Genomic DNA, 115,686 nt, shown 5'->3' with positions numbered 1-115,686 from the left:
CTACCAACTAGCAGTAAGGAAGTTGAAAAGAGGGGGGAATTCATTATTTTAGAAACAAGTTATAAGAGCCGATAGCTATGCAAATGGCTTAAAAAGAACAGAGGGATGAGAAGAGGATTGAAAAAGAGCCATGAAGCAGCTACATTAGGAAGATTTGGACATGTGTATAAGAATTTTAAGGTCAAAGTGGGAAACCTCCCCATTGTCTCTTTCCTCACAAATCCTGTCTTAAGGGCACATTCAAGATATGAACAGGGTGTGAGCCTGTGACTTAGATTCAGGAATTAAGTAGTTCTAATGACAAAAGGGGATGCTGGTGTCGCTGTGGGTTAAACCACAGAGCCTAAGGCTTGGTCGGCAGTTTGAATCCCTATGAAGGGGTGAGCTCCTGTTGCTCGGTCCCAGCTCCTGCCAACCTAGCAGTTCGAAAGCACATCAAAGTGCAAGCAGATAAATAGGTACCGCTCTGGCGGGAAGGTAAACAGTGTTTCCGTGAGCTGCTCTGGTTTGCCAGAAGCGGCTTAGTCATACTGGCCACATGACCCGGAAGCTGTACGCTGGCTCCCTCGGCCAGTAAAGCGAGATGAGCACCGCAACCCCAGAGTCGTCCGTGATTGGACTTAACGGTCAGGGGTCCCTTTACCTTTAATAACAAAAGAGTGGCCAAAACCCAGATAATGCAATCAGGTAACTTGCCAGACAGGAGATAAACAATGCACTCAGATTTCTGTTGTTCACCGCCTTTTCTGTGATGTAGGTATGACATTTCTGGGGGTGGTCTTGGACTCCAGGGCAAGCAATTTTAAATGTATATATAAGGGCTTGTGCACCTGTGCTCAAGGTCTCTCTCCCCCCCCCCCTTGTGTGGGGAACACCCTGTTGCAACAGCTTTAATAAAGATCAGGCTTACTAGCTGCCTTGCTTCTCAATATTCTCTGGTTGGCCTCTGTTATTTTCTCCTACCGATAGAGAACTTAAATAGAGGACTCTATATGGGCTCTTGGGTACCCCATAAGGGAAAAAGAGGTTTTTTTTTTCTTATAACATGTATGCAACAGGAGCGGAAAACCTAATCATTTTTAAAAAATGTTTAATTAATTTGGATTTATTTGTTAAAATTTGGAAAACTAGTAAAAATTAAATACAAAAAGAAAAGAAAAAGAAACAAGTTATTATCCAGGTCAATTTCTGCAGAGCCAACTTAATTTCACAACATATTTTCGTTTATTGCCTCTGGTGCCCGTGCACCAGTTTTAAATTCTAACGTTCCCAGTCTTCTGTAATAGGCATCCATGAATTTTATTCCGTCTGATTAGTAATGTTTGTTGTGATCTTCCAGGATGAGCTGGGTACAGTTGACACACACAACCACTGCTAGTTAGATGGCAATGCTGGCAATTATGTTTAATATTGGTCTTGGACCGTTTACAGGAATGTTTTTATATTATAGGGTGTTTCGCTAAAAATGACCATTAATTACAAATAAAAAAGCAGTTCACACTGCCTATAGTATCAAATATAAACTTAGTTTTATAAGAAAAACCTACTAGTAGAAAAATTAACAATTAAACAATTCATCTAATTTCCCTCACATTCAGTATATACACATTCTGAAAGAAGTGCTAAAGGGATTCATCTAGGAAAGGTAAGGAACTTAAAAATTCGTACGAATACAGTACATCAATAAGGAGTCATGGTGATAATCCCAGCACCTACAACACGAGACTGAATTAGCACCATGGCTTGGTAAGAAAGGAGAATTTCACTGAGGCAGAAGGTCTACCTGCAGCAAGAAGGCTTTACTCAGAATTTGTAACATAATTCGCAGCAACCCTGATTGAGACGTTTCGCTAGGAAGGATGAAGCCCAGTCGCATGTCTTTGTGAGTAGAATTAAAACTCTTGGTGCCGTTTCAGGATGGATCTTGATCAAATTCACTCTTTCTTTTCAAAAAAGCGTTTTCAACACGAAGCACTTGAACTGTCTGCAAAAGAGAGAACAACACTCAACGAGAATTGCAAGGGTTAAATGCAGACACCCAGGCATGCTTACATATTTAGAAACTCGGATCTGTGAACCAAGCTACTTGAGTCTGGGCTCAAGAAACTAGAAAGAAGAGCTCCTATCTCAAAGTAGGAACTCCAGAGAATGTTGAATGGAAAGGCCGAAAATTAGATCTATTAAGTGTACAAAAGTATTTTCTTCATCAAGTATTTGTTCCAGCTCCCATCGGAAGCTAAATTGATTCTCATCTCATTTTACCTCCATCAGTTTAGCATTATCTTTCTTCAACTTCACAAGGTACTGGATCTTCTGGTTTAAATTCTGGTGACCCACCAACTTCCCGTTCTCTTCTGCAAGATACTCAATCTGCTTCCTTAGCGAGGACATCTCCTGTATTTCAAGAGAAGCACCAGAGCAATAGTGAATGGAGCTTAAATGGCAAAGAATTCAACCCAGGGGTCAGCAACCTTTTTCAGCCGTGGGCCGGTCCACTGTCCCTCAGACCTTGTGGGGGGCTGGACTATATTTTGGAGGGGGGGAAATAAACGAATTCCTATGCCCCACAAATAACCCAGAGATGCATTTTAAATAAAAGCACACATTCTACTCATGTAAAAACACACTGATTCCCGGACCGTCCGTGGGCTGGATTTAGAAGGCGATTGGGCCGGATCTGGCCCCCAGGCCTTAGTTTGCCTACCCATGAACTATAGCTTTAATGCTTTCTTTAAAGCAAGGGTGGCTATCTTGTGGTCCTTCTCCAGATTTTGCTGGACTGCAAATCTCATCATCCCCTGACCATTTGACTACGCTTCTGGGGGTCATGGACTTAAGACAACCCCACATTTAAGCCTACTTGAAAATCTCTCACACGTGGTACGAACTTGCTCTATTTTTGTTCAAACTCACAACCCAACTCACAGCAAACAAACCTTTTCAATTTTTGCCCTCTCTTCGTAGGTTTCCTCCAGTTTTGATCTCATTTCTTCTTTCTCGGTGAAGGCCTTAAACTCCAAAGCTCTTGTCCGTTCCACCTCTTGAAGCATTCCCTGAAAAGCAGCCTCCTTGTTTCTAAGTTCCCTCCTGGCTTCTTCTAACCTGCCAAAAGTGATTGTACATTGTGAATCTGACTGCCCCTCTAAGAAGTTTATTCACCACTATTTATTCTGCAGCAGGAGTTTCCAACTTTTCTTTTTCCAAATGCAGAATTTTACACTTTTAAAATATAGCTGGGAATTTATCACCAACTAGAATTTAATGAGAGTCCCATGGACTGCAAGAAGATCAAACCTCTCCATTCTTAAGGAAATCAGCCCTGAGTGCTCACTCGAAGGACAGATCCTGAAGCTGAGGCTCCAATACTTTGGCCACCTCATGAGAAGAGAAGACTCCCTGGAAAAGACCCTGATGTTGGGAAAGATGGAGGGCACAAGGAGAAGGAGACGACAGAGGATGAGATGGTTGGATAGTTTTGTCGAAGCTACCAGCATGAGTTTGACCAAAGTGCGGGAGGCAGTGGAAGACAGAAGTGCCTGGCGTGCTCTGGTCCAGGGGGTCACGAAGAGTCGGACACGACTAAACAACAACAACAACAACAACAACTTAATTGCCTGATCTTCCAGTGTTTGCTACTTGGAAGTAGATGATACTTCGTATCCTGAACTCTCACCCTCGTTTGGGTCATGGGAGTGCGGGGAGGAAAGCGCAACTCTTTTATTTGAGAATAATTTGGTGAACTGACACACTATTAGCTCAATTGGTTAGAATGTGGTAACGCCAAGGTTGCAGTTTCAATCCACGCATTTTCCTGCACTGCGGGGGGTTGGACTAGATAATCACCAGGTTCCCTTCCCACTCTACAAGTCTATGATTCTAATCCCTTCATCTGCCCTCATGATCACTAAGGTAATTCTACCACATCACACTGCAGCTTTACAGACCAAGGATGAGCTTTACCACACATTTGTTCACACAATAGATAAAAGTAAAAGGGTGGATTTTCTCCTCTTTCAAAGTAATATCACGGAAGCATGTAGATTCTCAGTTATTCTGAATCACTTCTCTGCTCTTTAGGGAAAAGATCTGTGTGATCACTGGAACATTTCCGACAGGGCTGGAGAATCAATGGCCAAGGGGGTCAAATTGGACCATTGCTTCATTTTATCCAGCCTCAGATACCCTTGAAAAGTGTGGATCAGGTGTTACGTCAGCTGACCTGATCTGCACCTTCAAAGCTCACTTCAGGTGAGGAGGAATGCCGTTGAAAAGCCGCCAGCACTTTCAAAGCTTTCTGCAGGTACTGTTTGTGTGTGGACCCCAACTGGTGTGTGTGTGTGTGTGTGTGTGTGTGTGTGTGAGAGAGAGAGAGAGAGAGAGAGTGTGTGTGTGTGTGTGTGTGTGTCACGGGGCCCTGATAGGAAAAAAAAATGTTTCCCACCCCAGGTTTAAGATGTTGCTTTAAAATGAAAATGAAAAAGATTGGCAAGCTATGCAAGATAAAAATCTCAATTCTTATGACAAAAGATGTAGCAGAATTATCATTATCAATCGCGGAATAAGGACACAATCTAGCCAAAGCTATGTTGTTGTTCTTTACACACCTCCAATCCCTGTTGAGTGATTGTGATCTTAAAATTAGGACAGCAAAAAACCCAGTGTCATTATTTCACTGGTCACCCCAGGTGCATTAGAAATTTTCACTTTGATTGGAACTTACACCGGAGACAGAAAAAAGTCAGTACCTTCAATAGGGTTTAGCGCTGTGTCCTAAATCAGACAATGATGCTTAGTTGCATACTTAGTAGCAACTTTCACTAACTGAGATTACAGTCCTGTCCTATTCTAGTTTCAGGCAAGTCCCACTGAGCTCAGGGAGACTTATTTCTGAAAAAACATGTGTAGAATTGGATTGCATGTCCCCCATATTCTGCTGGAAGAAGAAACCACATAGGTTTTATAAACTAATGCAAGTATAACAATATTTAAACTTCAGAGGACACTGAAGTGCTTAGGTCAATAGGCAGATGATTTGTACCTCTGTATGGCTTTCATTAAACATTGATTGACTAGACTAAAAAAATTGCAACACACATTGATTTAAGTTTTAATTAGAAACTTCCTTTGCTGTTGATGTTGACAATCCTGGAAAGAGGAAAGGAGTAGAACAGCATGTTCCATGTCCAAGAAAAATGTTTGAAATCAGAATCAGGCCCTCAAATAGAGAAGACTGCACCGACAGAAAATAATGCAGGCATCTTGATAATTGCCTGTCACTATAATCTACTATTTCATTACTTTACAGCTATGTTATTTTCACTTCAACTTTTCTTAACAGTACTCCAATTATTCTACTTGCCCCTCCATCTGAAAACTGATGCCATGAATTCCTGTTTGCCGGAAATAATTTCTGAAAGTAGCTAACAGCTCTTGGATTTTTTTGTCAGTTTCTCACATCAGTTATGAAAGTGATTTGAGACTTCTTGTGCATAAAACCCTAATAATTGCAACTGACTGATTACTGTTTTTGCCATGTAGGCTATCATTTATAGTGTTGTAATCCAGGGAATTTTCAACATAAGCATTAAGGTGTGAATTGTAACAACGCCTGCTAACTGCCAGAAATACTTGCCTCCATCATTTATTGTGAGAACCTTTTGAAAGCTGCTTTGAGGGCTATAATGCAGGATATAAACATTATAAATCAATCAGTTTAAAACACATTTCCTTCCTTGTAATCTGGTTCTACTGTACTCAGTTCAATCTTCGGTTCCAAACCAGCTTCGTGTGATTTAAATTTGTAAAAAGTACTTAATTAGAAAGCAGCCTTGTGGCAAATATGCAAGTTTTCTGCTGCCATCTGCCGGCTAAAAGCAAGGAAGAAATTGATGTTTCAGAAAGCCAAGTCACTCCATTTGGAACCCTTGTTTCTTAATCTTAAAAGTGAGTATTTCGTGCTATGCATACTTAGATAAGCTGTGTAATTGAATGATTAATATCTGTGCAAATGGTTAATGTTTTTAATCAATTCAGAAATTGTCAGCTTACTCTGATGTAACTTTCAGTGTTTCTTCCAGTGCTTTACTCTGGGGGGAAAAGAAAGGAAATAGAACTGTACTTAACTGCGGTATTTAGAAGTTATAGCAGCAATGATACAACGTTATTCAGCAACAGTCAAGTACAGTGGTGCCTCGCAAGACGAAAAGAATCCGTTCTGTGATTCTCTTCGTCTAGCGGTTTTTTCGTCTTGCGAAGCAAGCCCATTGACGGATTAGTGGATTAGCGCTATTAGCGGCTTAGCGGATAAGCAGCTTAGAAAAAGGGGGGGGGGAGGAAAAAAAACCCACAGGAACTCGCAAGACATTTTCGTCTTGCGAAGCAAGCCCATAGGAGATTTGTTTTGCGAAGCACCTCCAAAACGGAAAACTCTTTCGTCTAGCGAGTTTTCCGCCTTGCAAGGCATTCGTCTTGCGGGGCACCACTGTAATCTGAAATTGGCAATGACCAATTTATGCATGTCCATGCACAAAATCCATGTGACTTTTAAAATGGCCCTAAATGAGCCCAGAAAGGGCAAAAGGGGCACGAGAACAGTGCCTAGCAATCCCACGAGCCTTTGCAAATGCAGTCCCAGGAGCCCTTGCGTTGCAGCCTGTGGAGAGCAAGGTTTAGAGGGAGCAATTGTGGTGGAGTTTGGAATCTGGTAAGTGCTGCTGGTTTTTTTAAGGGTTTTTTAAAGGTTTCCAGAGGTTTAGATGGCATTTACAGGCTTTTTCCAATGGTGTTTCAAATGTACAGTGGTACCTCGGGTTACATACACTTCAGGTTACATACAGACTCCGCTAATAGTACTTCAGGTTAAGAACTTTGCTTCAGGATGAGAACAGAAATCGTGCTCCGGTGGCGTAGCGGCAGGCCCCATTAGCTAAAGTGGTGTTTCAGGTTAAGAACAGACCTCCAGAACGAATTAAGTACTTAACCCGAGGTACCACTGTATGTGATTTTACTTAAAAGCACTGTGTCGTGGAACGTAACTCCCGTGTAAATGGGGAGTTGCCTGTATCTGTAACTATAGCCACCTATAGAACCTTGTTATATTCTTGAAGAAAAATGCAATTTACAGTGGTACTTTAGGTTACATATGCTTCAGGTTACATACACTTTAGGTTACAGACTCCGCTAACCCAGAAATAGTGCTTCAGGTTAAGAACTTTGCTTCAGGATGACAACAGAAATCGTGCTCCAGCGGCCCGGCGGCAGCAGGAGGCCCCATTAGCTAAAGTGGTGCTTCAGGTTAAGAACAGTTTCGGGTTAAGTACGGACCTCCGGAAGGAATGAAGTACTTAACCCGAGGTACCACTGTATCTCCATTTCAGTGCTTGCTGTTAGCTCTGCAACTGTTAAAAGACTTGATGTTGATAGAAAGTACATTGTAAAGATAAGTTTCCATAGTAATAACATTGCTTTTTTCAGCATATGGCTGTGATATATGCAACTACCAGGGATTGTGGTTAGGACAACCCCCCCCCCCCTGCACCGCCCGGAAAGTCATGGCGGAGCAAGCAGGGAGTTGAATCCAGAGCAATTCACCCGAATTAACTAATTTCTTTTTTTACTTTTTCTGTATAATAAACTTGACTGAAATAACATAATCAAAATAGTCAAAGTTAAACCAATAGTTCAAGTAAACAAATTCAAAACAAGACAGCCATAATTAAACCAAAAGATGCAAGTACCTTTGCTAGTTTTCCTTCCGCAATTTCCTTATCTCTTTCCCTTAGGTCTTTAATATCTGGATACTTTGTGCCGCTGTCAAGAAACCCAAGGATGAGAAATAGTTTATTTTGTTTTATTTCTTTATAAATAAGAATTCTTGCCCACCGTTTGCAAGGTCCCAGGGCAGATCACAACGTTACAATCAACGGCAACTTAAAACATGCAAAACAGTATATACAATTTTAACAAGTAATTATCAATTACCATTTAAATATCGGGTTTTTAAAAAAGTATTTGGAGCATGTGAAATACAAGATCTTCCAATATCACTATTCCCCATATTGCAGATGGATTAGGTACGCTATACCACAAAGACAAAGGAATGTAAAAAGGCCAGGAAATTGGTCGCGATCCCACGACACCATGTCTCAACTGCAGCTCCAAAGCATCTGTGGAAACAGAGGAGTGTTGCCAGCTCACCTCCATTTTGGGTCCCTACAGGACCACCTTGGCTCAAGTTTCCATTTAGTTTGCATATGTAAATTGGCAAAATCTAGTAAGCTAGGACAAAATGCTTTTGCAGTTTCCTGCCAGCATTCTATATCAAGATGGGCATAGGAGTGTCTATACATTGGCTTGGGACCTCTTGGAATCACCTCTGCTTAGTCTCCTCAATTTTCTTATTTAAATAAGGCAATATGTATTGCTTCTCAGTTGTATATGGAGAAACTTGGGTGTTTTAAGTGTCCTTACAAGAAGTAAGCCCACATAGAATCCACACCTCCTTCTCTGTAAGTTCAGGGCAGAAAGACAAAGATAATCATACCCCCATTGTTCCCCAGGAAATTCCAGGACCCAATCTACTCTTTAGTATTGTTTTCAAAGACTGTAACTGGTCTTAGACCTTGAAACTTGGTGTGAGATTCAAGCAAGACTCCGAGATCCAAGAGTAGCCTTGCTGGGAACAGTTCAGTCTGGCTGGCTCTTGAGCTTGGCGCCCAAACTCACACCTTTAAGCCCCTAAACTCTAGGTGATTCCTGAAGACGTCTTACTGCAACTTGACTGACTCTGAACTCCTAGCTCTAGGTGGCTTGTTCTGTACTCCTGCACCCAGTAGGTTCTAGCTGTGGTTGAGAATAGTCTTTTCCCTTTTGCCCTAACACTATGGTCCACACACTTCTGGGGTTTTGACAGGGCATAAGGAAAGGGGTCAACTTTCCAGCTGCCACCAGTTCAATCTCACCCCCTGCCCTGCAAACACTGACGCCTCCTCCTCTTCCTCCTTATTGTCCCTACCAGTCCTTTTTCTGGGACAGTCTTCAGTGTTAACCTGCAAATGGCCTGTGTTTTATTTTCTGAAGAAAAGCTCAAATTCTGGAAAAGCTCTCATCTTTTCTCTTTTGTTCCCTCCAGGGCATCTTAGAAGGGCACACGGATACCTAGGCCACATTCCTATGATTATGCATGCTGTGCTGCTGCATATTTTGAAACATGTGCTGGTTTCTGAGCTAGCTCTACCAGACTGATAGTTGCCTGTCCTCTGGCAGAACAGAACCAGTGCCACAATGGGGGAAAGCCCCGAATCCAAGTGCTTGAGCGATCTACACCCCTCGCCTCTCATTTGTGCTGCAGAAAGACTTGCTCCCTGAACAGGGGAAAATAGGTATGTTGGAAGGCAAATATCCTTGGAAAACACAACAATAAAGTTTTAAAAGTCAACTGTAATAATGTGCAAAGTCCAGTAGCATTTCAAACTACTGGTTCAAATTCTGCAAAACAAAAGAAAAAATGTTCCCTTTAGTTGTTACTGAAGAATTGTACACAAGCCATCCTATTATTTGGCACTGATTTGTACCTCATCTTTCTTCCTCTCTTCACTTCTTCAAGCTGGCTCTGCAGATTTCTGTTGCTTTCCATTAATTCCTGCATTTCCAGACGGAGGTTTTCCAGTTCACATAACTGAGCCTAAACAAGAGGACAATAGGATTCCGTTGATTTGAAATAAGCGTTTCATAACAGTTCCAGGTATTCTTGAAGTCCGTACCAAATTTGCATGCTTCACATCAACAAAAAAAGTCACAAAACTCTCTCCAATCTCTGTTTGCCCAATGGCATGTTTGCTCTCCACTCCTTTTAAAAATACGCTCCATCAAGATTATTAAGATCATATTTTCAAAATGGCAGCACTTTAAGCATGTACACTACAATACTTCACAAATGATCAGATTCAATGTACAAAATGCTTGGAGCATTTACCTTTAGTCTTAGAATTTCACTATTTTTAGCATCTCTTTCTTCATTTAATTCGGATACAAGACATTCCAGGGTAATTGCAGAAGCTGTCCTATCTGCTATCTCCTGCTCGTGTGTTTCGAACAATCTTGCCAGACTGTTGGGAGGAGTTCGAGGGCTCTATCAAGGAAACACAAAACCATTTGAACAGTTAAGCAGGAAACTCTTTTAGAATATACGACAAGTGCTTATGGGACAAATTTATGAAACCTTTGTACAGGCATTGCTCAGTCAAAACAACACAAATTCTCGCCGATTTTTGCAGCCACTTAGTCCAAAGGCTCAAATTACCATTTTATTTGATTGGCAATGAAAAAGGGCATTCACAACAGGGGCAATAATGAACAGCCTTTTACCTCTAGCACAGCTCTTTGCCTAGTTATAGATCAGGACCTCTCTTTTGACAGACAAACTTGCAGGTATACATTTCACGGAAGTAACTGCAGGTAATAATAATAAAAAATGATTTCCTAAGAACAATCATACCTGTGGAAGGGTTGTGACTGCAGAGTCCATAAACTGGTCTATTTGGCGCACTTTAGCTTCATATTCACTTCTCCTGTTTTCCAATTCTCCTGTCCTTTTATCCAGCTGTAGAAAACGGCAACACATCAAAATACTGGTATTCAAAGGTCACAAATTGTTGCCTATCTTGACTGACATAGGCAGCAAACATGGTTCTAGATATTTCTCCTGAGAATCTGGAATATTTCCAAATGTTTCATACTGCTAGTTCCTAAGTCTACCGTGTATTATAAAACAATACACATCTGCAAAGGTCTCTGGGAGCACAGGTTAGACTTTTATACTGAGGTAGCATGAAAGCATTTCAATCTGGATAACACATCTTCAGCTGCTAATGGGTTTCCTCTGTATCCTTAGAGTCTGTTGTGACATTTGAACTGATGTATATTCATAGCCTACTTACACTAGTAAGGAACCGATATCGAAAGGGACTGCATTTGGGTTTCTAGCCATAGCCAGTGCAAGCTGCAATGATGGGCTATGGTTGCAATGGCGGAAGAACTTAAAGGGTGTGTGAGAGAGGAGAAACCCCATATTGCAAACTTGCTACTGCAGTTACTGGACCTCATGGTGCAAGAAGCACCATAGGTGGGGTTCTGGGGAAAATGACTTTGGCAATCCCACCCACCCCTGGTGGACTGGCACAGAAAAAATAATCTGGTGCTTGCCATGAGCTTAAAAAAAAAGAAGGGGGAAAAAAGACCCTAGGCTGGGAGCCACCATTTCAAAACTACCAACAGAGTTGGCCTGTGATTTGGTGGCTGTTTTGAGGACACCACACAATGGTAAAAATAATGGCAATCCATGAGATCCTGAAGTGGGAGCTCAGTCTTGGCAGGAACTAGGAGAAAACCTCAAAAGTGCCACTGTGCCCACATTAGTGACCCCAGTCCTAAATCATAGTTGAGCATTATGTCTAAACATAGACACTCTTATAACAACACAAAAGCAACCAGTCTGGGCTAGGATAGGTCGGGCCAGGTCAATAAGCTTATTTTTCCTCTTCCACTATTTCTCAGAGGTGGCAATGTTCATATTTACCTGTTCCTGAAGTTCTTGGATCAATGCTTCTTTCCTAATTAGGTCTTCTTGTGCAGACTGAAGAAGCACCGCATGTTTTTTAGAAGCTTCTGTTAAACTGCTCAGCTGCTCAGTAGTATGTTGTAGTTCTTCACAAATAATCTCTTTCTACGTAAAGCAAAGAACAGCAGCAGCAACAAATAGCCTAGTGATTATATGGCCAATGGTATAATTAACATGGTAATATACACAGCCTTCACTGCCCCTCTATTTTTCCTCAGCTGCCCTTTAAAAATAAATGCAATAGTTGCCATAACTGCAGTCCGTTATCCAGAATTATAAACACAAAACTAGGATGATAAGTGGTACCTTGGTTCTCGAACATAATCCGTTCTGGGAGTCTGGTTGACTCCCGAAACCGTTTGAAAACCAAGGCGTGACTTCTGATTGGCTGCAGGAGCTTCCTGCACTGAAGCGGAAGCTGCGTCGGATGTTTGGCTTTCGAAAAACGCTCGCAAACTGGAACACTTACTTCCGGGTTTGCAGTGTTTGGGAGTCGATTTGTTTGGCAACTAAGCTGTTCAGGAACCAAGGTACGACTGTAGATTGTATTGCATATCTAGGAAAAGTGATCTTATTCTAAAGTAGATGAGTGCAGTACATCACTATCTTATTTCTTCCCCATCCCGGGACTATTTTTAACCACACAACTCAAATATACTTTAAATTGAGGCAGAATCCAGAAAAAGTGTGCAAAATGAAATCCGTAACCTACTATGGAGTTATGAATCTAAACTAGATTTATTTATGTGGTGGTGAGAGCACTGATAATTCTGAGTCAGTTTAGGAAAGAAGAAAAGGATGTACAAACAGATACATTTATTTTTAAAAAGCTACTCCTTGTGGGAGGACGACAAAGTTACCCAGAATCTGCGCAGAAAGCTAGGCAGTGGGAAAAGGGAAGGGGTTATCTGCCCACATGTTGAGATAAGGGTGTGTGATTTGTGTTCATAAAGGAGGGGCAATATTTCCAAGGATCCACTACAGGAACATAAATCTAAACATCATCACTTTCAGTGTGGCAACTCTGGTAAAGGTAAAGGGACCCCTGACTGTTAGGTCCAGTCGTGGGTGACTCTGGGGTTGTGGCGTTCATCTCACTTTATTGGCCGAGGGAGCCGGCGTACAGCTTCCGGGTCATGTGGCCAGCATGACAAAGTCGCTTCTGGTGAACCAGAGCAGTGCACAGAAATGCCGTTTACCTTCCTGCCGGAGCGGTACCTATTTATCGACTTGCACTTTGACGTGCTTTCGAACTGCTAGGTTGGCAGGAGCAGGGACCGAGAAACAGGAGCTCACACCATCACAGGGATTCGAACCGCTGACCTTCTGATCGGCAAGCTCTAGGCTCTGTGGTTTAACCCACAGTGCCACCTGCATCCCAATGGAACGCAGCCTAAATGTCTCTTCACTGGTTTCCAACCACCACCACTGACGAAACCATTATTCCACACGGCAAGGATTCAAAATTTGATTGTTTAAAGCAGGGGTAGTCAACATTTTTTTTATACCTACCGCCCACTAATGCATCTTTCTTGATGGTAAAATTTCCTTACCGCCCACCAGTGCTCGATGGAAGGAGGATTTAGCTTGTGCTGTAGAACCTGACCGCCCACCTAGAATCCTGAAACGCCAACAACTGGGCGGTAGGGACCGGGTTGACAACCCCTGGTTTAAAGGGTGGCAGTTGAGATTCGATCAACAGCACTCACATCAGGAAATAGTATGTTCATTCCCAATTCTTGCTAAACGATTGTACAAATATATCATACATGCTATAGGCAGCTTTCAACAGGGATACAATATGAAATAGCACCATACACAAAGACTTTACCTCAATTCTGTCAGCGGCTTGTGCTCTCTCCAAGGCCTCTCTCAACTCCTCAATTTGCTTCTCCTGATCTTCTATAATTGCTCTGCTTTCCTCTTTTGCAGCCAAAGCAGAATTATATTTACACTAAGAAAGCAGGAATGTAGAGATGTCAGGAAAACAACGTATATTAGATCTATATTTCTACAGGTCAGTGAAGATAATTGCTGACTACATCCATTCTGATACACATCACAAAGTCCACCAGTTCTTCATAATTAGTATAAAGTAGGTGAATAAATGAGCAAATTGAGTTAATTTGGATATGCAGAGGATATTAAAAATAAACTTAAGGAACCGCAGAAAGAAGGGGAAGGAAGTCAAGTTTTGAAATGTTAAAATGATTGTAAAATTAGTGAAATGTATAAACTTGAAAAGTATAAATAAAATTTGAAAAACTGGAAAAAACCACAACTCTTCATAATTAGAAGACTAAGGGGGAATAAAAAAATCGAGTGACTCAAAAAATACCACAAAATAATTCACCCAAGATGATGACCATCCAACAACATTAGTTATTTACTCAGTTAAAGACCATCAGCTAGAATCTCCTATTAACTGTTAACGTTTTCTCCATGCTCTGTCACTAGACTTCTTTTTCTGACTTTTGAAACATCTAGGTTACTGCTCTAGCATGTACATTTCAAAGCTGGTTTTCTGGTCTATGGAGGTGATACACACAGTTCAGTTTTCAGCCCGGCCAAAGAAACCAGAAGCACTCAGCACAACCTACTGTTGATCTGTTACTCCACATTGACACATCGCTCTGGGTTCCCTATGGGAAAGAATGGAACATACTTTTATGTCCTCCAGCTCACTTGTAAGCCCTTCTATGCACTCTGTCTTCCGGCTAATGGATAGCCTCATGTCCTGGATCTGGTTCATCAGGTCTGACACAACTTCCTACAACAAAAAGAACAACGTTGTATTGATCTTGATTTGTTAAGGCATATAATTCCATATAGCAACTATGTCACAAGGTATTATTGTGTTTTTAATATTCTGTTGGAAGCCCCGGCCAGATGGGTGGGGTATAAGTAGTAGTAGTAGTAGTAATAATAATAATAAGTTTTTAAACTCCTTGGACCAGTATCAGGATGGTGTTTGTAAATGACTCTCTCATATACCCACAAATGTATCAACCCTTTAACCAAAACTTTACCTTTAAAAAGTGTCAAGTTTGTGAGAAAACATTTTTCTCTCTCATTAGGTTCCACACATCTAAATAAATTAAGTAAATGAAAGTTTTTTTAACTGGGATCGCAAAACTTTGATTTACTGTATACAGAATGCCTGCTACAGCAGGGGAACCTTTTCTTTCCTGAAGAACAAACTTATTACCCAAACAACAATATCAACTCTCTCTCTCTTGCTCACACACACACACACACACACACACACACTTAGGCTATTTTGTGCACAAGTTGTATCCATACCTTATCAGCAGCATTTGTTTTCTGCAGAGAAACAATAACTTCCTCAGAAGCAGTTAGATTTTGCTCCAAATTCTGCAACTTTATTTCCTAAAGGGAAAAAAATGGCTTCAAATTAACTCTCCTTGGATTTGCAAATATAGCAGTCAACTACATTTACCGAAAATCTAATTTTAAAATGCTCCATTTGTAAGCACACGCGGCTGTACCTGCTGCTCACATCTTGACACAATTTCGGAATATTGCTTCTCTAGCTCCACGATTTCACTAATTTTCAGGTGTTCCCTAGCAGAGAACAAATACAATCACTTATAAGGGACAGAAGAAAAGGCACTAACCCAAGTAAACTTTGCAAGTTTGTCTTGTGCTATAATTTTAATTCAGTTATGCTCTATAGTATGAAAATGGCACTACAATTGTTGTCTGAAGAAAGCTCTTCCCCAAACTTACTGGAATTGCTGTTAGCTATCACTTACTACTTCTTGTGGCAAATCTTCCACAAAGAAATGCCATTTAATAATGAGAGCAATTAAATTTCTATTTCTAGTTTGCAAGTGCAAACAAACAAAACTTTGGTTGATTTAATTTTCAACTATTTTGATTCAGGTTCATTATTAGGGAACCAAAAAAATTTAACGATAACCCATTCCTTCTAACTATATAGAGTAGCTTTAATTGCTTTTGAAACACTGTCTCATTTTGCTGCCCAGCATCTTAAAACAGCTAACCCACAATAGGGTGTTACTGTACACCATCTTGGGAAGGGTGGGATAAGACTAAAAATAGTGGGCATTTCGGAATTGGTAGAGTAGAACATCTAATGTACAGGGCATATTTCAATTACTTCCTCCACAAAAAAGGGATACTAATCAAAAATGTTAAAATGATGCAACCACCAGCCCAAAATTGAACTCTGTGATTTCATACGGTTAAGACTTACTTGGAATTATGCTCTTTATCTTCTTGTAATTGCATTGTTAATTTTTGATTATGTTCTTTTTCACTTTCCAACAGGCCCAATGCATTCTAAAAGATAAAAGATGTACAAACATTTGGCAAACGGTTGCAGTATTTTCAGTTCTTTCTTTAACGTTCCTAAGTACTTCAGTAAATATATAATATTATTAACCTTAGGAAAGCCTCATTAATGAGACAGCAGCGCAAGGCTGCCAGTCCTGGCGTGTGCTCCCTCATTTTGCCAGTCATTGCAAGGGCAGTTAGGGGGTTTATTTGTTGATAAAAACCCTGAGCAATTTCATAAGGATCCAAATCGCTGCTGAGATACAGCCCCTGCACCCGTGTCTGATCTAACACAGGGTGAACACAGAGCTTCTAAAAGCTTTAGACAGGAAGTCAGTGAAGGAAATTTGTTCTGAAGGCCAAGCTTATAGAATTAGTGAATTTTTGCAGAAATACATAGGCTCATCTTCAGTTCCACCAAAGAATTAACTGCCTGTGACAGTAGTAGCTGTTTTAACATAAGAGGGTATTGTTAGGGTGTGAAACCTAAGACGCTGGCAAGTTAGCAATGTCATGTAACTTTAAGTAGTCAAGCTCGTTAAGTTGTTAAGTTGCTCAGTATATAAAGAGTGTTTGTTTTCTCTGCCTGTTGTGGGGCGTGAAGCAAAATGTCCGAAAGCTCCGGAGGTGTTTCTGTTATCTTTCTGCAATAAACCTGTCTTTGGAAAGACAGGCTTCCCTGTGTCGTTATTTCTTTGCTGCTGAGACTCTGAAGCTTGTACTGCAACAAGAATCTCTGCACTGGACTTAATTAATGCTCTGTAAAGAGAGCTGTTGCTGGTGGCGCAGCGGAAGCATTTACTGGACCAGTACAAACTCTCTTAGGTATTCCTTAGAAGCAGATAGACAAGTAAAGGTAAAGGGTAAAGGGACCCCTGACCATTAGGTCCAGTTGTGGCCGACTCTGGGGTTGCGGCACTCATCTCACTTTATTGGCCAAGGGAGCCGGCGTACAGCTTCCAGGTCATGTGGCCAGCATGACTAAGCCGCTTCTGGCGAACCAGAGCAGCGCACGGAAACGCCATTTACCTTCCCACCGGTGCGGTACCTATTTATCTACTTGCACTTTGACGTGCTTTTGAACTGCTAGGTTGGCAGGAGCAGGGACCGAGCAACGGGAGCTCACCCCGTCGCGGGGATTTGAACCGCCGACCTTCTGATCGGCAAGCCCTAGGCTCTGTGATTTAACCCACAGCACCACCTGCGTCCCGATAGACAAGTAGAAGCCTGGAAATGCAATGGCTCTCCCTCCTTGTCTTCACCTGTGTAATGCATGTTGCATAAATGTTTACACTTATATGTGTCCAATCCGATCTTGCAGTAGGTGGAGGGATTGGGGCAAATTGATAGTTTGCTCCTTTCTCACTGCCACGAATCTTTTCATTATGCTGATCTATACAATGTACAGTTAAAGGTGAAATCCTTTTCGTATTCATTACTTACCCAAAGCTCAGTTTTCAGTGCTTCAGTTTCTTGCTTGCTATCAGTGAGCTGCTGCGTTAGCTGGTCAGTCTCAAATTTCAGTATTTCCTGCAGGTTGTCATAGTCATCTTGCAGGCTTGTCTTTCTTTCAAGAATGTTTTCGTATTCGAGCCTTCGGTGAAAGAATATTACATTACTCATAATGCATCTGGTTTTGTCTTGCACGTTTCAAGTTTCAAAACAAAGTTAGTACATCACCTCAAGGATTAGTGCGGGGCCAAAAGACGGCTGGAGGAGAGAGAAATACAGAGCAAGAGGCCAAAGCAAGTAGACCTAGGCACACTGGTGAAGTCACATCATACAGATATATTTTATATCTTTCAAGTACTAGAAATCCTTTTGATATAGGCCAGAAAAAGACTAACACCACTTCCAGAATGCAGCTAATTAATAAGACTAAACTGGCTGTTGGTATCCGTTTTTTACACAATACCGTGGTACCTCAGTTTTCGAACATAATCCATTCCGGAAGACCATTTGACTTCTAAAAGGTTTGAAAACCGAGGCGCAAAGGGCGGTCTGCCAATTCAGTAGAGAAAATTGTGAAAAATAGATACACACAGTGGAAGCCGTTCAACTTCCGAAGGGCTTTCGAAAATGGTAACATTTACTTCTGGATTTTTGGCATTCAAAAATGGAAACGTTAAGCAACAGATGTCCGAAAACCGAGGTACCATTATAGACCAAAAGGAGGCCTTTCTATATGATGCAGTCTAAAATCAGTGGTTTTCAATGTCCTTCCAGGAACTCTTTCTACTTCAACAAATACTGATTTCCAGATTCTGGGCCATTTTGTGGGAGGTACCCTGTCAAACAAGGCAAGACCCTCACAATTGCCTCATGTGAATTGAGGACATACCCTAAAGCACAGCCAGACTCCCCTGTAGCTGTGCAGTGTAAGAGAAGATTTCTCTGCCACTACAGATCTTCTCACTGGCAAGTCCCTGACAAGTTGCCAAAGGACCCCTAGGTGTCCTAGAACACAACTTGAAAAATCAGATGTAGACTGTCATCTTAGCTTATTTTCTGATAAAGGAATAGTTTCTTGTGAATATAAGCCCAATTGTTGAAATAAATTACTGTATAGACACCCCGTAAGGTTCATTTTATTTTAGCAATCTTCTGCTAATTTGAGCCTGTGGAACTTGAAGTTAGCATTTTAATCCCCCCACAAACCAAGGAGACAGTAAAAGGAATAGCACATAACCAAATCTTCCTCTTGAAAATATTACACAGCTGGTACTTCAGTGTAGGAGACAGCAGTTCATGTGAATATCATGACATATGTAGATGGTTCAGCAGTCACCACACGTGGCAGCTTACACAGAGACATTTGTGCACATTTTCTCTTATTCAGAGGTGCTGTTCATATGGAAATATATCAAGTTTGAAATAGCCCTTATTCTCATGTATTTAAGAAGCTTTTGTTAAAATAACGGCATACCTTACGTTATCAAGCTGCAGTTGTACATTCATATGTCTGCTAGAGAGTTCACCCATTTCTTTTTCTTGAGTCCTTCTGAAATGGTCATATTCCATTTTTACAGCAGACAGATCCTTGTCTGCAGACTGCAGGACTATTCGTAAGTCACGAACCTCAGTGTTTAACACTGTTTGGAAAAAACAAACAAAATCCTTGTAAAATGCACTTGTAAAAAATTCCATTATTACATACCAATATTCACTTGATGTAATACCAAATATTCCAGTCTTCCCTGAAAGCTAAAGAAATATGCGAAAGTTCCAACTAAAGCCATTCTTGGTTTTCAGAAGAAAAATACTCAGTAAGTAGTAAAGTCAAATTATAAATTTGGGGCAGCTATGAAAGGCAAAACCCTACGAAGATCACAAAAGCACTTCAGTAAGTAAAGAATTCAAGGAATGATGCCAAACCCTTTTTCATGTCCAGTTGTATTGACTTGGGATTAAGCTGTGCTTTTTAGCATATACTTCAGAAAGCATTTACTGCCATAAAAATTGTTTTATCATACTAGCTGAGGCACATTCATTATGCAAGCAGAGATTCGTTCCTCCACTATTAGCAGTGTTTAGAGAAGCAACCAATCTTCAAGAACCCAATATTCCATTCCATATGTGGTTGTTTCTATTCTATGTGATATTCTAGGGGAAATGTCACGCTTTGAGAGAAAGAAGTGCCTACGTCCTCTTTTCAGATTTTTCTGATTAATGGTGTGCCTCAGACTCTGTGTATAGCAGATTTCAGAGCTTTAGCAAATGCACTACAGTGGTGCCTCGCAAGACGAAAATAATCCGTTCCGCGATTCTCTTCGTCTAGCGGTTTTTTCGTCTTGCGAAGCAACCCTATTAGCGGCTTAGCGCTATTAGCAGCTATTAAAGGCTTAGCGGATTAGCGGCTAAAAGGCTATTAGCGGCTTAGAAAAAGGGGGGGAAAGTGAAAAAAATCACAAGACTCGCAAGACATTTTCGTCTTGCGAAGCAAGCCCATAGGGAAATTCATCTTGCGAAGCGCATTGAAAAACGGAAAACCCTTTTGTCTAGCGGGTTTTTCGTCTTGCGAGGCATTCGTCTTGCGGGGCACCACTGCAATAATTCTGAGTGAAGCCCAATAACTCTCATTGATTTAAATTCTTTTCTGTCTTTCTACCCAGAAAGCAGCATGGCAGCTTCCAACAAATGCATACACATACATGGAGGCAACATCTATCTCTCTACCATTTAGGGGAACATATTTTCCTCTCTCCACCCAATTCTATTGGCTGTGCCCACTGACTCCCATTCCATTGCAATTTTCAGACTAAAGACAACTAAATGGTCCGCTATGGGGTTACCTACAAAGAACAGTGACCCATAGCTCTACAGAAAAATTGAATTAATTTTGAAAAGATGAAGGTAGTGGACCTATTTACCCCATCTCAGCAAAAGACAATTTTCAGCCATACATTTTGGTCACATGAAGGTAGTAAAAACAGTGCACAAAATGGGACTGTTTTGTGCTGTACTAGAAAAAAAATACATCTTTGGTAAAAAATCAGGCAGAAATCTATTGTTATCCAAACTTACTGTCCGCTTTGCTCTGAGTGTCTTGGTATTGTTTCTCAAGATAGTCTAGCTTTTCAAGAAGCCCTTGCTTTTCAGTCTGCCAATTGCTTCTTTCCGAGGCAAAGAGCTTCAGTTGGAAAAAGAAGAAGTCAAACAATGAGTGCTTGAGTATGATAATGGATATGTGTATGAATGCCTAGGATGTACAAGTTACAAAGGAACATTGCCCGGCTCTTGTTGTTCTGACTGGATGGTTAAGTCTTGGATTCTGTTAAGTCTTAAAATGGTATAAGCAGCCATGGACACTTCAAGAAAAATCTTTGCATGCAGTTAAAGTAAATAATGAAGTATTATGTCAGATAGTAACAATAACTGAGCTAAGCTTTCTGCTTCCTCCTACAAGAGTCCTTGCACTAGTTCTTTTACCTCTTGCACTTGTGAAGAATGGTGCTCCAATTTATTAATATGCTGCTGAAGTTTTACAGTTTTACTTTCTTCGGCATCTAGTTTGATCTGAAGAGTGCTTAATTCTTCCTGCAACAGGACAAATAGGGAAAACTAAGCAAATTTATAATCGTACTAGCAACTGCTTTGCCGCTACTAAGTATTTTCTTCTAATGCATTTATATATTCCTGCACAAGCTTATGGGGTATGTAAATACATTGTAAATCTACAGGAAGAGTTCTAAAGCCCTAGCTTTACTGTATTGTAAATGCAGTCAGAATCCCAATGTCCAAATACAGCTAAACGGCTAAAGAGGAAAGTTTCCATAGAAAGATGAACAGCGTCAGATAGCTCTCTCATTTGAACAGCCTTTGCACGCATTTTCTAAAAGCACTCAAGTAAAATCTGAGCATAAGTAGTCCCTGCTGGATCAGACTAAAGGTCTATCTAGTCTAGCAACCAGCCATTGTCTCCTTCATTATTAATTTTCAGGAAGAAATTAAAAAAAATACTGTTTACCCAGGCATTAGATGGCTCAAAGGTTCCTGGCAACCTTGAAATTATTAGCTTAGATGCTTAAAATATTTTAAAATTTATTTTTAATGGTATTGTTTTACTATGTTGGTGTTTGCTACTCTGAGCTTCTTTGAGAAGAAGAGTAGCAACTTAATAAATAAAATGAAGTTATCCAAGTTGGTGGACATCGCCACCTCTTGCAGGAGCAAATTCTATAGTTTAACTATGTCTGGTGCGGAGAAGCATTTTCTTCTTTTCTCCTGAATCTTCCAACATTGTTTTATTAGATGGCCCTGGGTTTTACTATTACGAGGGAGGAAAACGTTTTCCTATCTACACCATGCCAAATCTTATGCACCTCTATCATGTCCCTCCCTTACACACCTTTGTTCTAAACCAAAAAGACCAAAATATTGTAAACTTTCCTCACAGGAGTCACTTCAAGCCCTCGATCATTTTGATTGCCTTTTTCTGAACCTTTTCCAGTTCTTTTTGAGCAGAAGCGAGTAGAACTATACGCGGTATTCCAAGTGCAATCTCACCACAGGTTTGTAGATCTGCCTGAGACTGTTGACTTAACTCATACCTCCTAGCTCACAGCATCTTGATGAAACAATTATAGAAATCTGCATTTTGCATCCTGAAACTTCACCTGTGCCACTCTCAGCTCTTCTGCAACAGCCTCATAGGCTTGTTCATTCATCTCAGGAGGCATGGGCTCATTAAAAATATAATCGTTATCGCCTGAGCTTTGAATATCAACAGACTCCGGGCTCAAGGTTTCAGGGGTAAATCGTGCCACTAGTCGAGATCTTAGCTGATAAGCCTTTGTTGGGGTAGCGATATTCTGTAATAGAAATGATTTTTTTTTTTTTAAACACACACACCATATACATAGGTAGAAATACAGGAATAACATGGAAGTAAATTTAGAGGATTTGCGTCATATGGTAAGTAAACTTAAGGAACTTCATGAGATGAAAATGTTCCTGCCTTGCCTCCTCTTGCAGCCACTTATTCCTGCCCCCTGCCTCTCTGGTGGGTTAGGAAGCCCTCCTGAACAGAGCATATGGGGTTGCTGAGGGAGGGGGAAATCACCCCAAATTGTATGTAAATAAATTTGAGCCCAGCTTCAGCTGGGGAGGGTGGGATATAAATAAAAATTTATTATTATTATTTTATTATTAAGTGCAATCACTTTCAGTTTGCTTGAATCTCTCTCCTTAGCTCTTTTGTAGCATTCAGACGTCTGAATTCCAGGTTCCTTTCCTTATTTTTCTCAAACAGCATTCATCTATGAAACAGTGCATCCCTATTATAAAACATGGATTTTAATGCATGCACTCCCTAAGTGAGAATTTTCTTTTTGCACAAAGATCATTAACATTCCTTCTATTTTAAACAGCTAAATTAGCTTTCCTTATCATAGCCTCATACCTTTAAAGTTTCTCGGTGTATTTTATTAAGATGGGAGACTTCCTGGCGTTTACATGCCTTAGTTGCCTCTAAAATTTTCTCAAGGTGCTGGTTCGCCTTCTGCAGAGACAGAAGTTCCGACTCAAGCTCTATCTGTTTTTTCCTGTTAAAAGAAACAAATGCATCATAAAATCAAACATGGTTATCTTATTAAAATGACTCTCATTAAGAAAAAAAAATCCCAAAAAAGAAAAACACAGCAAGATTCAAGCTTAGATTGGAAACATCCCAAAAAAACTCCTCCCACGCATTTGTTAGATACAAGGCTTGTTGATGCTTTTAACTTCTGTCTCAAGAGGAAACCATACTTTTAGAAATATGGTTTTAGAAATTCTGGTTGGAACCAGAATTTTGCCCTTGATAAACAGCTGCTTATATTTTCAGGGAAGGGTATTTCGTGGAAGAATGTTAGGGCGCAGATCCATCTTACTTTGTTAGCTCTTTAAATTCTTCATGTTCCTGTTTGGAACTTGCCAGTTCACTCTGTGTAGTGAGGAGGCGTTCCTTCAGCTTTTCACTAGAGCTGCTGTCTGTTGACGAGGCGGTAGAACACATCTGCTGACCTGTTTGGGATTTAAAAATTTACGCTTTCTTAGATGTGCGAAAGCGAACACCTTCACCTGTCCATGCAGCATATGAAAGCTGCAATGATTTTTATTTTTTTAATGTTTAAACTTGCATAAAATCAAAGATTGCTCTCTTTACAGAATGTATTGGATTTTGTTTCTGAATGCATATTGAACAATTGTCACGTGTTTTTTTTATATCTATAGCTTTGCTGTCCTGCACCACTGGCTAATTAAGTCAAAAAGGTGCTCAGCGTGTGCTTTCACTTTGATACGATAGCCTTGAGCCTAGTTCTCAGAAACAGCCGGTAAGTACGCCCAGGTTATACCACATGGCAGTGTAAGATGGGCTATGCCCACACCCGTACAGACACTCCCTTCAGATAGATGGATGGGGTATAAATAATAAAATTACTATTATTTCTTTGAAACCTTGTAATACTTTTGTGAAATAAAAACTTAGGATATTTATATTTTAAGTAATGCTTTTTCATAGTAGGAAGTTCAAATGAATCAGTTTTGTTCCTGCAAGGAGCTGTGATGACATTCCATCTCCAAAGGAAATATTTCCCATGATGGAGTTAATAGTGCAGAGTTCATCTGTGCAGCCGTGTTCTAGGCCAGGCATAGGCAAACTCGGCCCTCCAGATGTTTTGGGAATACAACTCCCATCACCCCTAGCTAATAGGACCAGTGGTCAGGGATGGTGGGAGTTGTAGTCCCAAAACATCTGGAGGGCAGAGTTTGCCTATGCCTGTTCTAGGCCATATTATGCCAGACACCGGTTATGCAACTGCATAGCTCAGCTGGTCAGAGCATGGTGCTAGTAACACCAAGGTTGCAGGTTCGATCCCTGTATTGGGACAGCTTCCTATTCCTGCAGTGCAGGGGGTTAGACTAAATGATCCTCAAGGTCCCTTCCAACTCTACTGTTCTATATTTCAGGCAGCCGTTACTAACTTTCCTTCATTGTATGCATAAAATTTGATTCTATCGGCAACTAGCTCCTATTAATTCACAAGATCTTCAACATGATGCCAGGCAGACAATTGCCTTTTAAAATATGCAGAAAGCATTGCAGAGGGAGATCAGCCCAACTGCAGTATGTTCATTTGAAGCAGTCTGTCTTGACAAGAACTGCCGCCACAGTTACTAATCACAATGTTTATCAGTATATGACTCATTCAGCCTAGTAACGTCCTCCAAAGGAACAGACATAAAATCCATCAAACCTGAAAACAAAATGCCAGTGAATTTATTGGGCACTGCTTTGGAGGAGAAAAATGTTAAAACAGCATTGCTTTAAGTATGAGATCAGAGTAGAGAACCTTTAAAGAAAATATAACTTCATATATGAAAAACGTATTTCAGCTTTTTCATACCTCTTTTATTGCTTTCTCTACCTGAAGCTTCTAAAAATATTTTTTCCAACTCGGCCATTGCCTGAGCATCAATATCCTGGGCACTTTTCACTGACTGCAGGGAGCGAAGTCGTTTGTTCTCCTCTCGAAGGGCATGGTTCTCCATAGCATATTTTGCAACACGTGGATGCTGTTCCACCTTAACATAACACATATTCTGTTAATTCATGATATAAACAATCCTCAAAACCTGAACAGGTGTGTTGCTATATTAGTACAGGAAATTTTAATTTTTAAAAATCCTGATTACTTTTATTAGGCTCTCTTTAAAAGTTTCCTAGCACACAAAAGGGAACGAACATCAAAACTAAATACAGTGGAACCTCAGTTGTTGAATGTAATCTGTTCCGGAAGATGGCTCGACTTCTGAAACGTTCAACAACCAAGGCACAGTGGGTGGTCGGAGAATTCAATTGAAAAAATAGAGAAATGCGCCTTGGAAGCCGTTGGACTTCCGAGGCGTGTTTGAAAATGGAAGCAATTACATCTGGGTTTTCGGTGTTCGGGTTCCGAAACGTTCAGCTTCTGAGACGCTTGAAAACCAAGGTTCCACTGTATTTACACATATCTGCTTTAAATAGTGATGCTTTTCCTTGCACATTTTTACACTATGGCCCACATGACATTTCTGAAAGGCTTGTGTCCTATTTGATTCTATTATAATTATTAATTTCATTTCTATACCACTTTGTATGTAAAAGAAAAAGGATCTCAAAGGAGTTTACAACCCACATTAAAGCATCAAACCAAACAATTGACAACAAAATATTACAGAAGAAAGTCAAATACAAGGTGAGTCCTTTAAAAGAGGCCCCGTGGATACAGAGTACAGTGGTGACTCGCAAAACGAAAAGAATCCGTTCTGTGATTATCTTCGTCTAGCGGTTTTTTTGTCTTGCGAAGCAAGCCCATTGACGGATTAGCGCTATTAGCGGCTTATCGGATCAGCTGATAAGCGGCTTAGCGGCTTAGAAAAAGGGGGGGGGGAACCGCAGGAACTCGCAAGACATTTTCGTCTTGCGAAGCAAGCCCATAGGAGATTTGTTTTGCGAAGCACCTCCAAAACAGAAAACTCTTTCGTCTAGCGAGTTTTCCGTCTTGCGAGGCATTCGTCTTGCGGGGCAACACTGTACATATGTTCCATGGGGCCTCCTTTTAAAGACTCATCCTGTATAAAGTGTATATCCAAAACAATATATGTAACAATCCTTAAATATTGTCTTTAAGGATTTCAAAAGAAAACATCACAAAGGAGGCCAACTACAGAATGCATATTGAATGCAGCAAAGTTAACAAAACAAAACAGTCTTGAAACATTTCAAAAGAAAACATTACTAAAGGAAGTCAAATATAAAATGCACAAGTACATCCTTCTGTGGAACATTCTGCATTGGAACATACTTGGTTAAGTAGTTCAGATTAGCTTGGATGAAATTGTTTGCTGCATCCAGCTGAAGTCAATACATATGTTAATAAAAACAGAAGCTGATTTTCAATAAGTGCTTTCAGAATTATATAGATTATAAATTATAAAATCAACTCAACAACCATAAAAAGAAATGCAAAACCTTCAAAATCAATTAAGATCCATGAGTTACGGAAGACTGCTGAAATCAGCTTAAAAGTTTTTCATCCAAGATTAATACCCGGGAAAGCGTAAAAGTGTGTCTCTTTTTGGTTCAGCTGTGTACATTGGCCAAGAAACCTACTTACAATTTGTGTGTAGAGGTTTTAAGGGCTACTAACCACAACAGCTAACCTCCATGTTTAGAGAAGTACACTTCTCAATAACAGATGTAGGAAGACAAGAACAGAAGAGGACTGTTGCTCAATTAATGTGCTTTCTGGGGGCATCTGGCTTGCCAGAGAATGCCGGAGTAGACATATGTTTGGCCTGATCCGGGTAATACATTAAACAAAAATACAGCTACCTGTTCTCTGAGAATCTTCAGCTCCTCCTTCAGCTCCCCAAAGAGCTTCTCTTGTTCACTGGGCAAAAAGCTGCCATGAGCCTCTTTATGTAGTTTTTCCAGGCGAGTTATATGATCCTCTCTGAATTTAACTATCATTTTATTGGACTGAATGAACTTCTCCTTTTTGACACAGAGATCTTCTAGTTGGGCAACTTTTTCTAACAGCATCTTGAAAATAAAAGCAGCCGATTAAGCAGGAAGCAATAGCATCATGACACATACATAATGAAAAGTATACTTGTCCAACCCTCACTTGGATGTGATCAACAGAAATCATTAAATGAAGGCACAAACTTATGTTAATTTGCTATTCACACACTCTCAACATTTATGTTCTACTGATTTGGGGTGCGTGGAGCCATATAAATAAATTAGATCAACTTTTAAGAAAGGGACAAATTATTGTTCCAGGGCAAATATTTTTGTTAATTGGACCTTTCCTAACACTATACCATAGTGTTCCTATTCTTACCTTTCTTTCACTTTCAGCTTTTTCCAATAACAGCATTGCTTCAAGAAAATGGTTCAGATAATCTGCATTTCCCACATCACGTGTGAGGGTAGCTTAGAGAGAATGTAGAACAAAATACATTAGGTTAACACTTCCTTAGATTTATTTGTCTATTTTGTGTGTCAACTGAGATATTTAGCACTGGTTTTTAATATGTTATAGCTGAAGTAGACATTATCATTTTATGATTATGGCTAAACTTTCTTATCTAAAACTGCATTTAAAAGAGATTCAGGATAAAGAGGTTTGGGTTTTTTATATTTTTAAAAAATGTTTAAATACAAAAGCTTGTTGAACATTTCAGTTAAGCATAACTGAAATACAAAAGAATGCTAAATGTGTTTACTAAGAAGTCAGTTCCAAAGGATTCAGTTTGACTCTGTGCAGAATTTGGGATCCTTGCATTTGCACAGAATTGGCCATTAAAGCAACAATCATACCCACATTTAGTTGAGGATAAGTTTCACAAACATTGTTGCTTGGTTCAATATCATGGTTATAATTCCAACCATGTCTACCTTGTGGTACATGCCACTGAATTCAATAGGCCTTACTTCCAGGTGGAGAATTGCGGCCTATGTTCGTTACTTATTAACTATAGAAATGAATGGGAATTGCGAATGTAATTTAGTCCCAAAGATTTGGATCCAGACTAACTTTCAAGGTGACATGCACAGATCAGACTGTTACTTCCTAGCAAATATGCAGAGGATTTCACTGTAAGCTTCTGCATTGTCTGAGCTGTAGTAATAGATATTTACAGTTTACACACATTAAAGGTATAGTGACCCCTGACCATTAGGTCCAGTTGTGGACAACTCTGGGGTTGCGGCGCTCATCTCGCTTTATTGGCTGAGGAAGCCGGCGTACAGCTTCCGGGTCATGTGGCCAGCATGACTAAGCCGCTTCTGGCGAACCAGAGCAGCGCACGGAAACGGCGTTTACCTTCCCGCCGGAGAGGTAGCTATTTATCTACTTGCACTTTGACGTGCTTTCCAACTGCTAGGTTGGCAGGAGCAGGGACCGAGCAACGGGAGCTCACCCCGTCATGGGGATTCGAACCGCCGACCTTCTGATCGGCAAGTCCTAGGCTCTGTGGTTTACCCCAAAGCGCCACCCACGTCCCGATCAGACTGTTACTCCCTAGCAAATATACAGAGGATTTCACTGTAAGCTTCTGCATTGTCAGAGCTGTAGTGATAGACATCTACAGTTTAATTCTGTGTTAATAACCATAGTGAAAACAAAAGGTTAGCTATTAAAGGATTCTACCAAATCGTGATCTGAAAATGGGACTTGCAATAACATGTTGTGGTATTGAATGTTTCTGTTCAGAATTCTAGTCAACTAGTCATATTCTCTTCTAGTACACCATTCTATCCACCTCATTTCCCCCTCTTCCTCCAACACCGGCCAGAATTCTGTGTCTACTGAGCACAGATCCAGGTTCACTTATTCATGATGCTCACTGGGTGACTTGCCTCATGGGGTTATTATGAGGATAATATGGGAGCTCAGGAAGAGAGAGACTTTGAAAACCACCGTCACCAATTTGGAAGGTTTGGTAAGAATATAAATACACTCAGTCCTCAACGGACTGTTTTGGTTTCCCCCACTAAAGATTTATTTGTAGTTCTGCAAACTTTGGTTCTCTGAAGCTTGCTGATACCTCCGCTCTTGTGTTTGTGGAAGGTGCCATTTTGGCATACAGAGAACCAGTCTTCTATTATGACATTCTGCTTCTGCGATATATTTGGAGCATGAATTAAGTTTGTCCTGTACAAAAGTCATGTTTTTTTAAAAAAAAAACATTGAGGGGTTTTTTAAAATGGAAAACAAATGGAGTGCTTAAACAAATCATCCTGAAACACCAGTTTTAAGGGAGGAAAGGGGATAGGCTTTACCTGTAGGTAGAGAAGCATCTTGCAGAGACTGCCCTGAATTAAGCAGAGCAAGCTGCTCTTTCAGTTTCTTCACTTCAGACTGCAACTGCTTCACGTTTCCTTGGGTGTCTTCATTTATCACAGCCTTAAACAGAAAATTTAAAATATTGAAACACACACGCCTGATGATCGGATAATTCAAATCCTACTGACAAAGCCAACTAAAATGCGTTGTTCTCACTTTCAAACATCATAGGTTAAAAAGAAAATAATATTGCAAAAGAAGACTATATGATACTAGCATGGCAGCATATATTCTATGCATTTACAAAAGCAGGTGTAGAATTTAGCCTCCCCCTGATCTCAGCTCTCTTTTCTTTTAGAAAAGCATGTTCTTAACGCAAGGCTTCATGTGAGGAGTGAAAAATGTATAGGTTTGCTTTGTGAAGGCGCAGAAACAAGTTTAGGGAGTCTTTTTCTGTTTTCCTACATGCTGCCCCTACTCATGACTAATACTACTGACTCCCCCCACCCCCATTTCTCGCTACCTGTTGGTGTTTTGCAACTTTCTGACCTGTTGCAGGAGCTTAGCCAGACCTTAGCAGAGTATACGCAGAGTTCACAAAAGCAATCGGTTGCAGGCAGGATGGACGACGAAGGAACCAGTAACTTGTTACTTATAGGTGTTTATTATATACAGTGGACTTCAAGTTACTATTTACAGGAACAGAACAGAACACGGATCTTTAACTAGCTCTCTCACCACACGACTCGTAGACAACACCCTGACCAACACTAACACCTAACTCCCAACTAACACATAGAATCATAGAGTTGGAAGAGACCACAAGGGCCATCGAGTCCAACCCCCTGCCAAGCAGGAAACACCATCAGAGCACTCCTGACATGTGGTTGTCAAGCCTCTGCTTAAAGACCTCCAAAGGAGGAGACTCCACCACACTCCTTGGCAGCAAATTCCACTGTCAAACAGCTCTTACTGTCAGGAAGTTCTTCCTAATGTTTAGGTGGAATCTTCTTTCTTGTAGTTTGGATCAATTGCTCCGTGTACGCTTCTCTGGAGCAGCAGAAAACCACCTTTCTCCCTCCTCTATGTGACATCCCTTTATATATTTGAACATGGCTATCATATCACCCCTTAACCTCCTCTTCTCCAGGCTAAACATGCCCAGCTCCCTTAGCCGTTCCTCATAAGGCATCGTTTCCAGGCCTTTGACCATTTTGGTTGCCCTCCTCTGGACACGTTCCAGTTTGTCAGTGTCCTTCTTGAATTGTGGTGCCCAGAACTGGACACAGTACTCCAGGTGAGGTCTGACCAGAGCAGAATACAGTGGCACATTCCAGTCAGTAGGCCATAAATCATTATGCCTGTGAGAGACCCCGACCAATGGTAGAGCTGTTTCCAGGCCTCTATATCTCCAGGCAGATTTTACTCCTTTACTTGGCCTTGGCTGTCGGCCAACTCTTAATTGACTCTGTATGACGCTGCACGTATTCAAAAACCCAACACTACCGTCACCCCCTTAACTTATGGCCCTATTTCTCTTTGCAACCCAGGAAGGCTTTGAAAGTTGATGTTGGCAGAAGCAATAGTACACATATGCACATTTATAAATTTGTGAATCGTGTTTGCATAAGATGCACATAGCTCTGCCTATCAGTTTTGATTCTTCTAGCTTGGGAGTTCTTAATAGATGCACACTGTAAAGGTTTAGCACAGAGAGTTGTTCTAGGCCAGGAAGCTTGTGTGTCTTGGTTGTGAGAACTGCGAGAAGGGAACTTCAGACAGTTTCTTCATTTTTACACAAGTTCCACAATGTCTGATACTGTTTTAAAAGTCCAAAGTGAATAGAAGTTACTTTTATCTCATGTAATTAACATTGAATTGTATGTTGCACATACAGCTAAAAAATGTGAAACATACCTCACGTATTCTAGAAAGGAATGCAACCCATTTCCTAATACAGCAAATGATAGAATTTTCAGTAATTTGAAGGAGACAGGGTATTTGTTAAATGTCTGCAACTGCAGTCTCTCCCTCTCCCTGTTGGTCTATCCAGTTTCACGACTGGAATGTTAAGACTTAGCAAGATCACAGTATTATAAGAGTTGAAATAGATGAGAAATACTCACAATATTTATTTTGATTTAGCAAACCTTTTTTCTGCCAAAGAACCCTTTCAGACAAAGAAATTGCTTACAACTATGTACATTTGTGAAGAAAAATAAGGTGACTGAATAGCCAATGTAATATTCTGTCCCAATTAAATACCTTGTTTTTTATCAGTTTGGCTCTCTGAGCAAAATTAAGGGTGGACAAGGTTTCACCAAAACATCTGGAACCTGGATTAATGTTTGCTATGATGCAAGTTTTGGCATTACCTCCAAGTGAATCCTGTTTGAAGACATGAAAATTACTTTGAGATACAGCACTTTTAAAAGCACATAGTTTAACTAATTCTAGTGTTTATAGGAACACAAACTATTTCCTCTTCTACTAACCCTTGTTTTGGGGAGGATAACGCCCTCCTCGTAAGACCACTGTTTTAGGCGACTGTGTTGCTTCAGGACTTAACATTCTGATGGGGCACTTTCAATAGAACAGTGTGACAAGATGCTCTAAAGCAAGATTAATATCACCACATACATATGTATTGCCACTATGTTTGGTTTATGATGATACTGCATGTTAGTGCAAGCAGCCTGAATACTTACGTAAGCAGGTAAAGAAACCACAAAGGGGCTAGTTTAGCAGTATATCCAAACCTGGAATCATGGCTTGTTTCTCCATAACAAACCACAATTGCTAGCCCGCTTTAGACAAAAGCTTGTTGTTGGATTATCACGTGATTTATTATGATCAAACAATCCATGACTCCAGATTCAGACATAACACTAAAGTAGCCTGTTTGCAATTTGTTTACTAGCTTGTATGAAGGAGGAGCGAGGGAAACACTCTTTGGCTGTGTAAATCTACATGCAGCTTGTGTACAGAATAGCTTAATAAGCAAAACTTTGTGGCTTAGCATTATGTGGCCAACGACAACAGATTGTTGTAATCATTGATTTTCCAGGACAGCATACCGCAAGTAAGACATCTGAATAATATAAAAGTCAAAAGCATTTTGTCTTTTGAAAGCCAATGTCCTAAAAATTAATGGTACACATTACCCGTAGCAGAAAAGTGAGCCTGGAGTCCCTGTAACAGATGTGCCTCTGTTTTCCATTGCCCACATCAACAAGTGCAGTAATCACTTGGCCCAGACAACTTAATGAACGGTTTATGTTCCCTGCTTCCTAGAACAAAAAAGAAAATAAAAGTGAATGCCAAGTTGGCTACTGTGAAGTGTGCTTGAGCATGCATTATACAAGCGTATGGACTCTGTCTCCAGGAGGAGTTAACCCTTTTCTGCATGCTCCAATTCCCACTGACCAAGAAGGCACCGTTTCGCCACTAACCTTTAACCTAACTCCCTCTGTGTGAGTATCTTTTTGTCTCTCTGATCCAGCCAAATCTACCAAATTCAGCAGAGATGATCGAATATTCATAACGTCATTGGTTTTCTCCATTGATTCGACCGTGATAGTAAAAACAGCATGAGACCTTGAGGACTCTCTGTTCATTGAGGTAGACGCTACGCGACGATTTCTCCAGCCCGTTGTTAACACCTAGTCAGAATAAGATACGAGTAGCATTTACAATATATTATGGAACAGGCTGAACAACTTTATCTTAAGCTATTTTGAAGTCACAACTGGGATTGTAGTGCTAATCTTAAATGTGTTAACGAAAGATCCCCTCTAATCCTAATCTGCAAGAAGTGTTAAATTAACATCTTACTTGTAGGCAATGATGCATGTTTTACACATCCCTGTTCAAAAGGAATTTATAACATGGTCTCCCAAGTCTCCCATCCTATTTTTTTTAAAAAAATTTATACTTGTACTTTTGATGTACCTATGTGTATATTGATGTACACATGAGCCAGGCTGATGATTTCTCCTTCCAGAGACAGTCTTTCACACCTTGTGAAATACTGTTCCAGATAGGCCCAATTTGTGGAGTGGATTTTGGTGCAAGAGTGTTTCTGCTGCTGGAAAGGCGAACGTGAAAAGTTCTCATGCACACTTAATGCATTGCACATGCCTTCTGCACGCCGGGCACTGGAAGCTGAGCTGCAGGAATGAGTGTTTATTGCAGAACATAAATAGCCCAACATAAGGGAGCTGAAGGGCAAAAGGTACAAAACAAGCATAAGAAGCCCAAGTTATTTCTTTTAGTTAAGCTCTTCAAATAATAATACTGCTACTTCAATGAGTGCTGCCTCTATTACAACATGCAAGGATGTCTACCTCTACTTATCAAAACAGCATACTTTATATGCTTCAGCAGCTGAAGTCAACACTTGCTCCACTGCACCAACAACAAATACTCCTTTTGTGATGTGCTCTCTGAGGAAGAGTCCAGCTGAGGCAGAATCCAGCAAGTCAAATAGCTGCTCATTGTAGATTTCAATAAACGAACACTTGCAGAGAAAACTCTTCTCTGTACCAGCCTATAAGAAACATTAACATTTGTGTTACAGAAAATGCTGTTTTAATTTTATCTGGCCTCTAACGTCATTACAAGGTTTTCACAGCAACTATGAAGGCATGCCTTTATTGATCTCTTACAGTTTACAAAAAGACATATTTTACCACCCAACTCCTACTTTCACTTTACATATTTGGAGCCTTTATCGTACGAACTTCAAGCCCTTCAAGAAACAGTTTACCCACCTACTTCCCTGCCCCATCACACCACCTTTGGTCCTGTTCATAACCAGCTGTCCTTCTGCTGTTACCCACTGAACCCATTTCAGCTATTAAAAGCTGGGGCAAACTGAATGGATTGTCCAGCTCTTCTATTTGCAGCCTGGAAAGAGGAGCACTGTACTACATTTACTACTGATGCAACTCTGTATCCTTTTTGCCTTTAAGGGCCAACAGAGCTTTATCAGTGCAATATTGTAGCAGCTCAGCCCTAGCAATTAACTCTGGTTGGAAGAGAACAGTGAGCACAAGCAATAAGGCACAACACAGTATTCTGAAACAGATAAATTTACGCTTGAAATTGGACAGATGGCTGGGAGGGTCAACTAGGGTAGAAATGAAGTCTACCATTTCACTTGCACATTGGAAGCCAATTGCTACTCACCATGCGTAAGTAGCAAGCTAGCATAGCTGCTTGCCTGTATGAAATAGTGTGATCCCAAGCTATACAATCATTCTAAACATGCAAGTTATTTTCTTCCAAATGAATGAAGGGCACCCAAGAGCTGGATGCCATTGCTACTAATTAAAACGAACCCTCAAGGACTTTTACCACAATCTTCATTAAGAAAAGGATTTACCTTTTCTTTTTCACGTTCAATTAGAAAAAACAGATATTCAAAACTCCGTGGTATTACTCCTCTCAGATTATGAGTAAAGTTATCAGAGTCAGGAGGACCTTGAAAAAAGAAAGAAAGAAAGAATTGCTTGGATAGAAATCTAAAAATATCTAGCAGAAATAAGGTGGTTTACATTATTAGTATTAGTAGCATACAATGTTTCTGAAATAGGAAGGAAGCCTTATTGAATAGATAAAGGCCATGGTTAAGAGCAGGCTTCGTCAAACTTGGCCCTCCAGATGTTTTTGGCCTACAACTCCCATGATCCCTAGCCAGCAAGACCAGTGATCAGGGCCAAGTTTGAGGAAGCCTGGTTAAGTGATACAGTGGTACCTTGGTTCTCAAACTTAATCAGTTCCAGAACTCCCTTCCAAAACCAAGGTACACTTTCCCATAAAAAGTAATGCAAAATGGATTAATCCATTCCAGACTTTTAAAAACAACCCTTAAAACAGCAATTTAACATAAATTTTATTATCTAATGAGACCATTGATCCATAAAATGAAAGCAATAAACAATGTTCTGCAGTCACACAATCAATCAGTAAGTAGCTGAACTGGGTTCCACAGTCACAAAAAAAGAGCCGCAAAAATGCAAAATAAATAGCAAAAACAGGCAGACCTCAGTGTAAAACTCAAATCAGAAGCGTAACACTCAAAACGGAGCACGTCTGGCTTCTGAAAAAAGTTCACAAGCCGCAACACTTACTGCCAGGTTTGCAATGTTTGGGTTCCAAGGTGTCTGAGAACCAAGGTACCACTGCACAATATTCCCCCCCTCAAGATGCTGATGCCTGATTAGTCTAACTTCCAAGACTCTTCCAAGTATCTTTTTCACCTGTCCCTTTGATGAAGGCTTTGGCTATCTCTTAGAGTCAGGAACACTGCAGTTCCTTGATCTATGTTGTTAGATCATAGACTATGGCAAAATTAATGATATCCTAATATGAAACTAGCCCTAGATTTGGGAAATACTGCGTTAGAAGTTAATATTACACAATGCAAAGCGGTGGGGAAAGAGGATCCCACACTGCGATCTAAAATGAGATAAACAACTGTGAACACAAATCGGTATGTGTTGTACTTACCCATCATCGTAAAGGTTTTCCCTGAACCAGTTTGGCCACTAAAGAGAAAAAGAAGCAGCACACACGTATAATTATATCTCAGTAATCAGAACTTACTCATTTAGTCATATATATATATATTTGCTAGGGTTAATTCTGTACCACTAAGAGGGTTAAATGTAGAGAGACCAGACTGTGGCAGAGCACATGTGTTGCATGCAGAGATTTCCAGGTTCAACTCCTGGCATCTCAAGTTAAACAGGATTGAGTAGCAGGCGACGTGGAAGATGCTGGGCCCCAGACACTGGAAAGCTAATGCCACACATGGATGAATGGACTAGATGAATTCATGCTTTAAAATTTACAGTCCTTAGAATGGTCTGACCAGGTAATGTATTTCTCAAACAGAGCAGTTCATATAATTCAAATCAGATATTTTACTATTTGCATGAAATAAAAAGGTTAAAAGCTTACTATGCAAAAATGGTTCCATTGTAGCCATTCATGCATGATTCTACTATCTTTTTGGCCACACTTGAGAACACTGATTCCTAGGCAGAAAAGATTTTAAAAAATAGTTTTAATATGTTATAATTATAAAAACAGCTTGACTTCATAGTATTCACAAACATATAACCACACACTGTGCACTATTCATTAAACAATACACATACCCTGACATTAAGGAATACTTTTCATTAAACACAAGCAATTCCACTGATACTAAAGAACCATTATTATGCACGAAATAATGAAATCAATGAGACTCACTTCCAAGTAATAGGTTGGAACCATTATGAGAATATATCTAATGAATATGGCTATTACTAAAAGAGAAATTGTTAATATATCATAAATCTTAGCACATAGCAGTCAGCTAGCAATTGTTTCCTTACTTTCATCTTCTTCCCTTTCCCCTTTTTTTCTCAACATTCTTAGATTGCAAGCTCACATAAAGGGGCTATTTATTATCTATGTATAATTCTTAGCTATTTTAGGCACTTTAAAGCAGTGTTAGAAAATGAAAGCTAGGAGCTAAATGGCATCTTAAACCCTAGGTTATGGGTGCAACAACAGAACGTCTAGGCACGCTTTTTTAAAACAAGAGTAGAAAGCTGAAAATGAATGAACGGCAGCCAAAATATTATGTTCATTTTTCTCATTGTCTAGTCCAGGGGTTAGCAAACATAGCCTCGGACGATGGGCTGCAGAGCATGGTGCACGCCACCTGGGAGCTCCGCGGGGATGGGCCAATGGAGCGTCGAGATGCACTCTTGAGCGTGTGCAGAGTGTGTTCCTCCTCCAGGTCCGGAGGCAGCTGCAGGACCGGCTTGCAGGGTATTTATATTTTTCAAAATATAGTCTGGCCCCCCACAAGGTTTGAGGGACAGTGGACCGGCTCCCTGATGAAAAAGTTTGCTGACCCCTGGTTTAGTCCTTCCCCAGCCCAGCCCCCTAATATTCTTAAAAGGGTCTCTTCTCCAGAGAGTAGCTAGAAGTGGGGGGGGGGGGGGCAGAACTTACCCCTCAATAAGTGTGAATAGGATTGCAGCCTAAGGTAGGTGGGTAACAATTTTAATAACCTGTGTTATACCAGCCCCTTAAATAAAAGCACCTAGCTGCAATTTTAGTTGAAAAATTTAATGTTAATTTAGATGGCTCAATGCAAACTATTTTCTATTACAAATGAGAACATGGCCAAAGCAGTCTCTTTTCTTTCTTTTTTAAAAAATTAGGAACTAACTTATCTGTTGAATTACCTGGGTTGTGTCCACATCTGCCACATGATCAAAGGTAAAAATCTTAGGTTCAGGCTTTGAATTCAGGCGTATAGTGTTTGATGAAAGAACAGATAAGCACAAGCCATTGTCAGCAAGCACAGTTCCTTCTTCTAGAGGGCGCACCCTCACAAAAACCTTGATAGCATCACCTTCAGCACTAAAACAAAGCAACAGCTACATTAGTATACTAGTAACCAGCTGTAACATGTTTGTAAAGTCATTTTATTTTTGTCTCGTTCTTATGACACAATATGCAGACACAACTAGATAAACATATTTATCTTACGTTACACCATACATGCAACTGCTGTGGAAACGTTATTGTTTTAACCTGCACCATCAATTCATCTGATTTTGTTGCAGGTTGACAGTCATCCATGCCTTTTTAAAAAATTATTTATTTTGGAAAAGTCAGGATTGTAAATTAAGATCAAATTGTAAATCTCTTGATCACACAACGAAGTTGCCCAATCTGATGTTTAATTCTTGCACACGGTAATTAATAGATTCTTACCTGGAGGCTGCTAACGCTGTGTCACCTAAAAAACGAAAGTGAGAACGTGATAATTTAAAAACTGTATGTAAGACATCTATCTACTGCTAATTATTCACATTTCTATGGAGTGTCTACAAAAACAAGCTACAGAAAATGGGGTGACAAAAAAAAACTGAAGCAATGACAGACAGCTGCTAGCTATGATGTCACACATAATGCAAACACCTTGTATTGCCAAAGGTCTGGTACCCATACTCTGGTACACCTGGAAGGTGTGTAATGTGAACACCCCAGAGGTGTAAACTCCACAGAAAGTGGGCTTAGAATAACCCCCCCTTTTTGTCCTAAGTGGACACGCATTACTTATTGCATGCACATTCATATTGATCAATTTACTTGAGGTGTTTGCATGTGAACCCCTGTATCTGTTCCCTAACCATAGAACTGGAAAGAGGATGCGGGAATCGCAACCAAGTGTCCATCCAATCTCTGAAACCACGATTTATTTATTTTTTTAACTTATCGCTTTTTCATGAAAATGCTCTTTGCTAACTGCGCCATCCGATTCACATCTCAAGCCATGGGTAGGCAAACTAAGGCACAGGGGCTGAATCCAGCCCAAATGCCTTCTAAATCCAGCCTGCGGTCAGTCCGGTAATGTGTGCTTTTACCGTATTTTTCGCCCCATAAGACGCACTTTTCCCCCTCCAAAAATGAAGGGGAAATCGGGGTGCGTCTTATGGGGCGAATGCCTGCAAGCCTCGCGCGCCCGGCAGGAGGTCCCACCGGGTGCGCGAGTCTTGGGGCGGCAGCCTGTCGCCCGAAGCACGGGGTGCCCTCGGGAGGGCTCCCCCTGCTTCGGGCGAGTGTCTGCAAGCCTCGCGCACCCGGCAGGAGGTCCCACCGGGTGCGCGAGGCTTGGGGCGGCAGCGGACTGCTTGCGCGCACCTAGAAGCTTGGGGCGCGCTGAGCTCAGCACGCCCCAAGCTCCTGGTGTAGCGCAGCGATCCGCTAGCCCTGGGAGAGCCCAGCGGCTCTCCCAAGGCTAGCGGATTGCTTGCGCGCACCTAGAAGCTTGGGGCGCGCTGAGCTCAGCACGCCCCAAGCTCCTGGTGTAGCGCAGCGATCCGCTAGCCCTGGGAGAGCCCAGCGGCTCTCCCAAGGCTAGCGGACTGCTTGCCGGCACGCAGAAGCTTGGGGCGCGCTGACCTCAGCTCGCCCCAAGCTTCTGGATTAGCGCAGGGGTCCGCTAGCCCTGGGAGAGGCGCCCGGCTCTCCCACGCTAGCGGAGACCTTGCCGGCACGCAGAAGCTTGGGGCGCGCTGAGCTCCGCACGCCCCAAGCTCCTGGTGTAGCGCAGCGCACCTGGGGGGAAATAATTTTTTTCCCCTTTATTTCCCCCCTAAAAATCTAGGTGCGTCTTATGGGCCGGTGCGTCTTATGGGGCGAAAAATACGGTATTTAAAATGCATTTCTGGGTTATTTGTGGGGCATAGGAATTCATTCATTTTTTTCTCTCCAAAATATAGTCCGGCCCCCCACAAGGTCTGAGGGACAGTGGACCGGCCCCCCACAAGGTCTGAGGGACAGTGGACCAGCCCCCTGCTGAAAAAGTTTGCTGACCCAAAGAAAAAGAAGGAACATTTTATCATATGTGGTGGGAACGTAAGAAAGTAAAAAACTTCTGGGAAATGATATATGAAATGAAAAAGATGTTGAAATATACATTTTTTTAAAAAAATCAGAAGCATTTTTACTTGGCATTATATTAATAGACAAGATGTTAAATTGTTTTTATATGCAACAACAGCAGCAAGAGTATTGTTAGCCCAGAAATGGAAGCAAGAAGAAATTCTGACGAAAGAAGGGCAGACGAAATTAATGGACTATGCAGAATTAGATAAAATGACAGGAAGGATTTGAAACCTGTGGGACCAGAGATTCACAGAAGATTGGAAGAAATATACGAATTATTTGAAGAGCAACTGTAATCAACAAATTACGCTAGTAGTACTACAAGAAGTTTTGTAAGGAGAAATATATGAAAGATTGCAAAGTAGAGAAAGAATAGAGATATTAGTCATGAGATTTAAATGTAATAGTGAAAGTAAGAAATGTATATTAAGTGAATAGATTGGAAAATTTTCAGATGTGATTGATGCAAGTCAAAAAACTGTATAAGATGTAAAAGTATGTTAAATTAGCGTTGAAAATGCTATGTTAAAAAACTAATAAAAAATTATATATATATATATATAAAAAGAAAAAGTTTGCTGACCGCCCCCCCCCCCGCGTCTTAAGCAGAAACAGATCCTGCCGAGTTAGGTGGGGCTTATCCTTAGATAACTTAAGAGTTGGAAAGGGACCATGAGGGTCATCTAGTCCAACCCCCCTGCCATGTAGGAACCTTTCCCCCCCCACCAAAGTGGGGCTCAAACCCCACAACCCCGAGATGAAAATTCTCACGCTCTACCAACCGAGCCATCCTTTCAGCACTACCTTGCCAAAGTGAAGATCCCAATAAGCAACTTAGGAAAGGGCATGGTTGTTTAGTCGTGTGCGACTCTTCGTGACCCCCTGGACCAGAGCACGCCAGGCACTCCTGTCTTCCACTGCCTCCCGCAGTTTGGTCAAACTCATGCTGGTAGCTTTGAGAACACTGTCCAACCATCTCGTCCTCTGTCATCTCCTTCTCCTTGTGCCCTCCATCTTTCCCAACATCAGGGTCTTTTCCAGGGAGTCTTCTCTTCTCACAAGGTGGCCAAAGTATGGGAGCCTCAGCTTCATGATCTGTCCTTCCAGTGAGCACTCAGGGCTGATTTCCTTCAGAATGGAGAGGTTTGATCTTCTTGCAGTCCATGGGGCTCTCAAGAGTCTCCTCCAGCACCAGAATTCATAAGCATCCATTCTTTGGCGATCAGCCTTCTTTATGGTCCAGCTCTCACTTCCATACATCACTACTGGGAAAACTATAGCTTTAACTATGGACCTTTGTCGGCCAGGTGATGTCCCTGCTTTTTAAGATGCTGTCTAGGTTTGTCATCGCTTTTCTCCCAAGAAGCAGGCATCTTTTAATTTTGTGACTGCTGTCACCATCTGCAGTGATCATGGAGCCCAAGAAAGTAAAATCTCTCACTGCCTCCATTTCTTCCCCTTCTATTTGCCAGGAGGTGATGGGACCAGTGGCCATGATCTTCGGTTTTTTGATGTTGAGCTTCAGACCATATTTTGCGCTCTCCTCTTTCACCCTCAATAAAAGGTTCTTTAATTCCTCCTCAATTTCTGCCATCAAGGTTGTGTCATCTGTATATCTGAGGTTGTTGATATTTCTTCCGGCAATCTTAATTCCGTTTTGGGATTCATCCAGCCCCGCCTTTCGCATGATGAATTCTGCATATAGTATTCCTTTTTTTTACCTATTTCTAAAAAGGAGGCGAATAGCCTCCTTCAGTTGCAAGGCACCCCACATAACCGTGTGTAGAGAGAGCGAGCCTCGGAACCTCCCCGCGCCTTCGGGGCTTGAGCTGCGTGTGCGGGTCCGACCCCATCCCGTCGCAGGGAGTTCCGCGGACCCCGCCCGCCTCCCGCCAAGAGTTCTCCTGCTCGCATGCAGAGTTCCCGAGCCCCAGCCGGCTCTGCCTTCCTCAGCGCCGACTCCCGACAGCAGCTGCTGTGGGGGAAACCCCGCGGCCGCTAAATAAATGCATAGGGCGAAAGAGCTTTTCCCTCACAGCTCCCATCCCACCTCCCTCCCTCGAAGCCCCATTTCGCCCCCACCGCCGGTTTTCCTTACCTTTCGACCCGGGGGCCATTCTCCGCCCCGATATTCCCCCCTCAGCAACGTCGACTCCTCTGAGGGCTTAAAAGCCTGAAAATGGCGCCCTGTTTAAATTTGGCGCGAACGAAGCTTCCGCGGGGGCAGCCATTGTGGGGGCGGGGAAAAGGGAAGGCCTCCGTCACGTGACGCGGGGAGAGAGGGCGGGAAGGGAAAGAAAGATGGCGGGGAGTGGGGTGGGCGGGGCGTCGGCGTGACGTGACGCGAGGCGCCGTCGCTCGGCGTTCGCGCAAGCCTAGGTTTACCTCAGCGGCACCATGAGCAAAAAGAACCAGGTTTCGTACGTGCGGCCGGCCGAGCCCGCCTTCCTGAGCCGCTTCAAGGCGCGAGTCGGCTACCGGGAGGGGCCCACGGTGGACACCAAGGTAACGGCGACGAGCGCCCGCCCCGGGGCCCTTCCCTGGCCAGGCGGGGGAAGGCGGCGAGAGGGTCGCCCTGGTGTCCGGGCTTCCGCGCTTCATAGAAACGGAAGGGCCCACCGAGGTCGTCTATAGTCAGCGCAGGGATCTTTTGCCCAGAGTAGGATTCGAACCCACGACCTTGAGCGTAAGGGTCTCGTACTCTACCCGGCTTCGTATTAGGGTTGCAGCCTCTGTTCTGGCAAAAGGCTATTCCAACCCCCCCCCCAAAAAAAAATAAATATCTGGTGCTGAAGTGACTTCAAAGCTTTGCCTAACATCATAGCCCCTCTGGAAATGCCACAATTTGAAGAGACCCAAAGCTTGAGTACATGGCCTTTTGCACACCGTTTCAAACACATGCGTTTGGAGAGGGTCCCTAACTTGCATCCTTGCTTAGGGATCCTCTCCCTAACAAGTTAGGGATTCCTAATTTGGCAAAGATAGAGAGAAGATTTGAAATAACAGGACAAAACTGTATCAATAAGGGATGTAGTGTTTTTATTTATTTATTTATTATTAATAAATATTTTTATTTGAATAAAAATCTCCCCTTGAATAACTTTCTTTCCCTGGAGTATCTTTCTCCCCCTGCATCCTGTTCTCTTCTCTTAGGGAACATCCTAACTAATGAGATCCCAAATCTTTCACTCTCAGGTGCAGTTTTATTCTTTAGCCAGGGTGGATCCATCAGATTGTGCGAGAAAGAGATGGGGATAGGAAAATACCTGCTTTCTTGAGAAAGGAAGGATCTGGCACAATGACTGGTGTGCTATTTTTGCAGAAACAAACAGCAGAGGGAGTGCAAGCTAAACTGAATGAATCTTACTCCTTGCACTTGCAGCATAAATGGCCACTTTGACCAACGATCCCAAACTACCATGCATGGAATGGCATTGCTGGCTTTTGATCTGGTGTCAAACCCTTAACCTGTGCTTCATTTGATAAGAGAAGTTATAGGTTGATACCCCCCCCCCAAAAAAAAACACTCTAAATGCCTACGATTTAAATAGGAACATAAGAAGAGCTTGTGGGATCGTACCAATGGCCCATTTCATCAGGGTCCGAAATTAGCAGGCGCCAGGCACATTTTGTGCCTAAATATTCTCCATTCCATTTGCGAGCACCTCAAAAAGTCTGGCTGCCATTTTTTGCGCCTGGCTGACACTCAAGGATTACTGGAATGTATGTGCTTTGAAAAGGGACACGGGTGGCGCTGTGGGTTAAACCGCAGAGCCTAGGACTTGCCAATCAGGAGGTCGGCGGTTCGAATCCCCGCGATGGGGTGAGCTCCCGTTGCTCAGTCCCTGCTCCTGCCAACCTAGCAGTTCAAAAGCACGCCAGTGCAAGTAGATTAATAGGTATTGCTCCGGCGGGAAGGTAAACGACGTTTCTGTGCACTGCTCTTTTCACCAGAAGCGGCTTTGTCATGCTGGCCACATGACCCGGAAGCTGTACGCCGGCTCCCTTGGCCAGTAAAGCGAGATGAGCGCCGCAACCCCTGAGTCGGCCACGACTGGACCTAATGGTCAGGGGTCCCTTTATCTTTATCTTTATGTGCTTTGAAGCCTCAAAGTATATATTAAGGATAGACAATATGTTAAGGTGTTTAACAATAAAGAGCCGTTTTGAAAACTGAAGTTTGGTACCAATATTTTTATTGTAAACACCAAATTAAACATGTATTAACAATTTCTGTTAAAAATGTGATATTAGCAATGTGTCACTTATGTGAATTGCATCTTAATTCATGCTTATCAAAATAATAAATAAAAAGTGTTGCCGACCACCCCCCATGGCAACTAGACGTTCTGTTTTGGCGCCCACAACCTAGACCCCCAAAGCCACTTGGCACCTACCTTTTCTGTCCCAGTTTCTAACACTGCATCTCATCCATCATCCACAGTAGCCAACCAGATGCCTGTGGGAACCCCCAAAGCATGACTTCAGCACAACAGCCCTTTCTCCACTTGAGATTTCCAGCAACTGGCATTCAGAAGCATCACCGCTTCAAACAATTGGTTCTAAACCCAGAGAAGTGCCTATGTCAGATTTGCATGCATAGCTAGGCTCTTTGTCTCTCTTGACATTGCAGCCCTTGGGCTTTGCGCCACCAGTTGTTTGCGAAAGAAGTGGGTGAAGACTGAGGTTTGAAAGTGGTTCGTGTGAGTGAGACACAGTCCCAAAACAGATATGAAAAGCCCCACTGCTCGTGCCCAGCCCTCGAGTGCATGCAAATAAGCTTGTATTGAATCTCTGTAGGCCTCTCTTGCTCTGTATGAGGGTGACACACAAATTCACACAAGCAATCCATATTTTTCATATTTAGGCTGTTGAAGAAGGCTTCTGCTGAAGTCATTCTAGAAATTAATAATTGTACGATTGTAGAAGTCTGGATGAGCCCTGAGAATGCCAGAGATCTTGATGGATCAGCTGCAAATCCAGAAATATACATACGTTCTTGTGCACATGCCGTAATTTTTTATGTGTGCATCTGTGTTACATCTGTGTTTCAATATGAAAATTGTACGATTGTAGAAGTCGACCGTGCTGGTTTGGTTGTGAAGCAGTTGATAAATAAATTAAAGCCAAATAAATAAATATTGCAGCCACTCCAGACTTGTGCATGTTTATTAAACACGTGACTACCCCTTTGGCTATAAAGCAAGGGTAGGAGTTAACCTTTTACCCTTAAAAGGAGCATGTTGATGGAGGGGGGGAGTGAAACTTGCCCACCCCCCACTCAGCCTTACCCTGCCATGCTCCTTTGCTTTACGTAGTTTTTTCCTTGCCAGTAGTGGAGCCAGGCAGGGAGGGGCAGCTTTAAGCAGCAGAGAACAGGGAAGTCAAGATTGGGTGGGTGGGTTTGCCTCCCCTCCCCTGTGGGCTTTTTAAAGTATAGATACATTACCCCCCCCCCACTGTGTGGACAGAGCATGGATCACTCACTTGGTTAGAGTGTGGTGCTGATAATTCCAAGGTTGCAGGTTCGATCCCCATAAGGGAAAGCTGCATATTCCTGCCTTGCCAGGGGTTGGTCTGATCATTAGGGTCTCTTCCAATTTCATGATTCTATGTCTATGTGAATTTGCATACAATTATTCTCTCTACCCAAAAGCAAAGTCCAAAAGACTCAAGCCATGCAGCGGTCTTGCTGGTGTTAATCAGGTCTGGGTCTAGTCGCAGAGCAGACCTTCTGGGAAGCCTACACACGCTGCCTTGGCAGGGCAAAAATCTAACAAATAGTATTTTGCACGTGGAGCTTGCAGCAAGACGTTGGAGTATGGAATGCTCCTGTTCAGGGTTCCAGCCTGCCTTCCAGCCATGCCCTTTTGCAAGATGGACCTTTTCTGCAGTGGCTCCCCATTTGTGGAATCCTCTTCTCAGGGAGGTTTGGCTGAGATAGATGATAGATGATAGCTAGATAGATGAAGGGCTGTATACTAGATAGATAGATAGATAGATAGATAGATAGATAGATAGATAGATGAAGGGCCGTATACAAGATAGATAGATAGATAGATAGATAGATAGATAGCAAGCAGGTTTAGTTTGGACAAACCAGGCGAGATCCTTTCTTAATGAACAAATTGTCAAAGGGGGAAAAGGCAGGAGAGTATGATAAAGAGGAGGAAAAGTAATATTTCCTTTTGTCCTTAGTAACAACGCTTCTCTGACAGTTTCATGCAGTGTGATGGAAACCAATTTGTAGCTCTGCATTTGATGTCTCGTAGGTTTGATTGTTTTCCTATTCTGCCTGCGCTGGTGAGTGTTCTGGGGCTGCAGAAATGAGAAGCAGTACAAACCTTCAAGCTGGGTTGCTTTGCGTAGATAAAAAGCTGTCACATTTTGTATTTTAGATGCAAGCTGACTGACTAGTTGCACTTCACAGAAATCTGAAAGCATTTGAGTTGCTTTCGGTATAAGCTGTCTTTGAAAATCACAGATTCGCAAATCTAGACTGGATTCCAGAAAGATTGGGTGGATTCCCATTGGGCTCCCGGAAGGGCATATATACACTCACGGGGTCTGAGCTGGTGCTGACAGGAATATGAGACCTTGGGTTGTACTGGATAGCTCCATGAAAATGTCAACCCTGTGTGCGGCAGCTGTGAAAAAGGCAAATTCCATGTTATGAATTGCTAAGAAAGAAATGGAAAAGAAAGCTGTTGATATCCTAATGCCACTATATAAACTTGTGTGACCACATTTCAGATACACTGGGTACAGTTCTGTTCACCTCACTTCAAAAAAGATATTGTAGAGCTGGAAAAGATTCAGAAAAGGACGCCTAAATGATCAAGAGAATGGAGCAACTCCCTAAGAGTAAAGGTTGCAGCATTTTTGGTGACTAAGAGGTGAACATGGTAGAATTTTATAAAATTATGCATGGCAAGGAGAAAGTGGATAGAAAAAGCTTTTCTCCCTCTCTCATAACAGGAGAACCTTGTGGTTGTAGGGGTAGAGGGTAAAAATCAGCAAAAATCACCTGTTCTGTTCTGTTAGTGGAGGCGTCTAGATCCAAAGGTCTTGTGTGAGTGCAAGGGCACCAGTTGGATTCTACCTGTTCATTCCTGGAAGCAAGTTTTGTGTAAGATTTTTGCAATCTGTAGCTGTAAAGCAGCTCAAGAACATTACATCTTTTGCCTAAAAGGTAAAGGGACTCCTGACCATTAGGTCCAATCATGACCGACTCAGGGGTTGCGGCGCTCATCTCGCTTTATTGGCCGAGGGAGCCAGCGTACATCTTCTGGGTCATATGGCCAGCATGACTAAGCCACTTCTGGCGAACCAGAGCAGCGCATGGAAACGCTATTTACCTTCCCGCCGGAGTGGTACCTATTTATCTACTTGCACTTTGACATGCTTTCGAACTGCTAGGTTGGCAGGAGCAGGGACCGAGCAACAGGAGCTCACCCCATCGCGGGGATTCGAACCGCTGACCTTCTGATCGGCAAGTCCTAGGCTCTGTGGTTTAATCCACAGCGCCACCCGCGCCCCACACACATCTTTTGCCTACTAATTTTCAATTAATGCTGCAATCCTAAGCATACTTACCTGGGGAAATAACATTGATTCCTGTAAGACTTTCCAGTGAAAATGGCTAGGATTAGGCACGAGTGACGTGGTGTGTTCAAAAGTCCTTTAAACAGCAATCCTCAATACCCGCTCAATTGGAATTACTCCTGTTTAGGATTGGGCCTTTATGTTTTATCTCAGCAAAACCTTGAACGGCAGGTCACTATTTATCCCAATCGACAACTGAAAAATTAACTGAGGCAATGAAGGTGTAGTTTGTCCACAGGCTAACTTCACGGCAGAGGTAGGACCTGAATGCCGCTTCATGTTTAACCAACACCAGACTGCACTGACTGTTAACTGTCTGGAAGTTTTGTTTTCTTTCCTTTTCTTTTTATTAGAAAAGTATTGGTTTCTTACTTGCTGGACATAGTACATAATTAAATGCATGGTTTGCCTCAAAGTGGCCTTCTTACAATAAAACTAAATGATGTGTGGGATTCAGGTGATGTAGTTGTTATTGGAATTATTTTACTATATAAAAGAAGACCCTTCAGAAAGAACAAGACTCAGGAACCTTTGACCCTCCAAGTGTTGCAGAACTACAAGTCCGTTCAACCCTGATCATTGGCTATGATGGCTGGGGGTGATGGGAGTTGCAGTCCAATAATGTCAGTAGGGCCAGAGGTTCTCCACTCCCGACATAGAAGATAACAGGGAGAAGCTGTTCCAGCCAGCCTTCTTCCTGACATTTTATAATTTCATGTTCTGCCAATTCCGATTATTGTTTTGTCTTTTCCTTAACCCAAAAGAACTGGTCAGATGGTAGTAGATGACTGCAAAGCTTCCTTTTCTTACCTTAAAATTATTTTGGGAATTACCATCTGAGTAGCTTAGCTTTCCTCCTTTCTTCCAGAGAGAACAGCTCCCAGCTGTTGACGATGAGGATGGAAGCGACAAAGAGGATGAACAGCCGCAGGTGATTGTTTTGAAAAAAGGGGACCTGAGTGCCGAAGAAGTGATGAAGATTAAAAAGGAGGTTAAAGAGACTCCCAAAGCCACAGGTACGTTTTGTAAATACTAAGTTCAGCATTCTTTACTAAGCAGAAGGACAGTTTCTATCAAGCAGCTTTCTAATTTGTCAGTTACTTTAGATACGATGCCTATCCAACCCCCTGCTCTGCTCACTTTGATTTGCTTATTGCCCCTCTCCCTAACACTCTCTCTGTGTTGATCTTCCAGTACTGCCACCAATTCCCATTTCCCTGGTTTGCCATTGCAAGTCGCTACCTTTCTCCTTTCTGCATTACAGCTGCTTCCTCTCTCTAGGGGCTCCTTTGGGTGTGCTTTCTCTCTCTCCTCCTGGCTTTAGTTAGAGATAATAAGGTTAGAGATGCAAGGTGGAACTTAACAGCACAAGTGTGACAGCCACGGCAAAGGGACAGAAAGGCATAACCACGTTTAAGGCAACTTCGTACTGTTGGCATCCTTCTGTCTCGAGGGACAATGGAGTGTGCCTCCTGGGGTGAAATCAAACAGCTGGAGAGTCACAGTCGCTGTGGCTGCAGAGACCGATAACTTGTAACTGCTGCCTCCTGCATTGCTTTTGCTGCGTTAGCAGCACCAAAGTGGCCTCTCTAAGGTGCAAACCTGGGCAGCATGTATGGAGGTCATGGGCTGCTTAGATTAGTGTTTCCCAACCTTTTCCCAACCATGGCCCCCTTCTGAACTTGTTTCCTTCCTGTGCCCCCCATGGACACAATACAAATCTGAGGTTCTGCCCCATTAACAAAAGCCTGCCCCCGACAAAAATCCTGGCTACGCCCTTGCCCCCCCTTGTCCTACTGGTAGAAAGGTAGCTATTTAAATGTTTTGTTTGTAAACAGTTATTTGACACACAGGGGGAACGGATTAAGTACATAACACGAGGTACCACTGTATATGGGAGGAATATTAAAAGCAAGTGGTCCTCACTGACCTGGTGCAAAAAGATCTTATCAAGCAGCTTGGGCTTGCCCAGCCCTACCCATTGATGCCCCACCACCGCGCTTACCTGACCTGGGGGTTCTGGATCGTGGGCTCTACTTATCAAAATGGGAGTCTCCGTGATCGCCCTCTCCTGCCGGAAACAAACCAGAACTGCTCCAAGAAGACACACATGGCAAAAAGGTGCGCTAAGGCCCTGCTGAGCCGCCTCCTTACTTGCTTGTGATTGGCCAAGCGGATAGCCAGCTGATCAGGATTTTTTTAAAAACGAAATTGATTCCTCCCCTTCACTTCTCACTTCCCTCTGTGGCCCCCTAGCCTCGTGCTGTGGCCCCCCATTTATGCACTTTTCACCTATGCCCCTCCTGTTGGGAAACACTGGCCTAGATAACAAGACACCTCACTGATGTGGTCCAAAGGAAAGCAGACCAATACATTTGGCACCAGCTTGGCTGCAGGAGTTGGTGGAAAGAGGTGTACAAGACACCACCCTCAGGGTTTACTTCTGAAGCTTTTCTCACAATTGAGTACAGCCACAAAGCAGTGGAGGTTTACGATCAGTTTTCCTTCTCTAAGATGGTGTACCTGCCTGATTGACAAACCCCATCTGCCCCTCACTTCCCTCTACAGCATGCGCAGAAACTGCCTTCTTGACCATTTGGACCCGCTCTTGGTCTCACCCGCTCAATCCACCAGAGCCTGTATTCGCATGCAGGGAAGTCCCTAACTCACAAAAGGTTTGGGACCCATCAGCTACCCTCACCTGGTTTAGCCATCCAGTTGAAGCTGTCCCCAGGGTGTGGCTGCTGACAGCATATATATCTCAATCACAATGCACACAAAGGAGATAGACAGAAACACACAAACATCAGTTTGGCAGTGATGGCATCAACCACATTTCTTCAGTGTTAAAGCAGATCTCTCTTAACAGAATTGTTTTTAGCCACAATCTAAATATTTTCACTTAACCTTAATTTATTGGTAGAAGCTAAATTAGTTTCTAAAAATGAAAAGAGCTTAAGTCTGCCTCTGCGCAATATTTTTCTGTAAACCTTCCGCTTGAATCCTAGAGAGAATTACTGTCCTGTCAAAGGTAATTTTTTCTGAGATAAAATTTCATAGAAGCAGAAAATGGTAATTGGTGTATAATGCCTTTTTCATGTATTCATTATAATCTCTAGAATTGATTTTTTCTGCTCCTTTTCTAGTACATCTGGCCTCTGGGACATCGTAATGTATGCACAAGTCCAAAAACTTGGCAGCGAGTGTCCTTACTCATTCAAACTGTAATATTATTCTAGTCTTGTTCAATTTGCTTGGTTTCTCTCTCTCTCTCTTGTTTAGTTTTTTTTTTTTAAGCCATATGCCACACATTATCTGCTTGGGCATCAAAGTACACTTTCTACATCCCAAAGTGCTGCTTTAGCACTTTGTGAGTTTGTGCTGACGTGTAGCTGATCGGCAGCCTTACTGACTTGCTGTTATTTCAATAACCTTGTGTACCACTTGACTTTCAACACCGGGACAATAGATTGGTTTCCATCGCTCTTTATTTCAATACTTTTTTCAGGGGAGAAAGAGAGACATATTTAGTTTAATGATGCCGGTGGTCTGAGAATTGTGAGGTACCATACCAGTGGGAACATTAGAGCGATGCCTTTCTGAATAAGTGGCTAGAGGAACATGTACAGTGGTGCTGGAGAAAGCCAAAAGGTTTGCAGTTAAGCTATTCAGTCTTCTGCCTTTAGTGAGTAAAGATCATGTTGATGAGCCCTCAGCCCTGCCGCGGTGACAGATCTACATGGCTTTCCCTCTTCCGTCTTGAATTGCTGGCAGGCAAAGGAATCCTGGAAGAAAGCTCCGTTTAATATGGGACTCCATTATGGAGAAAGAAACTGAGCTCTGTGTTGTGTCTCTTAAGTTCTGCACAGCATTGTGGAAACTGAGGATTGTATAGATGCCTTTGCAATCTCACAGTACCCCTATTGAAATAGACTGTTAAGAGGGTAGCTTCACAATATAGGTTTTTAAAACATACCCCTCCCCAAAGCATAATGTGTGTGTGAAACAGATGCATGTTTTCAGTCACACCAGGATCCCACCATGTGTGCATTTATTGCCATATAATGTAAAGGTGCCCTGACACATGAAATAATTACATCTGATCCCTAGTACAGTCGTACCCTGGTTTTCAGTCACCTTTGGAGTCAAATGTTTTGGCTCCCGAACGATTGAAAACCAGAAGTGATTGTTCCAGTTTTCGAATGTTCTTTGAAACCCGAACGTCCAACGTAACTTCCTGCAGCCAACTGGAAGCTGTGCCTTGGTTTCTGAATGTTTTAGAAGTCAAACGGACTTTTGAAATGGATTCCGTTCGACTTCCAAGGCACCACTGTAATTTTTTGATTTTTAATATAAAACAACAACCTATCAACTTTCTGTGAAGAACCCACACAGATAAAGAAATGACAATTCTGGGAACTGAATTTGTGTGTGTATGCATATAGAACTGTGATTTACCTCTTTTAAAACAAGGTTTTTCTTTTTCCCTTTTGAAATTGTCTTAATAAGATTCAAAGTGGAGAATAAAGATATCTTTGGAATGGCTGCATTTTATTCAGCTAAGTCGTACTCAGAGTAGACGCATAGAAATCAATGGACCTCAGTTGGTCATGCCCATGAACTTCAATGAGTGAACCTTGAATGACATACCTTCAAAGTGCTCCCACAGGAACCCCACCCCCAAACCACTTTCTCCAAGGCTTCCTTTTTTAAAAAAAGTTTTTATTTATACTTTTCAAATTTATACATTTCATTAGTTTTACAATCAGTTTAACATTTCAGAGTTTGACTTCCTTCCCCCTCTTTCTGCAGTTCCTTAAATTTATTTTTTAATCTCTTCCGCATATCCAAATTCATTTAATTTGCTCATTTAATTATCTACTTTAAATATATGAGACTGCAGGTTATTACAATAATCCTGCTACTGTTCTTATCTGTTTGCAATTTATCTGTAAGTATTCAACAAACCATTTCCATTCTTATATAAAAAGTTTGTTATCTTGATTTCTTATTTTCCGGTAAGTTCCACGATTTCTGCATATTCCATAAGTTTTTGTATCCATTCTTCCTTTGCTGGGACTTCTGCTTCTTTCCACTTTTGGGCGAGTGGCATTCTTGCTGCTGTAGTAGCATACATACCGGTAAATAAATTTCTATACAATTTAGCTAGTTCTGTCCCTATAATTCCCAAAAGAAAAGCTTCTGGTTTTTTTTACAAAAGTTATTTTGAACATCCTTTTCATTTCATTGTATATAATTTTTCAGTAAGCTTCCTCCAAGGCTTTCTTAATCACTGGAGGAATATGAAGTTAGTTCCCCATCATCTGGAACTTCTCCAGGTTTTCGTGGCCAGGGTTCAAAATCCAAGGCGGAGGACTTTATTTGGGAAGGACCAGGAAACTAGTAAGATCCTTCCTTAGAGCCGCTGCTGGAGAGCTCAGCCTCTGAAAGTTCTTGTTCCAGGACCACAGCAATGACACAAACAGTATTTGTTTAAAGGATTTTAAATAACGTCATTTGTTTAGCATTGTCCCCAGTAACATTGCCAGCTATTTTTAAAACATTTGTTTCCTTGTTTGTGCCAAATATGTTCTTCCTGGGCAGTCTTAGCTGTGCTGATCTGTTAAAGTTTTAATGTTGTTATTAATGTTTGATTTCTCTTTCTGTCAAAATTAACTTCTGCTTCATTTCTGTAAAAGCTAAACCATTCACCGGCCTACAACTGTCAGCTCACTTTCGATAAAAAGCAATTCCTCTCAAATTCCTGGCTTTGGCTGTTCTCAGGCTTCTAACAGCATTTGTTTCTTTTACAAATCCCTCTCTGAACTTTTCAAAGATAGATAGCTCATCAGTTTCTGGAGGTCATTGTCCCAACTGTAGGATGCAGTAGAAATCCATCACTCTTGTATCTCAGAATGGGTGAGATGTATTTTGTTCCTAGCTAAAGGAAAAGTATCCTTTTTTCCCCTTTGCTTTTTTTGCAGGCCCTCACAAATCAAAGTTGCTTTCCTTCAACATGTTAGCCAAGCTGATTTAGGACTTCATCTCCTCTTTCTCATTCTTCCTGCAAACTGCTTGCACAAGACTTTACCTGTAGTCATTCCTCGCTGATTTATTCCCCAGTTCACCACTGCTGACAATGTGGAGCGGAGTCAAGGGCTCCCAAAATTGGTTGGTGTTGTTGATTGAAAGGCTTTGATCTCTGTGAGCCAGTGTATCTTATCCTAAGGGTAAGGAGAATGTTAGCCGCTTTGAGACTCCTGAAGGGGAGTGAAAGGCGGGATATCAAATCCAAACTCTTCTTCTTCTTCTTCATCTCTCTCTGCTGGCAGGTTTTCTTTTCTTCTGTAGATAATCTATGAGTCAAGGTCTGATTTTTTGGGTGTGTATTTGTGTGTGTGTGTTTCATTAAAAACATTGTTAGGTAAAGGTAAAGGTACCCCTGCCCGAACGGGCCAGTCTTGACAGACTGTGGGGTTTGTGCGCCCATCTCACATTTATTGGCCGGGGGCCAGCGCTGTCCGGGGACACTTCCGGGTCACGTGGCCAGCGTGACATCGCTGCTCTGGCGAGCCAGAGCCGCACACGGAACGCCGTTTACCTTCCCGCTGGTAAGCGGTACCTATTTATCTACTTGCACCCGGGGGTGCTTTCGAACTGCTAGGTGGGCAGGCGCTGGGACCGAACAGCGGGAGCGCACCCCGCCGCGGGGATTCGAACCGCCGACCTTTCGATCGGCAAGCCCTAGGCGCTGAGGCTTTAGCCCACAGCGCCACCCGCGTCCCTTAAACATTGTTACAGCATATTTATACTAGTCCCTCTGATTTCCACATCATCAGAAAGATCAACCCTTTCTCAGTGCCACTTTAATTAACACACCGCCATATGATCTAGAAAATCCACCATCCCAAAATGGTGTACGCCCCCTCAGGCATTGACATCTGTCTGCTCTGCATCTTCTACAATCATGAGCAGGGTGGATAAAAATCAATGTTTGTTTTTTTAAAAAAAAAATTAAAAAATAAGATTTTTTAAAATTTAAATTGGATTTTTTAAAATTTAAAATGGATTTTTAAAATAAAATGCTTTTGGAGGAAAAATATTTCTAAAGGTAGTTTTCTGTTTAAGTTACATTATAGTCCAAAAGCTAGTCATCAGGAAATAAGGATTTGTTTTAAGTTTTTCATGTGTGCTAAAACTCAAAGGTTTTTTTAAAAAATTGTTTAACCAAATCAGTTAACAAACATGGATACATATGCTATAATGTTATTGTTTTAGTTAAATAAATTGTTTAAATTGTTATTAAGGAAATGATTCTTTTTCTCCTTCCAGTAAAGCACAGCCAAATATAAACAGTTAACTTATTAAATCTCACGATAATTTCATAATTATCTGTCTATGTATTTCTAATAGTATAACCAAATCAGTAAATTTTGATACAACTGTAAAAACTACTCTGAAAATTTATTATTCCAAAAATGAAACTGTCATCTGGTTGTAAATATTAAGATTATACCAGCAAGAATGAGTCTTTCTGTAAAAAAGAAAAGAAAAAAAGATTAAAATCAAGTCTTACTGACTAGTGATTTGAATCTATTTGATTTAAATCAAATCCACCCTGATCATGAGCTTTCTTTTGAGTCAACTTTCTGCTCATCACCTACTCTTCCTGCCAGCCCTTGGAGTCAGCCACTTTCTCCCAGGGCTGGGAGAGGCCATAGTAGCTGTGCTGTACCATTAATTTTGTTTGGAGTTCTGGCAGCTTTCAGTGGAGACAAGGAGCGAAGTGGGAGTCTTGGCCAGTCCATGGGTAGTAAGCCATAAAATGAGACCTTGTACGGGAGAGTAGAGAGAAAGAGAGAACATCAGCCCAGCTCACTCCTGCCCTACCTGTTCTGCCTTATTTTATTCAAAAAGGCAGCGGCGTCGAGCAGTAATGGAGAACCAACTCTTGTCTTTGCTGAGGTCTGAATGCGAAACTCTTAGAATACATAGCTGAGTTTGCTTGGATCCCAGAACTGATTTTAAATAGTGTAATTGTTACAACAGGAGTGCATTCTACATTCCACTTTGTTCATATTGAATCCACCTTTGCACTGCTTTCCATGACAGCCTTGATGGAAAAGGTACCATGTACCATCACAGCTGTGGCTTATTATAAATCTCAAGATAATGGTGTTGCAAGGGCACAGAGTAAGTTATTAAATGAAGATCAATCAACCACAGTGTTTCTGGCAAGTTTCTATTAGAAAATTGATTTTTAAAACATTCTGTTACTTAGTTAAGAAAAATGTGTTGCCGAGGAGAAGCTTAGATTTTTCTTTCAATGCTCCGCCACGTATAAATTATCAAAATTGCAAGCCATCTCAGCATAAGGCTTTGCTTGTGATTCATGACGCTAGCTTTCATAACCTAGCAAAACAGTTTTGAGATGCTTCAATCTTGCCGATGATCTTCATCTCGCACATTACCAGTCTCAAGAGTTTGTCTTTATCGACTTCCTCAAGCAACATTTACTAGCCTTCACATACTGCATTATGATCCCCTTTATGCACCGTGGTTGCAATCCATCAGTCAGTGCCTCTTATGCAACCACCATTTATTTCATTGTGTGTTTCACCTAAGCTGTGCTGCAGGGTTTGGTAGGTTATATGCCTTGTATGTGCACAACGACATAGTTTAAATGTGTTGACCAGACCATGATTTGGCTGTTGTGAATGGGCTATATTCTGTCCTTCCAATAATAATAATAATAATAATAATAATAATAATAATAATAATACCTTTATTGTCATTGTACAACCTGCGTACAATGAAATTAAACGAGCCTTCCTCCCTTTACGTACTCAGGATCCCCTTCCTGGTCTGTGGTAACTATATTATTTTATTTATTAATTGCATTTATACCCCACCCTTTTCTTCAACGAGCTCAAGGCGGCATACATTGTTCTCCCTCTCCACTTTTAACCACACAACAACCCTGTGGGGGTAGGCTAGACTGAGAAGCAGTGATTGGCCCAAGGTCACCCGGTGAAATTCATGGCTAATTTGGGGATTTGAACTCTAGCCTTCCAGGTCAGAGTCTATTAAATCGGGCAAGAGGCAGTCCTTAATTTCAGTGGGTCTGCTCTTACAGTAGTTAAGCTTGTTTGGATACCATCCATCCTGATAGTACCTGAAAAAAATAAGGAAACTTTCACATTTAGGGTCGTTTTTGTTTTGTTTTTTAATTTTCATTTATCAATGCTATTTAAGTTAACTGTGTGCTTACCTATTACATTAGTTATGAAGGTTCTTTGTAACGTTTGCCAGTTTCCTTCAAATAGTTGCATCAGATTTCTTCCACTCTTGCTTCTTTTGGAGTCAGGCGATCCTGGGCTTTCATATATGAAATTTTGAGAAATTTCATTAGAGTAACTCAGATCAACATATTACAGTGGCAACACATCACTGAGCCAACCTGACCTTGTTATGACTTCCACCACATATAGTGTAACTAAGACAGAATTTGGGGGTGGGGTGGCGTATTTAGACAAATTAATACTGAGAAAGACGGAAGGCTACCTTATAATGGCTTAGACAGCCTTTCTCAACCTGTGGGTCCCCAGATCTTGTTGGACTACAACTCCCATCACCCCTAGCTAGCAAGGCCAGAGCTCAGGGATCATGGGAGTTGTAGTCCAACAACATCTGGGGACCCATAGGTTGAGAACCACTGTCTTAGACCATTGCTTCATTTTAATATTGTCTGCAGTGGCTCTCAGAGTTTCAGATTGTGGTGTCTCTCAGCCTTTGCCTGAAGATACTGCAGAATAAGCTTATCCACTGCTGCAGCCTTTTCCCAGGATACTTGAGCTATCCGGTAGGATTATCATACTTTTTTGAAACTCAGAAGGTGGGAAAGTAGAGATGCGAGAGTGTGCACATAAAGGACTATTTGCATTCTTACCCTAGATGAAGAAGCTGACTCTGGAGATGGAAAGATTATGTTTAGGAAACCTTCTAAGCGTTCATCAGAAGAGAAGTACTCCGGTTTGACGGCCACATCAAGTAAGAAGAGAAAAGAGACAAAGAGGATTTCTCCACCCTCCCAAAATACAACCAAGCAAGTAAAAAATAGCAGCTTGCTTTCGTTTGATGAAGACGAGAGTGAAGATTAGGAGCAGATTTGGATAGGCATACAGTTTTTCCTCACAGGCAGAAAGTTGCGCTGAGCGCACCATGGAAACAGAATGGGACTTTTAATTTTATTTTATGCACATCTATAGTCATGAAAGATCTTTGAACAAAACTATGGGAAAAAATGAAATCTGTACAAGTTTAATATTCCACATAATGGAATCTTTATTGGTGCACACATAAATTTTCAGAGCGATTTATCTGCCAGCCAGTCCCCTTATTTTGTTTCCACAAGAATTTAGTGTCAAAAGACGGCATCTGTATGTGCATATTTACTCAATTACACCTGATTACCCAAACGGAGGAATGTAAGGTCTGTTTACTGTGGACTAAAAATGTATAATGTTGCTTTGGCAAAGCTGTCTGTCGTATCTCAAAAGGACCGAAAGAATTGCTGGGATTCTGATCACACTGGGCATATTGATTTCAAAAGAAGAAACCCAGCCGCAGAGTGTCCTTTAGTGGAAAAATATTTGGAAGTTCAGTGTGTTCTGTAACCAGGAATGGATTGTGTGTTGCTACAAAACATGTAGCAGGATTAACAATGTAAAGCTTCATCAAGGAGCTGGTCCGATGTGCAACAGCTGTTTTTAGTATAGCTGATATTTTAATGCCACGATTAAATGGCTGCGTGAAATTATTTTCTGTGATTCCGTTTTTACCCACTGTTCTTGAGAGAATAAAACTGTTTCTCCCCAGGCTATACCTTAAACTTTCTTAGCAGTATTTTCCTCAAATTATAAATACTTATCCTTTAATCTAGAAGGTAACAGAGGCTCCAAACATATGGAGACTGAAAAGACCCCAGTGAATGGATTATCCAGTCTCACTCTGAGTCTTAAGAAAGGATATCCTGTTTCCAAAGCATTCGGGACAGATGCTTAGGTACAGCCCACTTCTTTCTTATATGACCTCACATCATCTCTGATAACTAAGAGTACAAACTGTGGTTATGCCATTGAGTTTCACTTCCTCCTTCCCCTTTTGTCTTAGTGACAGCAGTTAAGCATAGCATCCTTTCCCCTTGGAGCAGACTGTGAAGCTACTCAGCATGTGCAAAGGTCCCATGTGGAGAGGCAACACAACGCCTTCCTCAATTTATTTCACTAATCCAGAGAAGGGGACATCACCCAGTTAAAGAGTTAAGGACTTCAGTGGGCTTATGCCAACTGTGATATTCAGAAAAATGTCTATGACAGGCATCTTCCCATATGGGATTTGTGGGTGCATATATCTGCATGTAGTCGGCACCACATACCACTGGAAGTTCCTGTCAGGATCCGTCCTACTCTGGAGTAGAACCCTGATAGAGACACATGCCCGACTGGCATGTTCTCTCCCTCCTGGTCATTCGTTCAGGAGATTCAAAAGCTTTCTTCAGCCCAAACATCACAGTGACCAATGCCAACAGACATCGGCACACTTAGGGATCTGCAGAGTGTTTGCAGCTTGCATAACAGACCTCAGCAACTCAGCATTTTGGCTAATTACTTTATTTACATATTAACACACACAGAACATTCTGACTTAGCTCCTTCCTCTTTCTCATCAGACAACAAAGAGAAAGAACAAAGGACAATACAGTGGTGCCTCGCAAGACGAAAAGAATCCGTTCTGTGATTCTCTTTGTCTAGCGGTTTTTTTGTCTTGCGAAGCAAGCCCATTGACGGATTAGAGGATTAGCGCTAGTAGCGGCTTTTAGCAGCTTATCAGCTTATCGGATCAGCTGATAAGCGGCTTAGCGGCTTAGAAAAAGGGGGGAAGGGGAAAAAACCCGCAGGAACTCGCAAGACATTTTCGTCTTGCGAAGGAAGCCCATAGGAGATTTGTTTTGCGAAGCACCTCCAAAACGGAAAACTCTTTCGTCTAGCAAGTTTTCCGTCTTGTGAGGCATTCGTCTTGCGGGGCACCACTGTAGTCCCACTTCACGGAACACAGTAACACAATCATCCTTTCTCCGTCACTTCCCACTCTGTGGAGTCAAAACATACACCATCATGTGATAGACAACAATCCCATGACTGCAATCATGGAGCAGGAATCTTAACAGTTCCTAGATTCATAAGAGAGGAGGTGCAGAATTATCATCTTTGGTGCCTGTTTAGCCATGGCCACTGTGGTGATCAGACTACTGCAGCAGCTGAATGGCTGATAGTAGCAACTGCCTTTACTTCCCTTCCTGATATCCCAGGGCTACAGCAACACATAACATCGCCATGTGCAAATCCTCCTCCTGACAATGTGACACATTCTCACACACTTGGTAGAATAGAGTATGGTGAAGAGGAGACCTTCTGTGCCCGGGTGTCCTCTGGACAGAAAGAGTGACTGATTTCTTGGATAGTTTATGAACCAAAGAGTAGCTCCATCTTTCTGCAGATCAGTTTGTGTATTGGAATGCATATCTCTGAAATGCAGCTTTCTCAAGATACAGTGGTACCTCGGTTTTTGAGCATCTCGGAAACCGAACGTTTTGGTTTTTGAACGCCGGAAACCTGGAAGTAATTGCTTCCGTTTTTGAACGCGTCTTGGAAGTTGGACGTGCTTTTCAATTTTTCCAATTGATCTTGCAGCCAGCCCTTTGCTCCTCGGTTTTTCAAACGTTTCAGAAGTTGAACGGTCTTCTGGAAAGGATTACATTCGAGAACCTAAAGTACCACTGTACCACAATTACAGAAACTGCTAATGCAGACAAATAATAAACAAACAAATAAAGAAATAGTTTATATGAACTGCCCTTGGATTTGGCTAAAATGGAGCTTACATATACACACACTTCCTGGTTGGTTCCACTGCCATTTCCCCTTTTCAGCAGGGTTGAAAGTAATAAGGATACAGTAATAAGGGACAGTTGATGGAGCAGAAGCTTTGGTCCAAAAGAAGGTTTGGCCTGCAGGTCATGGTAAGAGACCGGGCCTGGATTTGAGAGAGATGGAAGATGGCATGCTGAAAGGAGGGAAGAACTTTAAGGATGGAGTTCTATTAGAGAGAAAACAGTTTAGATTCAGGCTGAAGAAGTGGTTGGGGTTATTTGGAGTGGGATGGAACTCACCCGTAACACAAAAGCACACACTGAAGTTGCTGAACTACAACTCCCATCATCCCAGACCATTGGCTATACTGACTGGGGCTGATGGTAACTGGGTTCCAAGAACATCCATAGACTCCATACTGCTATAGTAAGCCTAAACAGGTATGCACATTGTGCAGGTGGGTTATATGCATGATTGTAGACTTCTGTTGCTAAACTAAAAGGAAAACTAATGTTCACTTCCAGAAGAAAAAGGGCAATGAGAATTTTGTGTTTCTGGGATGTGACTGTTGTCAAATATTGTTTATGCTGATCACCGTAGTGTATAGCTGTTTGCCTGCTTAACCAATGAATAAATGTACTCTCCAAGGAACTGGAAGTGCGCCAGAAATCCTCTGGACTCTGTTTTCTACACAGAAATGCTCCCTGTGCATTTTTTCCCACACAGTCGGCAAAGCAACTCACATTAGCTGAAAGGTAATTCCAGCGCTGTGTTTATCAAGGTGGTGAATGATGCCCAAAAGATCAAAGAGAATTAAATTGACCTTGAAAGCAGGAAGGGGGCTGGCGAGAGAGAGAAACCGTCGAGCTGATTCTACATAGGCAGAAACAGTTGTTAGGAGCATAGTAAGCAATTGTATTTAAGACCCGTCCTTTTTGAGAGTCCTACTAGGGTTCAGTGAACAGAGCATGCAGGCCACTTGCCTACTGTTTTCTTTGCTGTGCTGCCCCATGTACAATCTGCCTTCAACAGGTTCATTATTGGCTTGGTGGCTTTTCCTCTGTCTGTACACAGTTCAGCAGGGACAAAAAAAGCACTCAGAGTAGGGCAAACCTCCCAGTCGGTTCTGAATCCTAACCTGTCCTCCACAGGGATAGTTTTCAGCAAAACCTGCCTAGAGCTAGGACTGGGCAATATATCTATATATCGTCCCAAACTGGTTTGAAGTCCATATCATGATAATTGGCATCATAATTTTTGACCTGACAATATATTGTGAATCGTGTGTGTGTTTATGTGCTATGCAAAAATCACGATGCAGGAAAAACCATGAAGCCACCCAATGCCTCTACATAAAGCTCCATCCTTGTTTCAGACATCGTGATATATCAATATACAGTCGTACCTTGGAAGTCAAACGGAATCTGTTCTGGAAGTCCGTTCCAAAAGGACTTCCAAAAACGTTCTTCCAAAGCCAATCGGAAGCCGCAGAAGCCCTATTGGACGTTCGGCTTCCAAAAATAGTTCGCAAACCGGAACAGTCACTTCTGGGTTTGTGACGTTCAGGAGCCAAAAGGTTTGGGAGCTAAGCTGTTCACCTTCCAAGGTGTGACTATTGCATTGTTTAGCTGTGATATATTGTGATGGTGAAAACCAAATATCGCCCAGCCCTACCTAGAGCCCTGTGAGTGAGTTGGGCTGGATCTACAAATATCATAGCTATCAATCCTGGGGAAGTGAGGGGAAAGGGCCAGGGTGCAGGGAGAAATAACAGTTGTTGGAAGAAGGGTGATGGATCTCAAAGGGCTAAGCTTCCGGGATTCTTAAATAGGTGTCTTTGGCAAACCCTGGTTCAGAAATCATATGCAAAGATGCCTCTCCATGCTAAAAAGAGCGACAACAGGCTCAAGGGCTGTAAGTGAAGAAGCTGTCAGAGACTTTTCAGGGTCTCCAAGAATTAAGACCCACGGCTCCTGCTTCCTTGTCAACGAAGAATTGCTCACAGAACCTTATCACTCGCCTCCTCCCCTCCTTACTGTCCCATCAGAGAAATTCCATTCAACAAGGAGAAGTTAGATCCAAAGTGGCTGTGACAGTGGTTTGGCTCATATACCGCAGTACTGTTTTGGGGGGACTGGGCGAGCAGGTGTGGAGGACTCCCTGGTCCTGAATGGGGTAACTGTGCCCCTGAAGGATTAGGTGTGCAGCCTGGGAGTCATTTTGGACTCACAGCTGTCCATGGAGGCGCAGGTCAATTCTGTGTCCAGGGCAGCTGTCTGCCAGCTCCATCTGGTACGCAGGCTGAGACCCTATCTGCCTGCGGACTGTCTTGCCAGAGTGATGCATGCTCTGGTTATCTCCCGCTTGGACTACTGCAATGTGCTCCACATGGGGCTACCTTTGAAGGTGACCCGGAAACTACAACTAATCCAGAATGCAGCAGATAGATTGGTGATTGGGAGTGGCTGCCGAGGCCATTGGCTCCCATAAATCCTGCATGAGCTGCATGAGCGAGATGAGCGCCGCAACCCCAGAGTCGGCCATGACTGGACCTAATGGTCAGGAGTCCCTTTACCTTTAAGGAAAAGCAGGGCATTCCAGAAACTGGGACGGCATCTGTAAATCTGGGGCTGTCCCTGGAAAATAGGGACACTTGGAGAATCTGGAGTCGCACTGTTCTGTCATTCTCTATAACTGGAAGGAGAGAAGACCTCAACTTGGAAGTGATCAAACTGTTCTTGGGGCCTGGTCTGCAAGAGCAAGGGCTCTCATAATTATTTTGACGACTACTTTATATAACTAAAATGTTTTTTGTCACCAAGCTGGTGCCCTTGGCTACTACACTGTTCACCGCACAGCTTTGCTTTCGGAGACACAGAATGGATGACGGGTGTTAAGCCCAAACGCCGTACGCTGTGTGTACCGATAGTGCCTTGAACAGAGAACACCGGTCCCGAGCTGCGATTTTGAACGCTTAAACAGAATGTTTAATGAAAAACATGCTATACCGACAGGGTCTCTTTTAATGGATAATCCTGTTATGATTTGCAGTGAACCAGCGTTGGCAGTTGTTTCGGCTGATTATTTTCCTTGTGTCACAGTGTATTAACAAAGTAATGCTTCACTCAGCTACGTGGGGACAATTTCGCTCTCAAGGACACTAGGCATGCCTTTGGCACAGCGCAAGAGAGATGATAATGCAGCCTCACTGAGTATTTTGAAATGGAGCCAGTTAATAACTTCGGCGCGGATCGTATTACCTGTTTCTCCCTCCCTTCTCGCAGAAATGCGTAGGCTTCATTGATTCCACACATAGGCCCCAGACACACGTATAATGAAAAGGCAGAGCCGTTTTGCCTCGTGTCATTGGCCTATTCCCAACCCTACAGCAATGGGATATATTTCTGAAGAGTCACTTCATGGTATAGAATTACCTGCTGTTTCTTGAACTTCTCGTACATGCTGTTTCTCAAACCTCATGTAGGCCATCACAAGAGGGCTCTCTTTACTACCAGTATAGCTTCTAGTAGCCTTTCTGGTGCACTCTGAAGGTTTTGGACTGTAGCCCCAACTAGCACAGCCAACGTCAGGGACATAGCTGTCAACTTACAGATTTGAAAATAAGGGACCTGCAGCCTCACCTGTTCCAGGCACTCCAGTCTTCCTGTCCTCCTGCAGTGTGGTCAAACTAATGTTGGTAGCTTCGAGAACACTGTCCAACCAACAAAATGGCGTCCGGCATTCAACCCCCCCCCAGCTTGCATTAACTAGCCACACACACACAGCCTCCCCCCTCACCATGAGATCGCCAGTCACCCACCATTTTAGTCAACCTTTCTTTCCCCCCATAAGTCAGTCGAAGGAGCCTCCAAAACAAATTCAAAAGCCCCCCCACGAGATCTCCTTTCCTTTCCCCCCACCATGTGCCCCCGCTCCCGAGAGACCTTTTCACCGGCAAGGATGAGTGGGCCGTCAACGACGTATCCATCTGATTCCGATCCGAGCACTCAGCACAGGTATGTTCAACTTCTGAGCCCCTCTGAGCCAAAGGCAGAAAGCCCAGCCAGCAGCCAAACGAAGCCTCAAGGAAAACCACCGTCACCTCTCCGCTGGGAAGCGCTGAGCAAAGGCGAGTCCCCAGGCAACGCAGCCGATTTGATCAGCACAAGGCATGCAAGCTCCAACCCCCAGTCGTTCTTAGACTTCTTATTGGGTAAGCAACGCAGCCAAGCAACACAGTTGGAGCCTCCCTTCTCCCTGGCTGACAGGGAGGGAGGGAGAGGAGCTGCTTCCTTTGAAATTTAAGGGACATCATTTAAGGGACATCCATCAATAAGGGACAGCAGCGGGACATGGCACTGGAATAAGGGATTGTCCCTCCAAATAAGGGACGCTTGACAGTTATGGTCAGGGACAATGGGACTCGTAGTCCCAAATATCTGGAGGGTGGCAGGGTGAGGAAGGCCGGTCTGTAGCAACAGTTATTAACATCTCTAGCATCAGAGGGAACTTCCCTCCCCAGTGGAGATTGAGGACTTTAGATACCGATCTAGGTCAGTGTTTCCCAGACCTGGGTCTCCAGCTATTTTGGACTACAATTCCCATCATCCCTGACCACTGGTCCTGCTAGCTACGAAGGATGGGAGTTGTGGTTCAAAAACAACTGGAGATCCACTTTGGGGGAAAACTGGTCCAGATGGAATTGCTGTGGAGACTCAACCATGCCAAATAGATTACAGCTGGCTCAGGGGTCCAGAAAGATAGCTGCCACTTCCTTGTTCCGATTGACATGGTGTTATCTCCCGCTTGGACTATTGCGTGGGGCTACCTTTGAAGGTGACCCAGAAACTACAACTAATCCAGAATGCTGCAGCTAGACTGGTGACTGGGGGTGGTTGCTGAGACCATATAACACCAGTCCTGAAAGACCTACATTGGCTCCCAGTGCGTTTCCGAGCACAATTCAAAGTGTTGGTGCTGACCTTTCAAGCCCTAAACAGCCTTGACCCAGTATATCTGTAGGAGCGTCTCCACCCCCATCGTTCTGCCTGGACATTGAGGTCCAGCTCCGAGGGCCTTCTGGCGGTTCCCTCACTGCATGAAGTCAAGTTATAGGGAACCAGGCAGAGGGCCTTTTCAGTAGTGGCGCCCACCCTGTGGAACGCCCTCCCATCAGATGTGAAGGTGTAGCCTTATGAGGCTTTGCCCTCGGGTGGGAAAAATATTGCACCTGGGAAAGGGAAAATGGGAGTCAACAGACACTCAAGGAATAGCTTCAGAGAAAAAGCTTTTATTTCTACCATCCATGAACTGGTAGAAGGAGCAAGTGTGATAGTTCACAAAAAGCATGCACGAGTTCACAGTCATGTGCACAGAGTATATATTCCCATTCCAGTTCCCTCCCCTTTCTCCTCCTTTTCCAGGAGTCCTGCCCATGAGTTCCTCTGAGCATGAACAGAAAGCTGTCTTGGGACTATTGTGGACTCTTGGCACCCTTCCCAGGAAAAGGGGAATGAGAGTGGTTCAGCATGTCCAAAGACGTTGCAACTAGAATGAGATAAAAGTCAGTTCTCAGGCTGCTCTGACAGTCTATTCATTAGCTTTTTGAAGCCTTCTCGTGCTGATAACAGTAACGGTTTTGCCCTTGCCACAGCATCTTGTGAGAGAAGCAGAGAAGAGCAGAGAAAAGCTGTTTTGGATTTTTTAGAAGACAAAAGGAATTTTGGACAGTTTTGAGGCCTGGTTGGGGGGGGGACTTCGGGCCTAGGTGGGGTCACCTGTCCTCACCTCCTACAAAGGAAATAAACAGCTATCTGATTCCTGGAAGACATCTGAAGGCAGCCCTGTTTAGGGAAGTTTTTAATGTCTGATATTTTATTGTGCTTTCAATTCTGTTGGGAGCTGCTCAGAGTGGCTGGGGGTACCTGGCCATGTCCAGGGATCAAACCCTTCAAGATCAGTGCATGATAGCAGAAGGGGGAATTTAGTCTGGTATAAGGTGGACCTCTTCCTCTGTGGCCCGCGGCCCTTTCAGCCAGAGGCAGACTGGTATCATCCCAGTGGAGCTGTCCTCTAAACTAGCACATCTGCTGAATTAATAGGAGCACAAGACAGGTAACGTAAGCTATTTGGCCTGGATAGTGGAACGTCCTCGTGAGGATCCCGGAAGGGAAAAGGGAGCTGAGACTTTGGGATTTAACCAAGAAGGCAAGTTTCAATTACAATACAATGCAACCATCGATAGGCTATCCCAGGACAGAGGAAGTAGCGCCAACTAAGGTGCGCTAAACTATGGTCTAGTGTTTTGTGTGAACACAGCTGCTGTATCCCATGTAGCAGAATGCAATATGGGCACCTATTTCCCCTAATCTGATTTATTTCATTTCCATAAAGTCAGAGCAAACAAAATCAAGGAGAATTACACGAGTCTGAATTAAATGAATTTAATTATGGCAAGTTAAACTAATCTAAATTGGAAATATAGCTCTCAGGAGGTACCAGTCAGAATGAGAAGAGGCATTAAATGCTGAGATGTGCAACACACAGCTCATAAGCAGAACATTTTGTTCTGGGCTGTCCCCTACCCACCCACATTAGAAAAATGCCGTATTATCCCACATTTCCACCCAGGAGATTTTGGACTGACAAAAGCACAATTTGCTAGCAGATTATGATATATCACTAAACCATAACACTCTCTAGAGTGGAAAGTCACAGGAAAGCTTTTCAGCCCTCTATATGATTATTTAGTGAGGGCATTTCTAAGCTACCACCACACACCCTAATTTACAGCTTTGTGATCTCATAGCTGGTTTCCATTCTAGACCAGGTACGCCATTGTCCTTGTCAGACAACACTCACATGACCCAGCTCCTGCCAAAGTCTTCCTTCTTCCCTTCCCAAAGGGAAAGCAATATTTAGATTTGGATATGTGAAATTAGAAACCCACATATTGTCAACAACATGCTAAAATGAGTAGCGTATCAGTTTATATTGGCAAAACTCCATAGAAAACAAAGAATCGCTGCATATTTTTCATTTTGACACGGCATTAGTGACTATAAAAAATGGAGAAGTGGTTAGTTATCAGTAGGCTGCCAAGATAAACAACAGAAGACCCACAGATCCTGCCTGATGGCTGTTTACGAATATTACATACAGGGGTGGCAACTTGAATAAAGTATTGGGGGGGGGGGTCAGGTAAGCCCCACCCCACATAATTGATCACAAGGCACACCATTTGAATGACACTGCCCATCAACTTGGAGGGGAGCTAGATCCCTCATTTTTTTATTAGGGGGGGCGCGAAGGGACCTCAGCACCTAGGAGTTGTCTCCTGTGACTACATGGGGGGCACAAATGGTGTATAGCTGAGGGGAGAAAAATTGTTGGAGGCAAGAAAAATTGGACTATGACTGGTGAGACTCAGGTTCAAACCCCTATCTATTGTGAAATGCCCTGAGACTCCTGGGTATAGGGCGGTATATAAATTCAAGCAAGCAAGCAAGCAACATAATACAGTAATAATAATAAAATACTACTACTACTAATAATAATACTAATAATACTAATACTAATACTAATACTAATAATAATTAAAAATAATAATAATACTAATAATACTACTACTACTACTACTAATAATAATAATACCAAGCAAAAAGGCCATGGGCCTGTCACTCTTTCTCAACCTACCTCACACGGGCTTTGTGAGAGTTACCACAAAGTGGGGAAGTGGGGGGATATGTGAAGGAACATAGTCTAAAAGTGCATAACTGAGAACCCCATGACTCTAAAAGGAAGCATAAAGGTAAAAGTAAAGGGACCCCTGACCATTAGGTCCAGTCGTGGGTGACTCTGGGTTGCGGCGTTCATCTCGCTTTATTGGCCGAGGGAGCCGGCGTACAGCTTCTGGGTCATGTGGCCAGCATGACTAAGCTGCTTCTGGCAAAACAGAGCAGCGCACGGAAACACCATTTACCTTCCCACCGGAGTGGTACCTATTTATCTACTTGCACTTTGACGTGCTTTCAAACTGCTAGGTTGGCAGGAGCAGAGACCGAGCAACGGGAGTTCACCCTGTCACGGGGATTCGAACTGCCAACCTTCTGATTGGCAAGCTCTAGGCTCTGTGGTTTAACCCACAGCGCCACCCGTGTCCCTAAAAGGAAGCATACATTGGTGCATATAGACTGAATTGTGCCATGCTTGTGTAATATCCTGTCTTACTGGGGGGAAAGGGTGAATCTGAGCACAATACCAGATCCCTAGACCTGTGGTTAGGAACTTGATCTTGCATGGACTAGGAGGCCCTCTAAGTGTCCTGGATTTACAGAAGCCGTTTTGATTTCTGATTTGATCCTGGAACGTCCCGCTTTTCCTTAGGACATCCTTGTTCTCATCGGAGAAATGTTGGAGGGTATGGAGCTTTGCGACCCCCCAAGCCAAGGAGGCAAGTAACTCTAGAACCTTTAGAAGACATCTGACGGCAGCCTGCTCGGCTGCAATGGTCCTGGCACTGAGAAAGCTATTAGCCACTTCCTGATATTCTCTGAATGTCAGCTGATAGGGATTCTGAGCAACATCGCGCACAGCTGCCTCCACTCTTTCAGTGGATGCATTTATTTATTTAGAAGATCTGTATCTTGGCTTTCAGTCAAATGATTGTCAAGGTGACTTACAAACCACAGGTAAACACACACACACACACACACACACACACACATGCTCCAGAACATGCTTCCGTTTCCTTTTTTGCAGTCTAAATGCAAAATGCTGTGGAAAACAAACTCACTTCAGCCACTTCTTCTTTGTCCAACTGCTGAGGTCAGGCTGACTCCGTTTCTGCCATGGTGTTTTTCCTCATTTGTACAGCTCACATCTAGGTGTGGAGGCACATTTCCTTTTCGTACACTGGTCAACTTCCAGGACAAGGGATGCGGGTGGCGCTGTGGGTTAAACCACAGAGCCTAGGACTTGCCGATCAGAAGGTCGGTGGTTCGAATCCCCGCAACGGGGTGAGCTCCCGTTGCTCGGCCCCTGCTCCTGCCAACCTAGCAGTTCGAAAGCACGTCAAAGTGCAAGTAGATAAATAGGTACCGCTCCGGCAGGAAGGTAAACGGCGTTTCCGTGCGCTGCTCTGGTTCACCAGAACCGGCTTAGTCATGCGGGCCACGTGACCCGGAAGCTGGACGCCAGCTCCCTTGGCCAGTAAAGTGAGATGAGCGCCACAACCCCAGAGTCGGCCACGACTGGACCTAATGGTCAGGGGTCCCTTTACCTTTACCTTACAGCTTCCAGGACAATGCAAAGGAAAAAAGGCAGCACTGCTTTCTCTGTGTTTCCGTCACACGCATGCCAAGAGCTTCTGGATTCCGGGAATGAATGTTTGCACTGAAAATTGATCAATTATACACAACAGCAACTGGCACAATTACACATATCAGCTTGATTTATTGTGGTAAACAACCAAGCCACAGAAACAATAGATGGGAGAGCAGACTTCTCATTTTACGTATGACTCGCTCATTCTTATAAAGCCGTCAGTCTAATTTCACAAATGCTCACTTCTTATAAACTGCTAACATATTTCCATCATCTTCCCTTTGCCAGCAGCTGTGTGGAAATATGTATGGAGTTGTATGGCACTGTCTTCCAAAGGGGCTTTTATCACTTCGCAAGGACAAACTAGCATAAGAGCTAAACATGAAAACAGCCCGCAACAAACATCAAAATCTACCCAATGAAATCTTGCTGTGTCATACGTAAATGAGAACGCGTTATGAAAGCCATGCGCAGAGCAAACTGGAACAACTTTTGAAAATTCTCATGGAGTTGAGACCGAAAAGATGAACCACATGCTATGCATTTCGCAGAATCACAAAATTGTAGATTTGGAAGGGACCGTGTGACAGGGACTGGACTGAGGAGGAAGGGTGGAGACCTACCCCTCCTCCTCCTGCAATTTCCAGAAGAGAGGGAGACAGTATAGATTTAGATCAGTGGTTTGCAGAAGGTCACAGTTCAGAGGCTGCAGAGGGGAGAAGCTGGGAAATATTGGGAGAGGAGCAGGAAGCAGCAGCAGCACCAGGAGAAAGACAGCAGACAGACTCAGTGTCTTTAGAAAGCATTCCAGAACCCACTTCTCCCAGGACCAGACAGGCATTGAAAGTAGGAGAACAGAAAACTCAGAGGCAGAAAGCACAGATCAACCAATGTAGGAATGACGTATAATAGGAGAGACAGAGAGTGTGGGACTTTACCCAGAGCAACGCCATTATCCAAGAGAGACTGCATTTCTACTGTTAACGGAGAAATCCGAGGGCTCCCTTGGACAAAAAAAACAAGGACACCAGCCATGAATACCAGAGCAAAACAGCAGCCAGTAGGCTTGGCCTTTATTAAAGACTGTCGCGACAGGACTCCCACCTGCCACCAGGCGAAACAAAATGGAAGCCCCGAACAAAAGAAGACCCCAACTTTTATTAGCTACTAATCCCCCAAGCTACACCCCTAGAACTACATCATGACTACATCATTGACACATCACAAAAGGGAGGGGTTGAGGGAGGGGTTGTGGAAGTAACCTGAGTATCTTGTCACCTGGCTGGTTCCCCCTTTCCCCCTCCCCATGAGCCATTTCCAGAGGACAAAGGGGAGTTGGCAGTTTCCTGTCCCCAGAGGGGAGAGCTGATCATTGTCCTTTGTTCCAGTCCGTGTTGAATCCACTCCCATATGCAAGTCCATTGTGTCCTTGATGGTCTTCTGTCTGGGACCATCAAGGTTGGCATGCCAACTGGGTAGGGGTCTTGTGGACATGTTGGTACGGTTAAGGGATTATGACCGTCCTGTATCAAACCATCCCCCTTTGATAGTCCTTCCTTCATGGAGCAAGATAAAAGTGGACCGGTGTAAATCCGATGTATGGTTGATTTACTAAGAATTTATAACAGAAATGTTGTGTATGTTGTGTGTGTGTGTGTGAGTGTGTGTCGTGTTTGTACAAACCGAATGATTGGGGGGGGGGTGTTTCCTGCAACACTACGTCTCTCTGTGTGAATAATGAATAAAAGAGTTTCTTGTCTTTCCGTTACTGCCAGACAGCCATGAGGGAGGGGTTCAGATTCCTTGAAGCATAACACCATGAGGGTCATCTAGACAAACTCTCTTCAATGCAGGAATATTTTGCTTGAGATGGAGCTCCAACTCACAACCCCTGGATTAAGAGTTGCATGTTTTACCAATTGAGCTACCTCAGTGTTTACCATTCAACAGGGCCTTGCAGAGCCAGGCAGAGGCCCGGGCCAGGTAGATAATGTGGGCCCCCCTTTTTTTTACCCTAGGGATAACTGAAGTCTTATAAATAAGTATATAAATAATTTTCACAAAAGTTATGCTGACAAATAATTTTATTTCAAGGCTTGAACCGTATCTGCATATAAAGACAAAATGGAAAACATACAGTGGTACCTCGGGTTAAGTACTTCATTCGTTCCGGAGGTCCGTTCTTAACCTGAAACTGTTCTTAACCTGAAGCACCACTTTAGCTAATGGGGCCTCCTGCTGCCGCTGCACCACTGGAGCCCGATTTCTGTTCTTATCCTGAAGCAAAGTTCTTAACCTGAGGCACTATTTCTGGGTTAGCGGGGTGTGTAACCTGAAGCGTATGTAACCTGAAGCGTATGTAACCCGAGGTACCACTGTAGATATACATTGCTGACCGAGGCCCCCTTTGGAATCAGAGGCCCGGGCCAAGTAGCCCTAACGCCCCCCCCCCGTCTGGGCCTGCCATTCAAATGTGTAAGGGATGCTTCGCCATAATGCTGGTTGTTCAGTCATCTCTGCATGTTTACAACCGGCTAGCCCTGAGTTTTTAAAATATAAAAACTGAACATCCATGTGCTCATTCAAGGGCTCATCTGTAAATCTGTGGGATCTTCATATGACCAAGCTATTGTGAGGACAGCATTCCAAAACGTTGGTCCGATAATATAGGGCAGAAAACATCTCTAGGGATTCCTTGCCAGTTGATACCATCTTGTGCATCACAGCTATGAGAAGGAATACTCCATCCATTCACCTCCAACTGAATATTGAAAGTGGAAGGGAGGGGTGCTAATTGTGAACAGTCATGAAAATACTGACTGCAGACAGTTTTTAGAGTTGAGGTGGGGGAATGACACCGTCTACTACGTGAGGTCCAGCTCCAACCTCACTGTGAGAAGTGAGGTTGCAGGGAACCAGGCAGAGGGCCTTCTTGGTGGTGGCACCCGCCCTGTGGAATGCCCTCCCACCAAATGTCAAGGAAAGAAACAACTATCTGACTTTTAGAAGACACCTGAAGGCAGCCCTGTTTAGGGAAGTTATGTATTGGTATAATTTGGATTAACTAATGTGATATGATTGGATTGTTAAATGGAAAACTTAATAAAAATTATTTCAAAAAAAGCGAAGTTATTAATTGAAGTTTTATTCTGTTTTTACTGTTCTGTTGGCAGCAGCCCAGAGTAGCTGGGAAAACCCATGCAGATGGGCTGGGTATAAATAATAAAATCATCATCATCATCATCATCATCATCATCATCATTATTGTCACACATTGAAGCAACAAAATGCCCATTGATAAGGTTTCTGGGAGGAAATAGGCAAGGCTGCAGTTTTTTGTCTTGGCAGCTGTTGCAAACCACTGTGTCAAAAGAGTGAAGGAGAAGAACAAAGAAAGGTTACAATTCTGAGCAGCTTTTTATTCTAGAATTTAATCCAGAATGTGGCTGCCAGACTGGTGATTGGGAGCCGCCGCTGATACCATATAACACTGGTCCTAAAGGATCTGCATTGTGTATGTTTCAGAGCCCAATTCAAATTCTCCACCCCCATCGTTCTGCCCGGACACTGAGGTCCAGCTCCGAGGGCCTTCTTGCAGTTGCCTCATTGAAAGAAGTGAGGCTACAGGGAACCAGGCAGAGGGCCTTCTTGGTGGTGGCACCTGCCCTGTGGAACGCCCTCCCATCAGATGTCAAGGAAATAAACAACTACCTGACTTTTAGAAGACATCTGAAGGCAGCCCTGTTTAGGGAAGTTTTTGATGTTTGATGTTTTATTGTGTTTTTAGTATTCGGTTGGAAGCTGCCCAGAATAGCTGGGGAAGCCCAGCCAGATGGGTGGGGTATAAATAATAAAATTATTATGATTATTATTCTAAGGGCTCATCCACACTGCTGTTTGCCCTGCTGCTTCCCCCCAGGGAAACCTGTGTTTTAGCGCTACCTCATGCAGAGGGAGGTGGTCTGAAGCTATTTTTGAAGTCAGGAAATCTTAAGCGCTATTTAGCAGGGCCTTTCTCTGGCACTTACTGGTAGTTACCATGAAAATCAATGGGATGTACACGGGGAAAGAAAACTATATTGTGACCAAGGTGGATAAAAATCAATTTTTTTAAAAAATCAATAAAATCAGATTTTTAAAATTTAAACCATATATAAATATATCATTTAAATTGGATTTTTAAAATAAAATGCTTTTGGAGGAAAAATATTTCTAAAGATAATTTTCTATTTAAGTTATATTATAGTCCAAAAGCTATTCATCAGGAAATAAGGATTTGTTTTAAGTTTTTCATGTGTGCTAAAACTCAGTCTAAGGTTTTTTTTTTAATTGTTTACCCACATCAGTTAACTAACATGGATACATATGCTATAATGTTCTTGTTTTAGTTAAATAAATTGTTTAAATTGTTATTAAGGAAATAATTCAGCAGTACAGCAGAAAAGTTACCCCAAATAAAGAGTTAACTTATTAAACCTCACAATAATTTCATAATTATCGGTCTATGAATTTCTAATGGTATAACCAAATCAGTAATTTTTGATACAACCAGTGTTTTTTTTCGGGGGGGGGCTGGGACGGGACGGGATGCAGAAACGTTTTGCAAACCTTTGTACTTTTGTCCATTTGCTGTATTTATTTTCCCCAATCTGAACTATATAATGGTGGTTTTCTTGAGTCAAAATGAGAGCACCCCTAAACACTTTTTAAGAAAAGAAAAGAAAGCACCGGATATAACTGCAAAAACTACTCTGAACCTAATGTAACCCTAATGCCTCAACAAACGAAACTGACCTATGGAAAATGTAACTTGAAAAAAGAGACATTGCGCATACCTTTGTAAACCAAGAAAACTTTAATAAAATGTTTTTAAACCACTCTGAAAATTTATTATTCCAAAAATGAAACCTTCACCTGGTCTTTCTGTAAAAAAATAAAATAAAAATGATTGAAACCAAGTCTTACTGGCTAGTGATTTAAATCGTGATTTAATTCGATTTGATTCAAATCAAACCCACCCTTATGGTGATCCTTCTAAAAGCATCCGGAGAGGAAGGGCTGCTGTTGAAAGGTGAAGAAGTCGGAAGCGAGATGGAGATCTGAAGGGAATGAGTTGCACACTTGTGGGTGGGGTGGGGTGGGGGAGAACGCTGCAGCAAAGATCACCTGCTGGCTGCAGGCGGGACACTCAGATTCCCCAAGAACAGGTGGTGTCTGAGTGCGTCTGTGCCATCAGGTCAAGATTCCAGGAGGAGGCCTTGAATACAGGCCGTCCTGTTGAGGGTCCCAAATACCCAAACAGTGATCTCTTACATTCGAGCCTCTTGCTCTGAAAGCAGCTAGTGTACTAAAGGACAACAGGATGGGCGGTAATGCGATCGGGAGACACCCGGACCAACTGTGTGGCTGCTTTCTGCGTAAGCTGCAAACAGCAGAGGAGCACAGCGGGAGGTCGGTATCAAAGGGAACGGCTGGGGAAAATAAAATAAGATTTCTCGTGGTCACCGAGGCACGGTCAGCCTAAAATGGCACAGCTGGGGGAAAAATAAGAGAGGGCCACAGATTGGGTGAACGCGAAGAAGAGGTCATGCGTATGTGACTACAAATGAAGGACACCTATTAAAGCCGCACTAATCCTGCCAACCTAGCATGCTCAAAAGTGCAAAAACTGTCTGCGGACAAACTCCCTCGGCCAGTAAAGCGAGATGAGCGCCGCAACCCCAGAGTCGTTCGCGACTGGACCTAATGGTCAGGGGTACCTTTACCTTTTTAATCCCGCCGTAAGGAGGTGTAAGTTAAGAGTAATTTATATGTGAAGGGCACAGAAGGGGAATAAGTTTTGAGATGAGGACACACGAGGAAAGCGTATCATGCCAAGCAGTGGCAGAGTTTTTTTACTTGGAAGGGCTCCTGTTCTTTCTGAACTGCCATTAGAATTTCATAGAATTGTAGAAGGGACCCCAAGGGGTCGTCGTCTTCTTCTTCTTCTTCTTCTTCTTCTTCTTCTTCTTCTTCTTCTTCTTCTTCTTCTTTTTCTTCTTCTTCTTCCTCTTCTTCCTCCTCCTCTTCTTCTTCTTCTTCTTCTTCTTCTTCTTCTTCTTCTTCCTCTTCCGCTTCTTCCGCTTCTTCCGCTTCTTCTTCCTCCTCCTCCTCCTCTTCTTCTTCTTCTTCTTCTTCTTCTTCTTCTTCTTCTTCTTCTTCTTCTTCTTCTTCTTCCTCCTCTTCTTCTTCTTCCTCTTCTTCTTCTTCTTCTTCTTCTTCTTCTTCTTCTTCTGCCTCTTCTTCTTCTTCTTCTTCTTCTTCTTCTTCTTCTTCTTCTTCTTCTTCTTCTTCTCTAGTCCAACCCCCTGCAATGCAGAAATCTCAGCTAAAGCATCCATGGCAGATGGCCTCCCAACCTCTGCTTAAAGATCTCCAAGGAAGGAGAGTCCACAACCTCCCGAGGGAGACTGTTCCATTGTCAAACAGCTCTTTCTGTCAGAAAATTCTTACTGATGTTTAGCCGGAATCTTCCTCCTTGTAACGTGAAGCCATTGATTCGAGTCCTACCCTCCAGAGCAGGAGGAAACGCGCTTGTTCCCTCTTCCATGTGGCAGCCGTTGGACAGACTTTGCTTGTGTGCTCAAGACATCGATTCTATAAAACATATTTTGCTGCACTGTGCGAAATATGAGCAAGCCAGGGCTGAACTGATATTACCCTTGCTGGTAGCTTTCCTGAGAAAAGCAGAGGCTCACTATGTCAGGTTCCTATTGGAAGACCGGACAAACGCTAGAACATTAGCAGTGGCAAAGTTTTTATCGGTGGTTGCAAGAACCAATGATCCCTATCTTTAAGTCTGAACAAAATGCTTGTTTAACCTGGAGGTAGGCTGTCTGAATTGTGCGTTGCTTTGTAAGGATTTGTTGGGTCTCTGGACCATAATAAAGATTGATTGATTGATTGATGGATTGATTGATTGATTGATATTTTAAGACAGCTATCATATCTCCTCTCAGTCTCCTCCTTTCCAAGTTAAACATACCCAACTCCTTCAACCGTTCCTCATAAAGGCTTGGTTTCCAGACCCTTAATTATTTTGATTGCCTTCCTCTGCACACATTCCAAGTTGTCAGCATCCTTCTTAAATTGTGGTCACTCAAAATTGGACACAGAACTCCAGGTACCATTACTTCCCTTGATCTGTCTCTTCGGTTCTGTGGTTATAATTTTTTTCTTCCTTCTTAGCAAGGTGCAGGGTGGCCTAGAAGAATGTCCCAGTACATTATAAAGGTAAGGGGACCCCTGACCATTAGGTCCAGTCGTGACCGACTCTGGGGTTGGGGCGCTCATCTCGCTTTATTGGCCGAGGGAGCCAGCATACAGCTTCTGGGTCATGTGGCCAGCATGGCTAAGCCACTTCTGGCGAACCAGAGCAGCGCACGGAAACGCCGTTTACCTTCCCGCCAGAGCGGTACCTATTTATCTACTTGCACTTTTGACATGCTTTCGAACTGCTAGGTTGGCAGGAGCAGGGTCCGAGAAATGGGAGCTCACCCCGTTGCGGGGATTCGAACTGTCGACCTTCTGATCGGCAAGTCCTAGGCTCTGTGGTTTAACCCACAGCGCCACCCGCATCCCCAGTACATTATAAACTTGTGTAAATGACCAGTAGCCCCTGGAAGACTTGACAAGACTTGTTTTTTTTGGCTCTTACCCAGAGCGGGGGAAAGGACATTTGCACCATACAGGAAAAGAACTGCATATTTTTTCCTTCTGCGCATGTGATAACTCACATGCCATCGCCGTCGTCATTTATTTGTATGCCACTTTCCCATAATTAAAACCATGCTCATTGTGTAAGCGCCAGTTGCACAGATGTATCTGCAAATGAACACAGGAACACACATGCCTGTTTTTTTCTAATCGCAGATTCTGCCGGATCATCCTTAAAGTCAGCAGGAGACACTGGGAAGAGTGTCTGGAGCATGGCAGCAATGATTGGCAGGAAAATATGCACAGTTGGGGATGAGGCATCCAGCACTGCGCAATCTGCATCCCTGAGTGTTTGCCAGGGACCCCCACACAGCTGCAATCGCACAAAGTGTTTTAGCAGCTATCCTGCTGTGCAAGGAAAGGAATCCTCCCATCCTGTCTGCTAGGATTCCCTGCTCCCCTGCTGAGATGCTTAGACTAGAGGCTGGATTGCTTGTTTGCCTTTATGCAAAAGAGCCTAGCAGATGTCATCACCTAAAAACAAAATGGTGAGAGAGAGAGAGAGAGAGAGAGAGAGAGAGAGAGAGAGAGAGCGCACACACACAATGCGTTCAGAGTGAAGGTAATTTTGCCAGGCACATTTTCTCACTTTGCTTGCCGCACAAGGATCAGGGTTCTGCGTGATTTTAAGCCTAAAATCCATATTTGATTTGTTTTGTGCCTTGGTTAGGACTTAGGCATCTGAATGTATCGCAGTTCCACTCTAATTACCAGCATGAGGTGCAATTGAGTTGGAAAGAGAGGATTGTATTTTGATCCCTCTCTCCTAATGGCTATTTCTCCTTTAAATATAAGCAGATAATTGACGCATAGACCTACCTGAGTGCTTCCTTCCTTTAGCACAATCTTAGATTTGCTCTCTCGCCTCATAGCTTGTCGTATCAACAGTTATTCATCAACCCATTAAAGAGCTTAGAGTGCTTTAGAAAACGACTGGGGGGAAACCCCAACATTAGTAATGCACATTTAGCCATTTTCCATTTTAAACCTTCTTTCAAACACATACATTTTTCAGGTCTGTGTAAATTACATCAATTGTATTTAACAGCCCTGAACCAGTCCTGTTCCCAACAACCTCCCTGTAGTTGCTCCCGAAATCTCGTGCACTATTTTGCGATGTTTTGGTTGGCCAAACCAAGGTATTGCCCTAAAAATGCACTTTGGAATAAAGTAGGTCCAGTCAAAGGCAACTATGGGGTTGAGGCACTCATCTCACTTTCAGGCCGAGGGAGCTGGCGTTTGTCCACAGACAGCTTTCTGGGTCATATGGCCAGCAGGACTAAACCGCTTCTGGCACAACAGAACACCGTGACGGAAACCAGACTACACGGCAATGCTGTTTATCTTCCCGTCGCAGCAGTACCTATTTATCTACTTGTGCTGGGGTTCTTTTGAACTGCTAGGTGGGCAGGAGCAGTGACTGAGCAACAGGAGCTCACTCCGTTGTGGGGATTCAAACCATTGTTATAAGAATTTTAAGGTCATATATAAGAAAATTAATATTCATAACTGTAAACAACAGCAGCAGCAGCAACAACAACAACAACATCATACTATTTATACCCCGCCCATCTGGCTGGGCTTCCCCAGACACTCTGGGCGGCTTCCAACAAAATATTAAAATACTGTAATGCATCATACATTAAACCACATGTCTGAAACCCCACAGAAAAGGTCCTGAACAAACTGACCTCAAATATTTCTCTGCAAGTTCAAAGTGGGAAACCTCCCCATTGTCTCTTTCCTCACAAATCCTGTCTTAAGGGCATATTCAAGATATGAACAGGGTGTGAGCCTGTGGCCTGTTACCTAGATTCAAGAATTAGTTATCATAACAAAAGAGCGGCCAGGATGCCATTTAATCCAATCAACTAACCTGCCAGACAGGAAGAAACAACACACCCAGATTTCTGCTCCTTCTCTGGTGTATTAAGGGGATGGTCTGGGCTACACCCCTTCTGTGATGTACCGTATTTGTGATGCTTCTAGGGGTGGTCTTGTTCTTCAGGACGGGCAATGTCAAATGTCTATATAAGGGCTTGCCCACCTGTGCTCGAGGTCTCTCCCCCCCCATGTGTGTGGGGGCACCTTGTTGCAACAGCTGTAATAAAGATCAGGCTTACTAGCTGCCTTGCTTCTCACTATTCTCTGGTTGGCCTCTGTTATTTTCTCCTACTGATAGAGAACCTAAAAAGAGGTCTCTATATGGGCTCTTGGGTACCCCATAAGGGAAAAGGAGCAGGTTTTTTCTTATAACACCCTCGACCTTCCAATTGGCAAGCCCAAAAGGCTCAGTGGTTTAGACCACAGCGCCACCTGCATCCCTTCTGACTTCTAGAACCCATCTTCCAGCACATGTGAGAGCTGGACCATAAAGAAGGCTGATCGCTGAAGAATTGATGCTTTTGAATTATGGTGCTGGAGGAGACACTTGAGAGTCCCATGGACTGCAAGAAGATCAAACCTCTCCATTCTGAAGGAAATCAGCCCTGAGAGCTCACTGGAAGGACAGATCCTGAAGCTGAGGCGCCAATACTTTGGCCACTTCATGAGAAGAGAAGACTCCTTGGAAAAGACTCTGATGTTGGGAAAGATGGAGGACACAAGGAGAAGGAGACGACAGAAGACAAGATGGTTGGACAGTGTTCTCGAAGCTACCAGCATGAGTTTGACCAAACTGCGGGAGGCAGTGGAAGACAGAAGTGCCTGGCGTGCTCTGGTCCAGAGGGTCACGAAGAGTCAGACACAACTAAACAACAACAACAACAAGCTATCACGGCAAGATGGTAGAGCATGAGACTCTTGATCTCAGGGTCGTTTCGTTTTGAGCCCCACATCGATTCCTGCTTTGCAGGGGGTTGGACTAGATGACCCTCGCGATCCCTTGTAATACGATTCTAAGAGCCCCGGCTGCTTTGTCCAGAGATCCTTTTCTCCTTCTTCCTTCTTGCTATGAAACTGAGAAACTGCAGGGGGCAGTAATACGTCATTGGAGAGTGGGGTCCTCTTGCATCTCCCCCCCCCCCCATTTCCCCTCAAAGAACACACTGCAAAGCTTCCCAAACTTCTCTTCTGCAGCGAGGGAAATCTATCTGGGCTCTATTTGTTTTTAAATGGATTATATCTGGGCTTCTTTTATGAAAGCGCCTAACATCTGGCATTCAAAGAATATAATCACTCCGGACTATCAGCGCCGGTATTGGCTTGTATTAAATTTTCGCTTGTCTTCCCAGTCAAATACCTTCCCTCCCCCTTCCCTCGCTTTCCTTTCCTGACCTTTCATCTTAGCAGGGGGTCTGACAAGAAAGCAGCTTCTAGAAGCACAGTGTGTTTTTCATTTGCTTTTCCAGCCTCAGAGTTGCAGGCTACCTAATTCCACTCTCCGCCCTTCCAGCCACATATCTATTGTTGCACCTGCCGCCTGGGTTTTTATTAAATTTGAGAGGCGCAAGGCACAAAGCGCTGGGGACGGCGAGATAAAAAAACGCCACTTTTAATGCAGATTACTATTATTAATATTAATATCATTATTATTTCCCTCTTTTCGGTTGCGACAAAAAAAGAGAAGGCATTCCGAGGATGGCTGCTGCCTTTGCTTCATGTCAGATTGTTCTCAGCGCCGACATATGTTGCAGCAAGTTTCTGACCATATGGGTGGCTTGTGTAGAGGGGTTAAAGGTATCTGTTCTCTCTCTGTAAGGAGACAAAGATGAATGTGAGAGAAGGAAACCAAGTGTATTGTGCTTTGTCATTCCCCACAATTGGGCAGCTTCCCAAAAAGCTGGGCGCTGCTGCTTTCTGGTGGTTCAGTCACCGCTTTTCTGTCATGGAATAGGCACCACGTAATATTAGAACGTAATATTACAACTGGACCTGAGCTCGACAGCTTGATGCTCCTCAGATAATTGAGGGCCTGTGGTAGATTAAACACAGAGAGTAAGGATGCCAGCAATGGCTGGGCCAAAAGTCTTTATGCTATGTTTTTAAAAAATTTCAATTGAATATATATATGGATGAAGCTTTCTGGAATGAGAAAGCCAAAGGTTAACATATGGAACAATATGTAGCTTCTCTGTTTCACAGGGTCGTATTTACCACATTTGATTTCTAGGTAAGGTAAACAAATGGTAAAGGACCCCTGGACGGTTAAGTCGAGTCAAAGGTGACTATGGGATTGCGGGGCTCATTTTGCTTTCAGGCCGAATGAGCCAGCGTTTTTCCACAGACAGCTTTCCAGGATATGTGGTCAGCATGACTAAACCGCTTCTGGCACAACGGAACACCGGGACGGAAACCAGAGCGCACGGAAACACCATTTACCTTCCCGCCACAGCAGTACCTATTTATCTACTTGCACTGGCATGCTTTCAAACTGCTAGGTTGGCAGGAGCTGGGCCAGAACAACGGGAGCTCACCCCGACATGCGGGTTTGAACCACCAACCTTCCAATTGGCAAGCCCAAGAGGCTCAGTGGTTTAGACCAGTGTTTCCCAACCCGTGTTCCGCGGCACACTAGTGTGCCGTGGAACGTTGCCTTGTGTTCCGTGGGAGGGAGGCGGGCGAGTCGGGCGGTGAGAGGCGGGGCAGCGGCGGCGAGCACACGCGGGGCGGCGAGCGAGCGAGCTCCCACATCCCATCGCCGCTCGCTACTGGGCCTGCACTTCCGGGCCTGCCCCAGGAGGTGGGGTTGCGGGCATCACGCCCTTCCCCACGTGAGCGGGGAATCCCATCCGCCCCCACGTGAGCGGGGAATCCCATCTCAGCCCCCGCGAGAGCTGGGGAATCCCATCCGGCCACGCCTCCTGGCCAGCCAATCGGCTGGCTGGAGGGGGCGTGGCTTGCCCTATTTAGGGCCGGAGCGGAGGGGGCTCGCCCTCTCTTCTCCGGCTAGCCCCATCGCCGCTCGCTACTGGGCCTGCGCATGCTCGGCGAGCACACGCGGGGCGGCGAGCGAGCGAATCCCATCCGCCCCCACATGAGCGGGGAATCCCATCTCAGCCCCCGCGAGAGCAGGGGAATCCCATCCGGCCACGCCTCCTGGCCAGCCAATCAGCTGGCTGGAGGGGGCGTGGCTTGCCCTATTTAGGGCCGGAGCGGGTGTGCCGCGAGATTTTTTTCATGAAACAAGTGTGCCTTTGCCCAAAAAAGGTTGGGAAACACTGGTTTAGACCACAGTCCCACCCGCGTCCCTTCTGATTTCTAGGACCCATCTTCCAGCACAACATCTGGAGCATAGGATTGAACTCCTAGGCACCGAGGGGTCTTCAGCTCCCTCAATAAAATATGTGAGGCTGCTGGGTCCCCCAAAGTTGATGGGCATTGCCATTCAAATGGTGTGAATGCACTGCGTCATGTGATCAGTTATGCAGGGCGGGGCTTACCTGGGCCCTCCCAATATTTTATTCAAGTTGGCACTCCTGATCTGGAGTAAGGAACCACCTCTGCTAGCAATTCCTCAAGAATGTCTATTGCACTGGGACTTTCCAGAACTTCCCCGCTCCCAATGTATACGGAATAAAATTAAGCCGTACTGAATAATACATGTCTTGCTCTGTTGGCTCTTGAGTGAGTGAAGCTTTTGTGCCAGCTTCTCAGACTTCGTGAGGAACCAAACCTAATTATGCCAGGCTTGCTCAAAATACCTCCAGACTGAATTGAGTAATTCCATGAAAATGTCAACCTACAGACCCATTTTCACTTTCTTATATCGTTAACACGTTTTATATCACTATTAAAGAGAATTTCACGAAGTTTCATTATTTGGCAATGGTTTCTCAAAATGACAACTGCTGGGGAGCTGAGGAACACTCTCCCAGTGTCACTCTCTAAACATGGCCCTGAAAGTAATCACAGAACTGCCATAACATTGGGCCTCTGACACCCATCCCATGGGTGAGGATGCCATGGTCAATGGTCTCAGAAGCCGCTGAGAGGTCAAGCAAAAAGGCTCACACTCCCTTCTCTCACAATAAAGATTGGGGTGCCCAGGGCTGATTTGGTGCCCAAACTGTGTCTGAACCCAGATTGTACTGTACAGTGCTACCTTGCTTCTCAAATGCCTTGGTTCTCAAACGCTTTGGTTCTCAAACTCCAAAAGCCTGGAAGTAAATGTTCCAGTTTTCGAACAATTTTTGGAAGCCAAACATCTGATGCAGTTGTCGGCTATTGTTTCCAGGGCACCTGCACCAATCAGAAGCTGTGCCTTGGTTTTCGAACATTTTGGAAGTCAAATGGACTTCCGGAACAGATGCTTTTGTGGGGCTTTTGTGTTTTTTGTTTTTGAGGCTTTTCGGTTAATTTGTTTTTGTGACTGTGTGGAACCCAGTTCAGCTACTGATTGATTGATTGATTGATTGATTGTGTGACTGCCAAAATGGATAAAAGCCCCCCATCCAAACAATGCCTATCATCAGTGCAGGGAAGAAAAAATAATAATTTTTATTTTTATCATCTACAACAATGTCTTATTTATTTCATAGCACAGTGCATTGATTATTGCTTTCATGTTATGGATCAATGGTCCTGTTAGATAGTAAAATTCATGTTAAATTGATGTTTTAGGGGTTGTTTTTAAAAGTCTTGAACGGATTACAGTGGTACCTCGGGTTACAGATGCTTCAGGTTACAGACTCCCCTAACCCAGAAATAGTACCTTGGGTTAAGAACTTTACTTCAGGATGAAAACAGAAATTGTGTGGCGGCAGCGGGAGGCCTGATTAGCTAAAGTGGTACCTCAGGTTAAGAACAGTTTCAGGTTAAGAACGGACCTCCAGAATGAATTAAGTTCTTAACCTGAGGTACCACTGTAATTCCTTTTGCATTACTTTCTATGGGAAAGCACGCTTTGTTTTTGGAATGCTTTGGTTTTGGAATGGACTTCTGGAACGTATTAAGTTTGAGAACCAAGGTACCACATTCCTGATGACTAAACATCAGGAAAAACTTTCTGACAGTAAGAGCTGTTTGACAGTGGAACGGTCTCCCCTAGAAGGTGGTGGTGAAATCTCCTTCCTTGGAGCTTTTTAAGCAGAGGTTGGATAGATATTTTAGCTGAGATTCCTGCATTGCAGGGGGTTGGACTAGATAACCCTTGGGGACCCTCCAACTCTACAATTATATGATTTTATGATAACGAATTTTATCCAGGAATACTTGCAATTGCACCTCAAACACCCGCTCCACCATCTTTGTCAAGAAAGGCGTGTCAGTGACCGTTCCATAGTTATTATTCTCCATTGGGTCTAGAGTGGACTCACTACCTCAAAAGAAGTTTTGGTTAATTTTCCCCCCCTCCTGCCAAGTGTATGTTTCCTCCAAGCATACTGATACTTCATTGTTTCTTAGTGACCCTGCTTTGGGTCCAGTGCTGGCAATCCCTTCCTGAGTCCACTGTTGGAGTGATGATGCCTTTGTACAAGTCCAAAACATAGGAGAACTTCTTTAGAATGCACCTGTCTAGGTCTTAACAGTATAAATATCCAAAGTAAACCCCTTTGATTATTACGGCGGTGCCTCACAAGACGAAAAGAATCCGTTCTGTGATTCTCTTCGTCTAGCGGTTTTTTTGTCTTGCGAAGCAAGCCCATTGACGGATTAGCGGATTAGCGCTATTAGCACTATTAGCGGCTTTTAGCAGCTTATCAGCTTATCGGATCAGCTGATAAGCGGCTTAGCGGCTTAGAAAAAGGGGGGAGGGAAAAAAACCAGCAGGAACTCGCAAGGCATTATCATCTTGCGAAGCAAGCCCATAGGAAATTCGTTTTGCGAAGCACCTCCAAAACGGAAAACTCTTTCGTCTAGCGAGTTTTCCGTCTTGCGAGGCATTCGTCTTGCGGGGCACCACTGTATATACAAGGGATGACCAGAAAGTTCGGTGAATGGTCACAGAAATCGGGCAGCGAGAAATATTTGAACATACATACCTTAAAGGTAAAGGTAAAGGGACCCCTGACCATTAGGTCCAGTCATAGCCAACTCTGGGGTTGCGGCGCTCATCTCGCTTTATTGGCCGAGGGAGCCGGCGTACAGCTTCCGGGTCATGTGGCTAGCATGATTAAGAGCGAACCAGAGCAGTGCATGGAAACACTGTTTACCTTCCCGCCGGAGCGGTACCTATTTATCTACTTGCACTTTGACGTGCTTTTGAACTGCTAGGTTGGCAGGAGCAGGGACCGAGCAATGGGAGCTCACCCTGTCATGGGGATTCGAACCGTCAACCTTTTGATCGGCAAGTCCTAGGCTCCGTGGTTTAACCCACAGCACCACCCGCGTCCTTACAGGACTTCAAATTAGGCCGCCTCTGATACAATGCACTGTTGACAACGTCCATAGAACTGGTGGAAAAGTCTGGAGAAGTCCTCTTTTTGTACTGCTTTCAGTTCCCTCATCACAGCAACTTAGACGTGTGAAATGTTGGGAAATTGTGCCCTTTCAGTGCAAATTTCAGATTTGGAATAAGAAAGAAATCAGGTGGGGCCAGATCAGGAGAATATGCAGGGTGGGACAACTCAGTAATGATTTCATGTGGAATATGCAATTCTTCCGCCATCATTCGGACGGATAAATGCGGATCCCACATCAGTAATTCACGAACGCTTCGACGTTTGCCGCCATTCTGATTGTCAACGGTCTCCCATACTGAGGGTTATCTTTGATGGTTTGCCGCCCTTCACGCAAACACTTAAACCACTCACACACTGTATTTTGAGTTACAGCTGCGTCTCCGTACACAATTATGGGCATTTCGTGGGTTTCCGACGCCGATTTATCCAATTTGAAACAGAATTTCATATTGACTCTCTGCTCCATTTTCAATCACAATGCTGCCACATGAACATAGGCCTGTCAACAAATGCTGAGGCACAGGCGCATAAGTGAGCTGAGATACAGACGAACGCCTCCCATGTGTCTCCGCGAATACGGCAGTTCCCATTATCCCATGCTGGGGTGATTCACCCTACTTTCTGGTCACACCTTGTAGGTTATGTTTCTGGCATAGACCTATCCTTAATTATCATGACTGAGCACCACAGAGCTCACCACAGATCAGCATTAAGCAACATCAACATGAGTTTAGAGCCTTGGCAGGAGTGCTCTTAGTATTGCAAAAGGCAAAGGTCTAATAAAATGTGATGTATAGTATATATCAAAAAGAACCGCGGAGTTCAGATCAATTAATCAATATTTGAAAAATTACCAAGCTAAATAGCTAACCACCAGGCATTTGATAAAAGGATATTTGATTTTCATACTTTAGCATGCTTACAGAAAAACATGCGAGACAAATTTTTTACAATTCTGGACTGGTGAGATGGAGATTATAATGTGGGGTGCAGGCATGCTCCAGAATTTTGCTTCGCTGGCTGCACATTAAATATGGGATGTGTGGTGGAGTGTGAGTTGTAGCTGGAGTAATGAAATGGTAACCAGAGATGTTGTTCCCTAAGACTGCCTGTGAAAGATACATTTCCCAATATTTAATTCTTTTTTATAATACTGTGAGAGCTGCAGACCTTCCTAATGTCCCAATTTTCCAGGGACAGCCCCAGATTTACAGAAATTCCTGATCTGATCCCAGAATGTCCCACTTTTCCTTAAAAAGGTAAAGGGACCCCTGACCATTAGGTCCAGTCGTGGCCGAGTCTGGGGTTGCGGCACTCATCTCGCTTTATTGGCCGAGGGAGCCGGCGTACAGCTTCCGGGTCATGTGGCCAGCATGACTAAGCTGCTTCTGGCGAACCAGAGCAGCACATGGAAACGCCTTTTACCTTCCTGCCAGAGTGGTACCTATTTATCTACTTACACTTTGACGTGCTTTCGAACTGCTAGGTGGGCAGGAGCAGGGACCGAGCAACAGGAGCTCACGCCGTCGCAGGGATTTGAACCGCCGACCTTCTGATCGGCAAGTCCTAGGCTCTGTGGTTTAACCCACAGCGCCACCCACGCCCCTCTCACTTTTCCTTAGGCTGTCCCTCTTTTCATTAGAGGAATGTTAGAGGGTATGGAGTTATGTGACTCCTGAGCCAAGGAGAATAATTATGTAACCTTTAGAAGACATTTGAAGGCAGCTCTGTATAGGGAAGTTTTTTAATGTTTATTTTTTAAATTATCTTTTTATATATGTTGGAAGCTGGCCAGAGTGGCAACCCAGTCAGATGGGTGGTGTAAGTAAGTAAATAAATAAATAAATAAATAATAATAATAATAATAATAATAATAATAATAATATGTTTGTGTGTGTTGGGTAGATATTGGAATGGATAATAAAGCACCCAGTTTCTGGAACTGTGGAGTATCCAACTTCTGGGACTGTGAGTGGTAGCCAGATTTTGAGCCTTTGCTAGCACAATAAAGTAAGCAATGTGATGTGGGTACATGCATAAGTACAGCAGCAGCAGCAGCAGCAGCAACAACAACAACAATAATAATTTATTATTTGTACCCCGCCCATCTGGCTGGGTTTCCCCAGCCACTCTGGGCGGCTTCCACAGAAACCAAAAATACACTGAAATATCACACATTAAAAACCTCCCTGAACAGGGCTGCCTTAAGATGTCTTCTGAATGTCAGGTAGTTGTTTATCGCTTTGACATCTGGTGGGAGGGCGTTCCACAGGGCGGGCGCCACTACCGAGAAGGCCCTCTGCCTGGTTCCCTGTACAGGGAGAGAGGCAGGGTATGATTTCGTTTGCATCAAATACACACCAGTTACACACAATACACAAACACACACAGACACAGACATTTGTCAACTACATCATTTTTCATGAGTCTTCAGCTAACGGGATGTGAAAAGAGAAGATACGAGGTACAGATCTCACCATCTCTCTTTCCGGAAATAATACCAGCTGGCTCTATGAACAACTGCTGACCCCATGCAGACTAAATAATGGCTTAATGAAGAATTTGCCCATGGAAAGTGTCATTTGCTTTTACGGAAAGCCAAAATTCTTTTCTAGCTCACTTCTAGCTGAACTCCCATCTTTTCTGGAAAATGTGAGCCAGCACACCTCATTTTCCCATGCAGAACCAGTTGTCACAACCTAATTACTCAGAGCGAGATTTTAACTTGGTGCCTTCTTTCTTTTTCTGCTGTTTCCCCCACGGCTGCTTCCTTCTCAAGGCAACAGTGTCTCGCAGAAACAAATCGTTCCATGTGACCCGACAGAGTCGTTTGGTTGTAATTAATTCAGGGGGTCTGTTCTGTTGCTGATTCCCTTGCAAAACTTCGATTAACATTAATAGGGGCTATGCGTGCATGTCCAGAGCAAAGCAACCCCTTTAATAACGTTTCACGGAATGTTATTATATTACTGCTGTAATTACATCCTGCATGCACATCACTTTTACTTTACTTCACGACATGCCCTTCAGCTGCAGTTGGAGGCCATCTATTATATTGCCCACCCTGACGGTGAGGCTGCCATAAACATCCTCAGTCATCGTCCCGTGTCTTTTGGGCCAACTTGATGATGAGGAGCTATGGCAGAAGTAAAATATTTTGCAATCTATTACTTTCAAAGGCTGGAAATGTTCTGTTTGGTACTTTTGCCTCTCCCTTCTCTTGAAACTCTTTGGGGAATCCTAGTATCAGAAACCTAGACAGCATCTTAAAAAGCAGAGACATCACCTTGCCAACAAAAGTCTGTATAGTAAAAGCTATGGTTTTCCCAGTAGTGATGCATGGAAGTGAGAGCTGGACCATAAAGAAGGCTGATCGCCGAAGAATTGATGCTTTTGAATTATGGTGCTGGAGGAGACCCTTGAGAGTCCCATGGACTGCAAGAAGATCAAATCTCTCCATTCTGAAGGAAATCAGCCCTGAGTGCTCACTGGAAGGACAGATCCTGAAGCTGAGGCTCCAATACTTTGGCCACCTCATGAGAAGAGAAGACTCCCTGGAAAAGACCCTGATGTTGGGAAAGATGGAGGGCACAAGGAGAAGGGGACAACAGAGGACGAGATGGTTGGATAGTGTTCTTGAAGCTACCAGCATGAGTTTGACCAAACTGCGGGAGGCAGTGGAAGACAGGAGTGCCTGGCGTGCTCTGGTCCATGGGGTCACGAAGAGTCGGACACTACTAAACGACTAAACAACAACAACAGTATCAGAAAGGAGAATGAAGACGAGATCTTCTGTTCCTGCCTCATCGCAATGTAAACTTCCATGGAGGGTGATAACAATTGGTTTTATCCAATTTGTGCTTCTGTAAATCACGTCAAGATGAGGAACTAAATTTTTGCCAATACTACTATTGCTACTACTACTAATAAGTCTACTCCCCCTTCCCTAGGGGGGTGGCATTGCGGGAGGACACCCTCCAAGTGACAGCCGTTTGCGGAGGGATGCCACCAGCATCATAGGGACTCCTGGCTGTGTCACCCCCCGAGCTGATCAATCGGGATAGCTGGGGGCGTGGCTGTTTGCCATTTAAACTGTGGTGCGGCTGGGGGGGGGGGTGACATCCTTTCGCCTCCTTGCCAGATCTCCCAGCCCACCTGCCCTCTTTTTTATGCGTTACTTGGCAGCGGCCTTGCTATGGACTATGTTGGCCGCCATATTGTTGGGGCCAGGTAGAAATTTTTCTACTTGGCACATTGGCACCAGCCATTTGGTTTTCACCTACCTTGTAGCAATGGTCACAACTTTGTAAGGTTAGGCATTGGGTAAGCCTTGTTTATGGGAGGGGAGGTTGTAGCCTCCGCCTGCCCATCCTCGATAACGGTATCCTGTTAAAGGGATCTGGGTGTGTGGATCTTGTCCATGCCACGATCCAGTCGGGGACTCTGGGGGTGCCCCAATTTGATGTATATCATAGGGCTCCCCCTACCGGTGGTTTACCCTTATGGGACTCTGTGCAGATGGGCAGGACTCAGAATATAGTCTAGTTTCACCCAATGCCTAAGCCAAACCACTCACATCTGTAGCCAGTAAAGTTGTGGCCTATTTTATCCCATTAACCTAAACATTTGTGTCCATGTGTTTATTATCTAAGGGAATAATAATGATGATGATGATAATAATTTATTATTTATACCCCACCCATCTGGCTGGGTTTCCCCAGCCACTTTGGGCGGCTTCCAACAAAACACTGAAATACAATAACCTATTAAACACTAAAAGCTTCCCTAAACAGGGCTGCCTTTAGCTGTCTTCTAAAAGTTTGGTAGTTATTTTTCTCTTTGACATCTGGTGGGAGGGCATTCCACAGGGAGGGCGCCACTACCGAGAAGGCCCTCTGCCTGGTTCCCTGTAACTTGGCTTCTCGCAGGGAGGGAACTGCCAGAAGGCCCTCGGCGCTGGACTTCAGTGTCTGGGCAGAATGATGGAGGTGGAGACACTCCTTCAGGTATATTGGACCGAGGCCATTTAGGGCTTTAAAGGTCAGCACCAAAACTTTGAATTGTGCTTGGAAACATACTGGGAGCCAGTGTAGGTCTTTTAAGACTGGTGTTATATGGTCTCGGCGGCCGCTCCCAGTCACCAGTCTAGCTCCCACATTCTGGATTAGTTGTAGTTTCCGGGTCACCTTCAAAGGTAGCCCCACATAGAGTGCATTGCAGTAGTCCAAGCGAGAGATAACCAGAGCATGTACCACTCTGGCGAGACAGTCTGTGGGCAGGTAGGGTCTCAGCCTGCGTACCAGATGGAGCTGATAAACAGCTGCCCTGGACACAGATTTGACCTGTGCCTCCATGGACAGCTGTGAGTCCAGAATGACTCCCAGGCTGCGCACCTGGTCCTTCAGGGAGCACAGTTACCCCATTCAGGACCAGGGAGTCTTCCACACCTGTCCGCCTCCTGTCCCCCCAAAACAGTACTTCTATCTTGTCAGGATTCAGCCTCAATTTGTTAACCGCCATCCATCCTCCAACCGCCTCCAGACACTCACACAGGACCTTCACCGTCTTCACTGGTTCCGATTTGAAAGAGAGATAGAGCTGGGTATCATCTGCATACTGATGAACACCCAGCCCAAACTCCCTGATGATCTCTCCCAGTGGCTGCATGTAGATGTTGAAAAGCATGGGGGGGCCTTGCCACTCAATAGGCACTACCCATGGACCAGAGGGAGTTTTCAGCAAACTTGGAGGGACCCAAACACAACAAAAGCACACATTCTCCACCTGGGTCACCCCTGAACACTTGGTGGCTATGGAAGGCTGACTGACTGCTGGGGTGGAGGATAGAAAAAAATGGTACAGGAATAGGAAATGGAATGTAGCTGAAATCTTGAACAGTAGTACTCTGCGCACTGCAATATTTTGTTGCTGATCCCACTTTCATTTTGTGAATGAAAGATGAATGGAAATATTTATTTGCCATTTGATCAAAAGCCCGTTGGGTAGGAACTCGTATACTGCTTGATTACAAATCATTTTGGCACGTAATAAGAATAAGAATGCCTATGCTGTAAAGGTGTTTGCTTTCAGTGTGATATTCAGATGGAAGCAAAAAGTCACATCTTGAATGAGGCATGAAAGTGTCCAGTGAAAATGCTCACACCCCAATAAACCACACAAAATATACCAGCCTTCCTCAACACGGTGCCCTCTGGATATTTTGAAATACAGTTTTCACCATCCCTGGTCAAGGATTACAGTAGACCAAAACATATTGAGGTCACCGCATAATACCCACCAAATCGTGCCAATTATATGTCAGCTCAAAGAATTTGAGCTGACATATAATTTGTCAATGTTTCCAGAACACGCTCGGGGTTCGGTCACTCCCTCAGGGAAAGGTCAATAACTGTGAAGAATCCAAACAGAATTCCTTGACACAACCTTGCAGCCTGAACATACATCAAGAGAAGGCACTCAGCCAATTGTAAAGGCTGAAACAGGGCCAGAAAATAGAGGCAGCCTTTTATTTGTGGTAGTGATTATATGGCAAATATAGAATGGTTTCAGGCATTAAGCCCTCACAATTTTGCTCATGTGCATTGCTGTGGAGAAGGTAAAGGTAAAGGATCCCTGGTAAAGTCCAGTCAAAAGCGATTATGGGGTTGCGGCACTCATCTCGCTTTCAGGCCAAGGGAGCTGGCGTTTGTCCACAGACAGCTTTCCGGGTCATGTGGCCAGCATGACTAAACCTCTGCTGGCACAACAGGACACCGTGACGGAAACCAGAGCACACGGAAACACCGTTTACCTTCCCGCCAGAGTGGTACCTATTTATCTACTTGCACTGGCATGCTTTCGAACTGCTAGTTTGGCAGAAGCTGGGACAGAGCAACGGGAGCTCACTCCGTCGTGCGGATTCAAACCACCAACCTTCCACTCAGCAAGCCCAAGGGGCTCACTCTGCCAAGTTGTGGTGTAGCAAGGGATTATGAAGTGTATGTGAGTTTCTACTTATATATATTTCTGAAGGCCTGGGCCACTCCCACTCTCAACGTGATTGGCTGCCTAAACCCCCAAGCTGCGAGTCGTAACCCAGAGCCAATGCCAGTAGCCCTAACCCTGAGAATGCTACGTGATTGGATATCATGTATCGAATCAAAACACAGGCTTCAAAATCCTAGTCCAGACTCAAAACCAGGTGAACAGAGACCACTGCAAACAGCATAGATGCACCTCAAAGATGCTGTCTTATGAAGCGGGAGCCAAAACAGGACATCCCAGGATCCAGTCAGAAGGTGAGATGGCTTCTGGGATGGCCAGCTCCCAAAGTGTATCCACACAACAGAACTATCGCCCCATCTCACTCCTAAATGTGGATTACAAAATATTTGCGGACGTTTTGGCTAACAGATTTAAAAAAGTATTAAATGAAGTAATTCATAAGGACCAAGCAGGCTTTCTCCCAGGTAGACATTTGTATGATAATACCAGGAACATTATCGATATTTTGGAACTTTTACAAACAAATATTAACACCAAAGCGGTGTTAATCTTTATCGACGCGGAGAAGGCCTTTGATAATATTTCTTGGAAATTTATGAAGAAAAACTTGGAAGGGATGGGAGTGGGAAGGGAGTTTGAGAACGGAATAGAGGCAATCTATTCTGAACAAAAAGCTAAGTTGATAGTGAACAACGTGGTGACAGAAGAACTTCATATTGAAAAAGGAACACGCCAAGGGTGCCCCCTATCCCCTCTGTTGTTTATCTCAGTCCTGGAGGTTTTGCTGAACATGATAAGGGAGGATCGGCAGGTACAAGGAATACGGGTCGGAGCGAAACAATATAAACTGAAAGCATTTGCAGATGACTTGGTCTTAACATTACAGGAGCCAGAACCTAGTACAAAAAGAGTTTTGGAATTGATTCAGAAATTTGGTCGGGTGGCGGGTTTTAAGCTGAACAAACAAAAAACTAAGGTGTTAGGGAAAAACCTGACGGTTATTGAAACAGAGGAGTTTCAGAAAGAAACAGAACTAAACATTGTTAAAAAAGTGAAATACCTGGGGGTCAATCTGTCTTCTAAGAATTTGAATCTATTTAAAGATAATTATGAAAAATGTTGGTCAGAAGTTAAAAAAGACTTAGAAATTTGGTCAAGATTGAAACTATCCTTGTTAGGCCGAATCGCAGCTATAAAAATGAACGTTTTGCCAAAAATGTTGTTTTTGTTCCAGGCCTTGCAGATTGTGGACAGAGTGGATTGTTTTGGAAAGTGGCAGAAGGACATTTCTAAATTTGTCTGGCAGGGCAAAAAGCCCCGAATAAAGTTTAAAATATTAACTGATGCAAAGGAGAGAGGGGGGTTTGCCCTGCCGGACTTAAGGTTATACTACGAAGCTGCGGCCTTCTGCTGGATGAAAGATTGGATTTTATTGGAAAACACTGATGTCCTAGATCTGGAAGGCTTCAACAATTCGCTAGGTTGGCATGCGTATTTGTGGTATGACAAGGGGAAAACACATGGAATGTTCAAAAACCATATTGTCAGGAAAGCAATATACATGGTCTGGAAAAAATACAAAGACTTATTGGAAAGTAAAACTCCGAGGTGGATTTCACCAATAGAGGCCAAAGCTCGGAAAACATCCAATATGGAGGCATATTGGCCGAAATATTGGGAAATAATAGAGAATATTGGAGGTAATTGGAGATTGCAGAGCTTTGAAAAACTAAAAGATAAGGTGCAAAATTGGCTACATTATGCCCAAATTAATGAGGTTTTCAAGCTAGATAAAAAAATAGGATTCCAGGTGGAAAAATCGAAACTTGAGACAGAGCTATTAGAACCAAAGACCAAGGTAATATCGAGAATGTACAACTTGCTGCTTAAATGGAACACTCAGGATGAGACAGTTAAATCAGCCATGATAAAATGGGCTCAAGACATTGGTTATAACATCATGTCAGAAGACTGGGAAAAGTTATGGACCACCGGTATGAAGTTCACGGCATGTAATGCCTTGAAAGAAAATATTATGAAAATGGTGTACAGGTGGTACATGACCCCAGTCAAACTTGCTAAGATATACCATTTGTCTGACAATAAATGTTGGAAATGCAAGGAGGCTGAAGGGACATTCTTCCACCTCTGGTGGACGTGCCCAAGATTGAAGGCCTTTTGGGAAATGATCTATAATGAGTTAAAGAAGGTGTTTAAGTACACCTTCCCCAAGAAACCAGAGGCCTTTCTTCTGGGCATTGTCGGCCAGAAGGTGTTAAAAAAGGACAGAACTTTCTTTATGTACGCTACAACTGCAGCAAGAATCCTTATCGCCAAATATTGGAAGACCCAAGATTTGCCCACACTGGAGGAGTGGCAGACGCAACTGATGAACTATATGGAACTGGCTGAGATGACTGCAAGAATCCGGGACCTGGGAGAAGAGGCAATGGAGGAGGACTGGAAAAAATTTAAAGACTATTTGCAAAAGTATTATAAGTTGTATGAAACATAAGATGACGTATGATTCAGAACGCTAGCCCCAGCAACGAAATTTAATTATTTATGAAATTGTTAATATTTGTGAAAGAACCAAAGTTTAAATGGGTTAAAATGATATTAGGTTATATTTTTAGAATAAATGGAGAACAAGAGATTTAAACTTAAATTGCAATTGAAAATATAAAGAAATATATGAAATAAGGGTATAATTTGCTGATGATTTTATTATCAAGAATGCATTATCCGGGGGATGTGGGGAAGTCCAATGGAAATTTGAAAAAAAGTTATTGAAATGGAATCCTTTGTTTTCTTTTCTTATCTTTTCTTTTGTTCTGTTTTTTCTTCTGTTTTACTTGTAATTTGGAAAAATGCAATAAAATTATTATAAAAAAAAAACAAAGTGTATCCACACAATAGCAGTGCTGTGGGCCATCCCTAACAGAAGTGTGCAGTGACAATTCAGAGAGTTGTAGTTATATGTGGTGGGTATTCAAGTTCTGTGCGGATTTCTCCTGTTAGAAGGTACCCACTCCATTAAAAGCAGCATGTGACAGTCTCTCCTCTTCATTTCGGCTCGTGGATGTCTGGCCTATATTCCAAACAGACTTTCCTCTAAACCATCTTTGATTCCGCAGCTTCACTTTGGCATACCATCAACAGGCAACGGCGGGAGGAAAGTGACGGGTACACCGTTAAGTTGATGTCTTAAATGTACGCAAATCCCACATGCTGTGGCAACAACAAAACGAATAACAAATATGCTGCATGAAAATCCTCTTAAGTTTGCTTTCTTATTTTCATTTTGAGCCTCACCTACAACAAGGAGACGTCTTAAAAAATAATCCCCTAATATTCCTGGAATTCACAGTGTCTGTACAAGGCACAGAATGATTTTCTTAAGCTTTTCCCGCTGTAGCTTCAGACAATCGCAGCTGTTACTAGTAAATTAAATGCTGCTGGTGTGTGCGGGGGGGGGGGGGAGAAGAAACCAGGTATGTATACGTGACTTCCTTCCTATCACTGGAAAAAACTAATTGGAGTCTTCTCCTGTTCAGCAGTTGACAGCTGTACAGGACAATTCAGAGATGGAGGAATGTATTATTTTCTTTCCGGATGATGGATATGGTCACTTTTATGATAAATGTTGCTTGTGGCTTTAGCGTACAATGATAATCTGAGTTGCTTTGTTATTTGATACATTTTATGATGCCTTGGGTGGTACCCGACTAAATAAACCCACTAACAAAAAGACCTTGAGTTGAGCGACAGAACTTACCCTTCCTCCCTCTCCATGTTTCCCTCATGGTCCTCTAAATCTGTTATCGGGGTTCCTTCGACCCTCCACTGCAATTTTGGAAAATGTAGGGGATGCACAGAAAGAGGAGACGGAAGGGAACTCCCATTGCACAAACAGAAATCCTTGAGCTAGGAGATCTGTTTAGTTGAATACTGCCTCTTGAGTACTCTACTTTAATAGAAACTATTGAGGTGGCTATCAGACCCTCCAAATGTCCCCATTTTCCAAGGGCAGTCCCAGATTTACAGAAGTCATCCCAGTTTCTTATTTGATCCCAGAATGTCCCACTTTTCCTTAAAGGTAAAGGTAAAGGTATTCCTGACTGTTAGGTCCAGTTGCAGACAACTCTGGGGTTGAGGCGCTCATCTCGCTCTATGGGCCGAGGGAGCCAGCGTACAGCTTCCGGGTCATGTGGCCAGCATGACTAAGCTGCTTCTGGTCAACCAGAGCAGCGCACGGAAACGCCGTTTACCTTCCCGCAGGGGTGGTACCTATTTATCTACTTGCACTAGCATGCTTTTGAACTGCTAGGTTGGCAGGAGCAGGGACCGAGCAACGGGAGCTCACCCTGTCACTGGGATTTGAACTGCCGACCTTCTGATAGGCAACTCCTAGGCTCTGTGGTTTAGACCACAGCGCCACCTGCGTCCCTCCGCTTTTCTTAGGACATCCCTATTTTCATTGGAGAAATGTTGGAGGGTATGGAGTTATGCGACCCCCGAGGAGATAAGTAACTCTACAACCTTTAGATGACATCTGAAGGCAACCCTGTAAAGGGAAATTTTAAAATGTTTAAAATGTTATTATGCTTTTATATATGTTGGAAGTCGCCCAGAGTGGCTGCTGGAACCTAGTCAGATGGGCGGGTTATAGATAATAAAGAGAGAGAAAAAGGGTGATCTCACCCATGTCTAACTACTGTTTCCCCATGGCCAATCCATTCCTTGAGGGAATGTGTCCTTAACAAACAAAATGGGGGGCTTCCTCCTCAACTCTTTGCCTTATCTGATTGCAGAGGTGATAACTTGCTGGGATCCTAGGTGCCCGAGCACCCACAAAATTCCCCATGAAGAGGCCGGGCACCCACGAATTTCAGTGCCAGGGCCATGCACACTGCATGGCACCCACTGCCCCGGGCACCCATGGTCAAGTTGGCACTCCTGATTGCACACATGAAACCAGTGATGGTTCAATGACGCTTTTACTCATCAGAATGCAGCATAATTTGTTGGCACGTCATAAGGCAATATAGGATCTGGACGATGTGAGGCATTTTTGCTCATCTCAAGCTCATCTCAAGCATCCCATCATCTTTTTCTGGATATGTGCTGGGGTGGGTGAGGTGTGGGTGCATTGAAGGGAAGTTGTAAACAAGCATAATTTGTGACACTGCACAACATCATTGCAGATCACAAGGAACGTCTGCAAGGCATGACCCTTGCTATTGAATGACATCTCGCAGGCAAACAAAATCTTTTATGCAATGCTCAGATGACCAGTTTCTAAAGAGCCTGGGTGCAAATGAAATAGGACATATAGATGGATACGATAGCGTTAACCAAACACCTTGACTTCCTCCAGCATGTTTTAGCAGAGGATTTTCACAACATTCTCCCGAAGAGATGGGTACTCAATCATTAATATCAAAAACTCCCATTGACTTTAATGGACTGGGATTGCAACTCATATTGTGCCCTGTTGAAATCAAACTGGACCCATTATTCTGGTTTGGTTCCTAAGCTCTTTACACTCAGTCGGAAGCAATTTTATGTGCCTCTGGCTACATGAGATTTCTCAGTGTCCATTCCTACATGTTCCTTTTGTTAAGGAACTAGCATGTCATTGTTGTGTCAAGATAGCTCCATTGCTTTGCTGGCCTTTAAGAGCCGAAGGAATGATACAAAATTGGTAAGAGGAAACCTTTTATTGAATCCATTTCTTTTGGTGAAAGAGTTTCCAAGGTGTACAACAGGGGGGGAAAATGCTGTGACTCTAGCTAATCCTCCTAGGATTCAAGGCTATATTGGATGCTTGTATAAAATGCAGATTTCTCTGAAGAATCAGAATTCCTGTTGATTGCATTTCTCAATAACTGAATGTGGATTTTGAATGGTTCGTTTGGTAGAAAAAGCTGCAGTTGTTCATTTGGGTAGGCGTTGCATTCCAGTGTAGTGTTTTAATATAGCAGTTGTGCTTAAGGCTCCTTTTATATATATTGCAATTGTACTCCAATAGCCCAAATGTTGCTTCCTATTCCTATAGTGGTACCTCAGATTAAGTACTTAATTCGTTCCAGAGGTCCGTTCTTAACCTGAAACTGTTCTTAACCTGAAGCACCACTTTAGCTAATGGAGCCTCCTGCTGCTGCCATACCGCCGGAGCACGATTTCTGTTCTCATCCTGAAGCAAAGTTCTTAACCTGAAGCACTATTTCTGGGTTAGTGGAGTCTGTAACCTGAAGCGTATGTAACCCAAGGTACCACTGTATTTTTGTTTTTAAAAACTCACCTCAATAGCATGACATGTGCTCCTGCATTCTTCAATTTATGTGGACCTATACCACCTGCAACGCACTTGATAAAATATGTCGAAGGCCATAAAAATACACGCCAAATAACAGATTTAGAGGTGAACAACAAAATGACTCTGCTGCGTTGATGCTTCCCTCTGCAACCACAAGGCATTTCCAGATAGTGTCTATATTCAGGCGGGATTCAATCGCACACCAGCACATTCGGGCTGCGCCATTGAAATTGATTTAGAGCACAAGCAACCTGCTTCTCCCACTCCCACAAGAGACCTGGACTTTTCATAATAAGGAACGCGCCAGGAAGGTGCAGTACAGCACTTGAGGCTATGTCATATAATATCTCTGCAAACAGATCAGAATGTTGTTGGCATCCGTCTGCCTCGAGAGACAATGGAGTGCGCCTCCAGGGGTGAAGTCCAACCACAGCAGTTGCAGCACCTCCCTGGGGCACAGCCTAGACAATTTGTATGGAGACTGACAGATGCCAAGACACCCCCTTCCTGGCCTTGCCGATGTGGTCCAAAGGAAAGCAGAGCAATACATTTGGCACCGACTTGGCTGCAGGAGTTGCCTTTACAAGGTACCATCTGTCACTGTCCGGTCTACGGGCGCTCAAAGTCCTGGCTGAGGACGTCGGGACCGGGGGCAAGATGGCAGGGCTGGAGCAGGAACGAGAGTCCAGAAGCCAGGGGTCCGAGGGTCAGGAAGCAGGGAGTCACGAAGTCAATGGTCTGAGGGTCGAGAAGCAAGGAGTCACGAAGTCAAGGGTCTGAAGGTCAAGAAGCCGAGGCCCAAGGATCAGGAAACAAGAAACCAAATGCAGCAAGGCAGGAAACGTGTTGCTGTGGCAAAGAGCCAAAGGGAAATGCTGACCTTATATCCCTTCCGGCTCTAGCCACCAGGTGCAGTGAGTTACCAAGCAGCCTCACCTGTGCGGCCGCTCCTTGCCTCTCCAGAACAAACTTAGGAAGGCCCCAGTCCTGCGAAGCCCTACTGGTCACAGGGCTTGGCTCCTGCACGCACTCCTGACACCATCCAACCGTCTTTGGGATTCCACTCTGGATTTGTGTAGGTTTTCCTCCCTAGCCTTTCCTTCTCCTGCAAGATGTCCTGCAAGGCAGTGGAAGTTTAGGATGAGAGTTCTCTTTCTCTCAGATGGGCTACCTTTCCAGGTGGACAATCCCCATCTGCCCCTCATTTCCCTCTACAGAACGTGAAGAGGTTGACTTCTTGTTGGACCGGCAATTGGTCTCCTCTGCTCAGTGTGCCAGAGCCTGTCTTTTCATGCAGGGGAAGTCCCTGACTCAAGGAGGGTTTGAGACCCATCAGCTGCCCTCACCTGGTTTAGCTGGCCAGTCAAAGCCATTTCCTGGGATGTGGCTGCTGTCACATGCTGACAGCTTCTAGGAGCCACGGGTGAGAGCTGAGTGCATGATGGAGACCAAAGGTGGACAAACTACTCCAGAAGGAGCATGGTGTGCCCCCCACTAGAAGAACTACCTCCAACACCTCATAAACAGGTGTGTGATGTAATGTTCTGAATAAACAAAACTACTGACACAAAAGTAGACGTGGAAGTTGGAAATCCTCAGGCATTATGACCTATCAAGGATTAGGGATTGATTTCTATTTCAAAGTTGTGAAGTAGCAGGACAGGGAGAAAGCCTCCACCTGAGACCCCAGGCATCAAGACTCGCAGTTTTCAAACTTTCTGTCAGTTTGCATTTCTTAGTGCAGAAAATATTGATCTGATGTGTAGAGATCTTTCCTATTCTACTTAATTCAAGAGGGTTCTGGAAGCTTCTCTGTGTGAAAGAAACAAGAAGGTTCATGATGTTTGGGTTATACCTTCTGAGAAGCTGAGTACAGCTGGCTTAAACTGGTTCTCTTATCTCTTCTGTCAAGGACATGCTGACCATAATAATAAGGCCAGAAGAAGCCTGGGGTTCACTTTTTCATAGAATCATAGAATCATAGAGTTGGAAGAGACCACAAGGGCCATCGAGTCCAACCCCCTGCCAAGCAGGAAACACCATCAGAACACTCCTGACATATGGTTGTCAAGCCTCTGCTTAAAGACCTCCAAAGCAGGAGACTCCACCACACTCCTTGGCAGCAAATTCCACTGTCAAACAGCTCTTACTGTCAGGAAGTTCTTCCTAATGTTTAGGTGGAATCTTCTTTCTTGTAGTTTGGATCCATTGCTCCGTGTCCGCTTCTCTGGAGCAGCAGAAAACAACCTTTCTCCCTCCTCTATGTGACATCCTTTTATATATTTGAACATGGCTATCATATCACCCCTTAACCTCCTCTTCTCCAGGCTAAACATGCCCAGCTCCCTTAGCCGTTCCTCATAAGGCATCGTTTCCAGGCCTTTGACCATTTTGGTTGCCCTCCTCTGGACACGTTCCAGTTTGTCAGTGTCCTTCTTGAACTGTGGTGCCCAGAACTGGACACAGTACTCCAGGTGAGGTCTGACCAGAGCAGAATACAGTGGCACTATTACTTCCCTTGATCTAGATGCTATACTCCTATTGATGCAGCCCAGAATTGCATTGGCTTTTTTAGCTGCCGCGTCACACTGTTGGCTGATGTCAAGTTTGTGGTCAACAAAGACTCCTAGATCCTTTTCACATGTACTGCTCTCAAGCCATCTCTTTTCTATCTCTTTCTATCTCTTTTCATTCTGGTGCGGTGTTCTGTACATAGTATGCTTAGCGTTAAGGTTTAGACTTATTGTAAGTTGTTGTAATTTAAAGTTACCGTATTTTTCGCCCCATAGGGCGCACCGGCCCATAGGACGCACCTAGGGTTTTTTTTGGGGGGGAATAAAGAAAAAAAAATATTTTCCCCCCAGGTGCGGAGCCCGAGCTTCCCCCGACCCCAGTCCCCAGAACAGGCTGCTATCTGCTAGCCGTGGGAGAGCTGCACGAAGTCGCGCAGCTCTCCCACGGCTTGCAGAGAGCTGCGCTAAGCCCGAAGCCTGGGGGGGCGCTGAGCTCAGCGCGCCCCCAGGCTTCGGGTGCAGGCACCTCTCCCCAAGCCGTGTGAGAGCTGCGCGAGTCTTCTCTTCTCATGAGGTGGCCAAAGTATTGGAGCCTCAGCTTCAGGATCTGTCCTTCCAGTGACCCCATGGACCAGAGCACACCGGCACTCCTGTCTTCCACTGCCTCCCGCAGTTTGGTCAAACTCATGCTGGTAGCTTCGAGAACACTGTCCCACCATCTTGTCTTCTGTCGTCCCCTTCTCCTTGTGCCCTCCATCTTTCCCAACATCAGGGTCTTTTCCAGGGAGTCTTCTCTTCTCATGAGGTGGCCAAAGTATTGGAGCCTCAGCTTCAGGATCTGTCCTTCCAGTGAGCACTCAGGGCTGATTTCCTTCAGAATGGAGAGGTTTGATCTTCTTGCAGTCCATGGGACTCTCAAGAGTCTCCTCCAGCACCATAATTCAAAAGCATCAATTCTTCGGCGATCAGCCTTCTTTATGGTTCAGCTCTCACTTCCATACATCACTACTGGGAAAACCATAGCTTTTACTATACGGACCTTTGTCGGCAAGGTGATGTCTCGGCTTTTTAAGATGCTGTCTCTCCACAAAACCTCTCCTCTTTCTTTCCTCTTTGTAGGACACCTTGGGTACAGTAAGCAGCGCCTAACACAGAAATGCTCACAGGAAGTATGTTTCTCATATGACGCGAGCATTTCCCTGCAATGGGTTTGCTGTGATTCACTACAGAAAGGACTCAGATAGAGGCAGCGGCATGGTGAAGTCATTCTGCCTCCAGTAACACTCTTATTTGTTAGAAGCCAGATGTTTCCAATGAATTTTATTGTCAGCAGCATCTGATTTAAAATATATGGCCCATCTTGGAAAGAGAATGACCACGGGGATCGAAAGAGCTGTTGAAGCTAAAGACAAATAATAATGTATAAAAGCACCATATTTATAGCTGTTGGTTATAGATTGATTTCCTTTTAATCCCTGGAGGAGGAGAACTAACTCGAGATGAATCAGAGGTCCCAATGGCTTTCAGATGCTTCACTTTGCTGCTTTGTCTTCATTTCCAAATACCTCCAGGTAGAAACAAAATATTTCTTTCTGAACACGCCGGTCGGACTTTCGTCGGCAGTCTCGGGCAAGCCATTTCTTCCTGAGCTGTGCAACGAGGATGATTTACATAGCAGTTTGGAGAATCGGTGACCCTTGCTATGTTTTTTGATATGTGTAATAAAGAGGCTATTGTGTTTGGGCAGGGGATACCATAAAACAGATGGGGCTTGTTTACTCTGGAATCCTGTGCTGCAAGACAGCTTCCATCGCTGTGTTGCTTTAGCCCTGTGGCATTCTCCTTGCTCCATCTTTGCTGTTCTTTTCCAACGCTGTGAGAAAAGCTCCTGTTTGGCGCTGCTTTCCTCAGCCTGTGAGGTTGCGGCGACAGGAAGCAGGTGACCGCACATTTGACTGTCATCCTTTGGCCTGGCCGGGCTGCGCATGTGACAGGTTTTGACAGAGATCTGTGCTGGGCTGTATCAATATCACTTGAGAGCTCCATGTGGCCTGTTGGCTGCACTTTAGTCACCCTCCGCTGCAGTTTGTGTTGAAAGGAAACGTCAACGGTGCCATTTTATCGAGAGCACCCTGTGAAATTTCAAGCTTGCGTTTCATCCAGACAGGCCACTTATGCTATAGCAGATGCTACTGGCATAACCCGACAGCCTTGACGTAACCCAAAAGGCATCTGTCTGCAAATGGGAACACTTTTTCACAGCTCATTGTCCGGTTCCACAATGAGGCACGGGATAGAGAGAGAGAGAAGTGAAACGCAGCGTGAGAGAAGTGATTCAGTGACCGCTCAGGACTTATTTCGCCTTGACAGGGCGGCGCTGAAGGAGATTTAACACGCAGTTGACCTGCAGTTTCTCTTTTGCCCTTCAAAGGCTTCACACATTATTCACATTTTGTACACTCAAGTATTTGCTTCCCATGCCCGCCAACATTTCTGGCCTTCCCATACCCTCCAACATTTCTCCGATGAAAATAGGAATGCTCCCCAATGAATAATAATGTTCCCTAGTGAAAACTGCCAATAGCTTCAGCATGCTCAAAAGTCCTTAGGCCTCGTTTGAAAAGCAGCATTTCCTGAACTTTAGTTTAAAAACAAGAACATAAAAAATCATGTCTAACTCTGCCTCTTTAGGGATGGGAGGGAAAAATTTGATTGTCTTCAATTTCTGAAGCGCATACCCTACAACATTTCTCCTATGAAAATAATGATGTCGGTTGTTGTTGTTTTGCTATTTATACCCCACCATCTGACCGGGTTGCCCCAGTCGCTCTGGGTGGTTTCCAACATATAAAATAACATAATAAAACATTTAAAAACTTCTGTATACAGAGCTGCCTTCAGATTTCTTCTAATGGTTGTAAAGTTGCTTATCTCCTTGGCTTGGAGGTTGCATAGCTCCATAATCTCCAACTTTTTTCTGATGAAAATAGGGATGTTCTAAGGAAAAGCAGGATGTTCCGGAATAAAATCAGAAACTGGGATGGCTGCTGTAAATCCGGGACTATCCCTGAAAAATTGGGAAACTTGGAGGCTCTGTCTTCCCACTCACCCCAGACATCCCAGGCTGGTGGTGATTACTTAGTGTTGGGGGATGGGGGAATATCTGCAAATACCAACTTTGGCAACGAAAGCCAGAGGTTGATTTTCTGAGGGACAAATGGCACTGAACAAGAGTTACCATGCATCCCTCATAAGTACCTCGGGTTACATATGCTTCAGGTTACAGACTCCACTAACCCAGAAATAGTACCTTGGGTTAAGAACTTTGCTTCAGGATGAGAATAGAAATCGTTCTCCGGCAGCACGGCAGCAGCAGGAGGCCTCATTAGCTAAAGTGGTGCTTCAGGTTAAGAACAGTTTCAGGTTAAGAACAGACCTCCGGAATGAATTAAGTACTTAACCCGAGGTACCACTGATATATTGCTTTTTTCCCTTAAAAAATGTTTAGGGGTACTCTCATTTTGACTCAAGAAAACCACCATCTTATAGTTCAATTGAGGAAAATAAATACAGTAAATGGACAAAAGTACCAAGATTTATAAAATGTTTAGGGGTATGCATCCCCCTGCATTCCCCCCCCCCAGAAAAGAGCACTGTGTGTGTGTGTGTGTGTGTGTGTGTGTGTGTGTGTGTACACACTGCTATGGGAAAGCATGCCTTGGTTTAAGAATGCTTTGGCTTAAGAATGGACTTCCGGAACGGATGAAGTTCATAAACCAAGGTACCACTGTCTTTCCTTTGACACCCCCCCCCATTTTGTGGTTCCTTGTTATAATTTTCATACTGCACCTCTTTTCTAATTCCAATTATAAACAAATCCCTTAATATTGCTTAGCTGGTCTGGGATAGGATCCCATGAATCTTTTGCTACTTGGAAAGGTATGTCTGGGGAAGGGGAATAAAACTATCTTTAGGGCTTTTCCCCCCAGCCGGAGCTCGCCAGACCTCAGTTCTGGCACCCCTCAGGTGGGCGCCATTGCCATCTTAAGAGAACAAGGGAGGTGTTCATGGTGAGTTCCGGCACCTCTTTTTCTGGAAAAATAGTACCGACTGTCCTTACTTTAAAAAGTCCAGAGTATTTAGGCAGCAAAATGACCCAAGTTTTATTTTTATTTCGCTCAGGAGCGGCGTCAGCAACTGTTAATCCTGGGCAGCTGTCAATGTCTGAGAGCCTCAGCAGGGCCTGGCACTTCAGAAAGTCCTGAGTGGATGAGTGTGGCTGCCATTTAAATTTCCAAAGCAGAGCTCCATCACGGCCACTGTGAGTAATTCAATGAGACGTCACCGGTATGCCTGGTTAAGCTTGGAGCTCCTATCATGGCTGGTCACCTCTGAACGGCTTTGGTCCAGTATACCTGAAGGAGCGTCTCCACCCCCACCGTTCTACCCGTGAGGCATCAGGCATAAGCCTGCATTTTATTAATGTTTGATCAGGGCTTGTATATTAAAGAGAGCTTAAAGATTTTCAAAAGTTTCATGTCAGGCAAAAGACCAGCTGCTTAGAGAACCTTGGTAATGTTTTCCTCCTAGACAAGGGGCCCCTTGATTTATAGCAGAAAACAATTCTCAAAGTCGTAAAAGCTGAAATTACAGGCTGAGAACGGACACTGACCCTACATGTTACAGAAGATAAAAAAGGCAGAGATAAACATAATTAATAGTTGGTAAATAGTAAAATAATATCAATGTGCCTCCCAGTAAAATGAGCCAGATCTTCTAAGGTTAAAAGACCAAATGGAGAAGCATCTAGCTGGCAAGAAAGAAAGCAATTTTTGGGAAGTCTTTTTAAAGCTGGTTCTTTCTTAAACTGAGAGAGTTAAAAGGCCAAGAGCTAATGGGAAAAGCAGCTGGCTGAAGGGGGGGTTGTAAACTGGAGAGGCTTCTTTTGAAGCTGGTTTTTACTGAGTTCCTTTTTACTTTACAAAGGCCTTATTCCTTTTAAAAGGCTACCTATGTTATGTATTAAATATGCTGGCTTAAATGTAATTATGCAAAGGATTTAGGAAATGCTAGATTCTTATTTCATATAGTTGTAAGAGTTGTATTTATCCTGAAATTAAGTCAGCCACCAGCCTAGCCCCTGCCAGACAGGAGACGCCATCCAAGCAGTCCTGATATATTAGTTGTCAGACATTTGTTTAGAAACCTTCAAATGAAGGAGATCTTTCAATGTTGATGTGAAACTCAAGATCCTTGACATATGTTTAAGATAAAAATTTAAGATTAACCATTTGTTTTAGAAGGCAATAGGGCAAGGAGGGCAAGAGGTGAGCTGGTAATTAAGATTCCTTGTTGAGACACATGTAAGATATATTACTACTTATTTGTCATTTATAGATGTAACAATATATAGCTCTTTGTGTTCCATATAAGGACAGGAGGATATGGGTGTATCTTTTAGGATTGGTTATAGCAATCAGCCAATAGGAAATCCAACCAGGCTGATTGGACAGAGGCAGCCAAAGGAGGAGCAAGGGGCCTGGGCTGAGGGAATATAAGTGCTGGCCATAATGGCAGGAGCCCAGGCCAGAGCTTGGTAACCATATACCACTGTGCCTCTCATTTATTTGTCTGACAAATAAATTATTATTTTAATTTCTCTATTGCTGCGTTGAATATTTCATTCCAGCTAAGCGTTAACCACAAGCAGGGTGCTACACCCGGACACTGAGGTCCAGCGCCGAGGGCCTTCTGGCGGTTCCCTCACTGTGAGAAGCCAAGTTACAGGGAACCAGGCAGAGGGCCTTCTCAGTAGTGGCCCCCGCCCTGTGGAACGCCCTCCCACCAGATGTCAAAGAGAACAACAACTACCAGACTTTTAGAAGACATCTGAAGGCAGCCCTGTTTAGGGAAGCTTTTAATGTTTGATGTATCATAGTATTTTAATATTCTTTTGGAAGCCGCCCAGAGTGGCTGGGGAAACCCAGCCAGATGGGCGGGGTATAAATAATTTATTATTATTATTATTATTATTATTATTATTATTATTATTATTAGAGCCCAGCAGTAGAGGAGTGAGTCCGGGCATTTTGCTCCCTCCAACCAATTCAGAACATTGCATCACTCCCCTGTTTATGTTGAGATTTCCATTCCATCTTCAGGACCAGACGTGTGGAACTGTTACGTGTCACATGTCTGTTTACATTCCAGCACAGCTTGCTGGGAGCTTCTGCTGTGTACAGCTTTTCCTTTTCCCGTTCCCACTGTGGCTTCTAGAAGCTGCCAGCAACAGCCCAGGAAACGGCTTTGATTGGCTGGCTAATCTAGGGTTGCCATATTCCCAAAAGTGAAAAACTGTTTTTTGTTTTAATAATAATAATAATAATCAGTCCTTTTTTCTGGGGGAACGCAGGGGTACGCATACATCTAAACATTTTGTGAACCTAACGGGAGAAGAAACTAAAAAAAATTACAAAAATTTGTTTCTTCTCTAGTACGGTGAATTGTCAGTTCCATTGCTAGCCCCAATGGCGGCTGCATTTCCTGTCACGGTGTTTCCTGAGCCTCAGGTGGAATAAGAGTACCCCTAAACATTTTTTTAAAAGAAAAAAAGCACTGATAACAATAATAATTTATTATTTATACCCTGCCCATCTGGCTGGGTTTCCTCAGCCACTCTGGGCGGGTCCCAAAAGAATATTAAAAACACGATAAAACATCAAACATTAAAAACATTCCTAAACAGGACTGCCTTCAGATGTCTTCTAAAAGTCAGATAGTTGATTATTTCCTTTACATCTGGTGGGAGGGTGTTCCACAGGGTGGGCGCCACCACCGAGAAGGCCCTCTGCCTGGTTCCCTAGGTCAAAGTTGTTTTGTTTTTTTAATTACCCCCCTTGCCATATGCCCAGGTTTTGCCGGACATTTTGCCGATTTAGCAAAAATCCACCCGGATGTCATTCTGCTGCCCGATTCCCAAATGTGTCTGGGAAAATCTGGGCATATGGCAGCCCTAGCTAATCCAGGTGAGGGTGGCCAATGGGTTTCAAACCCTCAGTGAGTTAGGGACTTCCCCTGCGTGCAAAGACAGGATCCGGTGGATTGAGCCAATGAGTTGCTACACTGATTCATCCTGCGTCATGTTCAGATAGCTAAGTCGGCAAAGCATGAGACTCTTAATCACAGGGTTGTGGGTTCGAGTCCCACGTTAGGCAAAAAATTCCCACATTGCAGGGAGTCAGGCTAGATGACCCCTGTGGTCCCCACCGAATTGACATGATGCTAACCCGGTCCCATTGCTCTCCACACGTTGGGGCTGGCTATCTGCAGCAGTGAGCAAGCTCCACTCTGGCTCAACTGAGGGGGCAAGGCTGGCAAAGTGCTGTCTCCAGCAGTGGCGTAGCGTGGGTTGTCAGCACCCGGGGCAAGGCAAGTAATTTGCGCCCCCTAACCCGTGGATTTGCGCCCCCTAACCCGTGGATTTGCGCCCCCTAACCCATGGATTTGTGCCCCCTAACCCTAACCCCCAGATGTTGCGCCCGGTGCGGCCGGCCCCCCCTGCACCCCCCACGCTACGCCACTGGTCTCCAGGGTCGGATTTAGGTTTGATGAGGCCCTAAGCTACTGAAGGTAATGGGGCCCTTTATAAGTAAGTAAAATATTTAATATAATTATAATATTTATATATAGCATTATAGTAACAGGTGAGGGTAATAGGGAACTGTACTAGTAAATAATAATATAGGCCTACTAAATAATAAGAGGGGCGCGGGTGGTGCTGTGGGTTAAACCACAGAGCCTAGGACTTGCCAATCAGAAGGTCAGCGGTTCGAATCCCCGCGACGGGGTGAGCTCCCGTTGCTCAGTCCCTGCTCCTGCCAACCTAGCAGTTCGAAAGCACGTCAAGTGCAAGTAGATAAATACCATATTTTTCGCTCTATAAGACGCTCTATAAGCCAGAACAGCAAGAGGGATCGCTGCACAGTGAAAACAGCAATCCCTCTTGCTGTTCTGGCTTCTGTGATAGCTGCGCAGCCTGCATTCACTCCATAAGACACACACACATTTCCCCTTCCTTTTTAGGAGGGAAAAACTGAGTCTTATAGAGCAAAAAATACGGTAGGTACCGCTCCGGCATGAAGGTAAACGGCGTTTCCATGCGCTGCTCTGGTTCGCCAGAAACGGCTTAGTCATGCTGGCCACATGACCCGGAAGCTGTACGCCGGCTCCCTCGGCCAGTAAAGCGAGATGAGTGCCGCAACCCAAGTCAGCCACGACTGGACCTAATGGTCAGGGGTCCCTTTACCTTTACTAAATAATAAGGATGAATATTTTTCTAAGGTAATTTTATAATGGGATCAAAATAAATAATTATGTATTACATGAAATCAATCAGCAGGCATAAGACTCATACCCTTAGTCTATGCTGCCTGATCATCAGTCTACAAGCACTCTTAAATATTAGATAACAGGTACAACCGCTTGACCTACGTTCAACTGTGCTGCACTGCAGTCTGCAGCTGCATGCTACATGTTGCCACGCAACCATGCAGAATGTTGGCACCCTATATGTAGAAATGAGCAAACCAGTGATATTTTAGGGAGCAGGCTAGCAGGCAAGGCCCATGACTTACACCATAGGAGCCTACACAACACAAAACACTGTTGCTATATGTAGCTTTCATTTTATTTGTTTTTTATCTTATATTTTGGAAATGTACATCCAGGGTTTTTTTCCTTCAATTTTTTTGGGGGACCCCAATAGAGTGGGGCCCTAAGCTATAGCTCGTTTAGCTTATACAGTGGTACCTCGGGTTACATACGCTTCAGGTTATGAGGCATCAGGCATAAGCCTGCATTTTATTAATGTTTGATCAGGGCTCGTATATTAAAGAGAGCTTAAAGATTTTCAAAAGTTTCATGCCAGGCAGAAGACCAGCAGCTTACAGAACCTTGGCAATGTTTTCCTCCTAGACAAGGGGCCCCTTGATTTATAGCAGAAAACAATTCTCAAAGTCGTAAAAGCTGAAATTACAGGCTGAGAACGGACACTGACCCTACATGTTACAGAAGATAAAAAAGGCAGAGATAAACATAATTAGGAATGAGTAAATAGTAAAATAATACCAATGTGCCTCCCAGTAAAATGAGCCAGATCTTCTTTCTAAGGTTAAAAGGCCAAGACCAAATGGAGAAGCATCTAGCTGGCAGAAAGAAAGCATTTTTTGGGAAGTCTTTTTAAAGCTGTTTCTTTCTTAAACTGAGAGAGTTAAAGGGCAATAAATGTTGGGAAGAGCTAATGGGAAAAGCAGCTGGCTGAAGGGGGGGGTGTAAACTGAAGAGGCTTCTTTTGAAGCTGTTTTTTACTGAGTTCCTTTTTACTTTACAAAGGCCTTATTCCTTTTAAAAGGCTACCTATGTTATGTAATAAATATGCTGGCTTAAATGTAATTATGCAAAGGATTTAAGAAATGCTAGATTCTTATTTCATATAGTTGTAAGAGTTGTATTTATCCTGAAATTAAGTCAGCCACCAGCCTAGCCCCCCTGCCAGACAGGAGACGCCATCCAAGCAGTCCTGATATATTAGTTGTCAGACATTTGTTTAGAAACCTTCAAATGAAGGAGATCTTTCAATGTTGATGTGAAACTCAAGATCCTTGACATATGTTTAAGATAAAAATTTAAGATTAACCATTTGTTTTAGAAGGCAATAGGGCAAGGAGGGCAAGAGGTGAGCTGGTAATTAAGATTCCTTGTTGAGACACATGTAAGATATATTACTACTTATTTGTCATTTATAGATGTAACAATATATAGCTCTTTGTGTTCCATATAAGGACAGGAGGATATGGGTGTATCTTTTAGGATTGGTTATAGCAATCAGCCAATAGGAAATTCAACCAGGCTGATTGGACAGAGGCAGCCAAAGGAGGAGCAAGGGGCCTGGGCTGAGGGAATATAAGTACTGGCCATAATGGCAGGAGCCAGGCCAGAGCTTGGTAACCATATACCACTGTGCCTCTCATTTATTTGTCTGACAAATAAATTATTATTTTAATTTCTCTATTGCTGCGTTGAATATTTCATTCCAGCTAAGCGTTAACCACAAGCAGGGTGCTACATTTTATGGTGCGCCTGTGACTCGGATAAGTGGTCTGCTGGAACGCAGCCCCTTCGCCCTACTGGGCAGGGTACAAGAGAGAGGATCTCTAAACTGCTTACCCAGCGCGCACTGGTAAATTTTTCCAGGGGGAACGCAGAAGTCTCATCTGTCTGATACCCTGCTCACTGGCGGCGACGGACCGGGGGGGAAACGGAACCAACCAAGGGTAAGTGCACAAAGGGATTTTTGGCCCTCCAATTAATTGGGAGGAAGAGAAGTCTTGATCAAACTTCTGCGTCTCAGTAAAGGGGAACTGAGTACGCTAGGTGGTTGGGTACATCAGATGGTGATCTGGTGTAGGGAAAAGGGAAGAATGGGAGGTAGAGTGAGGTGAAGTATCTAGCGCATTGTATGTGTGAGAAAGTACAGAGCAATCTGTAGCTGACCTGAGTGTGGAGTGGGCAGTACTTCGGTTCCTAGTAAGGCGACTTCACTAGGCAAGGAAACCCACGAAGCGTGTGTGTGAGTGACTGAGTGGATACTTCACAGGGCCATACAATGGGAGTTGGGGGTTCAAAGGGGGAAAATACACCTCTTGAATGTATGTTAAGTAATTTTAAGAAAGCCTTCTCAGGGGCATATGGAGTCAAAATGACGCCAGAGCGCCTGAGAACGTTATGTGAATTAGAGTGGCCGAAGCAAAATACTGAATGGCCATCTCAAGGAACCTTTGATATAAATTTAGTAAGCAAACTTTGGTCTAACATCGCCAAAGAAACTGGAGGGTGCCCAGAACAATTTTCATATATAGATTCTTGGCTGAGCACATTAAATAAAAATCCTCCATGGATAAGGGAATGCAAAGTCCAACGATGCAAATTATTGGCTGTAAAAGCCGAAGCTAGGAAAGGAATCTTGCCAAATAAACTTAAACCCATTTTTGAGGGACCAGAGGAAGAGCTGCTTCCACCTCCACCCTATGCTCCACATCGAAGGGAGCCTAATCCAAACACTCCACCAGTCGTAACCCCAAGGCAAGAAAGTGGAATGAATAATGGGGCTGGAGTCACAGAACTTGATTCCTTGATAGATTATGATAAATATCTTCAGGAGGCATTGGAGGCCTATAATAAAGCCCAAGCAGAAGTGGTTATTCCACCTGTGAGTCCCAGTAGAACTCCATCTACAGTCTCTTTTAGTGGAACAACTGATTGCCTACCCCAAACCCCTGTACATCCAAGTCCTAGAGAATTATTACAGAAGTTACAGGGAGACCTTAATCGGTCAGCAAGCAATACAGCCAGGCGTATAAGGCTGCTAAAAGAACGCCTTGGGACAAATATCATCCCCTATGATTTGAGGCCCCTAGAACAAAGCGAAGAGAAAGATCACGTACTAGCCCCTCTCAGAAGAGTATTTGATGCACTTGAGGAGCCTGTGCTGGTTAACGGGCAACCCGGACCACGGCCACCTCGAACTTCGACCCTCCAGTACATTCCATTCACAACTACGGATCTGATGAATTGGAAAACACACACCCCATCTTTTGCAGAAAAACCTCAGGCTATGATGGACTTGGTGACTTCAATAATAAATACTCATAGTCCTACTTGGACAGATTGCCGCCAGCTCCTGAATACTCTGTTCACCACTGAGGAAAGGAGAGACATAATTGAAAAGGCACAGATATATTTGCGTGAGCAGGCCAGAGTGGGAAATATTTTTAATATTGACCGTCATCTCCAAGACAACTTTCCCTTGGAAGATCCTAATTGGGATCCAAACAATGCAATTCATCTGGCCAGGCTTACCACCTACCGCCAGACGCTTGTGCAAGGTATTCGCAGGGCATGCCAGAAGCCCACTAATATGTCTAAAGTCTCAGAAGTAGAACAGAAATCAAATGAGAGTCCAGGAGACTTTTTAGAGAGGCTGCAGGAAGCCTATCGTATATGGACTCCTTTTGACCCTGAAGCCCCTGAAAACAGCAGAATGATTACTGCTACATTTGTGGCCCAGTGCGCTTCTGACATTCGTAAGAAAATTCAGAAATCAGAAGGATGGGAAGGGATGCTGATGAGCCAAATTATGGCCATTGCACGCCGAGTTTATCGGAATAGGGATGAGGCTGAGAAACAAGAGAAGAAGAAGTGGCAGAAGGAAAAGATGGTAATGCTGGCCACAGCAGTGAAGCAAGACTACTGCCCCTTAAATGGAGGAAGAGGGCGGGGAAGGAATCCACCACTGGGAAGGAATCAATGTGCGAATTGCAAGAAGGAGGGTCATTGGAAGCGGGAGTGTCCTGAACCCCTGAGGTTGGAAGAAGTACGCCCAGGCCCAGGCCCGGGTTCTGGCCCAAGAAACCAGGGACGGGGACGGGGAATGATCCGAAATGGAAGATATCAGAGACCTGGACAAGGACAGAGTAGAGACAATTTCATTGGACTGGCAGAGGAGGATTTTACCCAAGACTAGGAACGACCGGACTCCATAAAGTTAGGCTTCCAGGAGCCCACGGTCACGATTCAATTAGGGAGCCATTTAATAGACTTTATGATTGATACTGGGGCTGAATACTCAGTACTCCCAGAACTATTGCAGAAAAAGGCATCCAAAAGTGTAGTCATTAAAAGTGCCACTGGTCAGTCAGCTAAGAGGTCTTTCCTCCAACCTTTGGAATGCCAGATTGGGGGACATCGTTTAACCCATCAGTTTTTGTATATACCTGAGTGTCCAATACCTCTCTTAGGTAGAGATATGCTGTCCAAATTGCAGGCCCAAATCACCTTCACTCCTCGAGGTCCAGAAATGAAACTGCCATCAAAGGCAGCAGGAATAATTTCCCTCTCAGTACCTAAGGAACAATCATGGCGCCTAATGTCAGCCCTGCAAGTCCAACCCACATTGGATACAGAGTTAAACAAGCTCCTCCGAACCCTACAGGTGCCATCAGGAGTATGGGCCGAAAATAGCCCACCAGGAATGGCCAAGAATATGGCTCCAATTGTAGTAACCTTAAAACCTATGGCTACCCCTGTATCTGTAAAGCAATACCCTTTACCCCGGCGAGCAGCAGAGGGCATCCAGAAACATTTGGACCACCTATTAAAATATGGTCTGCTTAAACCCTGCCAATCAGAATGGAACACACCCCTTTTGCCTGTTCGAAAACCTGGGACAGATGAATACAGGCCAGTGCAGGACTTGAGGCTCGTAAACCAGGCTATCGAGACCTTGCACCCAAATGTACCAAACCCATATACCTTGCTGAGTTTAATCCCACCAGAAGCAACATTTTTTACTGTATTGGACTTGAAAGATGCATTCTTCTGTTGCCGGCTGGCACCACAGAGCCAACCTATATTTGCCTTCCAGTGGGAAGACCCTTTGACAGGAACAAAAGGCCAGCTAACCTGGACAAGATTGCCCCAGGGATTCAAAAATTCCCCAACTTTATTTGGCACTGCTTTGGCGAAGGATCTAACAAGTTACCCCTCAATACCTGGAGAAAAGGTGGTTCTGCAATATGTAGATGACCTTATACTAGCAGCAAAGGATTTTGATACCTGTAAAGAAGGTACAGAGGAACTGCTCCACTTGCTCTGGGAAGCTGGCTATCGAGTTTCCCAGAAAAAGGCACAGTTATGTCTAGAAAAGGTCAAATATTTGGGCTTTGACATCTCACACCAACAACGAGCATTGAGACCAGAGAGGAAAGAAGCTATTTGCCTTATCAAGGAACCTACCACAAGGAAACAACTTAGAGGATTCCTGGGAACAGCAGGGTTTTGTAGACTATGGATACCTGATTTCAGCAGTCTGGCCAAGCCCTTACATGAAAGCACTCGAGGTGCAGAAAAGGACCCATTCGTATGGGGACCTGAGCAGCAACAAGCCTTTTTAGTTATCAAACAACGACTTATGGAGGCCCCAGCCCTTGGACTGCCTAATTCAGAAAAACCCTTTCAGCTGTATGTACATGAACAGAATGGGATTGCAGCGGCAGTCCTGACCCAGAGATTAGGAAGTTGGAACTGTCCAGTAGCTTATTTGTCAAAACAAT

General features: G+C 43.6%; 2 protein-coding genes and 1 long non-coding RNA gene across 3 annotated transcripts; 1 reads left to right on the top strand and 2 right to left on the bottom strand.

Annotated features, from left to right (window-relative positions):
- Window positions 1–1,089: 1,089 nt before the first annotated feature.
- On the bottom strand, window positions 1,090–41,965 carry KIF15 (kinesin family member 15). The gene is made up of 35 exons (XM_082192960.1): window positions 41,819–41,965; window positions 38,044–38,068; window positions 37,509–37,686; window positions 36,223–36,299; window positions 35,770–35,807; window positions 34,643–34,740; window positions 33,626–33,805; window positions 32,709–32,918; window positions 32,421–32,546; window positions 31,522–31,644; window positions 29,253–29,376; window positions 27,310–27,401; window positions 26,796–27,005; window positions 24,826–25,003; window positions 23,308–23,440; window positions 22,839–22,980; window positions 22,054–22,248; window positions 20,867–20,974; window positions 20,462–20,567; window positions 18,864–19,029; window positions 17,381–17,531; window positions 15,858–15,943; window positions 15,127–15,202; window positions 14,921–15,007; window positions 14,283–14,387; window positions 13,449–13,571; window positions 11,576–11,722; window positions 10,496–10,600; window positions 9,974–10,129; window positions 9,573–9,682; window positions 7,737–7,809; window positions 6,049–6,086; window positions 2,937–3,102; window positions 2,263–2,394; window positions 1,090–1,984 (listed from the first exon to the last, which is right to left on the bottom strand). Exons 1-35 carry the CDS (start codon window positions 41,835–41,837, stop codon window positions 1,913–1,915), a joined length of 4,155 nt encoding a protein of 1,384 aa, XP_082049086.1. The 5' UTR covers window positions 41,838–41,965; the 3' UTR covers window positions 1,090–1,912.
- A 60-nt stretch (window positions 41,966–42,025) lies between these two features.
- On the top strand, window positions 42,026–58,144 carry KIAA1143. The gene is made up of 3 exons (XM_082193149.1): window positions 42,026–42,225; window positions 48,194–48,341; window positions 57,280–58,144. The coding sequence occupies exons 1-3, from the start codon at window positions 42,118–42,120 to the stop codon at window positions 57,483–57,485; spliced, it is 462 nt and encodes a 153-aa protein (XP_082049275.1). The 5' UTR covers window positions 42,026–42,117; the 3' UTR covers window positions 57,486–58,144.
- LOC309515380 lies at window positions 52,916–53,742 on the bottom strand. The gene is made up of 2 exons (XR_014212440.1): window positions 53,623–53,742; window positions 52,916–53,543 (listed from the first exon to the last, which is right to left on the bottom strand). It is a non-coding gene; the product is annotated as an uncharacterized lncRNA (long non-coding RNA).
- Window positions 58,145–115,686: the final 57,542 nt, after the last annotated feature.

The sequence above is a fragment of the Podarcis vaucheri genome (assembly GCF_965113315.1).
Source record: "Podarcis vaucheri genome assembly, chromosome: 12".
Taxonomy (NCBI): Eukaryota; Metazoa; Chordata; class Lepidosauria; order Squamata; family Lacertidae; genus Podarcis; species Podarcis vaucheri.
This window is presented reverse-complemented; position numbering and strand designations above follow the sequence as displayed.

What these genes read in the sequence shown, in the direction of transcription:
- KIF15 (XM_082192960.1), bottom strand. An exon ending in GAAAACCTTTACGATGATGG is followed by an intron (nt 34,741 to 35,769) that starts GTAAGTACAACA and finishes TCTTTTTTCAAG; the next exon opens with GTCCTCCTGACTCTGATAAC. An exon ending in AAGAGCTGAGAGTGGCACAG is followed by an intron (nt 20,975 to 22,053) that starts GTGAAGTTTCAG and finishes GTCCTGTTGCAG; the next exon opens with GAAGAATTAAGCACTCTTCA.
- KIAA1143 (XM_082193149.1), top strand. Translation starts at nt 42,118, where the DNA reads ATGAGCAAAAAGAACCAGGTTTCGTACGTGCGGCCGGCCGAGCCCGCC. An exon ending in GGCCCACGGTGGACACCAAG is followed by an intron (nt 42,226 to 48,193) that starts GTAACGGCGACG and finishes CCTTTCTTCCAG; the next exon opens with AGAGAACAGCTCCCAGCTGT. An exon ending in AGAGACTCCCAAAGCCACAG is followed by an intron (nt 48,342 to 57,279) that starts GTACGTTTTGTA and finishes TTCTTACCCTAG; the next exon opens with ATGAAGAAGCTGACTCTGGA.